At 42.4% G+C, this 144,179-nt stretch overlaps 2 protein-coding genes across 4 annotated transcripts; one reads left to right on the forward strand and one right to left on the reverse strand.

Annotated features, from left to right (window-relative positions):
• The first annotated feature begins 1,289 nt into the window (after positions 1-1,289).
• Positions 1,290-45,276, forward strand: BARD1 (BRCA1 associated RING domain 1). Of its 2 annotated transcripts, XM_082056080.1 has the most exons (12): positions 1,290-1,467; positions 1,598-1,654; positions 3,808-3,852; positions 5,230-5,375; positions 11,534-12,537; positions 21,318-21,398; positions 22,061-22,233; positions 30,389-30,497; positions 31,964-32,099; positions 33,138-33,230; positions 42,972-43,069; positions 43,776-45,276. In XM_082056080.1, the coding sequence occupies exons 1-12, from the start codon at positions 1,325-1,327 to the stop codon at positions 44,103-44,105; spliced, it is 2,415 nt and encodes an 804-aa protein (XP_081912206.1). In that variant the 5' UTR covers positions 1,290-1,324; the 3' UTR covers positions 44,106-45,276. The 2 variants fall into 2 exon arrangements, with proteins under 2 accessions (XP_081912206.1, XP_081912207.1); XM_082056081.1 differs by lacking the exon at positions 3,808-3,852.
• Positions 45,277-65,088: 19,812 nt separating this feature from the next.
• On the reverse strand, positions 65,089-116,783 carry VWC2L (von Willebrand factor C domain containing 2 like). 2 transcript variants are annotated; one of them, XM_082055589.1, is made up of 4 exons: positions 116,283-116,783; positions 113,688-114,154; positions 96,270-96,399; positions 65,089-67,211 (listed from the first exon to the last, which is right to left on the reverse strand). In XM_082055589.1, exons 2-4 carry the CDS (start codon positions 114,096-114,098, stop codon positions 67,063-67,065), a joined length of 690 nt encoding a protein of 229 aa, XP_081911715.1. In that variant the 5' UTR covers positions 114,099-114,154; positions 116,283-116,783; the 3' UTR covers positions 65,089-67,062. The 2 variants fall into 2 exon arrangements, with proteins under 2 accessions (XP_081911715.1, XP_081911716.1); XM_082055590.1 differs by lacking the exon at positions 65,089-67,211 and adding an exon at positions 89,651-89,850.
• Positions 116,784-144,179: the final 27,396 nt, after the last annotated feature.

Raw genomic sequence — 144,179 nt, forward strand, 5'->3', positions numbered from 1 at the left:
CAGAGGGAATGAACTGCTGAAGCAGAGGAGTGTGAAACCTGAAAACGGATGAACCTCCTTCTTGGAAGACAAGGATAACTTATTAAGAAATGTTTTCAGCACTGATTTAACACTCATCTGAGAAGAAGTCCTTCTCTCTAGATGAGGCAAGGGCTGTGGAAAATGTCCCTGTTGCCACCAGCGGCCAAATTAGTGCCTCTCGTCAGGCTGCCATTGCTCTGCTGAGCGGCGGTACCCAACATCTTGCTACTTTTATTTCGCCTGATGAGTGGGGACGAGGAAAACGGAGGGAGATGCAGGATGAGAAATGCCACTGAAGTTCTGGATGTGTTCCTGGGATGCTGCTCTGACGGCTGTTTTCTACGACTGTGGCCAAGCAAATTTTGTGGCTCCATGCCACCGTGTCCTTTTATGATGAAGTTCCCTCAAAGAATAACTCGCTCCCTTTAATCATGTTTGCTCCGAGATTTATGGGTTGATGCTTATTCACCAGCGGAGCTTCTCAATGCGAAATGTCAGTAAGCCTGTTATAAATCGCTCCTGGCATTCCTGCTCCATCTTTTATTTGGCTGGGAGTATTTCTACCTGAAAGTGATAAATTCCTGCTATAACTGCTTTATGTGCTTCAGTAATTACACTGTATGGGAAGGCAGGGGCTGTATCTGCTGAGGTACCACTTCAAAAACAGCAGCCTGTAAAAAGCAGGAGATCAGGCTGGACCCTCTGGTGCTGCTGGGTGCACAGGCTGAGGAAAAAACACCCTCAAAACCCAAAGTTACGGTGATGGGCGAAGCGACTCTGTCAGATAGAAGCTGGTGAATGGACAGAAGAGCGGATAGAAAATTACGTTTTTAAAGTTGAGATGGAAAGATGCTGGCATGGGGCAGGCACCCTGCCTGGGCTCTGTGCTGGGTGTGAGGGAAGCCCTGAGCACCATGACACCGCGTCTGCCCATTTCGGGTCTGGTTTGGACAGATGTTTGTTCTATCTTAGTCATGTTCGTTCTAAACAGACAGATATACATGCACCCGGTTTGAGTATTTGATTGATTTGGATGCTACTGAGGTATCTCAAACACGACCCCAAGCTTCCCGAAAAGCCACTACGCGCTTTCCCTGAGCCCTCTCCTCACGGCTGGCCCCGCCCCTTCCCGCGCTCTCCCTCTGGCCCCGGCCCGCTCCTGAAGCGCGGGAATCGCGGCGGCCGGCGGGCGTGGGGTGCGGCCCTTCCGCAGGCGCATGCGCGCCGGCAGGAGAGCGGCCCCGGCGCCTGCGCAGTAGCGGCGGGCGCGCAATTCGGAGCGGCCGCTCGGGCAGCGGGAGCGATGCGGGAGGCGTTGCGCGGCCGCTCGGGCAACCGGCCGGCCCCGGGCGATCACACCCTCGCCGCCACCCCCATGGAGCTCCCCTGGGCCCGCACCCGCGCCGCGCTTGGGCGGCTGGAGAAAGCGCTGACTTGCTCCCGCTGGTAACGGGCGTCTCCTTTGCTCCGGCCCCGCCATCGTTCCGGACCGGCTGCGGGCAGGTGCCCGGCAGAGCGGTGCCCATAAGGCTGCGTGCGCGTTAACACTTTGCGTTTCTCCTTCTTCTGCCCTTAGCGCCGGCGTCCTGCGGCAGCCCGTGTCCTTGGGGCGGTGCGAGCACGTCTTCTGCCTGTAAGTAGCGGGGGTGCCGGGGCCGGCCCCCTCGTCCCTGGCATTGGGGGGGGCCCGGTCCTCCTCACGTCCTGCTTTGGAGAAGGGGCTGCTGCCCTGGGGAGTTGGACACTGGCAGCGCTTTCTGCCCGGGGACATGGTGTGCCCCCGCTGGGTCCGGCTCGCTGCTCTGGGACGGGTGTCTAGCTTGCTAAAAGCGCAGGCCTGGCTTTGCCAGTGCTGGCTTTAGGCTTCAGGATGTTAACCATGTGTAAAGGGAACCCTCAGTCTGATGGGGCGGTCTGTCTGCTTCCGGTGGGGTAGGAGGAGAAAACAGCTTCCAGTTCCTCGTGTCATTTCCACCTCCTTCCTTTTCCTCCCTTCAAAGCAAAAAAAAAGCAGCCTGGAAAGGTGCTGCTTGTTTCCATGGGGTGTTGCTCTGCTTGAGAGGACTGTGTGCTGCTTGTTGCTGCTTTGGCCGTCTGCTATGCTAATGCAGCTCTGCCACTAACTTCTGTACTGGTGCCCATCCAAACATGCTGGGATAGCATAAGAACCTCTGCTTACGCTTTGTCAAATAATGAATGCTTAGGAAACTGAGGAAGTTAGAAACATCCCGCTAAGGAGGCAGTTCTGAGGATGTGGCAGTCACCTGGCCCGTCGTGTGGGCAGAGTCAGGAATCGTTCCTGCCCTAGAACCTCATTGGGGGAATCTTCTGGGTGTCCTGTATGTCACGGCTCTTCATGACATACAAATGCAAACATTTGGAGTTAAAAGGTCAGTCACAAGTCTTAAACCAGTTTATCTGCACTGCACAGATGTGATCAATTAAAATCTTATGCTTCTTACAGTGGATAGACACTTTATAACTTCTGCTTGTAAGCCAGGGTAGATATTTAGCTTTGCCTCTTGTTAGTACTGTAGTCACTATGTCAGAGGAAATCCCCCTCTCCCCTGTGTGTTTACCCCCTGTCTTCAGCTGAACCTTCCTAATGGGAGCTTAAAGAGTTGAAGGCCCGAAGACTGAAATACTAGCAAAAGAGTGTTTTGATTTGTTTAAGGGGTAACTGGTTATGGGACAGATGCCTGCAACATCTCTTCCACCCAGTACGGATGTATTAGAAGATATACAAATGCTTTCTTGCTATCCAGACACGGGTTCTTTCCCAGCTTTGCCCAGTAATTGCTGTAGAAGACTCTGCCATCTGAAGCAATTTTTTTGCTATTTGTTCCATTTGTACTACCTGTCCACAGAGTACATGGTAAAATAACCCCCTGAAGCTTGTACAAGTTATTTATAAGTATGTTCATATCTATCTTATAACATGATTTTTCTCAGGTATGGATTGCTGAATGATAGCGTATGGGTGGCTTCATAAATATAATTGCTTTGCTGTTGGGCATCTAAAGCCTTGTGTTTTGTTTTGTTTTGGTTTTTTTTTTTTATAACCTCAGTGTATTCTAGGTTATAGATTTCAAGCACCTACTGTTTGTTGAAGTATTTTAGTTTTAAGAAAAATTTTCAAGACATCAGAAAATGCATTGGTGAGTCTGGAAAGAAGAGCCAATAGCTGTCCAAAGCATTCATTAGAAGCTATTTCTTACTCCAGAAAAAGAGTTTACTTGCCATGACCGAAGTTATTGTTATACCTGATGTTTTCTCTTTTGTGTCCTGACCTTGTACCTTGTAGTCATCAATTTAATGTGTCCTTTGATGACTGATTATTGGATAGTGGCTGGTGGTTTTGTTTTGTGTGTTTTAATAAAACTCAGGAAATTTAAATTAATTTGTTTACAAGCAAATTTGGTAGGGCATGGATTGAACGTGACACGAATTGGTTCTGATCCATTGCCACAGACAGACATTTATTAATATACCTGGGAAGGAGGGGGGTGAATGGCCAGAGCTGGCTTCTGATACATGAAGTGAAAGATGTGAAACTAATGAACTGTAATATTCAGGTCACACATAATGTAGCTGGTTCTCCCTCAGCATGGGTTTTATTATGGGCAGGGATATTTATTAAGACCAGTTTCTGCAGTTTTATCTGAGTAACTCTACTAAGTTAGCTATAGTTAATGGATAATGACTATAAAAACCCAACAGCTAGAAGTAATTAGGAAATGCCATGGTATAAAAGTCATTCTCTATTTCCTTTGCATTACCTTTTAGAGAAGTGGGAGACCCGAGGCCAGCTTTCCTAGAGAACCAGACCCGGTCGGTTCTTATCTTTGCTCCAAGTGATTTGTCAATGTCATCTAGAATATGTCAGAGCCAAGAACTGTACTTCAGGCTCCTGATCATAGCAGCGTCTCAACCGTGAGGTCCTTTACCCGCTCAGAGCAGGCTGCTAAAGCACAAAACACACCCAGCAGCAATTTTTACATACCAAATTTCCTGTCTTGGAGTTAACTGAAGGCATGATACTTGTCTTGTGTTTGAGGGAGAGATCTCAGTGCAGAGAAAAGATCTGAAAATAACTCTCCTCTTAAGGGAAGTGGTCGTAGTTATAATTCTGATATTGTTAACCGATATGCTCCTAATTTTGGGGTGTGTGAATCTCAGTTTCCAAGCTGACTGTATGTTTAGAGTCTATATGCATAGACTTTGATCTTTCTCTCCAGGTAGCAGTGTCTTGATATTATTTGCATTATATTCCTCTGAATGTTTAACATGATCTGCTCACATTTAATTTTATGCCTTTGGCTAGAATTGCGTGTGCTGTGTGGTGCTAAGGTAATAGAGACTTTTGAAATTAACTCAGTCCTGAGTATGTGAAATTATAATGTATATTTAATAGGATAGATTGGAATTAAGAAGTAACAATGGTCCTTGAATGTTGCAGTTCATGTGGCAAATCATAAGGTCCTCTCACTGGACTAATCAAATGAATAAAAGATTTCAGGCTTATGTGGGGAGAGTAGTATTACTAAGAAAATAAAAATGTTAAATGACCTTTACTAAGTAAATGTGTTCCCCCGCCCCCACTGTCTTGATCATCTCTTGACCTAAATGCTCTGAAATAGAAAAGTGATGGAATACTCTGAAGACCTGCAGATCCTCATGGAACTTCTTAGAGAAAAGTGTTCAGGCAGGTGAAACTTCAGAATATCAAGAAAATTTTAAGTAGGAAAAAGTGGAATTAGTAGTTTACTATATCTTGGCTTTGTGTCACTTGTTTTAAAAATAGAAGGCTGCAGAAGAATAGCCCTGTCTGCAGCTGATGTGTAAAGTAATGTGGAGTTTTAACTGTTTGAACCTAATTATTATCTGACTACAAACAGCAGTGCAGCTTTAACATCCCTTGAAAATCTGGATCAGCTTGTGAATCTGGGAGTAAAAAAATGTGCCACATCTTTCATGACAGTGTCCTGACAAGGCTCTGGACTTGGCTTGCTTAATTGTGGCTTGTCTCTTGCCATGATAAATATGCCCTCTCCTGCATTTGTGGCTAACCCATGTGGGCTTTACAGTAGTGATTTGTCAATGCTAAAATAAGAGAGTCTTGCTGAGGATTTGGCTGTGAAAAGGTTGACGGCGACTACAGTAGATAAGTTATGCTGGGTAATGGATTTTTTTACATTTGGCTTTCAGATCTTGCATAGGCGATTGTGTTGGCACAGAATGCCCAGTGTGCCACATGCCAGCCTGGGTGCAAGATGCGCAGATAAACCGGCAACTCGACAACATGATCCAGCTTTGTAGCAAACTGCGGCATCTACTGGGATCAGACACCTCAGGTAAGAGCAAACCTGGGTCTCTGGCAGGCGCCGAATCCAGAGCGCTCTGTTTCATTTCATGGGCTTTATAGAGAATGAGCAGGGCAGCCCTGTTTGGGATTCCGAAAGGCTGTTCAAAATCACGTTTGGAAAATTTGATTTGAGGAGAACTGTCTGTATGGATTGCTCATTCTTTGAATCTGTTTTACTAAGAAATCTGCATGAGCAGGTTAGTCCATAATTCATTAGAATCTGTCTTCCAAAATTAGGTGAAAGTGGGATAGATTCCCAAGTCTCATAGCAGTTAGTTGCACAAACCAGGGGCACAAGTTATCATAGCTTGTGCTCTTAGGGGAGCACAAATGTGTAATGTTCTACAGCATACCCTTCTTTAGGGGTCCCTATTAAAGGATTAACGCATATATTCTTTTGCCTCTTGGGTTCTTGCACATGGAAAAAATTATCTGTGTTCCTTGCCTAAATGGGGAAGGAGGCAAGTCTTACTTCATTTGTTTTCTGGTCCCTAACAATCAGTCTGCTACAATGGAATTTTGTCATTGCTGACTGTGCAAGAAGATTGCAGAGATCATACTCTGGGAATTCATCTCTCTGTCAAATTTTAGGCTGATTGTCAAAGTAGGAAAAAATGAAGTGAAATAAGCGTAGGTGAATGTAAGCTTCTGCAAGCTCAGAGAGGACCATTTTATGTAATATCAAGTTTTAGAAAACATTCATTTAGCTGTCAGATACAGAAAAGGTAATTCTTCCTTCATTGTTACTTCCTAATGTGTTTGTCTAAATTAAATATTCTTTTTCTAAGTCTAATCCCATCAGCACCTTTCATGTTCTTTTATGGCGTAGCTCTTTATTGACATAAAAATGCATTTAAGTGAGGAGGCTGGAAGCCTATGTCCAACTGTAAAGGAATACATTTTATATAGATACAAAATCCTATCGTGATTAAATCTTCTGGAGCATAGAAAATATAGATAATAGCTTAAATAGGATTTCAGGGAAATACTTTAAATGGTGAAGGCTTTTGAAAACATAGTTGGAAGAGAATCTCTGAGGGGAGCTATTTGATGCTATAAATAAAGCATTTAAAATACAACATGGTAGTATTATTGATACTGTTTAGATGTTTTGGAGATCTCTTACAGATGGATTAACTCTTAAAAATTGGTCTGAAGTTTAATCGTACTAGGAGTTGAATAACACATTTAATCCCATAGTTCTTCTAAAATAAAGTTTGCATGGTGTGGCTAAACCACAGAACAAAATGAGTGTTCTTTGATCGTTCTTTGTTCTGACTTGAAAGCAGACACAAAATTGAAGTTTACAAGAGTGTTTTATTTAGAGATGAAGTTATGAACTGAGATGGGAGATTACTTTCCATCACTTGTAGTCTTTGCAGTGTAGTAAGGATTAATGGCCTTTTGGATGTTTCATGCTGAGTTTAAGGGAAAATCCTCCTGAGTTGTTGATAGTTCGCTCTCAGGAATGGTTTGGATACGTAAGTGAGCAGATGTCTAAGAGCAGCCAATTATGTTTTGTACTATGGCAAATCACAGGCTGCTGTAGCTTTAGAGATTTTGAGAACAAATCCTTTAGGATATTTTGTTACTCATCTCTGGCACATCTGTCACCTCCCATAGATGTTTGTCTGGAACTTAATGTATACAAAGTGAAAAATATTTGAGTTTGGAGAAAGAGGGCCTCTGTTGTTAAGGAGTTGCTTTCATGGTCTGTTAGAAGGTCAGAAATTGTATTTTATGTTCCAGTAAAGGAAACTGACTGAAAAAAATCAGTCTTTCTGCGGAGAAAAGGAAGAGAAGCAGTTGGAAAAGGAATATTTCCATATATTTGTTTTATGTCTTTTGCATATTTGTTTTATATGCCTCATGTTGAGCAATTGTGGCTTCTCTCAAGGCTTCTGCTTGAGATCCATATTGACACTGAAGTTTCTAATGCAAATGCATCATATTACCCATTTTTTAGTCTAAGACAGAGATAGTGAATGCAGTGAGTCGTGTGCGTTCTTTAAAAACACACAAGTGCTGTGACTGAAAAGGATGGGGTGTTGAATAGTTCAAGCATAAAAATCCCTGTACCCCCTGGTTTCCCAGTGGAGATGAGAGGGGTCTCACTTTGTACACCACTGGGATAAGGATGGATTTGTGACAAACTCTGTGTGTGTTCCAAGCAGCAACAATAATAATTCAGGAAAGACTGCACAAAACAGCTAATTCTTTCCTTTTAAAAGAAAGGGAAGCATTAAATGACACTACAGAATAGTACTGGGGTGACTGAAGGGGAATTTGAGGTGATGGGATGATAGGCTTCACAGGTGGGTAATTAGTAAGAACTTGTTGAATCACGGACATAGTGTATATAGTATACTCGAGATGAAGAAGGTTGATTTACAGTAATGATTTTGAAAGTGCATTTCTAAAGACTTCAGCAGATTTTTATGTGATGTTCTTTAAAAAGAGATTGTCATAAATTTTCACAACAACCATTTATAGATGATTTTGCCTTATTCTTTGTAACATAATCTGCTTCACTCTAACAAAGTCAAACAAAAAGCCTTTCCTCCCCTTTCTCATACAGAGCTAGACCTTGCAGGTGTTGGTCAAAGCTTCTAAAGCTCATGTTGATACTGGTGGAAAGTAGGAGAGATTAATTTCTGATTAGCCTTTATAGTATCATAATTTAGTTTCCCATTTACTCATGTGGAGGGAAAGATGTTGAACTCCTGTTGTAACAGATTACATTGCATTTCATGGATGCTAGGACATTTTTCATAATAGCTAAAGATGAGTTTTTGAATAGCTGGAATTTCTCCCTTTTTCCCCCTGTGTTGAATACTTAACTTGCAAAATAATCATTCTTCAGTGAAGGCACTAATGTTGCACAGATGGTACCAAAGCACTTCCCTTTGATTTTTAATAAGGGACTAGTTTGTCAAAGAGATTTCTCAACTTCTGTTCTGAAACCCATAATAGAGAATAATTTGAAAGGCACACAATGTGCATCATTATATTCCTTTGATGCAGATTAATGATAGCTAAACCATGTTTTCTAATTGCTTCTTTTTTTCCTGCTCTAGCCTGTTATTGCACTACAGCAGAACTTGGAGACGTAGCTCTCCAGTTGTAAGGCACCGCATAGCTCCTGATGTTTTTGTCTACTCAACCCTTTTAACACTTAAGAAATTCAACTCTCTTAAATGCCAGCAATAAGAAACTTGCGCTTATCATGTGCAAGTAAGTCTAATTTAGAAAGAACTCTGTTAATATATTGTGTGTATAGATGTTACATTTAATAGGTAATGGAGAGTAAATGTACTGCATTTATTACAGGCTGATTCTAATGCTATTATTGTAGATAGTTGTTACACTACGGAGATTCTTAAAATGTAGAATTAGTAAGGTATGCTTTACTGATTTACCTTGTCTCAATGCATCTCTAAAAATGTTGGAAGGATACTTGTAATGTATTAATAAGACAAATCTTAACCATATGTAGTAACTTTTCCATACCTGTTGGGACGTAACCTCTGGCTTCCAATTTGAAGACAGCCAAGAATTCCTTTGGATTGATTTTTCTATAAGCGATTTTCTCGGAAGGTAGTTCAACTGAATGCGCTTAGCTACCAGATCGCCTCTTTATAGAAGTTAACATTTACATGTTAAACCATAAGAACTTCCTTTCAGCTTCGTAGCCCTGTGTCTCCTCTCTCCCTCTAAGAATAATGTTTCTTTGCAGATGCTATGCAGAACTGTTCAGGTAAAGTTGAGGTTAGCTACAGAGTATTCTTAAAGCTGGAGATATTGAAGAACGGCTGAGAGACAACAGCCACCCTGGCAGATACTGCAGTTTCTGCTTTGGAGATTATTCCTGGCCTTTAAATCATGTTCTGCGAGTTCCTCCTTGTTGTAAAATGTGCAACATTCTCTTTTACACCTAAAGCAGTTGCATGTGAGGAAAAATAATCCTGAGAAAGTATTTATTTGGTGTATTTTCAGCAAGTTTTTAACAACCTGACTAATAAGTCCCTGCTGAGCAACCAGTAATGAACAGATCAGTTGAAGAACCCTTGTGGTTGATTTTTCACAAGCTTTCTGGCTGCCAGAAGTGGTGTATGCATAGCTTCCAGTGTAAATACTTAATTGTGTTATGCTGCTTTAGATCCTACTTCTGAAGGACGGGGCCTTTGATTGAATTTGTCACTTGGACTTTAAAGTCTTACTGTACTATACACATCAAAAAGATTTCTGGCCGTCACAAAATTGTCGCACAAATTACTTTTCCAAGCTGATTTTATTCTTGCTCTTTACTCGGAGATGACTGATAGTTCTAGCAAGGTAAATATTTTAGAAGGAAATCTGCTAGTTGTGTAAACAGTCGAGGCAAGACAAGTAAATAGTAACTGTGGTTTATATTTTGCATCTGTTTGCAATCAAGCGCTTCCTTTTAGATGCTATTGTCAGAATGAAATTGGATGTGATATCTTCTGAAGGCTCGCTAGTTGGGAGTCTTCAGTCTCAATTTCAGTGCTTTTTTTCATGTTTGCAGCAAGCCCAGTCCTGCAGGAAAACTGCATAGCTGCAGTTCTGTACTTGATGATTATCTTTAGATACCTAAATGATTGATTAACTAGCCTCCAGCTGTATTCTTAAAGACACTTTTGGTCTGATGTCTTACATGTTCCTCTAGCTAGATCTCCTAATAGCTAGGATATTTTAATTCAAGGGGTAAATAGGGTGATTTAAATCAAGATTGAGGCAACATTTAACCTTGAAATATTGCTTTAAAAGAAAACTGCAAATGTCTATTCTGGTGTTGAATTACTAGCTCTGCAGTACTGTTTTAAGTGAAATTTCAAACATTTTTTTTTGTGCCTAAGGGATTGGGACTAGTTTGTCTGCTGTCTCTGAGTTTATCACAGCTTGCTATGGAAAACGGGCTATAGTTATTAATGCCAAATGTAGAAGAGAAGGTATGAGAAGACAAACTATCCTTAGAAAGTTAATGCACTAAAGTGAAAATAATACCTTGTTGCAGTGAGTGTTTGTCTTTCACTTTTAATAATCAAGACTTTGAATGGCTTATTTCAAGAATGTTGAAATAAAAACTAAACACTAATCTTGGTCTTAGTTCTGTTTAAAAATAATACCTTACTTGCCTCACTAGGCAAAATTAATATTGGTTTTGTGATTGATTGCTATAAATCACCAAGCCTTTGTGCATTTACTTTAGAGGACTTGTCCAAATAACCTAAAATAACTTAGGTTTCCAAAAAGGAATCTGTAAAAAGTCACTTATAGTTCTTTTGCACTGAAAGAGTTGTTGGAAAATTGAATTAATGTCCAACTTAGAGGTCACTTTATGCTCCTTAACTTATTCTGAAGCCATTGAGGACACCATCTGTAGGCTTTGTTCTCAACCATTATTTCATGCACTGGGAGTACAGGATATTCCTCCATCATCTTGGTTATTGATTTGTAATACACTGTATGATGTGACTTACAAAATTGCTTCACTGCATATTTTTAAAGAAATGTTTGAGATCATAAAAATATGTAGCTTCCTTGCAATTATTTACTACTGGAGGTAAGGGATCAAATGACAGGACACAATTACTTACATATTTTTCTATATATTCCTCTGATTCATCTGCTGTATGTGTGGAATCAGTCAAAAGTTCTCGGGGATGTTCAACATTCTTATAAGGATGTTATTTTTGTTTGCTTGCAGTGATTCTTCCTCTTCAGGTGAACTATAATATCTTTTTAGAAAAATGTTTCTGTGGTTGTCTGTGTATGCACAGACTACTTTGTTAAACCTATTTCTAAGGAAAACTGAGAGAACCAGCTTCTCCCTAATCTGGTCAGGAATCCGTGCACGTGCTGTGAGCCCACGACACTGAGGAAATTTCTCACCCAGTTGGTACCTTCAGCTGCACTGGGGTCCCAGAGCTCCAGAGCGATGTGTGACCTTGCCAGTTGTTTTAAAACCATTCCATGTGTCTCTTCGGAAGAAATGAAGGCACTTGTAGTTTGTATTTAGTAACACTTCTTTGCTTGTTACAGTTGTTGTTCTGATCTTTTTTTCTTTGCGATCTTCTACTGAAGAGTACTCTATAAATTATTTTTCCTCTCCCCTGATGCACTTAGATTCAACAGAAGATAAGTTGACACCAACTGACTCAGACTTTGAAAAAAAGAGTAAGAAGGAACAGATAAAAATGTGGTTCAGCCCAAGAAGTAGGAAGATTCGATGCATCCTGAACAAGACTCAGCCTGAGACTAAAAACAATGACCTTTGTCAAGACACATCTTCAATTTATGATTTCTTTCCTTCCCCTCCTCATGAAAAGCCCTCCAAGCAGACAAAAAAGGCAACACAGAGACAGAGTAAGAAGATGAAGAAGAAACGTTTAGCAGACATTAACAAAGCGTGGAGCTTAGAGCAGCCTGAGCAGAAAGGGGAAGTAGGAGAGAAGACTCTCAAGGAAAAGTGTGTGACCATCTGCAGTCAACCAGTGGTCCTGTGCACTTCAGAACCAAATAGCCCTGAAGAGACACTTCAGCAGGAGTCTGTAAAGGAAGCTGACTCCAGTAAAAATAGAGAAAATATGGAAATATCGCCGCAGGTAAAATTGTCGGAGAAGAAAGATAACAGTGAGGTTGCATGCCCTATGCAAGTCAGCAGGGAAAAAAAATGTGCTACAGAGCCATCACCATCAACAACAGAAAATGAAACTACACCTTTAAAACGTGGAAGGGAGGAATCTAGACTTCCAGTTTCTTTGCAGTCTAAGAGACCAAGAAGAACTGAGAGGAGCATTATTGGGAAGCCAGACAGTCAAGAAGATGGTTTAGAGGAGTCACTTCAGGGCTGCCCCATCTCTCCAGCAGCTGAACACAAGACACCAGTTCAGATTTCCTCTGCTGTGTCAAAACTCCCTGACACTGTAAGGAAGACAAGAAGCTCTGCAGCCTTGCAAGCAATAAATAGTCCTTCGCTTTCACCATTGCCCTCTACCCCCTCTACTTCTAAGACTTGTAATCAAGTAGGAATACCCCACAGTCCTTCTGTATTGAAGTCCCCTGGTGGGAACACAATTGCCAGAAGAAATTACAAAGGAGAGACTTTGCTTCATGTTGCTTCCATCAAGGTAGGACCATCATCTTCTAGTTCAACTTTAAACAGGGGTTTAAAAAGACAATGTTGTACTAAAAATATCCTGGAAAACAGTTACTTCAGTACATCCTGTTTCGGGGCCGGGGGGAGAATCTTATCTTTGTGGTCTTTTTCTTTTAGGTTTATTGAGGAGCTTCCAACCCAATTATTTTTTTAAGACATTACTATTGGAATGATCAAAGATGGTTATACTCGAGAAACTCAATGGACTACAGTGTCACTTATATCTGTGAATTCTAGGAAGTGATAAGCATTCAAATGTTTTGGCCTTATGTCCCAGAAAATGTTTCTGTGATTTGTCATGAGGAGTTATAACTAAGTATTTCAGATCTCACCAAGTGATCTTGATCAGTTTAACTTGACCTGGTAACTCAGCCAGGACAAGATCTGATTTATCTACGTGAAGATAATTATATGTAACCTTAATGTATAATTATATGTAACCTTGGGGTTAACTGTTTCATAATCTTGTGAGATTCTCCATCTGATGCAAGTTTTGGCTCCAGAGGAGTGAAGAGCTGAGATTGGGATTCCCACACTGAGCTGTATGCTCTGAGCGTGCTGTCCTCCAAGAGAGTGGACAAGGGAGAATTAGGACAGAGCTGGCATGTTCCCAGCAGACATTGCTTTTCTGTAGGATCAGTGTAACTCTTGGAATGACAGCTGTCACTCATTTTGCTGTTCTTATCCAGTTCCTGCTGTGGTAGAACTTCCTGGCTTTGCGAGGGCTGTCCTTCGCTGTTGCTGTAGAAAAGCTGCAAGCGGGCTGGCTGAGCTGGATGCTCCCAGTCAAACTCAGCAGATGCACTAGCACAGCAGCTCTTTTCTGCAATGTCATTTCAAGGAGTTTGTAGTCTGGCAGTTTAAATGTATTTTGTGCTAAATCAAAATATGGAAATACTGTATGGTTAATAAGCTGTCTATACTGGTAGAATTGAGTCACCTGTAAGCATTCTGATATTTTTTCATCACTTATTTGTTGAGACAGGCTGGTTTTGATAAATAACTGTCCTCTTTCAAAGGTGTTCTAATGAGCCGCTCCTGCTGCACAAGACCTTTTAAAATGGAAGTGGCAGCTGAGTCCAGTTCAAATATGTTACTTGATACCATTAATATGGAATTGGGGAGAAAATGAAACATTGTCCTCACAGGACTCAAGAGCTTTAAAGGACAGATCTCTTGTTACCTTTCATCATGAGTCCTGTGTATTTCTCTTTATTAAAGCACTGTTGACAAATTAACCTTCCATGATTTTCTGGGAATTTGTAAGGAAACTGACTAGCTCTGAAGAAATTGACCCACCTTGACAAGTTTTCACACAGGTATCTTTTCCAGCAATATGTCTTATATAGTTCTTTGGGACACAGTTATTTCACCTAAGAAAACAGAGCATCTCTGCGGCTTTTTGTGAGACTTGGAGTAAATGGTGATATGCCAATGAAGTGGCTTTCCATTGCAAAGCGTTTTGAAGATAAATGAGTAAAAACTAACCAGTTAATGCTATAGACAAAAAGAATAAGCAAGTTTTGATTATCCGAGTTCAGTGGTGTAGCTGGCGCTCTTGTTGGTGTTGGTACAGCCCTCTGAGCAGGGGATAGGGCTGTTTTCGTGGGCTGGAAAACTGACCCCCCAGCTGTACTGCAGGCAGTGGGCTGGGCAGACACATAAATGCTTATTTCAGTACTGTGTGTGGATTCATTTTGGTGTCATCTTCTAATATTTTATAATTATTGAGCTAAAATGGGAAGTTGCTTCTGGTTCTTGTTCTGCTGTGTTTTTAATCCACCAATTCCATTTGCGTTGAGGTGCTTGTTAGCAAAGGCTTGTTTAACTAGGTGGCGCTTCAGGGTGATCTCAACTTTACCACTGTCTTTGAAAGGTAATTAAAATAAGGCAAGGAGAGTGGTCTTTTGGTTATGGCCTTAGTTTACTTGCATGTGTCTTTATTTCCAGCTACTGAACTTCCAGTGCAACTCTGAGAAAGTTGTTTTACTGTCTCTGAAACTCAGTTCCACATCTGCAGAAGGAGACTATACAGCTTACCTCTTTTCAATGTCATGTTCATTTTATTCTTATATAGCTTAATCATGGGTATATTGTGGTATTCCTAAGAAGTTGCTGCATCCCCTGGTAGCCAGTAAGCGTAGGCACAGTTGCTAGTCCATGTAAAATGAATTAAGTCTAAGTTGCTCAAGCCAGCATGGTGGTCTTTGTAAAGAACTGTTGGTCGTGGGGTTTGGTAACATTTTACTTTGTAAAGCAGTGAGCAAGAAATAGTACTGATTAATTGCTATGAATCTGCTGGGGATGTGTGGCAATTGCAAGGAAAGATTTTTTTGCAAGCAATTATCTTGTGTATAACCTGTATGTTTCTTGATAGCTCTTGTAAGCTGTAGGAACTCTGCTATAGAACTGGTAAATGTGTTTTCTCAAATAAGCTGGCCTCGAAAATACTAGGCTTTATATTGTATGTATATACTCATTGTGATTGTTTGTTTTTTTTTTTTTTTTTTTCAAAATAACCCTGTCATTTTTTCTGTTTCTGGAAGAAGTATTTCTCTTCCAGTTTTGTTTTATAGTTGTTTTTTTTTTTTCTTGTTCTTTCCACAGCCAGTAATGTTTTTCCATGTGTGTAATGGGAAACAGACTTGTAGCTGCCACCCTCCCCCCAAAGTGAAATAAAGCCTAATTCTCTGGGACTTCATTAATTATAAAAATAAATCTGTATTATTTTCATTAGCTGTTAGGGTCTAATACCCTGAATTTAATTAAAACTAATTGAGTTCTCCCTTTTTTCTTATTTAAAAGAGATAATAAACAACATTATCAGGCATTAAAAGTAAGTGTATTGGGCTGTTTCAAACGATTCTGAGGGATTGTCACCATTTACTACAAGTTATAAACTTACTGAAATCAAAATGGTTTTCAGGAAAGGTTCTAGTGGGGATGAACTTAATGCTGAGTTAAACTAATAAATTAAAATGTATGCAGTCTTCCCATAGCAAACAGCAGTCATGTTTATTTTCCTCCATAGCCATTAAAGGTAAAACTTCTAATCAGTTAAAATACAAACTGTGACCTATTGCACTCCTGATATTCTAAACTGGTGGCGAATTTCCAAATCCACAGCCCTCCCACACAGCACTTCTTTACAGTAAAATAATGAGTTGTTCACAGTACCAGTGCTTATCTGGCAATTAAAAACTCTCTACTACAGAGAGAAAAAAAATTGTAGTTTCTCAGTACAGTATTTAAGGTCTTGGTTGTGGTGAGGTGACAGGGCTGTTCACAGGGGAGAATCGCTGCCCCCATGGGTTCCTGGAACAGCGAACTGTGGTGCAATGGGGTCACGGGACAGTGGCAACAGCTGCACCATTGCAGAGGAGTGGATGGCAGGGAGCTGGGAGAAGGTCTTGATTTTTGTGCTTCAAGTTAGAAGCCATTAGAGAGTTGTCCCTCTTCTGAGGACATTGCATCTCTGCAGAGCATCTCCTTAGGCTGAAGAGAGAGGGAAGGAGCATTGAGGCCGGTTTTGGTTATGTCCTTTTCCAGGGACCCTTCAGTTTTGACAGTTGACCAGGAGGACCTTCATAAAGGCTTCACCCGTGGGTTAGCCTGCGGTGCTGAACTCTTAATGTTTGTTATACTTAACAGTGTAATAACTCTTAGATAGTTCCTTCTGAGCCTGTGAGATTGTCCTTCCTTTTTATTGCTTTCTTACCAATTAATGACACAAGAGAGTGGAAGATTATTTTGTGTTTTTTGTGAGCATGTGATGGTCAATGTCGGAATATCTTTTAGATCTTTTCTCCAGATGTCTGACCTAGTCAGCTGTGAAGTTCATCACTTTCAGTACCAGATGGGTATGTGTTATGGTTGAGTGTTGGGTCACACATGCCCATGGAAGGAATGTCTCTTCTCCTGCCCTTCCTGTGACACTCCCAGTGTCCCCTGAGCAAAAGGCAGCAGATAGACAGCTTTGTTCCTGCCAGCTCCTTCACAGGGAATGAATGAATGAATAAATCCCTTGGTCCAAGGTCTTTTTGTCCGGACTGCGTGATATTGTGTAGCAGGTGACTTAGCTGTGTGTATAATACCCATTTCGTTGGAGAAATGAGCTCTGCTGGCGGAAGGTAGCAGGATGACTCAAACACAAGTGGAGCACCTGTGACTGCTTTGAAGTTGTAGTTTGACGTGGACTCTCAAATTTAAAGCCAAGAAGTATAGCAATGGTAACCAGCATCCCTGAATATGGGTAGTATCCAGCAGGTGGCTTAGGGTAAATACAAAGCAGTGTATAATGGTTTCAAATGCAGAACTTGAGAATATGAAAATTGACCATGCATCAAATCCATCTTCCCAACTGCTGATTTGAAAGCCTGGAAACAAATTGCCATTTCTGTTTCAATAATGCTTCATCATCATGTCTCTTGTTTCTGAGGTGGGTTAAACTTAACTTCTTGAATGTTTTCTTTTTGTTAAAGGTTAAGCATAGCTACTTGTATGCTTGTTTATTAGTAAATGGTCTGCTGGATAAGGAATTAATTTAGAGAAATGTGAAGTGAGAAACTTGCTGATTCCTGGAAGGAGTTGGTTAGAGCATTCACAATTACTATAAGCACTCTGTAATTTATAGTTGCCCCTTTTTGACCACTTAGAAGTTGTAAAAAACCTAATCTTCCTCCCCCCACCATAACTTAAACAAGTAAATATTTCTGTGTTTGAGAGCCAGTTTTTGTTCATTTGTTTGACCTAAAGATTGAAGTCACTTGGTTACCTTTGCAAATAAAGGGTGTTTAGTTGGAGTGGTACAGGGTTTTAGCTTCATTTTCATGTGCTGCCCTAATTCTTTGGTTCTCTCTCCTTTGAACTGGTAGAATACATTTTAATTAACTTAATGATGTAAATGTGACTTTTGGGTGGAAAATACCTGTGGTTAATGGAAATAGTGAAGGGTAAAATGGGGGAAAAAAATACCCCCGTAAAATAGGGCTGAAAGGACTCTTGCAGTTCTTGCACATCTGCCTGCATTAGCGTGTGACACGATTGACTTGAAAAAACAAACAAACAAACTTTGTCTAAACCAAGTGAGGATGGTTTTCTGTTTTTATGCCATCTGTGTCTGCAGGAACTAAATTCCCACTGGGAGGGAAGAGTTTGTAAAGCCTGTGCAAGCCCATGCTGCCTGCTGGATGTGCCAACAGATGGCCCCAGTGCCTTGCTTGCTTCTGTGGTTTTCGGAGCCTTAAGCTGCAGCAGAGGAAGAGCAAACCCATGGCATTATTGTGCTGTCACTATACATAAGCTTGGTTACGAGATTAAAATGTCTCTCTCTTTGTTTCTTCCAAAAGCATAATTTTACATTCTGCGGTAGTTGCTGCCTCTTCAGAAGTTGGTTGTAATCCTTCATTGATAATGAGATTTTAAAATAAACACTTTCCTGTAAATTGTTAATGTTAGCATTTTCCTACCTGGTGTTTGTCCTGTTCTCTGCTTCTGAACAAGTAGTATCTCCAATTACATTTCCACTCTGCCGTTGTTACAGATTAAGACAAGCTGTGAGGGCCCCTCCTGGTGTCATCTGGTATGGTTACAATTCCGTATGTGGGATTGGTGATTTTAGGCTGGCATTACTAGAGCAAATAAACTCAAGGGGCTAAATGTATTAAGTCTATTTCACTACTAGTCAAAGCACAACTTTATGAAGCATGTTTGAATTAGCCATGCCAAAGTGATAGGTGGGTATAGGTGTAGTCTCTTCTACTTTCTTGCTTGTGGAGGAAAGACACGTGGAATACAGATATTTGTGACTGGGACTTGCCCCTACCAGGAGCTTAGCCTTTCTTGTTTAGAGCTGAGCGAAATGAGTTAGCTTTTAAATGTGTCATTCCATCAGCTCTGATAGAACTGGTCAGTATGTTAACTGCATTTCTTTTGCCCTTTGATCACTATCACATTATGATGGCCTTTCTTCCGGGGGGGGACCCTAACACGTGTTTGCTAAGGATCTGCTTGAAATGTCATCTTCTTTATTAACAATATAGTAACTGACTGAAAAACCTCTGAGGGGGCAAAGGGCACGTTCTCCTGGCTATGAATGATTTTATTGACACATCTCCTGTAATCCTGATTGCCAGCACCCATCCCACCACTGCGCAGAGCGACTGGCATGACAGCTTCCCCTCCCTTTCTGTCACTCTCATTACCCAGTGCTGCTTGTAGGGAGCAGGTTCCATTTGCAGCTGCCGTGATGACAATATTTTTCTTCTGTAAACAGCAAAACACCAATTTTCTAATTTTGACTTAAACCTGGATTTCATTCACTGGATGTCGTCGGTACTTGTGTCCATACCAGCAACATTTCCTTTAATAAACTGCAGTAATGTCTTAAAAATCGATGTTCAGATAACTGTTCTGAAAATCTGTGATGCTACTGAATGCTCACAGAAATTATTAGCTATGCTTACTGCTTTAAAGGAGAACTTTTGAAATGTCAAACCCTTGCTGTACATGTTTGCAAACTTAACTTTAAATGATAAGCTCAGGTCTCGCTCATTATGTATAATTGTATCTTCTCTCTGTAGCAAAAGATCAAATGCTGAGCACTGTCTCAGCTTGCTTCAGATTTGATGCATGTCTGTTACCTTGCAACCCTGAAGTATTTTAACAGCAGCATATTCTTTAATTGCTTTGAAAGGTAACATTTTGCTGGGACATCTAGGTAATGAATATTATGCCTGAAATTTATCTCTGTGTTAATTTGTCTGACTGTTGTAAATCCAGTGATTCTCAGCGTTTGTGGTGAATTTGGAGTTTACAATTGTTGCTTACTGGATTTGTTTCTGTTGAGCAATCTGTCTTAATATTTTTTCTAACTAATGAGTAAGAATTAAAGCTATTTTGTTTTTCTAAAGTGTTCTTGGATAAGAAAAAAAAATATTTTTGTTCTATTTAAAGCTTAACTTAATGTTGTCTCACTTTTTCTAAGCTGGGGTAACAGGAGTTCCTTGACTTGTCACTACTTAAGGGCACAGAACTTTCTGTATATTGTGGTTTAAACTTCTCTTAACTCCACTCTGGGTCCTAGTATATTGCAAGTTTGGCCAAGGGCAAGAGCCAGGTACCAGTTTGTTCATTAGTCTTTTTGTTTGGGGCCAAAATACCCTGGCATAAGGAAACTGTTAATGGTTGTTTTAAGATGCTTGGCTGGGGGCAGATCCTAAAACAAACAAAAATCCCCAAAACCAAAATTAAAAAGAATTGGGGCATTGGTGGCAAGCCATGCAGAAACTTAGCCAGGTACCAGTTTGTTCATTAGTCTTTTTGTTTGGGGCCAAAATACCCTGGCATAAGGAAACTGTTAATGGTTGTTTTAAGATGCTTGGCTGGGGGCAGATCCTAAAACAAACAAAAATCCCCAAAACCAAAATTAAAAAGAATTGGGGCATTGGTGGCAAGCCATGCAGAAACTTGAGGCCTACTAAGCTAGTTTAGCCTTTGAAAAACTTGCATTATTTAGGTAGTTTTGTCATTAGATGACACTTGGCAATCTCCTTCCCTGTTACCTGAGAAATGGTGCGTAATTGCTCCTCATCAGCAATAGTGCAGGTAAATCATCGCTTTGGCTGAGAGGAGTGGGAAAGCCTGGCCCCTTTGGTTGTGTCCCCTCAGCTCTGGAGGGCTCCTGGCATTGCAGCAAGGATTTTGGAACAGAATTCACAGTGCCTCCTCTGGTAGGACAGCCCTTTGCTCTGTGGTAGCAGATGAGAAGCAGGAACTGGCTGACATTGCACAGACTCAGTCTGAAGTCCTGACACACCTGGGTACGGGTGGTGCTCTGAAAGAAAAGAGGATGGGAGTCCTTTTGCTCTCATTCTCCTTGGGTTGCTTTTCCCACCTGCTTTTAGGATGACCTGCACTGCAGAGATTTCCTTGCCTCAGCGCCTGCAGGAGGCTTCTCCTTGCCTATTTATAGCTGCATCTGTATATGCTCCAATCTTCTTACCGGCTTTCTCCAGTACTTGACTTTTTAGAGTATAAAAACCTCTGGTTCACAAATTCCTTCCTTTGCCTTGTCTCAGCCTCTTTCCTCTTCCGATAATCTCTGCACTGGTTTCCACCCTTTTGCACCCACATTTCCTTGCTTAGAGTAAAAATTGAATATTTTGTTCTTCCAAAAAAGGAAATGAAAACTATTTTGTTAGAATAACTCTCAGAGAAAGTGTCAGTGAGATTCAACATGAGTAGTATTTACACTATTAAATAAAACTCTTTCCCTTTTCCTTTTGACTTTTGGGAAAACAATTGATAGAAACTTGTCAGACTTGTTTATTGGTTTCACCTATGCATATTTAGCCGTTTCTTTAGATTAGATTTTTGAAAAAAATCAAGTCTGAAGAACAAGGAAATTCTGCATAAATATTCCAGATTTTAATCCTTGCAGTTAACTCTGGTGGATGGGTTACAATCAGCACAAACTTGCCCATTTATTCTGAGTTCAGTCTGTTGTGTGCATCATTTTTACAAAACTATATATTTTTGTAAAATGTATAGGTCCTTTTAAATGAACAGTAATGATAAACAGTGGTCTCCAAAACAGCTGAGTTTTTATTATCCTGACATTATCTAAATGGAAGACTTGTATCAGTACATTTTTCTTGCAGCTAAATATATAATTCTACATCTGTGAAATCTGTATTGTCTCTGTGTATCTTCTTCATTACATTTTAATAACTATGTTTTTTTCCTATGTAGGGTGACTTAGCAGCTGTCGAACAGCTGCTGAAAAATGGGGCAGATCCCAATGTCAAAGATAATGCTGGCTGGACACCACTGGTGAGTGCTGAACACTTTCCTTTTGTCATCTGTCTTCTGATCAGTTTTCATTTCATCCCTCCTTTCCTCTCCTATATTTTAGTTCCCTTTACATTAAAGGAATTTATTAGCAACTACTGACCTGCGCAAATCTGACTCTCTTTTGCTGGGAGAGCAAGAGATCTATCAGCCTGCAAGTCTGTGTATGCAGAGAACATGACTATGATAACCAGAAAAGGATCAGTTGCAGACTGTGTGTATTTCATGGATTCTAAATATCCTCAGTGTTTTTTACTATTTTGGAAATGTATCAAGTAGTTGAATGAAAAAATTACTCACTTGAATTACAGAAAATAAACAAAAGCTTATTTTCAACCATGACTTCTTCCTTTCCTGAAGAATACTCTTGACAGAATGTATAATCTGAGAGGCTTTGTTCCCTGGATTCTGATTTGCACACAACTGGCCTTTGTTCAGTTCTTCTCTGTGCTTTTGTTAGTGCCAGGTTCTAAGGTGAATTCACATTAGGAATATCCTGCAGTATCTTTGCATTGTCCTCCGCGAGCACCTACCAAGAATGTGTTTGAAACTGACTGTATTAACTGCTGTGACAGAGGCCCTTCCTCTGCATTCTGTTTCACCTGAATTTTGTCTTTTTACTGCTTATGGATTTACCTGGCTAGCATGAGGCGTGTAATCATGGGCACAAAGAAGTGGTGGAGCTGTTGCTGCAATACAAGGCGCTGGTGAATACCACGGGGTACCAGAACGATTCGCCGCTTCATGATGCTGCCAGGAATGGGCACGTGAGCATTGTTGAGCTGCTGCTTTTGCATGGTGCCTCCCGTGATGCAGTGTAAGTACATGTGGGATGTTATTTAATACTTAATTGTAGCTACAGCTGCAACTTTCCAGGGTGTATGTTAAGTAAATATGAAGCAAAGCTGGTAATAAATGTGATTTGTTTGAAGTGAGGGCGTGGGTGTTAAACATATGCTCCGCTATACTTATATCCTGTTTTCCAGGTAGCTGTTTCCTTTCAATTTTGCTTCGTCCTTTTCTGAGGATGTCTGAGTCATAGATAGCTGGAGTATTGGACACTATACTGGGAAAGTAACAAAATACACTTACTCTATTCTTACACTTTTCTGTTGGCATCTTGTTACAGCTACTGTCAGATCTAAGGTGCTGAGCTAGATGAGTTTTGAACTGCTACAGCTGTTTTTTGTCTCTTTTACTACTCTGCTTACTAGCAGAAGATGTTTCAATTCAGTCTCTTCTACCTTCACAGATGGCATAGACAGGGGCTAAGTTTTGGGGAGTGTGTTTTTTAAATTTTTTTCATTCTGAATCAAAGCACTAATCTTAGTATGCTTTTAAAATCAAAAATAAAGCTTAGAAATACTTCCAGTTGAGTCTTCTGTACAGTTACACCTCCTGAAGATTTTGGCATTTGTGTATAGGAGGTGCTGAAGAATCTATTAGTCTATGAATAACCCTGCAAACTATTAATATTTCAGACATTAAATGTGGGGTTAGGTGGTGCAGTATTGCTGTTGTGCCAGGGCCTGTGTGTATACAATATGAGTCCAATGCATGTTGTCAATAGGTGTGTGTATATGGTAACACAACAGGATGAAGTCTTGCATGACATGAATTTCCTTGCCAGTCACATAAAGAAGCAGAAATAAGTTCAGATTAATCACTTCAGCTCTCCATATTCACTCTTGGAGCTTACAGAATTAAGGTACTCTGTGGAGAAGCATAGGGTTTTCAAAACCAGTCCTAATCTTGAACATACTGGAGCTTGTTTTGCTTGTTTGGTGTGAGTTTGTTTGTGTGTTTGTTTATTAAACAAAACAAAACCACGAACAAAAATAAACCAAAACAACCTCCTAAAACTTTAGCGTGAAAAAATAAAACAAGGATTAATTGTTTATCTTCACTTTGTTCTTGAACAACAAAGACCAGTGCATTACACCTTGAAAAGCCAACAGCTTCAGGAACTAATTTTCAAGCCACTTGAATATTGGGAACTGGTTGTGTGACACTTGTCACTTGTCTGTCTGGCGTTTGGAAGTATAGCACAGATGAGAGGTTTGATGCAAGTTTTGACAGGACTAAAGCACTGGAAGATTGGGAGAACAGAGACTCCAAATGTCAACAGTGGACTCTTCACATCCCTTATTAGCCTTGGTCTCTGCCACGTGTGTTCATGCAAAGTAAGATGATGCTGAACCTCTTGCTGCTCATTCTACATAAGCCAATGTGACTTTCTGTTGAAACAACAGCTTTTTGATCGTGGATTGAAAGATGTATGTAAACCTTAAGCTCTGGCTTAGCTTTTCACTGAAAACAGGTAATGTTCAGTTGTATATTAAAATGGTGTGACAGGATATCTCGCAGCTCTGCAAGTGGCCACCTCTTGGAGTACCTCTAAGTATCAAAAATGGCTTCTGATGCACTTCCGAGTGTGCGCTGTTCTTGCCTTAATGTCCAGGGTACTTGGAATCTCTAGTGTATGGTGTTTATAAGTATAGATATATATAAATTTATTTCTTTTAACTTAAAATCCTTTTTGGGAACAAATACAGCCACCTTTGATCTTGGTTTTGTTTGTCTGGCACAAGGAACCTCCAGAGCTTTGGCAAAATCTAGTCCTGCACGTATCCCTGGAAAAACTAAGGCTTCCAAATGTTCTGTATGCTCTCTATCTCTGGCTGAAATGTTACTGTGCACATTACTATTGCATCGATGATGGAAACGTGGAGGTTTTTTTTTTCTTTCTGTTTTTACAGAGAATATTAGAGCCATAGAGGAAGTGATGTACAAGCAAAGTGTTCAGCCTTGAGTAGTAAGACTTTACTGACCACTCTCAAACATTACTAAGAAACCACAGAAACAAGAACTGTATGTCTGAGACTTCTAAGAATCTGTCTGTGCCTCCCTCCTTCCCTCCCTGTGCCCTGCTGGCTTCCAGCAATGAATTTTGCTATGATCTTTCCTGGGATCACGACTTTGCAAATCTTGCAAAGTTTTTTTATGACACTGTTTCTGGTAGTTGTAATCCCAATTAAACAGTGGTTGGATTTGTCTAGGTAAGTGGATTTGAACCTTTTTTAGCTGAGAAGGTTCAAATAATTTTTTTTTGAAAATGCAGGCACCCTTATAATGAAGTCACATCTGACAAGCTTGCCTTTCTTCAGTGACTTTTTTTCCTAGATCCCTGAGACATGCAGACCACAATTTTAAAAACAGGAGGCAAGAAGAGGGTAATCACTTAAGATAATAGAATAGAATCATTTAGGTTGGAAAAGACCATTAAGATCATTGAGTCCAACTGTAAACCTGACACTGCCAAGTCCGCCACTAAACCATGTCCCTAAGTGCCACATGTACATTTTTTTAAACCCCTCCAGGGATGGTGACTCCACCACTTCTCTGGGCAGCCTGTTCCAATGCTTCACAACACTTTTGGTGAAGAAATTTTTCCTGATATCCAATATAAACCTCCTCTGGTGCAACTTGAGGCCATTTCCTCTCATCCTATCACTTTCTACTTGGGAAAAGAGACCAACACCTTCCATGCTACAACCTCCTTTCAGGTAGCTGTAGACAGTGATAAGGTCTCCCCTCAGCCTCCTTTTCTCCAGGATGAACAGCCCCAGTTCCTTCAGCCGCTTCTCATCAGACTTGTGCTCCAGACCCCTCGCCAGCCTTGTTGCTTCTTGTTGCTTCTTCTAGTCTCTTCAGCATGACTAGTTAGAATTGGCCTCTTTGTACTTAATGCAGGATCTGCTTGCCTTTACTTTTTTACTCTAGAGTCTTTAAAGTAGAAATTGAACAGTGATGAGTAGCACTTGCGTCTCTTCTCAAAGGTATATTTTTCTTTAGGAATACACCTGAGGAGTGGTGTAACTTTAGAGGCAGGCAGTGTGTGAGCTAAGACTGTACCAAACCAATGCTGCCAAACTGATAAATATGTCTGATTTCAGTTTGCATTTTTTTGTGTGTGTATGAAACTCTCTACTTCTTTTGTGGGCTCTTCAGGGTCTCAATGAACCAACTTTCAGCCCAGAGAGGACCCTCTTTATCTTGGCATATTAAAGTGATTCTTTGATATCTCATGGGGGCAGGGAGGAAAGTTTGTTTAGTTCTCTGTGGTTTCTTGAAGTCTTTTCCTTTTGCTAAACTGAGTAAATTGTGAACATGACAAATGTATTCAAATGTTACTTGAGACACTCTGAAATATATAGTGTGAAACCCCACAAAAGTGACTGATGTCTTGCTGCCGTTTTGACTGTAGAATTAACTCAGTTTTGTGTCTTAATGTCCCTTGTGTGTTGGAGAGTTAATCTACTGGAATAAAAACAGAGCTTGTGTTGAATGGCCTGCTTACAGCAGTAGTTTTGAAATTTAGTATGATACTCAATTGTGCAAGATGAAATATCTTTTTTATAGATGTGCAGTATTTACTGACTGCAGGCCCAAAGGCAGGTGAGATCCTCTGGTCTGTAGAGGGATGTTGGAGATGTCTAGGAGCAATTACATCTGCTTTCCAGGGCACCTCAGTTCATGAGGCACACAATGGTAGTGAGACCCCAACCATCAGAGAGCTGAGACTTTGCAATTTCAGATGGAGCTTGTGAGGTTCACAGACCCATCAAGTGTGTTTCATTCAAAGTCTCTGTCAGTCTATTTTTTTCTCCTTGTATGTTAATACATAGTGTCTTAATAAGTAACTGCATGTAATATGAAGCAGGTGCATATCTTTTAGAGCAAGTGAATACGGGTGAGAACAACCTCTTTTTGCCAGAAAGCAATCCTGGGATTTCAGAATTCCTTGGCATTTTTTTTTTAATCTGTAAGATTTAGTAGTTGTGGCACTTCATTTGCTATTTGAAGTCCTCACTGACTGGGAAAGATATGAACTACAAATGAAAACTATTATATGGACCAGTGGACCTATTAATTGTCCCTCTGGTCTAGTTAATTTTTTTAAGTTAATCTCCTACACATAGCTAATTTATATTTTTATGGCTTTTTTTCGTGTGCTTACTCTCTTGAATTCTGTCTTCTTTCCCTGCTTCACAGCAAGCCAAGTGATTTGAAAAATTAGATCTGTGCATTTGCAATTTCACAGTACTTCCTAAATGCTTTCACTCCAATGGGCTATCTTGCCAGTTCTTCATGCACAATAAGTTTAGCATTAGTAAAAATTGTTGTGCTGCCCTGTTTTTTTAGGTGTTAGCTGGTTTTGAGTAGTTGTGACTCTGATTCTGAACCAACCTGTGGGAATGTGTAGGGATAGACTGTGGTCTTCAATTATGGATGTCGCAGGGGTAAAAACCTGCAGTTAATTCCAGGAGGCACTGGACCCATGACACTGACATAATTTTTTTCTGCTTTTTCTGAGTCAAGATAGTGTAGGACTTTGCTGTCAAAGTGCAAGACAGAATGCTTAACTTCCTGCTGACAGCAGGTTAATTAAAACCCTGGCTCTGTTTGGATAGCCAAGATGGTCTTTCTGGCCACACAGATTAAATTTTATTCCTTCTGTCACGTTCAAAAAAGATTTCTGCTTACCATACACTCAAAACACAGGTGTTGACTGGAAAGATCAAACTGGCTGTATTCCCACATGGGAATTAGTGGTTACAATACTGCACTTGAACCTGGTTGTGGGACTTCCACTCACAGTGCTGAATTCTTCTGTGGGCCTGGGGTAAAACTTGGTTTATGCTCAGCTTTGGATACTTCTGGTATCAAAGAGGAGCAGCTTAAAACTCCTGCTTATAAAGTATGATATAGTTATTGTTTGCTTGTATCAGAAGCTATGTGATCCTGAAGAACTGACAGGGGTGTCTGTAACCCCTGTCTTCATACCTAAAACTGAATCCAATTTCTAAAGCTTTTCATAAGAAGTTCTTTGATCTGTCAGTCCTTAAGATATCATCTGTCATCTCATGTAAAGTCATCCTCAGCAGATTACGCCAAGTTGCTGTTCATTGGGCTCATCTTTGTTCTCAGCACAGCCGTCCTGCTCTTTGATTGGAATTTGTTCCAGCCATAAGAGCCCTCCACTGACTATAGTACCTTGATGACTGACTAATAGGAGACTGCTTGCATCAAAGGATACAGCTGACTCTTGAATGTTTAAATCAACTTGCAAAAAAGCTCACTTGTGCTCTTGTAGAAAGAAGCACGTCCTAGGGACCTTGTATTCTAGCTTAAGCACCAGAGACACTCATTTCTCTCTTGCAGAAGCAGTTGTGTGTGTCTTCCCTCTGAACGTGGAACTTGTCCTGGTACCCAGTCACATTTACTGGACCCGTTTGCAACAAACCCAGACCTATAGTAGGGGCACCAAAACACGGTTACTGATATTTCTGAAGATGCGGTGTTTGTGTGTTGGCGTGGACCTACTGTGTATGTCCCACTTGGTTTTGTTTTGCAAACTGGATTAAAGTTTATTTTTTGCTCTGAACAAGGTAGTGGATTTATCTTGGTCTTCAGTTTAGCTGAATGAAGTCAAAATTGAGCACGTTTTTGCCAAAAGTTTGTTTCCCTCTCCTGTGCTTTTCCTCGGCTATGCTGCTACAGGTGTTCTCGTGGCTGCATAGATCTGTTCCTTGATCCTGATCATAGGGTTAGAAATAATATACATTCCTAATATATTAAAAACAGTTCCTCATGTAACTGTACTGCTATTGTTGTACCAGCCTAACAGAGACCTGGGTAAGGTCTCTTTCTGATCACGTTTCTTTTATTTTTGGATGGGTAGTGGATACCTAACTGAACAAGAGCAAATCTAGTTTTTCATCCTTTTTCTTTGAAAAGGATGTGTAAATTAAAACAATACCGTACTGGAAACCTGTTGTCTGGATGTGTTCCTTGTCTTTAGTTTTTATTTTGTAAACCATCTATTCTCCTGTTTCAGCTACTTTTTCTCCCTTTCCTTAAGCTCTGGTTAGTTGCGTTTACTTTAACTGTGTCACCGTAACATCTTGTGAATAGCCATTAATTCTGCAGTGCTGCATAATGATGGGATAGCATTTTGCAACACACTGGCGAGAAGCAACTAAAATGATCTCAAAAATGGAGGGGAAAAAAAAACGGAGATTTTAAAGATGCGAATACAGAGGGGGTAGCTGGAGCTCTTATTTGTACAGTTTAATTGGCAAAAATGTTTTGTATTTAACTGTGGTGGCCTATTTATGGTAAGTATTCATGAGGGTTTTTTCTAGCGGTCAAGGATCTCGCTGTGGCTTGGGGAGGAGACACCCCCAAACCTCTGCTACTGCCATGCAGTGATTTCCTCCCCCTGCTTATTTCACAGCAAAAGGTCAGCCATCCAGTCTGAAGGTGATTTTAGTCTATGTGCTAATATATGTATTTTTTTTTCACCTCTCTGGATGCATTGTTCAAAGGAACTGTCCTGCAGCAGTCTGAGTCAAATACGGCCCTTATTTAAAGAAAGGGCAAGAGCTACCCTGATGATGCATGACAAAGCAGGAACAGCATGACAGTATTTAATGGGCTGCAACTCCCAGGACTGGGCTGAGATTTAACCAATTATCTTTTTGTCTGCAGAATTTGTATTATGCTAGCTCTTCGCTCATTACTAACACAGAAGAGCTTGGGGTTGGTAATACTGTAAAGTTAGCAATTGTAAAATATCATCCCAGAATCTTCCGCGTGGGATTTTTGTGGATGGTTGTTCTCCCAAGAGGCTGTGTTAGTGAGCAGTGCTCTGCCGGGGGCACAGAAAGGTGCCAAGGTCGGACGCAGCTTTCAGCTTTGCACTGGCCTAAGCCACCCCCAGGTTAAGTCAGAGCGAAGAGTTAATGATTTGAGCTTTTCTTTGGGCTGGATGGGGTTATGGCCTTAGGTGGAATTCCCTATCAAGCTTCCTAGATTCCTACTCTGCACAGGAACGTGTGGCTGACTAAGAGACAGCGCTTTGAAGATGCGGTGGTTTTTTGACCTCTTTAAATGTTTCATCGTTTGATGACTAAGCTTGCCGAATTTCAGATACTGAGTCAGGGCTTTGTTCTCGGTGACAAGCTTCCCCTTCATAACAAGCTCTTATTATGGCATCTGAGAGCCTGAGCTTCGTGAGGTGGGGAGAAGAGGTTCAGCTGGCATAACCATTATTCTTGCAAAGGGTGAAACAAGGAGAATGTTTCCCAAGAGTACTGGCAGATGATTGTTTGCTAATGGCAATTATACCTGTTCTATGGTTTCAAGCTTTCTTGCACTCACTGCTGTCCTGTTGCTGCAAAGTTGTGTGGAGAAGAGATAGAAGCCATGGCTGGGCTTGAAGTTGATAATAGCAAATTGTATCTGCCTGTGTAATGCTAAAAGAATGGGGGAGGAAGTGGTTCTTGGGAGCATATCTAATAACTATGACGTGCCACCTAGGATGGCTAGTGTTCAACAAAATTGGCAAACCAACTAAATTTTGAATGAATTGGCTATAATGTTTTCTGTGGAACAGCACACTGAGGGGGAAATGAGATGCATACTTGAATTTTGGAAGTGCGAGGGAGTCACAGTTCCCAAGTAGGAAGCAGAAAGCTTTTCCTGAAAAAGCATAACCACATCAAGCTGCAATGTTTGTAGAATCTTCTGACATGTCTTTTATGGCAAATGGGTAAGCCAAAAATACATTTTCTTCATTATATGACTACAATGTAAGATTAAAGCTGAAGTTTCTGAGTCTTGTGAATGATATCGAAGTGCATCTTGAAACGGTTCAACAAGGACTGTGGTTTATTTAACTGAACATGCTGCTCTGAACATCCCTTACTCCTCAGCTGAATGCAGCAGATTGTAGTTCAGTATCCATCTGTCTTGGATGCAGTTCTTACTTGAAGCTTTGTGGTTTTTAGCTGAAATTACATATTAATAAGAAAGTGGGAGGGAAAGCTACTCAGCTAATGTGCCCAGTTAGTTAAGAATCAAGTCACATTTTGTTTACTTAAACCCATCTGTGCTTGTTTTGCCAGTAATATATTTGGTCTGCGGCCTGTGGACTATGCAGAAAGTGAAAAGATGAAGTCTGTGCTAACGTTACCAGTGAAGAATGAATCATTTTCACTTAACCAACCCTCTGAGGTAAGAGTGTGTGTGTTTTGTTCTGCCTTTTTAAAAAAACCAATCAGGTTAATCCTTTAAGTATTGAAGGCTTTGACCTAAGTACACTACATCGCCTGCCTTTATGGGTAGAATTAAAATAGGCTGGGAACTAACTTGGACAATATTTCTAGAATGTATGTGGATCACTTACAAGCTATGATATTCTGTGTTATAGCTTTATCTGGGAAAACAAAGGATGGTTGTTGTGATATGGCTTTATTATAGGGGAATGAATACTGTGTTATTTTTGAAGTATCATTGTTTGAACTTTGCTATTGTTGTTGTTTTTCTACAAATTTCAATTTGTTCGACTTGCCAGACTGGCTGAAAGCAGCAGCAGTCTTTGCTCCAGGTGCTTTTTGTGTGCCTCTAAAATGCTGTTCCAGTACCATCCTTTGTCCAACAATGAAGATACCAGCTCAGCAGCTGAAAACAGCTTCTGGAAGATTGTTTTGGGGTTTTTGTTTTTTCCCTTCATTTTGCCAAAGACTTCTCATGATTTGTGACCAAAATCAGATTATTCAGACTTAACAAGTTACTGCATAGTGAAATGCTTTGTGCTTCCTAATGAACAATGATTAAACTGACCTGGCTTATATGAGCACTCCCGGTCTGCTCCAGGGTATGCAGCCTGGTATGATCCCTCCTCATTGGAGTAATAAGACACCCATTGGCCAACAGTAAACTGTTGCAGCTAAAATGAACAAGGGTATGACTGCTCCTCCCACCTGTAGAAAATGTATGATGCAGCTCTTCTGTCCCAAACAAAACACTCGGTATTTGCATTTCCTTTGGGATGAGTGTGTCCCAATGGGGTGTTACCAGCTCGTATGGATGTCCTGATCCAAAGCCTGTGGCTTCAGGCTGTTGGGGTCTCAAAGGTATGTCTGTGATATGGAACCCAGTAATACTTACAAAGACCCAAGAGCTGAGGTATCGCATCCTTGTCAGCGTAAAACTTGAGCAAGCAGCTCATCTTGCTTTGCATTAGTAGTATCTGCATAAAAATACTTAAGCATTCATTGCTTACAGGGCAATGTGTTAGGGACTTTTTAGTAAAAGGAAATGCAGGTAGTATATCTGTTGGTAATACTTCACTAAAAGCAGGAGGCTTTAATTCTTGGGAAAATGTTTTTCTCCTTCAACACTGTGGTCATTAAGGCTGTTAACCAGCTAAATGTGTGCACACCAGTGTCTTTAAAAAAAGAAAAGGCAAGGAAATAAAAAAACGATACATAAGCTAAATCAAGTACCTCTAATGTCAAGCTTTTTTCCTCTAGAGCTGGTTTGTTATATAGAGATCTATTTACGGACCCTGTCCACTAAGTTTGCCATGAAGTGTTTTTCAGAATGCTTATTCTTTATTAAATAAAGCTGTCAAACAAGTTAGTTGCTTTCTTTGTTTCCAAACATTCAGTTTATTGTTGGGCTTTCTGTCCACACAGGCACTGAACCCCAGCCAGCCAAGAGATGGACCCCTTGGAATACTGGGAAGCAGTCTTAGTTCAGAGCAACAGAAATTGCTGAACAAACTGGCAACAGTTCTGAAGGCTCAAAAGTGTACTGAATTTAACAGCAGAGGTATGGAGTCTTGTTGAAATGTCGCTGTGCAAATATAAGTAACTATAGTTCTGCACTGTGTCCTCTAAGATACCAGCTGCAAAGGGGTTTTTTATTGCTCCTAGTAAGTGCAGTTTCTGAAATCCGTGAATTATAGCAGTAGCAGAATGGTGGTATCTTGTGTTGCATATAAAGGCATATAAAGGCATGTAAAGGCATTTAAAGCCTGCCTGGTTACTGAGGCAAGAGATTTCTGGAGGAGCTGCTGTTTGACAGTATATTGTCTGTTACTTAAAATCTGTAAGTCCTCAAAGGTGTCTTCTCTTTACACTTCTTCTACCAACTTTGAGGTCTCTGCTGATGAGAGACATCCTGTAAGATTTTTGTCTTTCAGAAGGGAGTCTTGGGTAGTTGGTGCCTTCAGAAAGAGCATGTTGCTGACTAGAAATTGACAAATTTCTTCTTGCATGCTTACTTCAGATTTTGTTTTTCATTAAGACGATGGAGCCAAATTATAGGGCTTGGGTTTGGTTTTTTATTTTGTTGCCTTTTGAGAGAGGTAGTGTTGTCTTAATCCCTCCTATTAGTTTTACTTTGGAGCGCTGCTTCTCTTCCTTGTAAAAGAAATGCTGAGGTAATTTTCCTCTACTGTCTCTCACACCCTGATTACTGCTCTGGAATTGTGAGCCGAGTTCTGTTAGCTTTGTCTTAAAGCAGTGAGATGCCTTAGTAAGATTCCTTTCAGAGTTAAATATAACTTTAAAAGGATTGAAAAAAATACTATCCTATAAACTTCTAAAGATTTAAATGTTAGCTTAGAACTATAAAAACATGGCTTCCCTTTTTTACAGCAAGTATATGTTGGAACTCACAAAATTTCTAATAGTGCTTTTACTCACTAGTATCTCAGTCTCAAAAATCACATACTTGTGCTGGAAAGAGTGGTTCATAAATTATTACAGTCTGTTTATTCTTTAAATGGTGATTGATTGCTTTTCAGCCAGGCATGGTTCTGATTTTTATGTGCTTTTACTTCTACTGATGTGATCTTTCTTCTAGTAACTCATCTCGTTATCCCTGATGTTTCAATGCCAAGTACCATCAAATGTATGATGGCTGTTCTGGCTGGATGTTGGGTCCTCAAGTTTGAATGTAAGTATTAAATACCTGGGATTCTTTGGCCTTTTTAACCAGAAATTGTAGATGGGCTTCCAGAGAAATTTCTTTTTTTCAACAACTGCCTAATATCAATACTTGCTTAACATAAAGTTTGAGGGGTTTGTTTTTTAATCTCCTAAATGACAAGAGATTTGATTAAACACAACTACTCTTTCCTTGCCAAATGTGTGCATTTCATTATTAGATGTATTGGGTAAGTCACACCCCAAGTATTAGCGAGGAGTGAATTTGTTCATTGCTACATTAAGAGTGATTTGGAAGATTGTGGAAGATATCCTGGGAAAGGAGGAAGGAATGCATTTAAGTTCTGGGATTTCTTATAAGCAGCTTCCACTGGAATTGATAGGACACTTTTTCTTGCTTGGGGTATGAGATTAAGTGAGGTACAGTGTTGCCTATTTACATATAAGCTGAGATCTGTTGAAAATTATAACTTCTAACTGTGACTCCTCATACCCCCTGTTTGTGCTTTATTAGAAAGTTCTGTATTTGTTGAGAAAGTTGCCAGGCTCTGTGCAATCACGGGCTCAGGCAGATCAAATAGATACTAAACTTTCGACATGCATTTCTGTACACACAAACCCTGCAGACTGGAGTGCTCTTCAACTAAAATAGTAACCTCCAAGATGACTTGCATAGTGTCCCCGTAGCATGCAAGTAGTTGTTCTTCCGTCACCTTTCATGCAATCTGTAATTAGTTTTTATACAGTGCCTGCTTTGCCATACAGCTGTTCTGTGGACTGACACCCCAAATTCTGCTTTTCATTTGTTCTTTCTAATGTATTTCTTAGTGTCTGCTTTCACGGTAGTTGTAAAAACCATCTTCTTCCCCTTGACCTTTATGGCTAAGTCCTTTTAGCTAATAAGTACTCTACAAATGAGTTAATCATCCATGGAAAACTCACAGACAAATTTCATTCCAGTTTTCTGCTGTGTAACCAAACATCAGAATATAAGGAATCTTGAATGGTCTAAATTTTCCAGTCACTAATGTTTATGAAGGTGCTGCCTAAAGCTTCAAAAGGTGCATACTAATTTTTCAAATCAAGCGCATCATCAGACACTTTGAACATTGGACACCTTTTTTGGAGTGTTCATTTGGCTTCCAGGTAGTCAGTGGATTTGTTCCATGCTTTTCTGAAGGCTTTGTTGAATTACTGTCCCCTCAGAAATGTTTTCTGCAACACCTACAGTGGCTTCTGTTTGTGGCCTTATAAGCATTTACAAAAGGAGAACATTGTGTTGTCTTTGGTGCTGCTGTTCCTTCATATAGAAGCAGCTTTTTGTTGAATATGTAACATGGAGAGATACTGTTTATGCTTAAGCAAGTAGATGGATTTAATAACCTTCAGATGCTTTGTTGATAAGCAGAAGATGGTTCACTCAGTTCAGGAGGTCTCCATACCTTCTGTCATACACATAGGGTGATTTTCCTTTATTTCATTTTTGGCAGTAAAGGTGTATGTAGCTTTCTTCAGCAGTGTGGTAGGGAAATTTGATTAGTAAGACCTGAGTTTAAATCTTTGTGGAAAAACATTTATATTTAGAAGTGATTGGAAAAGAAAAAAAGAAATAGCGTGGGGATTATTCAGGGAATATTTTCATATTTTTTGTTTGCAGCTGAGTTTTATGTTGTTAGTACTGATTAGTTCAATTCTGACTGCTAATGCTCCCAGCTTAGTAAGCAACATACTACTTAAAAGCGAGTGATTCTCCTCCCTAGTGGGAAATGTTAGTAATAACTCATGGGGTCTGATGCAGCTAAGTGCCTGTAATTAACAGCACCACTCCATCTGTTCCCACCAGTCTGTTATTAGTCTTCTTCAGAGTCATTACAAGTTAAAGATTGTTATAACAAATAATGGGACTCCTGCTGATGGAACATTTGTCTGGGAAAAAGAGGTCTTTGCTCTTCTTTTCCATATTTTTTCTCTTTATTTATCATGGCTTTTTGACTTCTATTTGGATAAGTTTCCTTGAATGTGATGCAAATAAACTTCCGAAAGTGTGTGCAGATTCTGGCTTCTGTCAAAGGCACTGCGAATAAATTGAAGGAGTTGCTTATAGTTCAGTGTTCTAAACCATTCACTTAAAGTAAATTAATGTTCAAAAACTTCACTGGAATATTTGAAGAAAAAAAAAAGGCTCAGTGTAGCACTTAATGAAATGCTGACTATGCGTATTTGTTTTTTAACTGCAAGATAAGCTGCATTTGACTGGTATTTCTGAAGTTATATTTATAACCTACACATAATTATACCACTTTTTTAAAAAACACTGCATGCAGTTCTATGGGGCTTCTGTTTACGTGTGTCTATACACATGGTTGAAGTGGCTACTAGTATCGGTAGAGAGGTTATGTGGAATTTTCCAGCAGAGTTTGAGCTAAATGTAAGGCCCTCTAAGTATTAGAGAACCAAGATTTAAATATGTCTTCAGTCTGGGGTCTCCTGTTGTCTTCAGGTAGAAGATGAGGATGAAAGGGTGTCACCACTGAGCAATATTAGATCTTCACAGAAGAAAAATTTCACCTTACCAGTTGCAGTTCCGCATTTTCCATATATAATACACTGTCAGCAATATATCCACTTTCAAAGCAGCATAGAATTCAATTGAGACACTGTCACTGTGCTCCTTGCCCTTGGCCATATCTTTCATTGGTTTCATTATTTTATTGCCTTCATTATTTCTGGGACGGTAATAGGGCACAAAGTAGCATATCATTATTCTTCTGCAAGTAGACTGAGACAAAGATTCAAGTATCACTGTTTTTCCTCTATGCTTTTTGTAGAGCATAGAATAGTGTAATTAAAACCAGCAGAAGCCTTTAATAGCTTTTTGTGTTGTGTTTTCTTAAACTGATTGTCATCTGCTAAAGCAGGGAATGAAAAATTATCTCGGTAACGATATGCATTGAAACAAGCTTGTGTCGGTCTTTGCAGCAAAGTATCTAGCAGAATTTTAAGCATCTGATTGCTTATTCCTTCATTTATTTTGCTTACCTGGAGCATCAGCTCTGATGGCTTAAAAGAATGCAAAACCCTCTGCTTTTCCTGTAAGGGCTCAGAACCACCTGGAGTCGACTGGAGGAGCTGGGGAATTGACACTTCAAGGCAAAGGCATCGTTCTACATTGCTTGGAGCAATATGCCCATCCTTGTTTGGGTTATTAGACAGGGGAGGTGCAAAGCTGTTTGAGCAGAATGCTGCTCTGGCTGGGCTGTCTCTCTGCCGTGCATAAACATCTTGTGGCGACTCAGCAAAGTCCTTCCTCCTTAAAACAGCTCAAAACTTTTCATCACCGGAATGTCACACTTGTTTTGCAGTTGGAGACCGACTTACTTCAGCTGCCTTTCTACAAGAGGACTTGCAGCTCTGTGGGAGGTGATAGAAATATCCAAGGTGCACATGCATGCTCTTGTGTTGGATGTACAGCAGAGGGGAATGTTCCACAGCAGTGGGGTCTAAACCTCTGCACTCTCACAGTGTCTGCACCTTCTGGAAAGGAGGAGTGAAACAGCTTTGCTTCAAAGTTGGCACAAGCTTGGGCTGAAGCTGTTGGGGTTTGCAGGGGAGAAAATGGGGATGAGGATTCCTTCAATGGGGTGTTTGCCTTTGTCCGCAGAACTGGTTCAAAATAAGGTCTGGAGGAAAAGAAAACTGTGCTTCCACTCCTGCTTCTGTTCTGTGTCATCAGATCTTCAGTTTTTCATATTTAGAGGGTCCTTTTGTTCTAATTCACTTTTGGGTTGAAGAATACATTAAGAAAGCCTATTGTAAGGAAGGGGAAGGGGAATATTGCCTCATTAATTTAAAAGCATGTGACAGGATCCAGAGTGAGAGGGTGAGCACTTCCAGTTGAATTTAGCCTGCTTCTGCACCTCGGGAACGGCGCTGTCCAGTCGCTTGGATCAGCTTAGAAAACATCTGTGGCAAATGGTGGTTTCTTAAATAAGACAGGACACAGGGGTTTACGTGAAATAATGATTTTCATATTACATGCTTCTAGCTTCTGGGAAGTGATGTTTAAGGACTTCCTAAGCATCTGCTCCATCACGTTTAATAAATATCACCTGGATGAACTTGTTAAATCCCATTCTGAAGCAGATGCATTTTAATCTCTGCAGCATCTTGTGGCATTGCCATGTGTTGGAAGAATGGACTGCCATTTGATCAAATGAGATTCTGTGTCACTCCATGAAAATCTGTGATTCTAAAGTTACTTTATAAGCATATAAGAGACAATATAAAAATTATTTTCAATGCTGTAGCAGAGACCGGTAATGCTGTAGACAAAACTAAATTGAAGCTAGCTATGCCAGATTCCCCAAAGGCTTTCTCTCAGTCCACATTTCCTCCTTTTCTAGGAAAATAACCTCAAGCTTTACTCAATCTGCATGTAAGTCTTAAAATCCAGCTCAGAGCGAGATAAGGTTTCTGTTGCAATCTCTACTATATCTTGGATGTGTAGTATTTTATCTTCTTTGTTGCTGCCATGTATTTCTAAATTACTCATAGCTGTTCTAAGAGATTTTTGGGACTAACCCCTGCTCTATGCTTTATTAATGCAAATCCAACAAAACTCCACTAAGGCTAATTGAGTTACTGAGAGCAACCCCTGGGTATCTGCAGGTGATTACAACTTGTTCTTGGCAACCACTTCTTTTTGTACTTCATCCTGTTTAAATTGTTTTTGCTGATGCAGTTAGTTTCATTATAAACCAATAAGACTTACATGAATAAGGATTATAGAGCTCTGATCTTAAATTTTGCAAATAATGATTTCTTTATTTCCACTACTAGTAGCTACAGTTGTATCAAAGGTCAATTAATGATACCGTTAGAGTGGGCACCCTTTTAACCTGCTTGCTCCTCATACACTGGGAGGTGAGAAGGTAGGGGCAGCTGTTCAGTGAAGTAATAAGAATCAGTATAAGTAGTGATGCTTTACTGATCTTGCTAACGAGGGGAAAAAAAAATAGAGCAGTATTCTTGCCAAATGTGGTGGCATCAAGCTATTAAAATGTGGTGGTATTAAGCTGAAACTTTTTTCTGCAATGTTTTCTAGGGACTTTAATGTAGGCTTGGTTTTTACTAGGATTTGATGCAAATGACCTTGTTGATATCTACAAATTGCAAGTGGAAAAGTGCCACTCATGTCTGCCATCTGCAAGGAACATGTTCCTTTTGTGATTAAACTATAAGGCCCTTAAAGGGTAGTTGCAATAATCACCCTCTTCTCTTTAGGGAAGTGAACATGTTAAGTGAATAAACTTGATCAACCTCAAACCTAGAAGGTCCACAGCACTTGAAATAGTATCAAGGAATAAATCAAGATTGGTTGAGATCCCGAGTAACCTGAGTGGTCTTATTTTATTGTGTAACAGAACAGATTTTTTTGTCAGGCTTGCCTGTAAAGAATGCACAAACTGCAAATGTGAGAAGGAAAACAACATAACCATGATCTCTGCCCCCTCCTAAAATTACAGGTGTCCTCTCAAAAGTAAGTTTACTTTCCCCTCCGTTTTCAGAGAGCTTCTTTAAGGATGTCCTTGTCCTTCTAAGATTGTCAGTCCTGTTCTGAAATTTTTTTGCATAAGTACATACAGTTTCCATCTCAGTTTCAGAGAGGTGGCATAGTATTGATGGTGTCCTGATCACTTTTTTAATTAGGATAATAGCCATTCTTTTTTACAGTCCATTCATTTGAACATTGTCTTGGCATCAGTTTCTCACTGGTGGCTTTTCAATACAGTGCAGAACAAATGAGAGTCTGTAACCTAAAGAGTTCTGGGAATCGGTTTAACGTGGCTCCTGTTGGAAGCCAAAGGGCATTCTACCTCTGACTTCAATAGCAGTGCTGTAGGGAAAACAGAGCTGCTTGAAATTTCCCTGTAAAAGTAGCAGAGTGGTGTACCTTTGAGTACAGTATGGAATTTCATTTCCTTTTACATGTCCTCTTAATCAAGATGACATTCAGTCTGATGGGGAGAGACTATTAAAAGGGAACTGTCGTGTTATCCAGCCACTTATACACATTAGCAGCTTTAAAGTTAATAAGGCCTACTCAACAAAAAGACCTGGGCTTTACTAAGTGAACTCAGCTTAGCACTCAGTTTTCACAGAAAATTAAATCCCCATCTGTAAAAAAAGGCAAGTTGGAAGGGCCTGCAGTGTGCTCTTCTACTTGAATCTCTACTCTTTAGTGTGAAATTGAGCCTTCAGCCCAGGGTCATTCTGTGGTAGCTGTACCATCTCTTAGAACGATAGAGCTCGTACCTGCCTGGTGCTTCCAAGTGACACTGTGACACAAGCAAAACTAGTTATGCTGTCTTAGACAACCTCACTTAGGCTATTGTATCCAGTTGGAGTCACTGCATCTGGAGATGATAACGCAAAATTAGGGATCCAAAAGCAAATGACTTGACACTAAGTTTGATAAGGGTGGCAGGGAGGAAGAATGGGCAAATAAGAACTGTATTTTAGACAAATACATAATTAATTGGGTAGAAACACAACTTGAGCCCTCTGTCTTTTATATCAAATATGAGAACAGTAGGATATTTCCCTTTTTTGTTTTGCTGATTTCTTTTCTCATTATGGTGTGTGAATCATTTAATTCTTTAATAAAACATCTCTTACTAGTATGCAGGAGTTCCTGGAGAGAAATGAGCAACTTGGGAAGAAATGGGTCTGGACAACGTCTGCAGTTAAAGGACATACTGGTCTCTATCACTTTAATTATTTTAGCTTCCTATCCATGTTTAGGAAACCTTCCCCTGTGGGGAGCTGTTCCTTGACTGTTTGCTCTAGGGCTGTAGGCACTTTCCTCAAACACCAGTTGCAAACTGCATCAGTTTTCTGAGTATAGAGCTGAACCATGTATCTGATGACACGTGATGTGCCGTTTGCCTCATCTCATAGAATCATAGAATCGTTTTGGTTGGAAGAGACCCTCAGGATCATCGAGTCCAACCATAACCTAACTCTGGCACTAAACCATGTCCCTAAGAACCTCATCCAAATGCCTTTTAAACACATTTCTTTGTGCCTAATGCTCTCCTTTTGCTGTCACTGTCTGCATCATCTCTTTCCAAGTGATACTCTAACCACAGGTTAGTTGTGCTGCTGATTGCCGTAGAATATGTTGAAGCCTGAAGCACTACCTCTTCTAAGCTTGGGGTTTCCGATTACTTTCTTTCCTCTTTTGCTACCTGCACGTAGACAAATTGTTGGGTGAGACTGCTTGAAATGTCCCTGAGCACAGTGGTTCCAAAAAGCATTTGTTCTTATCTATCAAATATGACAAGACCCATGAGTCAGAGCAAGTTCTGCTCTACATCTTGCATGAAAAATATGTTTGGGAATTGAAAACGTACCCTTTTTCCATCACCAAAAAAACAGAGTCTGTTGCTCTGTGAAGGGGTGTGAGTGTGGAGGTCTCACAGTGCTGCCTCTTAACATATTTATGTTGAACACCTGGGCACTGAGAACTTCATGGCTTTTTATCCTATCTGGAATACAACAGCTTTTATGCCACAAATCTGTCAAGACACTGATCTGTTCTGATTCTAGCTGGTTAAAAAAAGTTAAAATTAATGGGAATGCTGATCATGCAGACACTGGCTAGACATATGGTCTGCTTGCATATTTCCAGTTTTTCAAGAAAACAAATGTTTATCTTGTGGTTTTTGTAGGTACAATGAAAACATGTAGATGAGTCTTTCTTTTTGTCTCTCTTGGAGAGTGGTCATTACATGTGATGAGGAACTTTGAGGCATACAGGTTCCTTGGAGGACTTGGCCTTGTAAAATGGACAGATATATGTATGCAAAACAGACATAACCTATTCTGCATTTTCTAACACAGACATTCCACTAACATTAGTCATTGTCATGACTTTTTTTTCAGGCAAGTAGCAGTACAAAAAGATATTGTAGACTTTTGTATTCATTCAGCCTTTTATTACTTTTGTATCACATTTGCTTCATTTACTGATGCTGGCGCTGGATGCTCAATTTGTGATGTACTCATTGTATAAAAACCTCAGCTCTGTAGTAAAAGTCCTTGAAATCGAGCTTTTGATTGTAGATTGAAATAAAACATGCTCTTAATGAATGGATGATTCTGTTCTTAAGACTAGATGAGGCAGTTTTTCCTTTATTGTAGGTGGCACCTGTTAACATCTTTATTTTCTTGGAGGGAAAGAATAGCCATGTAAGTTAGAGGCAGATTGACATAGGAAGTCTTGTTGAGTTGTGATGATAAAAGAAAAAGCAAGCACAAATAAAAAAAACCCCACTTCTAGATTGATTTTGAGTTACAAGTACTTTGAAAATAAGTTATCAGTATTCATTGCTGTTATCAATAATGAATATGAAGGTGGCAATACATGACTATGTTGCCCTTCTAGTCTTGTACATGTTCATATTAATTTTCCTTGAAGGAATGAACAAGTGCAAAGAATCAACCTGATACTTGTACATGGAGGAAGATACTTGTTGTCATAGTATTCAGCCATTTGTGGCTTTCTGTATAGGCCTATCTTTTTTTTGATCTAAGTACACTGTGGAGGACTTCTAGTAAATGAAATATGAATTCCCGTTGCATTTTATGAGTTTAAATGAAGTGGTAGCAAATTACTAACTGTTGGCTTTCGAGATCTCTCTAGATTAGATATTCCAAGCTGTTGGCTACTTATTGCCATAGTGTCCAAGTACTTTGGTCAGTGATACTTCTCTTCACAGTCTTGGTCTTTCTTCCTCTTTTGAATCAAACCCCCACATTTTACTTCTGATTTTATTCATTTTGTATTTTGCAAGATACTGTGGGTTTCATATCTGCACAGTAGAAATAAGTAAGAAACGCTGTGCAAGGAGTGAGGTACTACTTTAAAAGCTACAACCTTGACAAAGTTTTAAATTCTCATGGAACAGTTCTGAAAATCAGCTTTGCAAGTGTGCTTTCTTGGGTAATTTTTATTAATGAGTGCAATGTATGTGCAGGCAAAATGTTCCATCCTTGAGTGGGTGACCACAGCAATTTTGGTTTCCTAAGTGAGGTCAGGTAGTAATGTTTAACTGATGTTAGCGATACATTAGCATCAGCGCATTCTGTGTTGGGAAAAATAACTAGCCTTAAAACAAGGGAAAAACCACATTGGCTCTGAGAGACAATCTCATTATGCAGCACTGGTAACAAAAATGAATGCCACTGTTAAGCCCTGTCTTAAATCTCCAGTTTGTGCTGATCTTGGAGACCTTGAAATCCCATTTGATTTGTTGTTTGAGGCCATAGCTGCTCAGAAACAGCTTTGTGCCTGCTTTGAAATTGCTCTTTATCAGGCAATTGCTTCCATTTCATAACTGCGGAACCGGTTCTACGTGCTGGCTTTAAGCTTCCAAATGATCAGCAATTTGACATTAAGCGATTGACCATTATTGGGTAAGAGGAAAAGCTAATAATTCCTGGTGTTTACAGCACTGATTTTTTAGTGTGATACTGCTTCTTTACATCTAACTTGCACCTTCAACCGCTGTCATGAATTTTTTTTCAAGTTTAAAAGTAAATTGCTAAATCACACAAGCTTTGATGCTACGTGCATAGTGGGTAATCCTTTGTCCTAGTGCCACTCTTTTGTCCCTAAAACATCATCCAAGCCTCTGTTAAAACACAGGATCTCTAATCTTTGCCTTCCTTATTGCGGTTTTTATAGGGGTCCAAGCCTGTCTCCAAACCACAGCTCGAGAGCAAGAAGAGAAGTATGAAATCCAAGGTGGCCCACGAAGAGGCCGGCTCAACAGAGAGCAGCTGGTGGGTTTTATTGCTTGAGACAGGTTATCTTAATGACCTTTGGCTCGTGCATTTTCGCCCTTTGCCACATGTGCAGTTGCAGCAGGTGTAAAATTTTAATGTGGTCTTGTACGGAAATTTGATTATGTGCAAGGTGATGGAGGGAACTGTGAAAACCCATAAAGCTGTCACTTTCCTCTATTAGTGGATATGTCGCTGTGACCTTGTCAGAGGGAATACTGTATTACATTTGTGGAAGAAACTGTATGGGATGGGAAGTGATGCCATTTTGGCTGCCTCTGCTCAGCTTTAGACCTTAGTTGAAATTATCTGAAAGTTGAAAGAAAAATGGTATTGTTACTTCTTGTTTCCATATAGGGCCACTTTGCTGTTTAACTGGGTTAATTTCTGGTTACTTTCTGGATTATACCAGCAAAGTTTGTTAAGTGTATTCTTACAGTAGTTATAAATATTCCTAGCTCACAGTTCAAACCTCATTGTGCTGGAAAATATTTAAACGTAAGCAAGGATTTGCCGTATAAGCAAGCTTTTCTGATTGCACACTTATACTGAGGAACTTGCATGTCAAGTTACTGTTCTAGTTTCCAGTGTTGGATATTTTAAATTGTGTATTTTTTTTGTAGTGTATGATTGTTCCTTTCTGCTTTTCTCCTGTATGATCATTTGTGAAGTCCTGGATTTATACTTTTTTCTTTCTTCCACTTAGCTGCCTAAGTTGTTTGATGGATGCTACTTCTATTTTTTGGGATCTTTCAACCATCACCAGAAGAGTGATCTTGTGGAGCTGGTCAAAGCAGCAGGAGGACAAATTCTGGTTAGGCAGCCAAAACCAGACAGTGACGTGACACAAACCATCAACACAGTGGCCTACCACGCAGAATCTACTTCTGACCAGAGATTTTGCACTCAGTATGTAATCTATGACGCGTCTTCTAAATTCAAGCCGGAGAAAATTCGTCAGGGCAAAGTCTGGATGGCCCCTTCCAGCTGGCTGATAGATTGTGTGATGTCCTTTCAGCTCCTGCCTGTAAAATGAATGTCAATGTCTCATGAGCAAGGTTTTAAAATGTGGTGAGGCTTGAGTAGTTAGAACGCTCTGGTAAACACTGGTCTTGAGCTATGATTTATGTATTGCACTTAGGTATACAAGACAGCTTTGACCATTAAGTGAGTTACTAAGATGGCTGATATGCTGGCATAAATACTTTTACAATGGAGGAGAGAGATAAAATATACTGCATTGAATAATGTGCCTTGCGTTACTTAGTATGCTTTCTTTTTGCATTTAACGGAAGTGTAATAATCACTGACATTTTGTAACTAAGGTTTTGCAAAATGAAACCTTTTGCATTCTTGATTTAAACCAGCCCTTCCTAGGTGATACAGCATGACCCTGTTTCTTTTCTGCTTCATATCCACTGACAGGGATCTACTGTATGTGTCAAGATTTCCCAGCCAGGCCAGAACTTGTGTTTAAAGAAAAAAAAACAGCAACAAGTCTCTATGCATTTAAATATAGACATTTGCCTGTATAAACATCTTCTGTCAAACAACATGTGATGTTTCGTTTAACTTCCTACAACTGAATTTTGCAGGAAGTTCTTGCCATGAGATAAGCCTTGTAGAAATTAGAGTAGAACTAATGGCCTGAATTCATCTGAAAGCAGACAATTTTGAAAACACTGCCTTTAAAAATCTTCATCTAAACTTTCTTATTTGTAGCAAGAGTAATACTTCATCCACTTCTGTACTCTTTCACACTTGTAAATGTGTAATTTGAATTCGACTCTATATTCTGAAGATTTTTAAGCATCAGGATCCTTATTAAATTATTATAATCAAAACCATTTCTGTAAGTCTGGATGGTTTCAATCATGGTTACATTAATGAAAAAATTTAATGATGGCAAAAGAATTATCCTTCACTTTGCACAATTGTACTTAAACTTAGCTGGCTACATTGGAGCAATATTTGATCCTTTTCTATTTGTTACAATAAACTTTTAATGCTTTTCTTATAATTGATTCTAAGTTATTGTCAGAATCTTACTTCCTCACTCTGTGTGTAATGTTTTGCATCTTCTGTGTTTCCCTAGTTTGTGAATTCATAATTTAAAAACTCTGTATCGTAATAATATACGAGTGGTGGTTGTGGGATTTTGTTTTATTTTGTATTCCTTGTAATAATAAAACCACTGGTGCCAGTAAGTTTGGAGTCTCTTATTTCATGAGATTAGCTGCAGAATAAGTACATAGTCCATACATGTCTCAACAAGTAAATGGAAACTTAAGTGCTTTTCTGTGCACTTGATAGAGCTGTGAAGATAGCGTATCCACCTGCAAGAGCAGCTCTTCTATGTAAGAGACAGTAGTTTTCTGCAACCATTGTCATTGGAGATCCTGTGCCAATTTTCAATATGCTCTACAGAACACTTAAAACTACATTTTGGGTATAACAGGTATAGTTTTCAATAGCATCTACTAGACTTCAGAAGCTGGAGTGTCTTGATCTATCCCTTATGCTGGACTGAATCATTGCTCTTCACTAAATGCAGTTCTCAAGTACTCGCAGGTTTGTGTGAGCGAGCGCAAGTGCAAGGCTCATTAATAAACGGAACAGCCCATGGGATGGATGTGTTTTGGGTTTTTGTGCAGATAAACACTGGCAGCAAATGAGGTACTGAGTCGATACTGCACGGACTTGGTCGTTTATCTTAACAATTGTAGCGCATTTTAACTTGGCATTTCATAGCACATCAATATACCTAATGCGGTATTCTTTGCAAAAGTAGCAGTGAATTGCTGCAAAGTTCTCAAGAATGGAGCATTTCTGCTATCTACCAGGAAGAGATGTGGCCCATCGGCAATCCTGTTCCATGTCCCAAAGTAGAGGCAGCAGATACAGATTTTTAGGAGCTATTGTTCCTTGGCAGCTGAAAATGAACTCTGTTAGAAAATTGCCATCAATTTATGTATGTGGGGTTTTTAGGCCATGCTCTGAACTTTTCCTAAGGTCTCGTTTGAATCGAGTCATGTTTTCAGGCAGAGTTGCTATCAAATCACATCAAGAATGTATCATACTGAGGCATGATCCTGCTCATTGAAGCGTACTCAAGATTAACCCTGGCCCCTCTTCTTTGGATCTCATCAGGAGTTCAGAGCTTGAGCGTAATTAACTTCCGAAGAGTCTCCCAGAACTGCAGCAGGTGTGGAACACGACTGAACCAAGAGGTAAGTCCACAAAAGCTCGTGGTCGGCGACGCAAACCCTGCTTAATTTGCTGTTACTAAAAGCAGAGGTATTGCACTTGATAAAACATATATTAAAAAAAGTCTTATAGTAAGCATAAATCTTAATATATTGCATGGATATTGGCTGGTGAAAGCAAGGTTATAAAATCATGGGTGGTAGAGGGTGCATTTGTAGAGATCATTTCTCACCGTCTCTTCTAGTTCAAGGAGGGTGCAATGAGGGCAGTGAGTTGGAGACAGGCTCAAAATCGGGATTTCGTGCAGCGTGAATAGGCTTGTGGCACTGCCAGATCTCATGGGTGCTGTATTGGTGTGGTGTAGAGCAGGGAGTAGATGAGTTCATTGAAGAAAATCTGTTAAAGGTTAGTAAAGAACCTTAGCTATAACATAAACTTACATTAGTATTCTGCGGAAGTGTATATGCTTAATATGCGTTGATGATTGGGGCATCTGAGGATGCAGAAGTCTAAGACTTGCATTCTGGATTATAGATTTTTTTAATCTTGTATCTATACCTCAGAAATGCTGTGAATCTCAGGCTAATGATTTTCAGGCAGCTTCCCTTGAAATGTATCTGTTTATCTCATTATTCAGTTGAGACACCTGATAACACCTTCCGTAGCAATGTCTTGAGTTTCAGGGACATCAGTTTAACATCACTAATAGCTAATATCTTTTTGAATGGCTGTGGCCCATGCTCTAAGGGCGAATATATGAAGCCTAGCTGGTTTGTTTGTTCGCTTTTCTTTGTTTGTTTTTTATTTTGTAGTTGGTTTGGGTTGGTTTTGGTTTGGGTTTGTTTGGTTTGTTGTTTGGTTTTTGTGGTTTTTTTGGTGTGTGTATTGAGGTGAAAGATACTTGAGAGTATGGAGGTTGTTTCTTGCATCACTATCCTGGGTAGATCCCAGGGAATATAGTCACAGAATAGCTCACAGTTTTGTCTGTTCTACCTCTATTTGGTTATTAATTTTCCAAGTTCTCATAGGTTTTTCTTATCCCTAAAATACTAATAGTTCCCTTTGGACTTTGCTCCTCTAGCTATAAAGTCAGATCTGTTCTCCGTTGCTGGACATTGAGGATTCATTTGTTATTTGAGATACTCAGAAGTGACTTTTCTGAGGTAGAAATGAGTAACCCATGAAGAGGCCTTATCAGAGCAATGCAGGAAAGCCAGGTGCTGCATTGTTTCTGCAAGTGTTTCAGGGAAACAACAGGTCAATGGGTCACCCCGAACAGCGACGGCTGCTTTTGATCTCAAAGTAGAATCGACGTGCCTGGAAGGTGCTCAGGGTCTGTTGTCTCACGGTCCTTGTCTGAATTAATAACAAACATGAAGGGTCCAAAGATTTGCATCTCTCTAATAACACGTCAGCAAGTGCTTCACCTGACCGGCTTCTACACAGCCTTTGTTAGGCTTGAACTAAAGCCCTTCTCTTCTGCTCCATCAAAAGCATCTGACCTGAGGTCCGGTGTCTTATTTAAGATCAAACTTAATCTGAACCAGTTATTTTATGCTGTGGTCTTGCAACAGATCAGCTCTTTGGCTAATGAAACTTGCAAGTATTCTGCTCAGGACCAAGGTGTCTGTGTGGAAGCCACTGATGTGTTTTAAAACTACACATTGGTGTGTACTATTTGGGGAAAATGTGTAAATGTAGGGATCATCTGGTCCCTCTGCCTGTGCTATCTGTGCTGCTTCTGGTTGACATGGGCTGGCTTTACCATCAGGGTGGTAGAGGGATGGGGAAAAATCAGTTTATAGCTGCCAATGGAGCATCTGTTCTGGCCTGGCCTGTGGAGCGGCTGAACTGCCAGAAAAGTTTGGATGGCAGCGGCTTGGGATCTTGTTGAGGACAAGTCTATGAAAAACAGGAGAGAAAAACTTCTCTCTTTTTATCCTTAAGCTGTTTTATATTTCAGTGCTGGAGGATCATCTATCTATGCTCTTGGTAAGAAGGCTGAATTTTAAGTCAGATTAATTGCTCTTGGCCCCCATGCCCTTTTTCTGAGTTTTTTCCATACTTTGCAAGAAAAAGCAGTTTGATGGAAAGGTTTGAATCTTTCTCACAATGGGGACTGCACTGTGAGAGAGTTTCAAACCTGTCCACCAAACTTTGAGTCTTCACGTTGCTGACCGCACTGTGTTGCAAAAGCCAACAAAGCAGCCTTAAATATCAATTTAAAAACTACAGGAAGAGGTAGTACTGGCTAGGAAATGGGCAGTAGTGTCTTGGATGGAACAAATGAAGATTCAGTGGGTTTTAATAGCAGTGCAGCATGTTCTATCTTTTCAGACTTGTTTGATTTAAATTAACAGTAGTTTAACTAGTGTTAAATTGCCCTTAAAAGCAGAAGAACATTTGGTGTGTAATCAGATGGGAGAAGGGGAGGAAGGTTCCCACCTTTCTTGATTTTTTTTTCCCTACGGAGATGATGCATTTTCTGTGCTGCAATTTAATTCCTGGCAGGAGGTCTAGTCTGATGAAGTAGCAGAGATCCGTCATCCCCTGCTGCGTGTTTGAGGCACTGGTGTCATTCACTGCACGGAGATGCGATGACGGGCGGCGGGGTGGCCGGTCCCCACGGTTCTGTCCTGCAGCGCGGGTTGCTGCGTCTTGCTCTGGTGGATGCTGGAAACCTTGTGCTCTGCAGCCAGGAGAACTGAACTGTGCGGTGCCACGGTTTAGCTGCCCTATAATAATCTTCCCTGGGCGCCAAAGTGTGTTTAAGAAGCAGAGAGTTTTCTTCCCTGATGGGCACAGCTGCAAACCACAGCAGCACTTTCTCATGTCTGAGTTGATTTGGGGGCTGTGTCTGCTGGGCTGCAGGGCTGTGGTGTGATGAGGGATGCGCAAGCACACGCGATGCTTTCCTGCCCGAGCCCACAGGCTGCAGAGATACGTGGTGAGAAAGGGGTTAAAAACTGGTATCAAAATGGGATGTGAAGCGACAGCTGAGCTGGCCGTCTTGTTCAGCTTTCTGAACTGATAAAAACTTATTTTTTCAGTTAATATGGGGCTGGGTTAGTCTCCTGCTAGTTTAGCAAACTGCTAATTCTCAGAGAAGTCAAAAAAGTGTCTGGTGGGGGGAGCTGGTGTGCAGTGCCTATTTTGGCAGTGATCAGCTGGGGCTCAGTTGTGGTACATGGCCTCCAAGATGAGGTTTTCTCTTTGCCCTACACACTTGTGCGATTGCGTCCCCCAGTCTCGCTGTGGGTTTGTACTGGGTGCTAATGGCAGCCTGACCAGAGAAATGGTTCTCCCCTGCTCTGAACAGCTGAGAAATCCAGATCAGCTATAGTTTGGGTCCAGCTGGAATTCAGGTCTGTAGTAAAATTTAACATTTTTCTTTGGTGTAAAAGATCTGGAAGAACATTAGAAATATATAAATTGGGGGGGCTTTTAATTGAATTAAATATTAATATGGATAATGCAATCAATGCTCTATTGATTGCGTTAGCCACAATAATATTTAATTCAATAAGTCTGCAGTGCTTGATCTTTTTCTTCCCCTGTATTTATTTTATGCTGTACAGCAATGTAATGCCAGGCTGTTCTCTGGGCTGAACCCCTTCATGTGCCCTCAGGCTGGCTGTGTAAAATCAGGGTCACCTGCATGGCTGATGTAAACCAGAATTCAAAACTGCTACTCTTTGAAGCACGGAAGTTTTTTAAAGCTCTGACACAAACAATATTGCTATTAATGTAAATATTGCCCGTGACCTCTGTGTGTTCTGCTTTTGCAGCCTGGGCACAATGCAACATTTCATTCCTGCTCTCAGTAGTTGAGTCCCAGCAGCTGCATGTGTCCAAATGGGAAGACTTTCTATCCTAAGATCTCTAACGTGCTTCTGAAGAGGTGCCAGGTTCTGGTTTCAAACTCAGCCAAGCTTGAATGATTTTATTTGTGGTTGTAGGCTGGAGATTTTTATTAAATTAAAATTCACCATTTTGTTTAACTGAAAAATTGGAGGCAGATGTTCTCCCCAGCTCAATCCACTCACAGTACAAGTTTTCTGGTCTCTGGTTCTTTGTTTGCTGCGTACCTGTTGGACAACACATGCCAAAAATATGCAGGAAAAGCCTAGAATAAGCATTTGCTTTTTTCCAGAGAAGTCGTCTTGTGGACTCTTGAAAGAGTTTGCATGGACTATTGGCTTCTGGTTTTAGAAAAAACTTCTTGATGAAATCAACCTTGACTCAATAATGAGAGATGGAGAACCTGCTCGCACCTAATTAGACATTGCTGTAGTCTGTGCACCAGCATACATCTGTGGCTCAGAAGCGAGGTGTCCCTGGCTAGCTCAGGTCTTGTGAGCTACAGCCTTGCTCTCTCACCCACCACAGGACACCAGACTTGCCCAAAGAGCTGAGCCTGCCCTGCACCCCAGGTTCCTGTAGGACACAGCTGGTCCTGTTGGCAGGATAAGCTTTCGCCGGCCTCTGCGGACACTTGGGGGTGCTTTCCTCCACAGGCAGAGACAACAGAGGGACAAAAGTGGCCACGATTTGATTTGTTCTTGGTGCATTCCACCTACATCTGTCAAATGCAAAGAAAATCCCATAACCTTGCTTCTCTTTCCTCCTTACAGGGCTCATGAGTTTTAGCATGAAGCCTTATTAATGTTCAGGGAAGCAGGTAGGTCCAAACAGTATCTGTGTGCAAAAGGGTCAGGCACAGTGAGCTCAGCTGGAGCCAGCATCAGCAGGGACCAGGTTTGAAGCAAGCCATACATTTTCATCTGTTTTTGAGAACTTGCGATTAGGTACTTTGAACTGGATTTTGACGCTAAAGACAGATTGTGAATGCAAAATGGAGCTCCAGGCTTGGAAACTGAAGGCCGCAAATTCAGGCATAAAGGAATAAGCGGTCAGATGCAGCAGCTCCTGCGTTAAGATGCCATGGTTGCGGCACACACCATTCAGAGGGCAAGTTGTACAAGATCCACAAGTCATAAGGAGCCACAGCTACTGCTGAAGGTCAGGCAAGGTAGAACTGGCTCTGAATCAATCTCTGGATGGCACCGTGGCGATCTGTTAAATTGGACATGGCACTTGTGCTATGGACACGAGCAAAGGAGTGACAGAGCGTGAGCAGAAAAGTCTTCACAAACACAGAAAGGTGCGAAGTCCTCACCTTCTCCCTGCAAACAGCATGCCATAATCCTATAAAACCAACAAATGTGCACCCCGGTGAGGCAGGAGGAGAACTGGCTCTGTGTTTAAGCAGACAACGCTAAGATAGCAGAAGAGGGCTGTAGGTGGACAACAACTCTGCTTAGCTCGTGCTCACCCCAGGTGCTGTGCTCTTTAGCAGCCTAGAAAAAGCCCTAAGGCCAAAAGGCTGCAAAGGTGATGTAAAGAATCTCATTCTGATCCCATTCGAGGTGCAAGCTGCCTTCGAGGTGATGCTGTATGCCCAGTTGTACCTACACTTAGTCCTTTGAGGACTTAACAATGGTTGGAGGAAAGGACAGAGATATGACAGCCAGAGACTGGAAGAGGTTTCATGGGGAGCTAAGAAATTAATCAAGTACTTGGGAGCTCCAGCACCTGGAGAGAGAAAGGTTTTGTCCAGTTCCAAGGTCCTGTCCTGGTGGCCACAGGGAGCCCCAGCTCGGCACTTATGGCTCCTGGCCAGCTCCAGATCATAAATGAAACTGGACCGTGGCCTCTTCTCTTTTAGGAAGATGGCTGTTAACTGTGACTGCCAAGGAAGCTAAATCACAATTTTCTTCTGTGCTGTACAGGTGATAAATCTTTGTACATTTTAAAATATTTGATCATGGCAAAAAAACATGCCTGAGTGCAGCAGGGAGAGAGGCTATAACCAGCCCTTGGGATGTGTTGCATATTCCCACACCTAATTAGTGCACATTAAGGTAAGTATTGGAACTGTCTTTGCGTATTAAATTATAATATTCACTTCTCCTTGTCTCATTCTTTCCCTTTTCTGTTCACATCCCTGAAAGAAAAGCACTTAAATGTCACCATTTTGAAGCAGAGCATCCAGCAAATGAAGAAACCCACAAATGCAGGCATTTGAGGCTGTTTTGTGTCTTCAGTGTCATGGTCACCCTCCCCACATACACCTTTCTTGTTCCTTCACACTGTGCCCAGGCTGCTCCTGGTATTTCTTTCATCTTCAAAATTATGATCTTAAAAAGAAAAAGATCATTTTGTACCTGCCTGGAGATGGGTTACTTTTCCCATGACAGGCAGGAGCTCAGGCACTCAGAAGATGGAAAAAATCATCATTTTGGTGCTGCCCAGGCCAGCACTAGAACTTGGGAAGGAGCTCATGCTAGTACGGGGTGGTGCTGTGCTGCCCACCAGCCAGGCAGCCATGGTGAAAGGATGTGTTGGAACCAGCAAAGCCACTTTGTCTCCCTCACCACAGCCTCCACCAGCACGCTGGGCGATGCTTGCATAGGCAGGCAAGTGAAGGAAGACAAAGATGCAAGAAAAAGCATGTGTGTGGCAAGGGAAGAGGTTCATGCAGGTGCTTTGAAGCTCTGCCCTTGGGGTGAGCAAGAAAATTCTCCTGCAAAAGGGGCAGCTGCAAAGTTCAGTTTCCAAATTGCCACCTTTCCAGCCCCTTTTTATTGCAGGTTTTCTCCACCTATAGCAGATCAGAGAGCTCTCTTTAATCATCTTGCACTTGCAACCACCTTTGCATGGGTCTCTGTCCCCGGCATGCCTGTTTCAGATTTTTACAGACTTATTCACTGCGTTATAACATTTACGCACCATGGTTCCCAGGCACTTCCTTCTAATGGATTTTGCATTAGTAGCTACTATCGGGAAATCTAGTACCAAAAGGTTAATGTACATCCATTAGTCCTTTTTTTGCCCCCTTCTTCTTTATGTGCTAGTAGAAGACAACCAATTTCAGTAAATACATTAGGTCTGGAAAGGGTCTGGAAGCACTTGAAATTCAGTACGTGCAAAGCTATGGGGCTATTAATATTGTCCTGTCTAAGCACTGCGGGTAAAATGGGATTTGCAGATGTTGAATGATACCTTTCAGGTGTTGTCCAGCCTCCACAACCTTTCTTTTCCTCATAAAAAGAGTTGGGTTTTTTGAGACCTGCGCTTTTTGTCAAGTGGACTACTTGCTCTGTGTATCTTCCATCATGAAGGAAGCTATGCTTTCACCCATGTGTTCTCTCAGCTGTAGGCAAGCTAAGGAGGAATCATGTTGGGGTAGTTCAGGCTGTTGTGTGGGCAGCTGAGCTGGATTTAACAGTTAGACTGTTCCCCGACCTGCAGCAAATGGTTTTCTCCCTCCTTCCCCTAAAGCCAGCATGACAATTTCTGTCCTGCTAATCAGAGCGAAGCTGGACCCTAAGTGTATCTCATTGTGTTCTCCGACCTGCGCTTTACACAAGGTCAAGCTTTTTCACTGAAAAAATCTATTACTCTAATGACCACAAGTAGCAAGAAGGAGGGGTAGGCAGGGCTCCTGATGTATTTACGATTTGCAGAACTTGCCATGTTCTCTAGCTGAAACCTTATGTTTTAGCACCTCAGACCTTTGGAAATTAATAGTTTGGGTCATGATACTCTCATGCCAGCTGTCTTTGCGTTCAGCACTCGGTCAGCATGGGCTGAACCTCCTCGCCCTTGGAGTCACCTGTCAAGACCTTAATGGAGAGGGCACCATCACCCTCAGCCTTCCCATGCTCTCATGTTCACTTCAAACCACGACTCAACCCTCAGGTCTCCAGTTTCCCCAAGGTCCTAATCAATATGTCCACCATGTCTAACCTGGTGCTCCATGGTATCCCGCTTTCCACCCATGTCAGAGCTGGGGGGCTGGGCAGCAGAGCAGACACAGTACGTGCAAGCTGAGGCATGACCAACTCACTGCTCTGTGAACCATCAGCTCCTGATTTCTGCATCTTGTCGCTGTTATTTTCCAGTACCATGTAATTGTTCAGACTGAGGATTTGTGTTTGGCACTAAAATCTGTGGCCCACAGCGAACATCTGCACTGGTCTGTGGTGCGCATTACAAGCTGAGCTGCCCCCCACCACGTGTGGGGTCAGTTCTGCAAGCTGCAACATCCTGACTTGAAGGTATTTATGCGAAATGGGGATACACAAAGCTGGGTGCATGAGCAGCTCTGGGTATGCGAGTTCAAAATGTTGCAGAATCAAGGCCAAAAGAAAAGAAAAAAACCCCTGTGTGCTTTAATTTCACTTAATGAGAAACGATTCACAGCTTTCCATTCCTGATCCGTATCTTTCCATTTCTATTCTAATGGTAATTACTGTAGCAGTTTATTAACAAAGAAATCATTTAATAGCTTTCACATATTCCCATACTTCAAGTATCTAACAACTTATTGATTCGATAGCTTGGCAGCGTTCCTGATTGAGGAGCTGGAGTTTGAATTTTTTTTAGGCACTTTGATCAATTCACATGCAAAGGATCATTATTTTTCTGGTTGAAACAAGGGATGGATTGCAGATCGATAGAGTCTACAGTATGTTCTTGTGTGTGATCTCTGCCGCACCCATAGCGGGAGCAAGCAGTGTCTGCGTTTTCTTATGGAAGGACCTGGAAAAATTGTCTTTGGGTTGGATTTCTCATCCCTGGGCTACCACAGTCAGCACTCAAAAGGTATGGAACACGTGTGTAGAGAGGTAATTTCAATATTTGACACCTCTGAGCACATCTTTATGAAGCATTTTTGTATTTGCAGCTGTATGCCCTGCTTTCCACGGGGCCCCAGCAAGTTCCTGCATAGAACAGGCTTTCCAATGGCTTCTTCATAGCCTTCACTCTTGCTGTAGACTCGTGATGCTGCTTGTTGCTTCACCACCACTGTTCTCGCCTTCTGGATGGGTCCTCACTTCTTCCAGGTAGCTGGGGAAATTTTCCCTGACACCAGTTCATGCTGGTGCAGAAGATCAGGACACTCTCAGAGGGCTACACAACATATGATGGGTGAGTGTGCAACAACACATAAACCCAACTATGGTCCAGCTACGGTCCAGCCTTTCAGAGACAACCAGTAGCCAGTCTGCCACTGCACTGGGATGGCTCGTGTGTGTGAGATGTAGAGGAGGCTTATGGGAGTGAAAAGTAAGGTGAAGTTTTCTGGAAACAGTGTGTGTCATAGATGGCATGTGCGCCTTGTTGTCATGCTTTTTTTGTGGATTTCTAGCAAAATATTCCCAATTATTCTGGAGGTCTACATAGGAGTTGTATCTGTGCTATTAAACAACAGGGCAATCTGCTTAGAAAGAGGCCCCAGGTACTTCAGTAAATGTCCAAATGCTCTTAGTTGCATCATGAGCTCTCTTAGAAGGAGTGAGGGGAGCAAAATGGATGAAGGTGATTTGCTGTAAGTTTTCTCACATAGGTTTGGCAAGAACAGAGACATTTGACCGCTATGAGGAGAAGCTACTACCTGTGTCCCTGCAGGCTTTTTTATGCACATGACCCTAATGGGCTTCCTGACTGGTTTGTTAATAATTCATGTACTTCTGAAATGGCCCGGTTTGTTCATGCAATGCATAGGTGACCCTACAACCTATTGGGAATAAGGCACCGGGAGAACTTGAATTACAGGTTAGTCGTTTTCCCATCTAATATATCACAGACTGAAAGCTTTATGACTTCAGAGCTTACTGTATTAATTTTATGCATGAGTGCTTTATTTTTACCATATGAGATATATCACTAGCTTACTAGAGCAAAATATCATTAGACCTCGAAAGGGATTTGGTCACTTACACTTTGTCACCAAGGATCATTGCACATAGATTATGTAGGGCTGTACTGTGCCATTTCTCATGTGTTTATTAAGTGATTATAAATATCGAACAGCGTGCCTTTAGGGGACACTTGAGATCTGTTATTGTAGCAACATTTCATTCCGAAAGATGGCACACATGCCGTGATTTGTGCCTTGGGAGGGTCTGTCAAAGGGTTTGTCTGATGAGAAGGCAGAGGTAGCCCGTTCTGCCTTGAAGCAGCTCTCCTTCATTGTTTTTAGTCTTAGCCATTATCGCTGTGTATCTTCTCTCATCCTGGTGGCACATCCTGGTGGCTGGAGTCAAGGACAGGATCATGAGACACCCAGAGCCCAGCCCTGCATGTGCTGGAGACCTTGACTAAATCACATCAAACTACTTTGGGTTTTTCTTTCTCACTTCAGAATGGCAATCATGAACATACCACGAACTTGATTTTTCAGAAGTGCTATGCCCTCAGAGTCTTTAACATTTCAGTGATAATGAATGTGTTTTGTATATGAACCCATAAAATACACCTGTTTTCCCTGAACATTCAATCTGCTTCTGCACCAGCCAAGGGAAAAGAGCCTGTTGATGTACCAGTGGCTGAGGGACACCTGGGTCCCACCTCCTTGAGAGCTTGGTGCCATTTCCCACAGCCCAAAGCTGCGCAGGAGTCTACCTGGGAGCTCATCCACTCCTTGACTAGAAAGATCAAAGAGCAGCCCCATTTCCAGGCTTTGCTTTCAATTTGCTGTCGAGATTGCTGCTGAGCTGACATCTCAATTCAAGTTTTCAGAAGAGCTCTGTTCCTCTTTGGTCACTGCAGTAGATTTGATTTTTTCCACAAAAAAATAAATTGTAAAGCATCTGCAGGAAGGCTGGTGAAGGCTGGGCCTTTTTCTGGAAACTGATGCTTCTTTAGGTCTCTGTTTTTAATTTAAAATTTTACATTAAAATGTTTCCTGCTGGGTATGTAAAGCACCATCTGAAAAAGAAGCTGTTCTCCATTTCTGGATTTCCACTTATAGCTGAACAACACAGGCCAACCTTTGATTAAGTGATCCACAGAAGAAAAAAAACATTGCTATCTGCCTCTTAAGCATTAATTAATGCTTCCGTGATTCATTAACTTAAAAGACTGAGATGAGAAGATGTAGGTAAGCAGCAAAGAGCCACATAAATTCACCAACAAAATTGACAGAGGTCTGCAATTGTGTTCCCAGACTGAGAACATGGGGAAATAGGGTAAAAATGATTTGTGACCAGAAAAAAAAGGAAATTTCCTTGTGTTACATGACTGCATGCTTTTATTAGTTTGATGATGTACAGTGGGACTATTTCTCTTGGAAATGGCTTTTTGGTTAACATTTCATTTTCCTTCCCAAAGTTAGCTCTTGCTAGCAGTAATATAAAACAGCTCCCTGCAATTGGCTATCCCTGAACTTTATTAATACCACTTGTTGTTGTTGTAAATGATCTATTTCAGAACAAGTAATAAAGCTCTTGTGTTGCAGGTGAGCAAGCCCTCCTTGCCCTTTATCACATGCCATTGCCACAGGAGGGGAAGAATGAAAAATTTTTTAATAAAAAAATAATAAGAATAAAACTCATACTACATTGCATTGATAGTTATATCACTTTTATACCAGCTGCTTCTCTTTAGGAGTTTGAGGCTGTGCACTAATTTAATATAGCTAAATTGGTACAGGTTTTTTTTTATGTGATCTATCCGACTGATATTGCATTTCCAGACATTGTCACTTTGCTATTACATGGTGCACCCAAATAACAGCATCTGGAAAACTACCAAGTCCACTTTTACCCATGAAGGACACAAGTTTCCAGGGTGGTGCATATTAGCTGGCATATGATTAACATATGATTATCTCTAAACAGATATGAGAAATTTTTACTGAGGAGCCTGTTACTCATACCCCTGGGAATAATTTCAGTATGGTGAATGGAGCTACTAATATCAGGGCTGGGCAATGGGAAGAGACTTCTGATGCTGGATGTAGCATCTTTGCCATCTTTTTTTTTCTCCTGCATATTCTCCAGGAGCAGACTCTGGTCCAAATTTGTGCTTGTTTAAAGGGAATGTGGGTCAGCTGTTTTTATGTTTCCTTCTTTTCATGTTTCCTAACCTTCTTGCTTTGTCATTTCTCTTTACTGGTAGCAGAAAGGCTGTTGACACCTCAAGGTTTCCCTAGGACAAGGCTCCAGAACTGTTGCCAACCAGCTGCCCCTGCACATACAGGTATCAAAATCTTTGCTATGTTTTATGTTCCTACAGGTACTTATATTCTGTCTCAAAAACTAAGGGCAAATGCCACTTGTTGGGTAACACCCGCTGAAAAGCATTTGACAAAATGACAGAACAAGTCTGTGGTGCGCATGCATTTCTCTAAATCTCCTCTCCACCCTGCTCAGGGTTGGTGGTGTAATGGGCCAGGCCTGGCTGGTGAAACTTTCCTTGCTCAGTAACTCCTTCAAAGGACTCATGTCTGCTTCACTGGTCAGAAATTCAGACATGCATCCATCTAAATTTCTATTTCTACACTGACCTAGTCCTCAGGATCTTGTTTCCCATTCAGCAAATTCTTGTTTCTGCCCTTAACATGGTTTTGCAGGAGGAAACTCCTGTAGTTACGCTACAAGGCATAACAGCCACTGGTAGCATACAAACATTGGACAAATTTGGCCTTGAAAATGTTGGTTTTGGTTTATGATTCACCGTCTCAGCTCCAGAGGAACAGAGTCCAGATTGATGTTAGCAGTTTTGGTGGGAGATGGAACTACAAATAAGACATTGGTCCCCAAGCTCCAGCTGGATGGAGACCAGCCTTCTGTCTTCTCAGAAGCACCCAAGAGGAGCAGGCAAACCCCATAATCTCGGCATTTGTGGTATCTCCACCTCACAGGCTTTATGATATCTCTACTTTTCCCACACTGCCCACTTCCCCATGGAGGCTATTTCCCTGTGAGGGAAATTTGAAGTGGTTGCAAAGGGTTTTCTTCCCCTTTGTGCCTCCTGCTCCCTGCCAAAGGCACCTGTGCCTCCTTCCAATTGTTGTTTCTCACACTGCTGACAAAAACTGTGGAATTCAGGATGTTTTAAGTAAAACCATGAGGGCTAAAATATTCCATGGGGCTTCACAGCATGATCACAAACACACTTTATTTTCCAGGTGTGTCTCCCTTTGTTTTCTTTTAATGCTGGTGGGGCAAGGAGGGGCAACGCTACTACTTGTTTAGAGATGCAATTATCCCAAGTGCGTAGGCCTGCAGTAAGCCAAGAGGATAACCTTGAATCTGGAGAAAATTAGGGGAAATGTAAAGCCAGCTGCAGCTCCAATGGGTCCCCGCACACCCCTTTTGCTCACAGTTTCTATTCATGCCAATAAAGTACCAGAAGATGTGCAATACAATGGGAAATTGCTTCTTTGGGTATCGTAGCATCTTGACTTAGAAGTGCTTTAACCTTGGCCTCATGCTTCCTCCGGGACCTGTTGCCTTTGCTGCAGAAGTACCAACACCAGCCAGGAACATGTAGGATTTTCCATCTGAGTAAAATTAAAACCCGAAACCTTTACCATCCTCTCGATGCCAGACGTGCTCTACCTCCATTAACTTGAGCTTAATGGACTGCAAAACGAGCGTTTCAGTACGTATGGGAGTGTAGTATTTGTGGGAGAGCAAGTTCCTCACGTTTCCGTCTCTTCCCTTCCCCACTGTACCCCAGCTGCCCCTGCAAGCGCAGACATCCAACCATGATCCACACAACACAACTCCAGGACAGCTCCATTTCAGAACATTAAGGATAATCTTTTACAGGGAAGCTGTTTGCTGCCCCCTCAAAAAATAAATGAATTGATACATAAAAATTTACAAAGCTTTTTGTCCTTTTTTAAAAAAAAAAGCAAATTCAGCTTTAGCAACACAGCCAGGCTCCAGAAATTCCAGAAAACTGTTTGAGCAAGGCAGAGGTTGCAGCCATCAAGCTGGGTAAGTAAACGGAAAGAGCAAAGATGACCGATCCCTATCTATTAAACTGAAATGATTTTTATTAACCAAGTGCTTGAGGGTGGTGTTGAGGATGATGTAAACACTGAAGATGACACTTTTCAGCAGGCCAGCGGAACACCTCACTCTGGCTTTATTACAGCCTCTTCTGAAGTCCTTCAGTGTAGGACCCCAGGAGCCAAAAGCTGGAGCCCGCTGGCCTCAGCCACCCAGCACACTGGCTGCACAGCTGGTGGTAGGACACTCCAAGGCATGGTCTACAGTCTCCACTGTCATCGTCATACATCATACAGAGGGACAATGTAAAACCTGCTTCCTTGAAGTTCTGTATTCCAGATTTATAGGATTTTTCAGAACTCCATAGGCTGGGATTTGGCTGTTTATCCAAACACAGAGCCTAGTCCATGCTGAAATACCTGAAAGGATCATCTGTGTGGTAACAGGATCAGCCCTTGGGGTAACCAGGTGGGAGAGTGGTCTAATGGCTTCTCTTCACGTTTTCATGGGTTATCACCATAAAGAGAACAGCAGCATGAAACTGCGTGTGTGTGTGTATGTTGTAATGACCAAAACTACCTTGACTAAATCCTTCCCACTGCCAGATGCCTTACAGTCTAAATGAGCATTTTTAATAGTGGCATTAACCAGTATAAAAATCCTGTCCCATTGAAACAAGTCTAATAGCTTAGGCTCACTCTCTCATTCCCTTCTTTCTGCAGATCTACATCTCCTGTGCCCGAAACAAACATCAGGAAGTCACATGGCAAAGGGTCCTTTCACCTGGCTGCTTGGGCCACCAAAGTGGGGAGACCACGGGACTCTGCTGAGCCTTGTACTGGCCAGGTGAGCAGAAAGCACTCAGCATTTCATGGAGAACACAGCTCTGAGCATGCAAATGGGGTTGGCCACAGGTGTCAGCACCAGAAATGCTGCAAGGGCTATGGATCAGAGAGGTTGTGGTGGGAAAGATGCCCTAAAATTGTCAGATAACGTCTCTTGGTGCTACTCTACCCACCGTCTTACTGCCTTCTGTGGAAAGCCCAGTGCCAAGAAAATATCCACTGGCAGCTCCCACGGATGCAAATAACTAATTAATTAGTGAGCTCAGGGGAATCGGCATGGTCAGAGGACATGCACTCCCTGAGAAAGGAGAGGCTTTGTCTGTCGCTGAACGAACCTTGATAACGCCAGCTGGCTGTCTGCCCAAAAGCTGACGCTGTCTGTGCACAAGGGTACAACTATCCCCAGATGGGTGCAACCATCACCCGTCCCCCAGCCTTGGCAGGGAGGACACCAGCCAATGCTGGCGCGGACACCATCTAGCTCTGCACCATCCCAAAGGAGCCCGATTTAGCTTTCTTAGTTATTTTTGTCTTTCCTACCAGTTTCCTGGTACATAATTATCCCTCTGTCTGGGCTTGCACATCCTGTATTCAGAAGCATGACAAGTCTTGGGAATGGCTTAGTCTTCCCTGCCTGGGGCTGGTTATGGACATAAAGAAAGGCCCAAAATAATATTTTACATGGCTTAATATGGATCTCTTGGCTACATCAGGACTCTGATTGCTGTTTACTTATGGGATATTAGTGCTAGCCTGCCTGCTTCCCATTCATGGACTGTTGGCATCTATTTCCATGGATACAGGGAAGGGAATTGCCAAACGGAGCAATTTAGTAACTGAGCACAGTTACCTGGGTTAAGATGATATGTTTTAAGGGTTTCTGTGAATCTCAGGTGCTTTATTTTTTTTTTTTCTGTGTGGAGCTGTTGGAAAAAAACACCAACCACCTACTCTGTGCTCCTCTGCTATTTATTCAAATGCCAATCTGTGGCCATGGTGGCTACAGGGTTTCCAAGGCAGAGTCAGCTTCTGTCTAGGTGGCTTGGAGCGTGAAGCAAATTCATGGTTGCCCTACAAAGTTCTGTTCACTGAGAAAACCTTTAAAAAGAATTTGGAGAATCTCCATCATTTAGTATGCAAACTGAAATAGTCATGTTCACAGAGCTCTTATGTCAACAGGGAAGTACATGTCACCATGTCATGTTGAATAGAGTCCCATGTTGGGCATATTTGGATGCAAAACTCCCACTGCAGCCTGTGGCACTGGGGTGTTACTGGCTCTTCTGGGAGCACACAGAGTGCAGCTAAGTGGGGGCATGAATTGGCATCTTCTGAGAGCAGAACTCTTATCGATAGCAAAGTTAAGGTGGAAATAAATGTTCTCTAAAATAAATCACTTCTGAAAATGTAGGAAGCATATCTGCAAATATAAATATATACATGTTATATGAAATCCATAAATACAGGCACTCCTGTCATTTCCATGTGTTCTATTCCTTGTGTTTTAAAAGCCAACCTTCCATGCTGAAAACAAAGGTGTTTTTTTGATAAATTTTTCATTTTCTATATTGTTTTGCTGTTGCAAAACCATGTAATTTTGCTATATAAAAGGTATTAATTTGGTCTACATTCACATGGGCCCTCTTTTCCCTTTAATGGTCACCAAAGAGAAACTCGTTATTGCTCACGCCGTGCTGGAAGATGAAGATTTCCTCCTTGTCTTTACATTTAGCAGAACAGGGGTTGCTGCAGTAGATCCATCACTCCTGTTGGCTGGGACAGCCAAGCCAGGGGAAGGTCACATCAGATGGAACTTGAGTCATTACATGCCACTGAATCCATTGAACGCTCCTGACTCAGAAGTGCCGGTGTTCAGTGTCCCAGTTCCCCATGGCTGGGTGGGACAGCAGGATGGAGATCACCCAAAGTCCAGTTTTTTCCCAGCCTTAGCCTGGTTTGGAGTGTGTCTTGCAGGCTTCTGGGGGAGGACAACATTGCCCAGCTAATGCTTTGCAGGTGATCTGGAGCTGAGATGGCTCTCTCTGGCGTGTGTGGGACATAATCCCATAATAATAAAATAATCTTGGGTCATGGCATATTAATGAGGATGGGCAAAGGTGATGCTCTCAGCATGGGCTTTCCCACTGCTTGGAGAAGGAGGGAGGCTGTTACACAGCTGCTTCACTTTGGGGGTAAAAAATGGCATCAAAGTGAGACGTAGATGCAAAGCACCCCAGGTCAACAGATCACCTTTGTGGATCTGGGTATGTTTTTTTCTGTAAAACTCACTGTTACTCATGCTGATGGTGTTGCCTCTAAGACAGCTACTCTCTTAGTTGTTCTTCTGCTCCAGTTCAAGAGCTTTTAGCTCCCTTTTCTATCCATGTCTCCCAGGCTGTATCATTTCTGTCTCCCCTCATGCTGCCATCTTTATCCCTTGTCTTTCCAACTATCAGCTCCACCTTCCCCTCCTTTCTGCCCTGCCAAGCCCCCTGCTCTTCTCTCTAACCCTCAGCATCTTCTCCATGTCCCACCAATTCCTCCTGCATTTTCATGAGTGTCAGCCTGGGGAGTTGGGAAGGACGGTGCCTGTGGAGGAGGTTGTGCTCCCCCATCTAATAACACATGTACCAGACACCTTTCCCTTGAGATGGCAGCCTCTGGAAGCCAAAGATGAACCTTTCAACAAGATTAAAGAGATTGTATTAATTGCTATCGATCATGGGTCAACAAATTAAATTGCATCTGCAACTGCATCTCAGAAAGGTCTAAAAGGGAAGAGTAGTTAATAGGTCTGGCTGGCCCAGAGCTGTGATTAATTAAAGGGAGAAATGAATGAAAAAATTAAAAAAAAAAAAAAATTAAAGGCAGAAAGGAAAGAGATTGAGATAAGGCTGAAACTCTTTGGTCCAGAAATGAAATAGCACATCTGGAGAGAGCGCAACAGGATTTCAATTCTGGATCTGCCCTGTCTGGCCTGATCTGGGCTGCTGTGAAGCAAAGCCAGTGGTGATGATTTTGGGAGCTATGGCTCCGAGCACCCCAGCTGCTGTGGAAACACTGCCTGCCCATGGCTGACAACTCTTTCACCTCAAATAATCTGATCTGTGCCCATCATTCCTCCCTGTGACCCCAGACCTTGCCCTGCTGCTGCCTTGGTGCGAGATCCCCCAACAGGACACATGCCTAATGCTGCTGGGTTCGGGTGAAACAGACCCCTATTCCAGTCTGAGCCAGCATCTCATGGTGACCTCGCAGAAATGTCTGTGATGGGATCTGCAGGGCTTCACCCAAACACATGCTCCAGCTCACTACGCATGGTCCTTGGGTTGCCCCCCTGCCAGCAGCTTTGTGTTTGTTTTTTTTCTTTTGTTTTTAGACTCAATGTCCTGGAAGGATAATGGAAAAAATATCAAGCATCTCCATGTCACTTAGAAGTCCTCCTCACTGTAGATACTGCTCTTCCTGCTCCCAGCCAGCCCCACAGCATCCTGGTGGGAGCCGGTAGTAAAGTACTCCTGGGTAGGAATAAGGGCGCTACCACAACTCCTTGGGAAATAATAAATTAGCACAGTATGGAGTGGAAATGGTGCTTAATTAATAACGAAGAAAATAATAATATGTGGCACGTATAGTGCTGTACTTGTTCCAAGCACTGTACAAACATTAACTACAGTAATTAAGCTGTAATTAATTAGAGTAACTACTAATCAGTGTAAATAACGATGCATCTGGAGGTACCAAATGGAATTTGTGAACTGAAAGCAAATTTCCATGTTCAGGAAAATGGCATCAAATATAAAATGGCACCAGTAAAAGGCAAAACCAGATGGAGGTTAAAGTGAGAGCCTGAGAGCTGTGTCAGTCCACGATGGCTTCCCAGAAGGGAATCCCGGTTTGGCAGGTATTTTGTGACACGCAAAGCTGATTTACTGATTTACTCCCTGGGCAACCCATCCCATCCACAGGACTTTTCACAGCTCTTTCCAGGCTCCAAGCCCACTCCTCCTGCCTCAGCCGCATTGCTGCTGAGAGCCAGGGGCTGGAGCAAGGGACGAGATGGAGAATTGGAAGCTTGCGTTGGGGGGAGATCAGCAGAGGAAAATACACAACAGATATAATTTTTCTTTTTTTTTTTTTTTTTTCTGGTTCACACACTTTATATTTAACAAAATAATTTTTTAATAATATAGTCTTTTACACATCAAATATTGTTTCTAGACACTCCCTTCCCCCCCAGTTTTTACAGAATAGGTTGTTGTTTTGTTTTGTTTTTTGTTTTTTTCTCACTAGTTTCAGGCACACTATTGTTTGAAAATTTTGAAACTGGATAGTCATTGACAGGCAACAGCTTACAGAGAAATGTGGCGATGACTCCTTCAATGGTATCAGTTCAACTCGCAGGAAGCTGATGCTCAGCTGAAGTACGGCAATCACTGTGCTAGTGCTCATCCTACCCCCTGCCCTCCAGTAAAATGCAAAATCGGGGAAGAAATAAAAAATATAAAGGCAACAGTGTGCATAAACCAAGACGAATTGTGCTGATCTGCTTCGGTGAAGGATTTGCTGTCGTCGCTGCTACGAGCAGGTGCTGGACTGAAGTCTGAACAAAATAAGCACCGTCGCCCTAATAGCCATGACCAAAAAGCAGCAAACCAAGCGTGGACAGTGATGGGTAAAGGCTCCTGCACTCACCTGGGAAGGGCAGAGCAGGGAAATGACATTGGTGGCTTTTCTCTCACAGTATCGCTTGGAAGCCACAGCCTGAGAAAGCAAAAGGAGCTGAAAAGCCCAAAGGGGACCCTTGGAGTGATGGGGGCTGCTGGCGGTGATCTCTCTTCCTGGCAGGCAGGCATGTTGCTGCTTTCTGGAGAGACCCTTCACCAGGGGCTGATTCCTGTGGACGTGGCCAGCCTGTCCCCAGCCCCTCGTGCACCCTGGCTTGCTTTATCCCTGGCAGTACAGATGCTTCCAGGACCCGGGCAGAGCAAGGCAACCTCCCTTGTGCTGCAGCAGGGCGTTTTACCCGCCAGCTGAGCTGGTTTAGTGGTGGCACAGCAATGGGACATTTCTGGAAACCTCCCAAAGGGTTATGGGCAGAGGGGAGGATTAAAATATTTTGATTTTGTCTTGCAGTAGCAGAGTCCCACTGTCGCTGAAGTCAATGAAATGGTGCCTTTGGCTCCAGCAAGAGCAGCCTCAGTGCCAGCAGAACACGATGGGGCTCTGCTGGAGGCAGCAGAGTTGCAGCACAGCTGGGGCACATCTGGGACCCTCTTCCAACACTGATGCCCCAGCTGGGCATCGCACAGAGACAATCCAGGTAAGACATTACTTTCTTGGTGCCTTTCCAAGGCTTTCTGGCTCACCGCCCATGCAGCTGGTTTTGTTTCTTGCTCCAATCAAGGTCACGGTGACCGTGTAGGTGTCTTTGACTTCATTGTCCCCACTCAGTGGAGAAAGTGTAACACAGATGCAGCTTCTGTCTTGGGTGTCCAGTCGTATACCTGGGCATCTAACTCAGCCCTTCTGCAGCTTACATTCCAGTTGGGTATTTTAACTCTTCTTCCCCTTGTAATTTCTACCTCCCTCCTGGCCTTACCAGCCCTCCCCTTACAGACACGATAAAAATGATCCATAGCTGTATTGCCCTGACAATCCCAGGTTAGGAAGAGGCTTTAAAAAAAAACAAATCACAATAGCAAAAAACCCCTTAAATAAATAAATGGGAAAAACCCTATGATCCACACTGTAGAAAGTTAGAGTGATGAATCAACCAGCATCTTGGAGGTGTCACCAGTTCAAGAACTTGTGTGGACCCCTTCTTTTTTTTTCCCTCCCCAAATCTGACCACTGCACCCCTACCAAGCATTGATAATTACAAGGGTAGATACCAGATACATAGTGTGTAAAGTGAGAGAAAAGCAGGACAGTGTGGAACGGGAGACCCTTCCCAGTGAGTAAAATCTCTGCTTGTATGAAACCCTTGCAGGTTTTGCTGGTGACCCTGTTGAAGCTGGCGGGAGGTTGGACATGTGTGCAGCGTTGAAGCTGTTTCTTTGTCATCGTCATCATCCTCATCAGCGGGTTGTTTGGCCGGCGGTGCCGCTGGCTGGGGGTTTTGCCGCTACAGAGCCTGCTTGCCCTGGCACTCGCGCTTGGAGCACTGCGCTGGCTTCCACCAGTCCCCATTGTGGCAGTGGCAGATGTTGCAGTCATCCACCTTCACTTCGATGCCAGCAGGAATTATAGTGGTTCCTGCAAAGCAGTTCGGACCTGCAAAAACACACGGGAGTAATAGAAATAAATACTAGAAATAATTTGTTTGGTTTCAAATTGGGTGCAGCAGCTCTGCTACAAGCACTCAGGAGCGGGCGGGTGCTCAGTCTCAGCCCCTCAATGTTCTCCAGCTGCATTGTCACCACTGCTGAAATCAGCAGCAGCTCTCCCAGCTTTGCCCATCGCAGATCACTTGTCTCAGGCTTTTTTTTTTTTTTTTTTGCGCTCTCAGGCACTAAAAAGAAAATAAAAAAGGCTTGAAACTTTCCTTCTTCTGTTTCTGTACCCAGCCACTAATACAAATAGCACCAGTTGCATCATGGATGCACATGGCTTTTTTTTACTCAGTTGGCCACTAATTTATTATTGCTTTTTCCTAAGATTTGGCTGCCAGACGGACAAGACCATGAGGACAAGCATCAGGATACAGACCAGCTTTTGCAGCTCTAGCCTGGTGAGTCTGTGCTGCGGGGACCAGAGCAAATTCATCCCCCAGGACTGTGATCGAACGCCCAGTAACCCCAGGGTTTCCCAGCAGCATGGGGCTATTAACCATAAATTATTTATAGCATCAAATTAACAAAAATAATTCACCTCCCAAATAAGCTTTGTGATAAAATCTGTTTTTTCTCAGGGGCAATTCCTTTAATCTGCTCATTATTAGCAATTTTTAATTTGGCTTCTTTATTGCACAATATCAAAGCTGAGCAGCAAATCAACAAGAATCCTATTTTCCTCTTTTTTTGTAAAAGCCTAGTGAATACCCATTGCTCAGTGGTCCCTCTGCAAGCCCTCTCCTCCTCCCCTCTTGCTCCCACATCAGTTAGCACTGGGAATTAATGTCAGAGCCAGCAGCACATGGAAAAAAAATTGGGGCGGTGGCATTCATGGCATCAGGAAAGCGTGAAGACATTTGAAATGTGTCTCATGGCTCCAGTGCTGCTCTGAAATGTCACCCCTCGCCTGGCCACCGCTTTTAATCTATGCCTCCGGTGCACAAGGTGCATTTGAAATATGAGAGCATGTACAGACATGAAATTACAAGCAAGTTGTTAGTTTTTAAAATAAGACTTAAGACTGTTTGAAAGGGAAAATAGGGTCCCTATGCGGTTGGAAACAGGCTGAGCTGCAGACAGGGTCTCATGTTTTATCATCTCAGAGAACTACTCATTTCATCTCGCTGATTTTTTATTGCCCTGACTTTACTAAGATGCTCCTCAGGACCCTATGTTTAAGCTCAACAGGCCACCAGTTTAACAGGGCTTGGCTTAACCAGATGTAGCTAATTCAGGTTGCTGCCAAGCCAAATGGTGCCCACATGCTGTTTGTGCTTAAGCACCCTCTCCCCTTTACTAAAGGCCTCTTCAAATGCAGATCAGCTCTACAGCAACTTTTAACATCAGTCTTAATGAAGCCACAGCAGAAAGGCCTGAGAAAGGTGCCCCTGATGGCTCCTCTACCAGTCTGGGGTGACTGGGTGTACCCCAGGGCTTCTGTTCCTTCCATGGGCAGGACTTGGGAAGACAGGCTGTGGTGCTGGGAAGGTCTGTGTCTCTCCATGAAACAGGGATGATGCCTCCTCCTTTGCCTGGCCAGCACGCAAATCCGTCAGGATGCCAGGAAGAAACAGGCTTGTGCTCCCAACAAGGGAAACCCACATCACTTGTTGAGCTGGATTTGAGGCTAAGCAGGTCTGCTGGCGGTTGAGGACCAGTGCGCTGGGATGTTTTAAGCCTGCTTTGAGCTGGGCTTTGGGCTGGACAACCTCCAAAAGTTCCCTCCAACCTCAGTCATGCTACAGTGCAAAGATATTCAAAGCCAGGAGTTACCAGCCAAGGACACACAGTGATACAGAGAAGACAAACTCTATCTATGCACACATATATATGCTATATGTGTTTTTTCTTTACATGCATTTGGTTGAAAAAGTCATGACATATTTTGGTCACGAGCTGAAGATTTTTGAAGTTGGCATCCCTCTGGAAGACATGATCCTGGTTGGAAAGGCCGTGATCCCACCTGCAGTATTTCTCTGGCCACCCACTGAAGTTGTTGCTTCTTCCTACAGCTTTTGGGTCCCTGCACGGGCCAAGCTGCTGCCTCTGCTCTGCATCGCAGATTTTAATTCTTACTTCATCAAGTCTGGTGTGTGTTGTGTGATGACACCCAGTGAGGATTTAGTTGTCAGGTCAGCTCATTTGCTACTGTTAAATGTCTAGGGCTCTGATGCAACGAAAATGCCAACCATTGTAGCTGGCTGTACTTAAAGCTGAAGTAAGCACCTGTCAATCTATAAGAGGATGCTCTGATTGCCTGCTGATGTCGGGGACACCCAGAATGAGCAGCCTCCACACAACAGCCTGCTCTGTGCTCCCAGAGCAAAAAAACCACCCTTTTAATTAATATTTAAACAAAAAGCTTCCTCTGGAGATCAGGGTGGCAAGGAGAGGAGAAGATTGTTTTCCCTCTTGCTGCCCTGCGGCTGCCTGTTAATCATCTCATTTGAGAAGCCAATACCGCCTCAACACCCACACACGGCTCCAGACACAGACGGTGGATTTACAGCACCGTTCAACGTGGCTGAAAACGTGCAGGAGGCCGGTGGTGAGGGGAGCCGGTGTGTTTTTCTCAGTGAGCTGGGACTGGCTGAAGGGGAACTGCAAACTGGGGAAAAGCTTGTTCTTCCTTGCGTCCTGCTTATCTGTCCATCCCACAGCTGCTCCATCATGGCCACAGCTGCCCTTCCTCCTCCTGGCAACCCCTTCTCCCTCTTGAGCTTCCCTAGCGGTGGTCATTTGGGAAAAAAAATCATTAACCACACCTCATTAATGTCCCCATTCCAGGGCTGAGAAAGCAGACACCATGATGTAAAGAGGAGGTATGTACTAAAAGCATCACCCATGCCTTTGAGGTCCCCAGTGGGGAGGGGATCACTCATTTTGTGGACAGCACCAGAGCAACAACATCCCTGCCCCAGCCAAGGACATAGTGCGGGTCTGCAAAAGAGTAATTAAACACTAATAATCTGCCTCTCTGATCTCTGGCATCTATCGAGCCAGGAAGAACCTGGCAAGTGCCTTCGTGACTAACGGAAAATCCTTGGGATACAGCCATGTCCCCCACAAAGAGACTGCGTGAAGGGAAGAGGAAAAACTGCAGCTATTTTGGATAAATTGCAGTGACTGAAGGCTGGGAGGAACATCGGGGGGTGGCCAAAGCAGCCCTTGCTGAAGCAACACTGAGCATCTCTGGGCATCTAAGCATCACCTGAGCACACCTAAGGAAGGAGCTGTATTCAGAGACTGAACCAAGGCAAAAATTACAGGTTTGTTTTCCTTTTCCTTGGCTTTCAGCAAAATGCCTGAAAACCTGGCGTTGGGCTCTACTACATCATCTGCCCTCTTATGAGTTGTGCTGCTGTTTTGGGACATCCTTCTCTTCTGTCAGACCTTAGTACTTTTAATTTAGGCAAAGACTACCATTGCTCTGGACCATTCCCCCCCGGCTCCTCCCCAGCACTCTCTCAGAATAGTCACCTCTGCATTCCCAGAGTGAAATGTTTTGTTTTGTGCACCACAGCAAGCTTTTTTTTTGTTTTACACACCAATGCAAATTTTGCATTCTCTCTCCTCCCCCACTATCTCTACCCATATAGAAATGTGGATTTCTAACGGAAGGGAAAATTTCCACACTCCATTTCCATTAAATCAACTTAAATTCCCACTGTCTGGAACCAATGAAATCCAATTTTCCAGCACAGTCACTGTCAGCCAGCATCCCCCCCCTTTTTTTTTCCCCATCTAAACTTCTCCCACCTTTATATTATACTTGAAAAGTGGATTGTGTTGGTCCAAAATGGGATGCAGTGAGTATCACACCCACAGCTGAGGCACCAGAAAGAAGCAGTCAGACAGTGACACTGCACTGCTGAAAATACACCCCAGACAATTGACATTTTCTATGCAATGGCACAAGTCACCAGTGAGTTTTCCAGAGACCTCAGGTTTTATAGGGCTGACAGCTAATGTGTTCCCGGAGACAACATGCTGCACCTGGGGATGCTACGTGGCTTTGGGATGTGCCTCAGAGAAGCTGCCGGTTGTGAGGCCACTACTGGATGCTACAGAAAGAAAAAAAAGTTCTCTTTTTGCTCTGCAGCACAGATAACTGGATTCCTTTAAGTTCTCTGATATTATTTTTTTCCTCCCTTAGATCAGCCTCTCAAAATTTCAAAAGCTGAGTGCCCCAAACCCATCCTGCTGGGGACTGTCCTGAGCTTTTCTCACTGTGGCTTTGTGCTGCACAAAGGAGCAGGCTGAGACCAGGATCTGACAAACTGATGTAAGAAAAATCACAAAGAACGCGACAGAACAGCACAGCAACAGGGTTTTATTATCATTATTCAAAGGATGACACTACTCAGAAACACTTGATGACATGTCAAGCACATCAAGAAAGTTACTTATGATAATAGCAGTAGGAACAAGAAGCTGCTTTGAGCAAGGGCTGTTTTCCTGGTCTTTGTAAAAGCATCTTAAACCATGACTGCGATGCAAACAGGTCAGTAATCATTCTCTTTTCCTTCCTCAGAGAGACTGATGGGAGAAATTTGCTGCTCCCACAGACAATATAATTGTGAGATTTGCTTTGCTTAACGTAATTAATACTCATGAAAGACCACAGCACTCCGGGCTGTTTGCTAGAACAACTGTGAAGATTTTTATGGAGATATATTAGGGCTGATCAGATGCTGTTTTGATGGGAGAGATGTAGCACAAAGAGAAAAATCATACCTGGTTTGTTGTCTGGGAAGAGTGACGGCAAATTTTGCAACCATGTGCTTAAGACCAGATCCCTGGGTGATGACCCACGTTGTGCTACTGAATTGCACCCCTGCTGTGGAGGGGATACATCTAATCCCATGCATGGACATTAAGACACTCCTGCTACACCATGCAATTCCATCCAGGGGTGTGCAATTAAGTCCTCCTGGGACTCAGTGGCATCGTGGTGCTTCAAAGCAACCCAAACCCCCCAGATGAGACACTATCACACTGGAGAAAACTCACGTCCCAAACACAAGAGGAGCAACCATTCCAGCTCACAAGCATACTACATCTGCATGGTCCCCACGATGGGGATGTGGAGGAAAACATCTGAATTCAAGAGCACCCTGCACAGATGGTGAGTTAAAGCTGAAAAATCACAGGAGCACAGGGTTTGATGCTCTCCAACGGCACCACCACATGGTGTAACACTGATGCTTTGGAGTCACTCAGTTCCCAGTTGCATCTCAGGTGGGGTTTACTGAAGCTGACGGCTTACAGCAGCTCTGAATTCAGCTTTGTGTGTGCAAAGCAGCAATAAGAGGAAATAAAATGTTACGCACAGCAGCAAGCACAAATCACTTCAGACCAACTGTGATATTCAGATTTGCCCTGAACAGCATCTTGCACGAGACAATGCTCATCGCCTTCACTGGGACTTTTCTTGGTACAATGTCCGATTTCAGTGAGCAAGTGGTATTTTCCTTCTAGTTAAATATTTTCCAGTGATAATCCTGTGTCTCCCACCACTCCATTAAGAGCCTCCCCTGTCTCTTTAGGAAATATTAAGGCTGACTCCAAGAGAATTTAGCTTATTCAGTCAATGGATAACATAGTCAAGGAGAGAGGTGATGATGGCTATGCTTATCTACCTGGCACCAGTAGTTTAGACAGCTGCTAAATAGCAACCAGCCATCCCCAGGCCCCTGCATGATGCACCCCACAAATAAGCAGAAGATAGTGGTGTTTCCTGACACTACTTAGGAATGGATACGGCCTGAAAACATCCCTGTGGACGCTCACTCAGCTGAATGAGTCTTGACGACTTTGTTTTTTGAGCTCAACCACAAATGCAACCATGTGTGGGAATTTACTGCTGGCAAGTTGTGCCAGACTGGGGGAGTTGTTTCTAGAGAACGTGGCTAAGTGTCTTGTCAGTGGGAAGGTGGATTTTTATTTGCACTTCTTCACAAAACAGGCAACTCATAGTTTCACCATGACCATCCCACGCCATAAGCTATGCGGTCTCCAGTGCCAGTGACCGTCACTCCCATCATTGCTTGGCTGAAACAACCACTTGCAAAGCAACGACCAGGTGAGCGTTAACTACGGACCAAAACCTGCACAAGGATGCTTGTGGACAACTCCTCGTCAACAGAGAAAGAGGCAAAACACAGCAGAAATACATATGATCCCCAGGCTCTGGTGCAAAGGACAGAAATTACTGGCTGCCTGCACCTTGGGAACTTTTCCCACATCCAGGCTGAACTCTGTGCTCAGAGGGAAGAAAAAAAAATAGCATCTTGTTTTTAACGACAGACCCCATTTCTGGAGGCTAACACATCTCCTCTGTGCTGATCCTGCAGGATCTTTTCAAATGTTCATTTAGCTCTGTCAACACTATTTATGCGATCACTTCAGATTGCAAGAGAGGAGCTCAACTTGTGGCTTTAATTAACAAGCTGAGAAGGGAAGAAGTCTTGTTTTTGCTGTCTGGTATCACGACTGCCTGCCGCCCCCTCTCCCTGGCGGGAGGAGAAGGCAGCAGGTGAAGCCAGAGGCGAGACATAAAGAACTCAGTTGCTGATGCTGAGATTTGCCTTATTGAAAATTAAATTTGGCGATGCTCTGCAGGCAGGGCTGAAAACCCCAACAAAATATAACAACCCTGGAATTTTTTTTTTGGTGTGTGTGTGTGTGTTAGGAAGAGCCAGAAGCTGAAGGTCTCAGCTCGAAGCACTGCTGAAGCCTGAGGGTGCATCGGAAATGGGGCTGCCACGATCATGGCGCATCAGGGAGGTGAGTTCACACTCCAATAATGCCCATGTCTAATCCCTGGTCTGTGACTAGTGGCAGCAGTGTGGTGGCAGGAGGGCTGGGAGCACCTGTGGCTCTGCCTCCTCCCTGCCTCCAGGCTATGGAGGACACAGCTCTTTGCAGATAAGGCACTGCTTCATCCCAGGTGTTCCCAATACACACACCAGGTAAAAATACCTACCCCCTGGGCTCCTGTACAGCCCAAGTTCAACACCACCCAACCTGCATGAAGGCTCCTGCAGAGCTGGAAACCAGACTGTCTCAAGGCCAGTGCCCCCATCAAGATCACCAGCAAGACTTTGAAAGACCCCTTCTGGCCCGCTCGCCCTCTCCAGCAGAAGCTGAGCTCTCCTAAGCTGCCCACACCCAAACATGGATGCTGTGGCAACGCCTCGACCACCACCCCTGAAAAATCTGGATGCTGCTCCATCTTTGAGAGAGACCGGGAGTTGAGTCCACCAAACCACATCGGCCTCAGCACTGAAAACTAAAAAATCCCTACAGCAGACAGGTGGTGGGTGCTGGAGGTATCAGTCCTCGCCTCTGTAAGCAAAACACTTTGCAGAGCCATCTGCCACCCCAAATGCTAATTGGCAGCACATCTCAGCTTGGGAGCACCGCGCGCGGGAGCACATCAGTATTTTCAGCGTGGGTAGGTGAAAGTTGGTCACCAGTACAAACAAGACATCACCTGCTCACCCCCCCATGCCATCACAGACCTGTCAGATGGCAATCATGTCCAGCGGGTGTGAGGAAACCCAACCCAGTGTGGTGGCTGCCAGGAAGGTGACATCTCTATCTGGCAGGTGGGGGGGGCTCTGTCTTGCAGTGGGACAGGCAGCAAACAGGGAGAAAGGGAAGGGAAGGGAAGGGAAGGGAAGGGAAGGGAAGGGAAGGGAAGGGAAGGGAAGGGAAGGGAAGGGAAGGGAAGGGAAGGGAAGGGAAGGGAAGGGAAGGGAAGGGAAGGGAAGGGAAGGGAAGGGAAGGGAAGGGAAGGGGGAAAAGAAAGAAAGAAAGAGCGAGCGAGCAGCACCTTTTTTTGGCAACAGGCCCAGGAGTGAGTGGATGCTGGGATGAAATCATTGCAGGTTTCATCCCCTCCTCCCCCCTGAGTTGAGGAATGAAACCCAAGCCAGGCATGAAATGCTTTGAGGAGGGGTATGAGCAAGCACGGGGCTAGTGGTGGTGCCAGCAGCCCCCCAGCCCTCTGCCATTCACAAGCTCAGGAATTCCTCTGTGCATCTTTGTTGTTGATGTTGTTATTTTACAATCACAAAAGAAAGCCCTGCTAAAGTATGTAGGTATATATGTGCCTGCGTATGTACATATAAACAAAGCCAAGGAAGTTTGAAAGATATATTTCACACAGACTTTTTTTTTTTGTTGCTCATTTGCTTTCATCTTATGTTGTTCTGAAAGGACAGGATGTTTGTGCAAGCTTTTCCACCAAATCTTAGCCTGCTTCATTCACTAGCACAGACACTATTTTCTTATTTGTAAAGAGCTCCTGGCAAGGTGGGGATGTCAGTCCTGCTCCCTCTGCTGAAAGGAACAAAAATATGGATATGTGCAACAACGGACCAAGTGATGTTTCTGTGACAAGGCCACCTTCTGCCTGGGATGTTTCCACTTTTAGGCAGAATATTGCATGACGATGGCTCTTAGCCATTGTAACACAGGTCACCTCAAGCTGACCCCAATGTGGAAGGTTCACTCTTCCTCTGCCACCTTATCCAGCCACCCATGGAGACATGACACATCCAATAAATGTCCCCAAGTTCATTCTGTTTTCTAAAGTGTTGCAAAATGAGAGCCTTCTCTTTACTTGTGGACAAACCCCACTATCTCTGATTAAAAGCTCCCTGGAGTCAACTGGTGGTATCTCCTAGACATCCAAGAGCTTTCAATCTTGCGCACTGTTGCCCCAAAGAAATAATCTCCTCTGATGCTGATTTGCAGCGCTTTGCCACCATTCCTGCATATTTCACTCCTCACAAGACGATGCTCAGCTCTTCTCAAGCACTGCCTGTTTACATGAGAGATTTTTTCCAGCCATAATTCACATTGCTGGGTGCCTGAAGATGCCTTAAAGTTATTTAATCTTTGCATTTATATATCTATATATATATCTATCTATATCTGCAGTATCCTTCTCCAATCTAAATCCAAGTTACTGACCCTAAGCAAGCCCTATATAATTAAAAGGAGTGCATTAAGAAGGCAAGACTGAGATAAAAAGCTAAATTCAGGGCAACAGGAGCCTTTCCACTGACTATTGCCAGTGATGAAGCCAGCACAAGATGTGAAATAAAATACACCTGCAGCTCTCAACCAGCCCAGCAGGATGGTGATGTCCTGGTGGCCCCATGTCACCTTCTGGCTCTCCTCAAGTGGAGGTGTTCACATCATCTAGGCTTTGCTCATGCGCTGCCTTGGAGTCTAATGAATGTGGGGGACCCACTCAAGCTCTCTGAATTATGACCTGGCTCCCAGTGACACAGACTGATTTAACCCACACTGTTTTGCACCATGGTTAGAAAATTACTGATAGCTCATTATCCATCTTAATCAGGAGCAACAAACAAATGAGGGACAGGGAGACATCCAGAAGGGAATGCACTGCATTACTCCTCCTTATTGATAGCAGAGTTACTTAATTTATTGTGGAGACATAACTTCAGGCATCACTAAATACTGAAGCAGGAATGTTTTGGTGCAAGGAAGATCTATGGGTGCAATTTAAAAGCAGTCTGTTTAGGAGCGGTGACATCTACCAGTGCCAATACAGATCTGAGCTGTGCAGACAGACTTGAGGTTATCACTCAGCAAGTTAAATAAAGACAGCGGCTCTTGGACACTTAAAAAGCACTGGCCGAAAATTGCAGCCCCACTTCTCTCTTCATCCACTGCCCTTGTGGGGTGAGCATGACGACGGGGGACCAAGTCTAAGGCTGATGCTGGTTCAGCACAGGCATCTGCAGAAAACAGATCTCAAGCAGTGCCAATGAGTGACAGCTGCTGCTGGCAGGTATGAGGGGATGCCGAACGGGGCAGATCCAGGGTTAAAGCTCAGAAGGAGCAGAACTCTTCCTCCCACAGGAACAGCGTGAATTGAGATATAATAACAATCTACTGGGAGTCTCAACTGTGAGAAGGAATCTTTTAAATATTTTTTTTTTTTTAACAATCCAAGACTAGTGCAGATAATCTAAGAAACACGATCCGAGCACACTGAAGAAAACAGGGTAGGCAGTACGTTTCCTACTGCTTTAGATTAAGGGTGTTTTTGCCTCATCGTACGGGCATTTACCCTGAACCCATACACCCATATTTCTGATCCCAAGTGAAACCAAAGCTGGGAGCATGTCTGAGTGCATTTCATACTCCACCTGCCCCATTTTACTGGGTTTCTAACCCAGTGGTGAGTTGTGGACTGTTGACCAGCAGTGTCAGGAATTGCTGCAGTGCAAGTTAATAGGCAATAGCAAATTTATAATAATTTACCAAGGCACACCCTTGGTGGTGATGGAATAACACACCCGAATTGAGGGTAGCATTGACGGAAAACCACCGTCACCAAAGTCAAGGAGGAGCCAACACACGGCGTGTCTCAGGATCAGCTCTCAGCCAGCAGAAGAGCAAGTTACAGGGCTACAGATCTTGCCTTAAATACAAGGTTTCCCCTCTCCTCTTTTAATATAAAATGCAGGTTGGCATTTTCAAAGTCACCTATGGGATTTGCACACCAAATTCCTCTTCATTTTAAAAGCATCTACGTGTGCAAATACCTTAATCAGCACTGAAAAGTTTAGCTTATGGTAAAAAAAAAAACAGGCAAGGCACTCAGCTTTGCAAAAGTAGATACTCTGCATATAAACAGCTTTTCTGAATCCCATTTTTACTGTGTACATTCAAGCTTGAAGAAGGAAAACCGTAACACCTCAAAGACAGCAATAACCATCTGTTAAGTGAGAAAAGCATGTTTCAACATTTACTTGACCAAACAAAAAGGATTAGCTCTTAAAAATCTCTTTGCAGACAGCATAAAGCTTTGGGAGAATACCATAGTTTAAAAAAAAAAAAAGGTAATTTTAATTGCAGGCAATGAAAGCTGTTCCTAGGCCATTATAACCTTTCAGGTAAGTAATAGGCTTTTAAAAACTTGTCTAAATAGATATTTCCCAAAATGAACTCCAACAGTGTTGAAGGTACATTAATTCTTTTAATGGTTCAAACGTGGCAAATAAGGCAGGATGGTTTTTTTTGGACCAGGTATAAAATAGAACTAACACTAAAATACTGCATCAGTTAAAAAAGTTACCAGTAAAATCAATAGTCAAAGGCAGGAAAAGCTGGACCTTCCAGACATTAAACCTTTAACTGAAGAAATATATATCCAAAGGGTATATATTAGTATATAACATGTTGCATTTCTGCTGCCTTTCCCTCCCCAGCTGGGGTCCCTTGCAGCTGCTGTTTCCTGGGTGACCCCCAAAAAGGAGCAAACTCAGCCTGTGACTTGGCTGGACATTCACCCTGCCCCATCAGCCTCCCAAGGCACTGTTCTCGGACACCATCAGGGAGCAGCAGCTCCAGCAACAGCTTCATCCATGAAGACGTGAGGGAAAACCCTTATCTAGGGAAGCGGACAAATCACCCTCGCTTGCCAAAGTACCAGGTCTTTGCTCTCTGCCTGTGTGTCTCCATTCAAAGGCAAAGGTTAACAACAAAAGAATAACAACCGGGACTTTTTCTCCGGGTCTTCTGAGCTCTTAGCCAACTTATTCACCTCTTGGTTGTACTGGGTGTGAAAATTTAATGATTTTTATGGCCCATTTAAACCTTTTAATGTCTTTTTTCTTTGCAAAAAAATCCCCACATTTGGTGTAAGAATTAAAACAGTATTTCATCCTTAACTGCAATGAGAGATGATGTATGGAATAGAGCTGGCTGCACGTCAAATCAGTATAAAGCCAGAACTGAATCTCACTTGGTCACTACGGCCGTGCATGATGTTTTACGGCATGTTGTTTTTTCCATATCAGTCATAAATGAAGTGAGAACCATGACCGTGCTAATCTTCTATAAACCAGGAGTAAAAAAAAATGCAAAATAGGCATTACTATATATTACTATATATTACAATATATTCATTTGAGTTGTGCATTTACTTGCGCAGTCTACTGAAAACCCAACCCACCGGTGGACAATGAAACTGCAAGATGATGGTTGCACCACAACACACATTAGTCGTGGCAATGGTTGCCTGTTGGTATAGGTAAACTTCTATGCAAACCTCTTATCGAGGGGAAGAAGGGTTTCTTTAGCACACTCAGGATGAACCTTCATCTCCCACCCAGAACACAGAACTTCATCGCAATCCAGATGACTGTGGGAAGGAGTAAATTGGTAGAAAAATGCCTCTGTGCCTTTCTGCCGGTGTGAGATGAAATGTGAAGCTTTGAGAGCATCAGAGTAGTCCCAATTTTTTTCTTTTTTCCACCTGGTGACAGCTTTTTCCGATGAGGGTTTTGAACATGGCATCATGTTAGAAATGGAACTTCAAAGCAAAGCAGTAACTTTTCATGTAAGAAGAGAGCTGCTGCTGAAAGCATTTCTTTCTGCTCCCAGTTCCTGTTTGAGTTGTCAGGTTTTCTGTTGCTGGCTTTGAGCAGAACCCAATTTTGACACTTTGTGTGACACGGCAAGCCCATCTCCTGCTGTCTTCTCCATCATTCCCATCCTTCTGGCCTCCAGGGTCTTCACCTCCATTCTGCACCCTCCTGGCCTCCACGACGACGAACACAGCAATGACTGGCCATAGGCATGCAAGACCCAAATGAAAGGTGAATTTAATGAAAATGTTTGTGGATAAAATCTAGACATCTAAGTCAGGAACCACAGGTTCCCCTTCCAGCTAAAGGACGGACTCTTCTGGAAAGTGTTTAACAGAGCTAAGTGGCACCAGCCTTTGGGTTTGCCTTTTTGTCATCCTTTTAAGTCTGCCAAATGTCATCCCATCCCAACATCCAGGCCAGACTGCCATAGCAAAGCTCTCACTTTCATGCAAATCCCTACAAATGACTGATTACCCGGAGAAAGGGAACAACCACAATGGCAGAAACGTCATGTCTGAATTTGTTTAGGGTATTTAATTTCCTGCCTAGAACATGGAAAACGAAGCTCCAGAAAACATCTCCCCTCTGACCCCACCCCACACAACTGATAAGCCTGGTGTTAGAGACAAGCTGCTATGCCAAGATCGGCAGCTCATGGTGGAACAGGAGGAAGGGGCAGGGCAGGATTGATGGGACCTCGAAGGGACATACGGGGAGAGCAAATCACTGCAAGGACAAGCAAACCTTGGGCTGATGGCCAGATCGAGACACCCAGAGGTTGGTGCTTCTGGAATAAACAGGCTCCTAAACCCCGCTTCTGCGACCTACCCTGATTTCTCCAACAGCTGCAAAAGCAGCTTTAATCCATGTTTTGTCCCCAGATTTTGGTCTTCTGAGGGCCCATTATGCTACCTGAATTTAATGGTATCCATGGCACTTGCACAATGCTCTCGGATGGCGCCATGCAAAGAGACAGGTTGCTAATAAAACTAAAATGAGTGGTGCTGGTTTTGCATGTGAATAGTTGCATTTAACAAAATCATCAAATGGAAAAGGATCGTCCTTTCCTTTGCTAATAATTCTGGGTGTCACTACAAAATGCATTACGACAATATATGTGGGCTTTTATACTCGAGCAGGTGCCATGTGATATTATGCTGATGTGCCAGACCAGGATAGTTATTTTGCACTGTAAGGTAGCAGCTAGGAATGATGAAAGGCTGGTGAAAATTCATGGTGAATAGATGTGGTTCTGCATCCCTCCCCCACAAATTTTCAGAATGCTTCGTTACCCCTCTTTCTGCCAGCCTGTTTTAATTACTTAATTACTGGATAAAGCTATTGCTCACTTTCTGATCTCGGTGGCACCACAGTATCTGAATGGCTTGCAACTGAGAGCCTGTTATCATCTCATCATTCCTGTGGGGTAGGGAAGTGCAGAGGGGAAACTGAGGCACAGAGGCAATGCCCTGCTTGAGGGGAGGTGGGTCATTAAAACTAAACCCAGCAGACAGTTCTTTTTAACAAAACTTGTAGGAACATGACAGGATTGAGGCTGCGAACTGTGTCCTCAAATGTGATGGAAATTGCCTGGCTGGTTCAGACCTTATTGGCAGGGGGAAGGGACTGTGGGACGGAGCGACAAAGTGATGGACAATGACTTCCAAACAAAATACCCCATTTCTGACCATTTCCATGCTCTCTAGCAAGTATTCCCTGCTGCCTTGTTTTTCCTTTGTTGATTTTGTGCTTTAGAATTGTTTTTAAAACCAGAAGGGGTATTTAGACATCAGAACAGCTACTGACCTGATACAAGTCAATGATTTTATAAAGCACCTAAAAAAATGCTTTACTTTAAAAGATTGATGTTTCCTATTGTATTTTTTCAATGCCAATTAATTACTTAATTCATTAGCAATGTAACACAAGAATAGTCTTTGAAAATCTGGTGCTCTGTGTAGATGCTTTTAATTATGGATAATTAAATACTGTGGAAGGACCTGATTATACCTCTGAGCATTTTCTAATCTGGAAAATGAAACAAGCTCTTGTGCTCTTGAACGCATATAACAAAAGCTGAGCTCAACAACTACATGCAGTGAAAAAGAGATGGAAAAAGAAAAAAAAAGGCACCCCAAAATCCATACCAGCCCAAAACCCCACAACTAAAGGAGGGTAGAAATTCTGGGAGAAGCTTGAGGGCTTTGCGCACACCCTGCCTGGTTGACTTCTCCGCACGTCCACAGTCCTGGCCTCATCAGGGATGCAAGTGGGACCCCAACAAGCTCAACATGGAGCTGCTGCGGCCAACGAGCAAACACGGGCTCAGGGCAACTCGATGGTAACGCCTGCTAAAGATGGGAACAGGTTTCCAGGTGCTCCTTTGTACCTACAGCTACAATAGCCAAAACTGTGACAAAGAGCAAAGCACTCTTCACATGAAATCAAGGCTGACCTTGGAAGATGAAAACTTGCCAGCACCAGAGGTTATTTTATTAGCCTGGCTTTCCATTCCTCTACCTTCCTTTTTTATTCCTTTTTCTCCTCTTTATTCCTCTGCAGTGATTGCAGTGAGCAAGTCAGCATCCAGAGGGCTACAATAACAAGTGTCACTGTCTTGGAAAGGGTTTTAATCTCAGAAGAAAGCCAGGGAAATGTTTGTTTTGAAGACAGCATTGCCCTAGCGCTTTCAAGACAGTTCCCTCCCTACCACAACTGGAATCCTGCAGTAGGCCAAAGGAGGTTTATTTTTGGATATGCTGGAAAAAAGCAGGGGGAAAGGAGGGGCATCAGTGTCTAAATAAAGTCAATTTGTGCTGTCACACCAGGCACCCTCGCTGTGTACAACCTCCTATCCTCCTCTCCCCAGTATCTTATTTATACTGTGGCCAATTCCTCCCAGCATCCCTGCCCCTCCTGCGTCCTCCCCGACCGACTGCCTTCTGCCTTAATTAAAAGCCACCAATTACAGTGCTGAGTGATAAAACAAGGCCAGGGGCTTTCTGCTGCCAGCGGTCAGTCCCGCTTGGCTGGCTGGGAGCTGACTTTTGCTGCTGGGCAGCCCGACCCAGCTCCCTAATGAATGGCAGGTTATCGATGCACCAAGCACATATGCTACAGAACAGGGCCATTAAGCACCATATCGCGGGCAGGCTATCAGCCAGCAAGACTAAAATATTTAAGTATTTAGCACAGGCCAGGGCTCAGTAAGCCTCCAGTGGATGCTTTCGAGAGCAAACAGCATCTATTTATAACCCCCAGACTCTTATTTTGCATCCTTCTTTCCTGGGCCATGAAGTGATTGCCAGACCCAGTGAATAAACTCTGTGGTCTTTATTGAAGGTATTTCTCCACTGGAAAATTTTGGGAGAAAAGCCAGGATGGGTTCTGTGAAACATTAGGGGCAGGATGACATGAGGGTGACATATAAATGGGCTTCACGCTGGCACTGATTGATCAGGAGCACCGAAAAAGAGGGAAACTGTCACCTGTAATGCACGAGCTGCCTGTCTATGTTAAAGAGTCCAAGTATCAACCGCAACTTTGTGGGTCCTGATATCCAAGTGCAGGGTGTTCCTCTGCCCTAGAGATTTCCCCTGGGGTGTACCTCCAAAATCCTCAGCTGAGGCAGCTGATTTCATCTGAGAAATGACGAAATTCAGCGACTGCGGGGTAAAATGCACAAATAGACACTGCAGACTATTGGACACGTTAGCAATGCCTCCCAGGAACACGGTGGCTATGGTCATTTGTTGGGATTTTCTGCTTGACGCTGCCAAAAAAGGCTCCCTCCTATAGACAAGGGGTCAGAGACTCGCTGCCACCCCTCACTCAGGTGACAGTGGGGGTAATGCTGAAAGACAGGGGTGTAGCAGACCCCACTGAGACAGCAATAATGCTTCATTAAAAGAAGATAAAAGGGCCTTAGAAAGTGCCATGTCTGCAAACACCTCCAGACTCACAGTCTCTTTGACCTTACCCGCTGGATATGGGGGGGGTGTGTGTCATTTATTCATTTTTCCCAAGAGATAAATGGAAAACACAAAAGGCAATGATATGTAGCCCCTTTGCTGACTTCCTGCCTCTTAATACATACAGTGAGGGAGAACCATTGAGATTGCCCCACCTTGAAGTCAATTCCCCACAAAACTGCAACTCAGCCAGCACATGCAATACTTGATTTACTGCAGACTTCACTGTGTCAACGTTTTGTGCACCAGAGCAAACCAAGCCTACAAAGCCTGGTCCTCAGCTGGGAGGACAAAATGCACCAATTTCCTTGATGCACATTGAGCATCACCTACACATCTGGCAGATTGTATTGCAACAAGGAAAAGCTTTCACATCCCGCTTTTAAACTGCAAAAAATGCTACTGCATGGAACAGAGGAGTAAGGGGGGGTGCCTGGACCCTCCTGGCCCAGACAAGCAAGCCCCCTGCAAAGATAAATGCACCCTGGGACGATGGCTGGCTGCAACTTCATCATTCGTCCCTAGGGGCAGCAGTGTCCCCTGACTCGAAGGGCACAGGGCCAGTTTACACGGGCACAGGAACTGGCCCTGGCTATTTTTTGCTTTTAACAACTTCATTATTGAGCTGTTAGGACCAATAAGAGAGGGGGGCAAATCCTCGGCTGCTCAGAAAGCACAGGTGTTTCCCTTGGAGTAAGGCAGACAGGCACTGCACAGGAACTGCACCACAGTGTATTTGCTCTCTGGGAGGCACAAATCCATGCATACCAAATATATCTAATTGTTACTATTGTGGACAGCTTTCAACTTTTAATCACAGTTCTCTAAGTCCTTAATAATTACCATTTGACATTTCCTGTAATACATTTCTTTTTTGTTCTACACAGCTTGAATAGTAACCAAAAATCCTCTCTTGCTGCTTTCCCTGTAGCATGGCGAAGGTACCAGAGCCTCACATGCATCAACTGCAGTGTGTTGAACAAAAGCAAGCTAAATTAGTTCATTAATAGCTGGCAGCCACTGCCCTGATCCACAACCCGGTGAGCAGGTCTGCAGGACTGCCGTGTCGCCACAAAGGGGCCAGTGCCCACACCTCCCACGCGACTGCCGGCCCCTGCGTGCTAGCAGATAAGGGATGACGCATCGGATGCTGCTGCGGACCCAGTTCAGATGAATAATCCTCATGCAGAAGGAGTCCCTTGGACGTCAGCGGTGGCTGCGATGAGTCAGAGATCAGAGAATGAGGCTTTTCTGGAAAGAACACCCAAGATTGGCTCAGACCTCATAAAATCAGAGCCTCTGACTTGTAATCTGAGCTGGCTCGGCACCGAAAGGCTGCGTGTCAGCCGCTGCACGTTCCTCAGCCTCTGCTCAGACACAGCCCAAGGAGCTGATGGGGGGATTATTTACCCCCCCCCCTTTTTGTAGTCCCTCCTGTACGCAGTGAGAGCTGAGAGGGGACGGCACAAAGACACACTGGTATTTTGGTTCACAAGCCAGAAAACAGGCAAGCGCACTGACCTGTGCTAATGAGACTCAGGAGTACCGAAGCAATATCGAACGAGGGCTCTTCCACCCGCGCCTCCTGACATTTCCCATGCATTTCAATCAGACAAGCAAGTGCCATTCTGCAATCCAAGGTGCTATTTTGCAAACAGCAAAGCCTGTGGGCCTGAATACTGTAAGGTGCGGAGGGTTTCTGAGAAGTGCTGGGTACCAGCAGTGTTTTCCAGCCAGGAGTGGAAGGTGGTGGCCCCAAAGGCATCTAACCCCAGAGGAGTATTTTAACCCTGTCCTGGGCCAGAATACTTACCCAGAGCGAGAGCTGAGCAGGAAGGACATTTCCCATCACAGTCAGAGTGATCGCTGCTATTCCTCTCCCACTCAAAGGGAAGGAAAAGTTAAAGTCGCAAGCACTTTTTTGTTTTAATAAAAATCAGAGCAAGTAGTCTGAAGTAATTCATTGGGCAAAAAGCCCCTTCATTTTTGTCTTCCCTATCAGAAGCGTTCCAAATTATCAAATAAAGATCTACATCCAAAACCATGTCAGCCCCAGTTGGGTTTTTTCCCAACTTGGTTTTTTTTTAACAAGCATATAAACAACAAGCTTGCTTTAACGGGCCTTTTTCCTGGGGACATTTCAGTGAGTCAGCATCTTCTGACCAACACATTTCCAGCTTCTTCAAATACTCCCAACCAGCTGCAGTGAAAAAAGTCTGAGCTTTGAAAGGTCGGGGAGAACTCTGTGTGCTCATCTTCACACAGACCCATTTCTCCCAACAGATCGCTGTGCAGGACATCAGTAATTTTTGGTAAGCCAGCTCCTGCTCTGTTTATTCTAACAAAGAGGAGCTGCCCTAGCAACACTGAACTCCTGCCACAAAATGTTTTTAACTGAGACAAAAGTGTGGCTTAATTGTTGTAATATGAGATAAACCAGTTTACATCAGTTGTGGGACTGGTCCATATTTAGTTTTTTTAATTAAATCTACTTCCTGAATTCCCTGTGGCAATTATGATTTCAGAAATGGGTACAAGTGGAATACGCATGTCCTAGAGTCTACCTGAAAAGAATAAAACTGGGGAGCCTCCATGACAGAGTGCTGACAACTGGGGTCCCATGGGTGTATTCCCTGCCCAACCCTATTTTATTTAGCTGTACCAATATGGCCAGAGACGTGAGGAAATGAACCACACCAACCCAACCAGCCAAAGCAAAGAAAGCAATGTCCTCTCTTCTTTTCCACTGGGCTTTTATTTGCTGATGACCACGCCTAAGCTCTTCAGTCTCAGGTAAGAATTCAGATCAACACTGCAGAAGGATTTTCTAAACAGAAACATGGCAAGAAATTACCACCAACCAAATTCTTTGCAGCCCATGCTGCAGGAACTGAGGTAAGAAAAGCTTCATGGTGCAGGAGCAAAGACCTGGTGCTCAGCTCATAGACCTGCACCAGGAGCTGAAAGAACCCATGGAAAGCCAGAGCATGAAGACAGCTAACCGAGACGGAGACGGGTGGAAGGGACATTGATGCTTATGGGCAGAAGAGCATCTCTGGACAACAGGGATCAGCAATATTCGATGGCAGTCCCAGCAGTGCACCAGCCTCTGGCCCATCCTACAGGAACCTTCTCCAGGCAGCACAGCTCAACCACTCTCACACAGCAGTACTCGCCGCCACATGTAAGGAACGTTCTTTCACCCTCACCCGGACGTGCTGTAACAAATTGTGAGTCCCTCTGGCACACGGTTCCACCAAACTTGCATTTATTTTCATCCTGCCCAGGAGATGCACTCCATCAGCAAATGAGGGATAAAGAAAAACACACCTTAAAAATACTTCTTAGTCTCTCCAGATGAACTGATTGGTGAGCTGGCAAGCACAACAGGCTAGGATGATGTGCAAACATACAGTAATACCCAGAATGAGATTATTGCACTGATTTCTTTCGCAGAGGTACGTAGGTGTAGAAGAGACAGAAGGCTGATGCTGAAATATAGGATCCAGCAGAGAGGATGGAGATGTAGAAAAGGCAGAGGGAAGAAAAGGAAGCAGGAGGAGAAAACTCCTAAGTGCCTTTTTTTAATTCTAAGTCTTCTCAGACTTGCTTAGCTCTAATCTTTAATTCATATTTTCATTACAGTCTCTTTGCTCTGTAAAGTCTGCATTTCATGTAAAAGGAGCAGCTCAAACATCAATTATTTGACATAAGTCAACCCCTTGTTAAAGTCCTCTACTCTACATATATGTAGGCTCCAATAAAAGAAGCATTAAACATTCATTAAATTAGAAATACATGAAGACAGTGTCTGCCACTCTTCGCATACAGATATGCTTAATAATCCCAACCTTCTAGAGCATCAAAAGCAAAACCATCTCTAATCCTTTTAGAAAACCTGACCATGCAAAACACCCCAACCTCCTGCAATTTGCCTGTGAGTCACCCAGAGATATTCACTCTTGCAGGTCAGATCCTCAGCTGGAGTAAATCAGAGTAAAACAATACTGCCGGCATTACACCAAGTGACACAGACTCAGGATTTGGCTTTAGGCTTCTCTTGCAGCAAAGTGGTTTACAGCAATGTAATTGGATAATAATGTCACTTCTGGTCTTTTAAGTTACACCAAGAATCTGATCAGGTGGGGAATTGCAACACCACATCTGCTAATTTCAGTGCTGCCCAGGCTGCTTGTGTTCTGCAAAAGGAATGTGGTTTCCAAACCTGATCCTAGGAAATTTTTTCCCCCAAAAAACCCCAAACCCACCCCCTCCTCTACAATACACTATCATGATGATAGTGGATTTTGAACTAACACTGCCGTAGGCTTGTGCACACAAATTTCAGCAACATTTTCTCAAGGGGAAACAATCGCTGATGAGCAGATGCTTCTTCATAAATATTTCTGAGTTTAAAGAGCAACACAGACCTCATAACGTGTTTCTCACATCTCTGTGAGCTGTGTCCGCTTATTGAGAGCTTTGGAGCAAGGCCCGTCCAACAAACAGCTTCTCATAATCCTCCCCGACCCTTCTCTTTAGGCTGTCTGTAACATTCATTTTGAACTCTGCTGGGGTGGGAGCATGGAAAGATGGTTAGAACCTGGGGTCCAAATTCAAGAGAGCGGCATTCAGCTCCTCCCTGGCCTTAATGCTGTCTGGTGGAGTCTTCTCTTGCCTTGTTTAATATGTGAATTATCTTGTTCTTGTTTCCTGGGCATATGAAGAGAGCACAAAGGCTCGGGAAGCATTAGTGGACCTGTAAGCGTGCAGATGAATACATCGGGTCAAAAGGGGTTGCTGTCCCGCTGGCTCCCAACCGCAGTACTCTGTGAATGGAGCTTTTCCCGGCAGCATCCCTGTCACTCTGACACTACACAGTTCAGCAGCCACCGCTTTGTGTGAGCACTGAGCTGTGTGATAGAGTTAATCACATTAAGTGCTGTTCAATTCATGTCTTTTTTGTTCTCTAAAGGCTTTTCCTCTCCCTTGCCTCTTTTAGCCTCTCCTTCTTTTAAACTTCAGGAGGTGGCAGATTCAACTCAGTGCGCCTTGATGCTATCCAGCACCAGGATGGATAATTTTGGAAGGTTTAACCTCTATATACCTTTCCAAAGCTTTTCACCATTAATAGATGACTCTTCCAACCGCCGTGTCCACAAGGAGCAGGTCACAGTCTTGACTCAGCAGGGCATTTAAGCATCTGGATAATCCAACTGTGGGAGATTTCCAAAAGCACTGGAGGGGCTAGCCCTTGGCAGATTCTTACATGCCTAACTCTCATCAGCAAGTTCGGCATCTTCGTGCCTTTAACCACATGGCCCAAAGTGATGGAAGTGGACGACCTCCACTGAAAATCAGTTTCAGTGAAATTACTTCTTTTTGCAAGGAACAGTAAAGCAAGTACTGAAGTATTTTGTCAGGTTGATGACTGCCTGGCCCAAACATACCACCTTGTTTTCAGTCTTGATCTTCTACCAGCTTTTAAATCAATCCTTTGTTTCCTCTGTTGGTAATCAAATCACTCCTTTAATTGAGCTAACAGGGCACCACAGTTGACATTCCTGCTGGTAAACACAAAGAACATTAGCCGACAAACAATCAAAACCACATCCTTTGTAGTCTCGGGAATTTTCTTTTGCATTCAGTCTTCCAAAAACATTGATTTTCATAGCTGGCCACAAAGACTCGGTGCAGTGGGCTCTGCCATCACAATGTTAAGGCGACTTCTACAGGTTCTTGCAAAAATGGAAGACGACTCCTGATTTGGGGCGGCATCTCTGCATCAGCACAGCAGCACTGAGTCAGCCGTGAAACAACCACCAGCCCACATACGCTGGGCAAGTGCTGCCCAAAGAGGACCAGGTCCTTCCTGTGACCCCTCAGCCTGACATCTGAATAGGGAGGTGGTGGGGGTGTCAACTGAGTACCCAAAAAGCTGGCTGGCTGCCATGAATACTTCATCCACCAAGAATGAAGGGTGATGTGGCTACGCTACGCTACCAACTTCGGTCTCTGGGACCTATGAAGAGGATCGTGGAGTCCAGCAAAGTCCGGAGTGGTGGATACATCTTCTTGGCTGGTCGCGCTCAACTTGCATCTGGACAATCAATCAGCATATTGCATAGACTTTGACTGAAGGGGTTTTAACTGCAATCTTAAAATCTGGCCATTTCAGGAATTCCTGAAATAAATTAGAAGAGGAATTTTATTTAGTAGTTTTTTTCTAAAGGAATCTCCCCATGGCTCCAAACCACTGTTTTCCATAAAATAAATGAATATGAAGTCTTCTCTCATCCTCTTGCCACATTTCCTGTGTGATCTTTATCCTGCAGCAGTTCTGTACAATCAAGTGGCAGATAAAACATCCTTTCCCCAAAACCTTCCTTTTTTCCTCAAATTTTTAGTAATTTTTTTCCACACATCATTGATTTTTTTTTGTCACTGATCATGTTAGCAGCAGATGCTTTCCAAAATGACCTGGAGATTCAGTGATCCACATCTTGCAGATAAATAACAAGCTATATGTATGCAATAAAGCACAGGTAACTTAATATCCAGGCACTGGATTATTCAATATTAAAAATCTTAGCTTTTTTCAAGATAGCTGATAATTTGGAACAATAGATACCATGTGGGAAAGTTCTTTTTGTCAATATCGGTTGACAACTTGCACTATTAACCCATTACCTTCACTTAAAATACATTTATACGGAGCCTTTTGTTCCCCAAAATCCCAAAGAGTTTTGCAAAATAAACACATTGCCCCCCTAAGACAATAACTAGGCATTAATTTGCTTGTCTCCCTGATCCAGAAGAAAGAGCCTTGGTCATTGACTGTATTGCTGACACCTCTTTCGGTGGCATCTAGATTTTCCTGGGAGATGTACACACCTGAGTGCCAATCACTATTCACCCTGCTTAATTTATGAATTTATGAAGTTCCTGAACCAATTTTCACTCGACATGTGGCTGGGCAGGACGGTAACAGCCTGGTCTGCGTGCTGCCCGCTGCCCGGCACCAACTCCCTTCGTTGTCCATTGCGGAGCCTTTCCGAAGGGACCCCCCTTTGTCCCTTGGGGACTCCTGCTTAGGAAAAAGGTATTTCTATAGATCGCTTGCTAGGAAAATGCAGACTCAAAGGTCAGCCCCCTGTGCGTTGTTCTGCACAGTGGCATGCAAAATTCACTTGGAGACAAGCGTCGCACCTGTTTTTTTTTCTGAAGGAAAGGCTGCCCTCAGCTGTGACGAGCTGGGGAAATCCTTGGGGGGTTTCTGGGCAAAACGTGCTGTGTTACAGAAGGAACATGCTGGGGTACAGAATGCTTATTTCAAATTAACTCGAACTGAGAAATAACGAGCAGCAAGTTTATATTCCCAGTAAATAAAGAGAGAAACTAGGGTAAAATGTGGCTTTATATGCATGGAAATAAATCTTTATTTACTCACTTTTGTGCTCATGCCCTCAAAGATGAAGACCTTTCTATGGAATTATTAATATTTATAGCATATTACAATAAATACCCATAAGAGCTTTGCCCAAATACACGCTATTTTACCAAGGGAAAAACAGTTGAAGGTCAAAGGAACCCTTTACTTCCGTGTGGAGGGCAGGATCATGCTCTTTACTATGGAATCTGTATCAACTGTGATAATTTAAAACTTTAATTAAAGATTCAGTGACAGATTATCTACAAAACGTCTTCCTGCTGCCCAGTATTTCATCATGAATGTCTCCAGAAGCCCACGCTGAAGTGAGTAAGCACACTTGCCAGGAAGTATTTCACTGTGGACATGTTAGCTTTTATCTGCCTTGTTGGGTAACAAATTCTTTTGTTGAGGATTGGTGGCAACAAAAATTAAATTAAAAGCAAAACAAGACCCTAAACCAGAAATTTATAATGCTTATTCTGTTCATCCCTCAAGAAAATGAAAGTGCCAAGGCAAAGTCTATTTTAGCAATTGCGTTAATGTATGTGTAAATGGGTGAAAGTGCCTTTGAAATGCTCTGAAAAGAATTTCACACTTTAGAGAGGAGAAGAAGTTAACAATTCTATTGTGGCATTTATTGGAATTTCTAAATTAATTTCCCGACACAGCTGTGCCATAAAATCCTCCATGATGACGAATTTTTGCTAATGTCGAGATTATTTTTGGATGCCATTCTGAAGGAGCGCTAAGTAAAATCAGGAGAACATGGGTCACCGGGAGCCCTGCATTGCCCTTTCCTTGGCTCCCCTCACCTCCAGCCATTCCCTGAGCAGCTGTGAGGTTGCTCAGGGGAAATTTCAACTAGTTTTTCTCCCACAAAGCAGCAAACGCGGGACAGATACTTTAGTGGCGTGAAGCTGAGCCCCCTTAGAACAGCAGGTTGCTAACCCAGCACAGCGGTGGAGGAAGGACCTCCTAGGCCACCCGGGGACTCCCTGCTGGAGAACATCTACTTACTCCCCCAGAAAGGGCATATTGGGAGTGTGTGGTTTTGGCTCTGAACAAACAGCACTGGGCAAGGTGAAATGCAACTAATTTCTCCCTTTGCACACAGCGGTAGAGGTGAGAGTTGTTCTGGTTTGGCAAAGAAGAGGAACCCATTTAATCTGGATTACAGATTAAATCAGATTAATGGATGCGAATGATGATACACTGGCAATTCCCCCCCATCCCTGCATCCTTGACAGACCATGTCCAAAGGCTTGCAGGAAACAAAGAGCAACCTCGCAGAGATGCATAAGGAAGGGCTTCAAAAACCACACATCCCACCAATAATGAGGCTCAACCCGCAGCAGTGGATGGATTTATCGGAGTGTTTGGAAATGAAGAGCTCAGGGTCAGATAAGAAGATCCAGGGGAGGTCTGAATAACACCACACAGGCATGTCTGCAGCCCTGGACACAGGAGGATGAGGACCTTGTGGGGGGGATTTTTGCTCAGAAAAGCTTCATCATAACAATGTGGATGGATGTTCTTGCTGGGGGGCAGGAGGGATAGCACAGATGGTGGCAGCCACGAGCTTGATTTTAACAGTGATGGGCAAGTTTTAGATCCAACAGAGGAGAGAGTTAACAACAGCTGACACACTTTTGTCTGGAGAAGTCACAACGACTAGAAATAACATCTCGGGGCCATAATTCTGCGGTCTGTCACTACCAGGAAACGTGAAATCCAGTGACCTTTCATCTCCACGACAGAAATACTGCGTAGCACCTGGAGCCATCGCCCTTAAAATCCACTCTGACAAATTGGATGATGGGACACGAAGGAGAAAACGTCCTCTTCCCGCCTCGCCCCCAAATTTTAGCCTCCCAGTGAACTCTGCCTGCTCCGCGTGTAATGTGGCATCCCCTGCTGAGCAGAGCCAGCTTTGCATGAGCTACACCACATTTAGCAAAGCACAAGATAACAATTCTATTTCTTTTGACAACAAGGAATAAATCTCCAAAGCCACTTGTTCAAACTGCTCTTAAATGATGGTAGAGGGAGGGAAATTGATATTGGCTTTTTATGAATCTTCAGGTCAGGTACGTTAGAATCAACAGATTTTTGCATTAACCTCACTGCTTCACAGCACTTTTGCCCTTGGCAAGACATAATTAAGAAAGGCATGAAAATCTATCTGAATGTATTGAGAGGAAATTATTCTCCCGTTAATGGCAACAACAGCTAAACAAGCTGCAAGCCACGCTGCTAACGGAGTGCAGGAAATGATGCAGTGCTGTGTTTTATCCTAAAATGAGGATTTTCCACACCAAAATTTTAAGGAGTAGCTTTTGAAATGAGGATTTGCACTACATGTTGTCCTGGGGATTAACTTTCCCCCAGCAACAGCTGAGCTTGAGCTCCCCTGTTTGCCAGTCTAAAATGATGACCACAGGGATTGAGACTAAGCTAAAATCTTTTCATCACATGGAAACATGGCACTGTAACTGTCTTCACCACTTTGTTAGAAAGCAAAAGCTACTGGATGGAAGTAAAAAACCCTAATAAATTAAAAAAAATAAAAAAAGAAAAAAGAAAAAAAGAAAAAAAAGGAGGGGGTTTCAGGCATTCAAGTGGGTCTGTCAGCTTGTGTTATCTTCATGCATTTGTGAAACTGAGCTTTAACTGACTGGCTCCAGTGGAGAGCCAAAGGATAAAATCTGCGTCTCAAAAAGAACAGACAGCTTAAAGTGTTTTGATCCAGTTTCATTAGAATGTGTCAGAGGGATTCAGAGGGGGAAAAGACACAACAACGTCTCTTACTCTTTCACATGAAGTTCCCAAAATGTAAGAGGGAGGGAAGGGTGTGCGCCACGCTCGGAGCTGCATCCAAGACCAGTAATAAAATCTGCTCATCAGATTCTCTGTGATAACAGAGACTATCTTGGTGCCAACTGATTTCCATCACTGTGTGAATTATTTCATTTGTGAAGGTTAAAGCCGAAACTATAATCATTGGCCAACCATTGGCTAGTCAGCCCCAGGAGCAGAAAGCCCTGCCAGCTGGGGGGGTCTCACAGCTCATCCCAACAGCCAGGCTGGGATGTGAGGAGGGGTTCAGCTCCCCTCCACAGCACCCCCAGGTAGATCCCAAGGAACTGCCACACCACCACACTGCCTCTCTCCTTCATCCACAGCTCAGAGCTGTGCTGCAAGCCCTGGTGTCCCTGGCCCCAGAGACCAGGATCCCCAAGGCATGCAGGCTGCTTGCAAGAGGATGGGGAGAAGCACTTCCCTGCCTAAAACGTGTTTCAGAGAACTTTACAGCTCTATCTCCAACAGATGAGTGGAGAGAGGAGTGGAGAAATTCAGCAAAATCATGAAGGAAGCCTCCTGGCTGCTAGTTGAGAGTTCCAATCACTACACTGTGTCCTGGAGCCCCTTCAGTGGGTGGCTGATTTTCCTTCTGCCCTCATTCCCACCAGCAGGAGCTGCTTCTCTCCCTTTCCTCCTGGTTATCTGGGCACTCTGTTTTGGAAGAAAGATGCTACCCACTCCTGGTCACCAGGGATGTTGGGGACAACAACACAGAAAGCCACGGACCCCCGAAGTGGAGGAGTCTGGTTATTGGGGGAAATATTCATGGTGGTGAGGGGTTGGTAGGGAAATCCAGCAGCTCCTGGACCTGTGTGAAGCCACCTTTGAGTCTGCACACTTGGGAAGTCTGATGGATGCTCACAGTTTGGATTCATGTGACGTGAACCAGATGGGAAGGAATCGGCAAGTGCTCCCACTGTCAATGAAGGGGATTCAGCATGGTACCCTACACGCGATGGGAACACAGAGGCCAAACACACGAGTAGCATTTCTTCGGGTGTAAATGAGTCTGAGCTACGATGACAGCTATGGCAATGGCCAGTGTTACCCTCCCAGTCACCAACCCAAGACATTAGTCTTGTTGAGTGAGATGGGAAACCTCACACGCCAGCACAGCGGGCTGTACGCAAAGGTGGTGCAGAGAGCTGTTTAACACATTTTTCTCTGAAGTTCGTCAACAACAAACCAATGAAATTTCCTATGAATATTTTCTGCTTTTCAACAGAAACATAAAACTCCAAATGAAAACCTTTCAAAATTTTTTTTTTGAGTAAAAATCATGGTTTAATATAAACCTCAGGATTCCAAGTAGTATTTTTGGTATAATGTTCCAGACCAGTATCAATGTTGCCAGTTCCTTCAGTAAAAATATTTTGCATTTCCAACTCTTTGCTTTTTCTCTGTCTTAAAGAGCAGAAAATGTATTGAAAATGTTATTTCTTTGTAAACATTTTCATTTAGATACAAAAGCAACCATTACTCTCATCCAGCAGTGGTGATGTATGTAAGAGGAAATATATGTGGAAAGTGAATTCTAAACACGAGAAGATGAGTCTAAGTAGCTATTTCTTGTATGTTAAGAAAGCCATGAAGAGGTTTATGTGAAGCTAGTTTACTTTTTATTCTGTCTTCGTATCTACATTAGGAGAAGAGCGCTTTTCCAGAGAGATATGTGCATACAGGCTATGGTACAAGGCTGGGGAGACCTTCTTGGACACAGATTTATTTTCCAAAGAGGTACTTTCAGTCATCCCAAAAACTTTCTTGAAAGTGTTGCTCAATCCGACTCCAATTAATGAAATAGTTCCAGCAGGGCAATGTGGGCCAACGCTATGCACACAGACTCCAGCATACAACTGGTGGCATTACAGGCTTGGTGGGCGTCTTACTGGTCCCAGTGGGAGTTGTGCCATTGATTTCGGTGAGTTTTCCCCTTGCCTTAGGCAATAAGCATTGGTTTCTTAATTTAGTGATGAAGACTGTCTCTTTTCTTATATACTTAATTTCAAGTTAGACTAATTATGAGAAAAAAGTAAAGAGATATGAAACAACTATCACTCATATCAGGACTCAATCCTATGAAGCCTTACTGAAGTCAGTGACCACATAACCTCCATGTGAAGACACAGGGGCCTTAATTTTCACAGTTGCCACCTCATAACTGAAGCCCACACACAAGGAAAAGCAGTAGCCCCAACACCAGCCTGTGCCAACAGAAGCAAACCTCTTGGCAATGCATTGGTAACAACATTTTGAATAAAATGTTTCCCATATATCTCTTTGTTAAAGCCAATACAGGACTTTCTTACCATTTTTGCAGACAGGACAACACTGTTCTGGTTCATAGACTGGGTTGACACACTCAGGAACTGCGCAGTCTGCTACAACACAGTGAACTTCATTGCTGGGCTCGCAGCGACACCATTCGCATGGCGAGGGCTAGGAACAAATCTAAAATTAGCCCATTTCTTTCCGTAACTCACAAGTTTGCAACATTTCTATCTTGCCATAAGACAAACACATCAGCGTTTAATACTTTTTGACTGCATTCATTCATAATGGAGAATACAAATTAACCTATAGGACAAAATTAACCTATAGGACAAAATAGCAACACCTGAAATAGGCGACCAGAACATTAGAAAAAAACAACGAGCAGGATACTTGTTTTCCCAGAGAGGGTGTGGGGTTTTTTAGCTTTCATGAGATTTTAGATCCCTTTGTCAAAAAAGTCCGAGCCAAAACCGCTAGGTAGCACCTCTGCTCTACCTATGTGAGAGCAGGATTTTTGGAAGATTATCAGTGGTGGTTCCTCCCAGGAAAGGATGGATTCGGAAGGACAGGGTGATTTTCCAGGTGATACTCATATCTCCTGCAGACCACCACTGCCAGCAAACCCCAAGCAGAGGAAAACAGTGTTGTTCTTGGAGGGGCAAAACCATTCCATTCTGTGTTTGTGCAGCACCTACATCAGGTGGGTGTGAGCGCTCCCATAATGGAACCACTAGATCTGGTCCTGAGCCCACTCCTGCCTGTTTCAACATGGTTTGTGAACAACTGTCTCGCATAGAATATGTAAACAACATACAGCAACACCTGTGAACAACTGTCTCGCAAAGAATATGTAAACAACATACAGCAACACCTTCCCAACAGCTTGGGAATACAGAATATGTATATAGAATATGTAAACACTTAAGAGCCTGAATAATTCTGCTGAAGTCAGGGACTTCTGGATTAAAGCATTCAGATAAATGGTTTTGTTTCAGCTCTGTCAATGCTAACAGGAATCTCTATCTACCTCCAAATAGTAGAGAGTTGTCACTGTCTCACCCTTTGAAAAGCTGTGGAAATCTATTGAAAAATAGGTCAGTGTTTTAAGGTTCCTGGTGTCCTTATGTGTGCTCAAGTCTGATGAAAGGATGACAACAAAGCTAAGAAAGAAGAATAAGAGGAGAATTTGAAAGGTAAATAACTTCCTTTCAGTACCTGTAGGTTCAATACATAACTCCCAACCCCTCAGCAGTGGTTAAGTTCATCACTAACACTTGAACAAATAAATATGGGTATTGGAAAAGATTTTGTGTTCTGTTGCATTGGTGGGAATCTGCAGCAATGGGAATTCCTCCATATTAAAAAAAAACAAAAAAAACTGAGATGCAAAGGAACAGAGGTTTCATTCCCATGTGTTTCAGACCCCAGTGATGTGTCACTCATTTCTACAAGACAGATACAACCTGTGAGCCCTGGTTCTGGCAGGTAAAAAGCTTTTCAGTTCACCTCTAAGAAGCACCATATGTCTCGAGTCAAATAATTTATTCCCAGGAAATTCATTTCTGCCTTAAAATGCACTAATTAAAGCATCCCTTGCTTTGTCTCAGCGTCTGCAGTCTATAATTCCCATCACCTCTCATTTGCTCAGGGCTTCGGCAATTTAGACAAAATCAGCACTCCTTGAGCAAGGGAAGAAGTCTGTGGAGGTGGAATTCCTCTCTCTAATTATCTTCCCTCATTCAATCCTGCTTTGATTTCTGTCTGAAGCACCAGGAATCTAAATTAATTTGACTGGCATTTCTTATTCAAGGCTATTTAATAAGAAGAAACAATACAAAAGAAAATAGACGAACTATTTGCTAAGGAATCAATAAGAAAATTGCTGCTTTGTTTTTACTCATTTTAATGGCTAATTATATGGAGCAGTAGAACTAGATCTTGTGATTTGTGGAGGCTTTCACTGATGTATCCTTCAGGACTCGTCCCCATCTTCACTACTCTAGTGGCTGCAATGCTAAGAAATACGTGATGCATTCCCAGGTCTGCAGCCCAATCTACTGCTTGAAGATGATCAGCACAAGTAGAAGATGACCCCGAACGACTCTGCAACTGAGTAAATGAGACATGACACACACAGCTTTTGCTTTTGCGTTGTTGGTGTAACCTGAAAATGACACTGTAATAAACCATGATGTTGTTTGACATTGAAAGCAGCTTTTCAAGAGGGAAGAACCACACGCAATTAGAAGGAAAGCACACCTTGGCGGTGCACGGAATGAGCAGCCAGCAAATGAAAAGGCTGCTTTGGCATGAACGACAAGACTTTTCTCAGCTGCCTCCTCTTCCCCATCTTACGAAGTTCAAGCTACTTAGTCTTGCCTCTAGGATCTTCCTCTACCTGACCATTTTGTTCACTTGCCAGTGCCCCTTACCATGGTTCTTACCCAGCTCCTCTCCTCCACAAGTGAATCTGGTCTTCCTGCCCACTTCTTTCACAAATGTCTAGGTACTTTCTCCCATAAGATGTGCTTTGGGATCTGATTTGTAAACCTCTGCCCTTTCAGAAAGGACTTTGCCCCAAGTACACTGATTGAGCATCTTTTTGCTGTTGTCTGTGAGCTCTGCATCCCAGCTATTAATTTCCCTGGAGGTACTCTTCTTGTGGAACAACTACAGGACACTGGCCAAAAAAATTCCTCTGTTTATCTACACAGACAGTATGTAGGTGAAGCAGTGAAATTATGAATTTGGAATCAGTGAAGAAGAGGAAACTAGTGAAAGATGTCCCACAGTTTTGTTTCCTGATTCCCAATTTAAAGGTTCATCCCCCATGGAAGAGGGGTGTTTTACTCTTTTGTAGCCACTGAAGTTCAAACACCAGCTGACACCGGTTCCTGAAAAGAAACTCTCATCCCTACTGAAAAACAAGGTTGAAAAAATACAAAGGGTTTCAGAAGTCTGAAGGAGAGAGGACACAAATCAGAGGCTATGCCATTCCCACATGGACAGTGGAAATGCTTTATTGGTGTCCCTTAAAGTGATATTCTGGAAAAAGTGTCAAGATTAAAGGACCATAAAAGACTTGGGCCTGAAGACGATTTATTCACTCCACCTGTCCAAGGCAGAATAATCTCTAGAAGACTCTCTAGCAAAGGATTTGTTAGGAAGGATTTCAACAGAAGTTGGTGCAGAAACATTTTTCTCACCACTGTCCAAAAGGAAAGGATGTTCATGGTGCCCAGCCACAACACCCACCCAAGAACCACATGGTTCCTTACTGTTCAAGGGTATGGCGCTGTCCCACACAGCGGGGCAGCCGGAGGAAGGAGTCAGCACTCATCTTGTTGAGTGGCTGGAAAACCTTAGTCTCAGGTGTTGTCAAATGGGAAACATCTGCAATCAGCAGAGTTTGTTAACAAAGAAAGAAGGAAGGAAAATTAAAACAGAGAATAGAGTATTCACATGGCTAATAAAGATTTTATGTGCATGAGCACATAATGATAAACTTGATAGATTATATAAACAAACAAATGAAAAAGACAGCAAAGGAAACAGAAAGAGAAACAAGGTACACCCTAAGCAGGAGAAATGAGGAAGCCAAACCAGATGTGGATACTTTATCTTCTAACCTTCACTCTTGCACCTGTACACACACCACGTCCCACTATTTTCACCTTCTCTTCAGAAGTAAATGTCAGCACGTGTAGGAATTATGTTGCTAACATCATCCAGCTACTCCTTACAGTGATAAGGGGCTCCCTCTCTTGTGGGGCTGGGCAACTGGTGAGTCCTTTTTTTAGGTTTCATAAACCCACAAAAATTTCACACCCCTGACAGGTCTACACTTGGACAGCTCCAACAGCCCCTCAAGTCATCCAGAAGGACTGGGAGATAGACAGACAGATTGTGTGATCAAACAGTTATTCAGAAAAATAGCCTGATTCTTCCCAAACTTAAAGCAGAAATGGATAAAAGAAAATGGAAAATTGATTTCAAATTTCAGTGTCTAAATCTACTCTTTTATCTACTCTAAATCTACTCTACTGCTTTCCTACAGCTGAAGAAATCTGAATCAATCATTTTCTTTGACCAGGGCAGCCAGAACAATCACAAAAATAAGTGACACACAAAACTTGAAGTTTTTAGGCAAGATCTTGCAAGATCTTGCTTTACCGCATCTGAGACATCTCATTTAATCATAGAAATTCTCTTGTCCCAAATACCTACTGAACTTTACCTGTATTTCACTCTCTGCTCAAGCATTGTCCCCAACTACAGCACACTAAAACACCTCTCTGCTGTCCCAAAAATGTGAAGGATTTTTCTGTCACAGGCAGATTGCCCTGCAAGAGTGTATTCCTGAGCAGTAAGTATTCTCCTTGAGTGAATGGAAGAAGTATATACGTATATCTATATATATATGAAACATTATACTGCAGTCCTCCTCTTCCCTGCCTGCAACAACGATTTCTCTGTCTACATGTCTGCTTGTCAATCAGTCTTAGCTGCTTCTACATAAACATCTCTAGAGAGGTGGAAAGAAAGTGATTTACCTAAGACAAACGAAAAACTTTGAAGATGACATCTGATTGATACTTTTTCTTTACCTGTTTGTTCTGTCAATCAGAAGCGTTTTTCCTCAGTGATTTTGCTCTGCTGTCACATTCACCAGGCTAAGTGTGGTTTCCAAGGACACTCATTTCAGTGCTGAATGTGGGCTGTCACTCAGCTCAGAGTAGGTCTCAGACCAAGCTTTAAGGCTGCAGTCTCCTGTGATCAGCTGTGATTAACCCCTGAGGGTTTGCAGCTTACGCTCCTCTGGGAGCTGGGAAAACTGTACTTGTTCTCCAAGCCACCGTCTGAGAGCAAAGTGTTATTTGGCACCTAAGTACTTCAAGAGTCAGTGAATCTTGTACCATTAGAACAGACTATACACAGAGCTGTTCCTCCTTGAGACTTCCCACTCTGTGAATTTAGATGACAGCTCCTGATTTCCTCCAGGCATGTTTAGAATAGTCATTTCCCAAGATTTTGTATCTCTCCTTACCTTTTCAAGAAAAGACTTGGTGGTACTTTCTTCGTACCTGGGTTTTCAGCCTCATGGAAGAAGGTTTACACCTTTGCTGGAACTAGCGTACAGGTTTGCTCAGAGCTACTGCAAATTCTTGCAATTGCCTTCTACTCATCTGTTCTGAGATACATTTATCAGGATTTATTTGGCTGCTCTCTTCCTCCTCCTTCCTACACTCTCCAGCTAAGACTGAAGAGGGTATTTGTGTAAGAATATCCCATAATCTCAGACTTCATCTCATTGACTAGGTCACATAAGGACCACGTCCTCGTGCTGTCTGACTGCTGCACAACAGCCCTTTGTCAATTATACACAGCTACTAGCAAACAACTACAGAGCAATACAGACTTCACAACTATTATATCACAAATACTTGACATTTCTTTTGAGGAAGGAAATAGAAAAGTTTCATCTAAGTGTTTACAACCATCTAATCATGGTACAATAGGCACATACTGATCATCATGCAGGGGCTGTTCAAGTTAGTAGAAGACAATTTAGGTATTTCCACTGAATTGAATAGACCTGCTATTGGGGCCAGTGATGCTTTTCACAGACAAATAGGTATATTTACAAAATGGGCTGAACGACTGGAAAAATCTGCTTGGTTGACTGGAATCTGAAGTGGTGCACAACCAAGAAATTAAGCCAGTGGGCTTTCTTTCTGAGCCCCATGGAAACCCAAGGATCCATCACACCAGAGCAAATGCACAGCAGATGCCAGGACTCCTGATATCACTGCAGACCTTAATCAGGCCTGTTAGCTCCCACCTCCTTTAAACGCCAAAAAGGAAATGGTGCATAACTACATGCCCTTTCTAGATTATATTGCAAAGGGAAAAATGCTTTTTGTGGTAGTTTCACTGAACATGGAGTTGCAATGCTTTCTCCCCCTTAGAGAACATGTTAGAAAAAGAGGTGCAAATGCCTTAAAAAGGAGATAAAATCATTTCTACTGATGCCAAGGCGGCTTTCAATGCAATAGTTCCAACCTGGTACTTCTGCACACATTTGTCAGTGCCTTGCCTTAGATTCGGATCCATTAGCTGCGTTGACATGCACCTCCTGCCTACATGTCCCCAGGAAGGACTGGATGTGTCCCATCCCTGCAAGTGCTGGACTCCAAGGGAAGGAAAGCTGTAAATCATCACTGCTGCCAATTTCTCCATCTTTTCGTTTACAAGAGACTGTGTGCCAGCACTCATATGGATAATCACATTCTGTCTCCCTCCTCAGACAAGCTCGACTGATGGCATCCTGCTCTATGCAGATAAAACAGCAGGAAAAGCAGAGCGATGTAAAGTGATGTCTGTCAAATTGGGCACTTACATCTTAAGAGTAGCTGTAACTTTTAATGATGCTAAGGACAATGGCAATTCTGATGGAAATGATTTTTGTAGCTACAGTTTCAGGTGGTGAATTTATTGGCAGGAAGCAAGAAAGGGAAGAAAGTGAAAAAGGACCTGATGAATAAAATCGGAGGCAAAAATGGTTTCTGCATTACGGCTGAGGTGGGAAGTCATAAACCAGGGGAGACGAATAAAAAAGAAACTGGAATAGCATTCATCGAAAATACTCCTGGAGTTGAAATTAGAATAATTTTCATTGTTATTGAAATTGCCTGTGATCTCAGGCAGATTAGCAGGAGATTGCAGGAAAGCTCAGAGAAAGCTTTCAACAGAGGAGTTTTGCAGGTGCCAAACTGGGGAGAGCAGGCTCGCTCGCTAGCTGGTCCCACCTGAAGGCAAGACTGAAATCACCTTCTCTTCTGGGCTGCTCACTTTGCCTTTACTAATAGCAGCCCATACATAACCATCTAAATTGTGTTAAAAGTTTGGTCAATGGCTCTTCTGTGTGTGTGCATGCATGTGTGCCAGCACAAGAACTTGCATAGAGCAAAAATTTTACTCATTTTTGCTACTTATTTAAAAAAGTAAAACTCATCCATCCATTTAGTGGAGACACAGTATCAATTATGACACAGAAACCGTAATGACTTGGATTTTCCAGAGGTGAAAAGTTGCTCAAATAAACAATCTGGCAAGTGATTATACAGGAGTACAATCACTGAAAACACCATCAGGTTGCAAATGATTTTGCGACAGGAATAAACTACTAAGTCATTAGATAATTTATTCACAGTGAAAAACTGGAGCTGTATCCTGCTTATTGGAGCACTAGCAATACAAATGAACTGTGCCATCCAAAAACTGAAAAATGCTTGCACCACACTGCAGATCAGGTAACACAAGGAGCTGGCTTCCAAGATGAGGCAGAAATGGATGCTGAGATCTTGTATTTCTAAGGGAGCCCCCAATACGCAGGCAAACATTACTAATGTAAGACTTAAATGTAATGACAAATTTTTCACTCAACAGAAAGGGCAAAACACACATAAATACATTACTGAAAACATTTTCTACAAATGGTGACCCCCCATCCTACACTCAAAGTAGCCTCATCACAAGGAAGTTGAAGAAGACTTGCCTATTTTCTTAGCATACAGTTGCTGCAGCTCTCTAACCAAAGCTCAATTTTAGTTTCTCCTAACTGCTCCTTGTCTATTCACAGCTACAAGAGTCTTTCCAGCAGGCTGGTGACCAGGCTTGGATTCTGGAGACAGAAAGGCAGAAAGATGCTGTAATCCCCCCAGGTCACGTATACCTCTCCTCCCCTTAGCCCCAGACTACGCCTGTCCATACTTGGAAACAACATTAGCTTTGCCACCCTTTTGTAAAAATTCCTGGGGAGCTGCTACAGATCAGTAAGCCAGCTGAGGGAGAGAAGCACAGAAGACATGCCTCACTGTGGGCATCCAGGGCCCATATCTGATGATTCAGGATTGTGATAGCATCAAGACATTTGTAATCATGTATTTGCTACGCATCATACAACCTGATGGGTTTAAAAGGCTCCTGGAACCACGTCTAGGTCTGGAGAGTGACTCCTCCATTAGCTGATTAGAGACAACCTTGAGCTGAGCCCTGGCCCTTTTTCCACGGGAGCTGCATACTGCACACTGCAGTCTCGTGGTTGTTTTTCTCCCCCGAGAGCAGCAGTGGATCTTTCTGTAACAACATGACTTTGCACTTCTTCCATAAGAACACTCTCTTTGTTTTGATATATGTCTCATTTTATTCCTGACAATAGCTGCACCTCACCTACCCCAGGCCTGAGGGGACTGGAGGTCTCTATTACTTTGGTGATAATTTTTATGACTCTATTACAATAGTTTTTTTGGTTCAGACATGCTGAGTGCACAGGGAACAGGACTCCTTTCGAAAGGTTACAGATATGACAGATGGGACTGTGGCTCCAACGTGCGATGCGCAGTCCTGTTTGCACACAGACAAAATGTTCCTGCGTGCTCCACATTTGTTAAGCTCCTTTTAATATCAACAGGGAAAACGAGCCCAGCTGGCAGCTTCCTGCTCTCCCCTCTATGTCTGCTCTTGCCTTTATCAATGAAGGAGGCACATCTAGAAGAAAGCCTCCTGGGGCAGGGAGAATGGAACCAAGGACCTGGTCAGAAAGCTGATCCCTTTTAACATATGCTTTCCCTACACCTGAATCTGCTGTTTCCTTCTTAATTCACGTCAAAAGATGGGAGAAAGTGGCGAGATCAGCTTTATGTACTGCCAAAATACTGAATTTGTATTAAGGAGGTAGGTATAACATAACCAGCCATCACTTGGGAGGAGATCTGGATCATGGTCCCATTCCTGCTCCTGCACTTTTCTTGTCTGGATTGTCATATGCACTTTCCACAGCCACAGTACAGGGCAGGTAGATTTATGCCACTGATGGATTTGGCCCTGTGACTCTTTACTCACAAGATACCCAGATGATGGGTGTTTGGCCAAAATGAATGCAATCTTTGCAGTGAGTCTGCTTTACCAGAAGACAAGCTCTGTGTCCCCATGCAGCTCAGGCAGCTGGAAGGAATCAACCCACGAATTTCAGTGCTGAAACACAGTCTACGTCCAAGGAGTGGTTAGGAGATGACTTGCCTTTATCCTTTACATTGCTGAGGGTAAAGGAGCTCAAGGGTGCTGAGCACCCACCTTTACATCCACAGCACATCCCCTTCTCCTTTGTTGTCTCCAGGACCTGCTTCAAAGCCCTGTCCTGACAAGCAGTGAGTTGTGGTTGTATCAGTGAGTTAACACCATGTGTCTGCCGGGGTTTGCTGTGGGTTTGGTTTCCTTTGCTCCTGGGCTTTGACACCAGCCCTGTTTTCCTAGCATGTTGAGAGGTGGGAGTGGGGCAAACACATCATATCAAATACTGACTTGTTCCTGATTGCGCTTTCTCTCTCATTCTCCACTATCTGTACTTTTCTGATAGCCTTTTTACTTTCTGGCAGCTGGCAAGGTGGATTAGGCTTCATGAGAGCTCCCTCAGGCAAATCCTTATCTCAGGTCAGCATCATGCAAACTCCACAGAGGAGTATCTAACTGGTATTGAACTTGACATGGGTGTAACATCGCAATGGGCCATCTGTGATCCATGGAGATGCAGCAGTCCATAGCGGCAGAGAACCTGCCCAACAGAATAAAGCAGCTCTTTACCAGCTGGTTACTAGGGAGAAGGTGTTTACCAAATTCTCCCTTCTGCCACTTGTATGCAGTTGCTATTGCTTAAACCCTCAGGAGAGAGGCCACCAGGGTCCAGGAGGTTTCTGACCCTTGAGGAATGCTATCACACTCAGTTATGAGCACAAGCTGGGAAGGATGTGAATGAAAATGGGTTTGAATAGGTTATCTGTGATGAGAGAACACGCTGGGGTCTGCTAACACTGGGAGCACACTGGGTCAGCTCTCAGTCAGAAAGGTTTTCCTGCCTGGGATGACCACAGTTAACAGACTGACAGATTCCCTGCTCTGCGGAGCTGCTTCAAACCCTAATGCTTCCCCAGGCACACAAATTGCATTATAATGCCCAAAGAATTACCTCTGAACTGTACCACAGAACAAAGAGTAAGAAAGCCTGATGCTACATGTATTTTTATTTTGCAACTCAACCAAATGTTGTGACTACATAACCTACCTAATTATAGCCTTAAAAACAATAACAAGGATAATTAGCTAATTGAGCATTATTTTTAATGAACACAATTCTGCACAAAGCACATTCCAGTAGCAACAAACACACACCTGCACTTCCCCTCACTCTGGTAGGAAACAGTTTTCTAAAAAACTTCTCGCCAACAATCTGTCAACATTTCTATGGATGACATCCTTCTTCACAAGCTGACGACCTGAGGACCTCACGTTCACCATCCCCACAGAAACATCTCGGGTGACAGAGGACATAGCGTGGGAAAGCCAAGGGATGAGCGCTTCTCTCCTTGGCCCCATTGAGCATTGTCTGGCATGATAATAAAGCCTCAGACTTGATTTCACCACTCTTGGAAGGAGCTGGTAACAGTTGCACGTACAACACATCCTATTTTCTTAACAGCACGGCTCCGGCAGCAGTGGAGAGAAGTGCCAGAGCCTCTTCTCCGGCTGTGCAGAGATATCTCCTCTCTCTCAGTAGCTCTCTGGACAGCCCCCAAATCTGGAAGCAAGCAGAGCCAATGGGCTATTTCCTGGAGCGAATATCTGAAAGCCCAGTCACAGCTTTGGCAGAAAAAGCACTGGGCACATGTTAATTCCTGTGTCATATTTACTGAAAAAACACCAACCCCTCGGGCTTTGCACGTACAGGCCAAATTCTGCACCGTGCTCCTGCACCAGTGCACTGTGATTAAAACACAGGCTTATGCTTAATTCCTGGTGATTTTGAAACAGGCTGATGCTTGAGTTCTGGGTCTCATCTATTTCAATGGGGAGCTTTGAAAAAGTATGTGTGTAGCACAGCTGGTGCTGCTGAGCTCTGAGCTTTTGGGGCCTCCATCTATTACTGTGATGTGGGGAAAACAAGAGCATGAATTTTTTGTAGCCAAATTCTGAATACAGCCCATCTTCTTTCACCTATTGTAATAATATACTTGTGCATAATATAATATATATGTTACAGAATCAGTAGCTAAGTACATAACATAACTTAAAAAATAGGTATCACTACAGATCAACATGTGACATGCCTATCTATTTTAGTATGTTTTCTTAGCACAAATTATGACAGAAATACAGTAAGTCAGTAATTTCAGATTCCTTTGCATAGACATTGTCACTGTAATTTTGCCAGGAGGGAGATAATAAATCATACTTTTCCATCTGACTGATGTTCTGTTTCCCCTGTCTGATTTCAATGGCTGTATGCTATCTTCAGAGCTGGCATTGTTCATGGCTCCTTTTATTAAAGCACAGGCATGTTATTGAAATTTCTTTTGTATTATGATTTTCTAGCCGTACGTGAAATTGCAGAACACACAAGGAAAAAAAAAAAGCCCCATTCATTTGAATCATAGTAGGAGAAAAACCTGCTGCACATATCTTGGAGAGAAAAATGCCAATATTAAAATTGGGGCCCCATGCTGGCTTGGGTTAGTAATCAGTTTCTTGTAATTTATGGGCAAAGATCTACAAACTACTAGCAATTTGGATGACTGTTTAGTATACTACCAAAAGGCTTTAATAATGCTAATTCTTATGATGATCAGCTTGCCATGATTTGAACACTTTCCAAGATTCACCAAGAAACTGAACACTCATAGAGGAGAAGCTCAGTAAAGAACCTTCCTTTTCTCCCCACTTTGTTCTTCTTGTGGCCTAACGAAGCTTGTCAGACTTCAGGTGTCATATCTCTGTTATCTCACACTGATATAAACCCCAGCGTCCACGGCCCAAACCTGCAGCTGGACAGTTCGATCCACCTGGGCAGGGCTGAGGGACCCTTGGAGCATCTCCCTGCACCCCCCGCAGGCACTGCGGGGTTGGACATGTCTCCCTCACCTTGCCTTGTGACCCAGGGCTGCAACAAACTCTTCACCTAACAGCATCATCCCGTCAGTAACGCCTCAGGAGTGTCCCAAGTGTTTCATTCATATTTGACGAGGTTGCACTCCCAGGCTGGGTAACTAGTGGTCACAGCAAAGCTGCAGTTTGCACCACTTAAATTCTATTTCTGGCATGGTTCTGGGGGTAGGGAAACACCTTTTTATTTCATTGTCTCATTTTCTCCAGTGACAGAATGGACACACTGCATTTCAGGGACTGAGAGATACTGGAATAGCAGCTGAATACACTCTTGCATGTGCTAATGCCTTCTGATGAGAAGTCTTATTTTGTTAAGTTACATTGAGATAATTGCATTAATAAAACATTTTTAAAGAGCATTAAAGAAGGAGAAGGAGGTGCCACTGTTCTGAAGTAAAGGTTTCCATAATGAGCTGAGAATGAGCATATGATAATGCTATGCTTATATAGTTACTCATTTATTTTGGATTCTGATTACACCTGAAGATCCCTGGTAGAGCTGCAATCCCTACTGTGCAAAATGCTGCTCAAGAAGACATAAAGTCAGCAAGAAACAGAAGCCCTAGCTGAAGGATTACAGATGATTTATGGACAAAACAAAGCAATGAACTTAAGATATAGTGGCAGGAAACATGGGAAAGAAAAATAAAGCAGTACTCTGGCAATGAACTCCTGGCCATATTCAAGTGAGTGGAGATTTTGACCAAAAATAAAATGAACATTTCTCCTTTTCTGGTGTTTTTGTTGTTGTTTTTAGTTTGGTTTTGTTATTTCTTTTTGCCACAGTGCGAATGCCTGCCCAGGGGTAGGGGTTGTTCTCCAATCCCTCTACGCTTGTGCTTGCTGCAAGGGCCAAATGTTTGGGCATCATCCAGGGACTGTTTGAGCAAGGATGGGTTTGGGATGGGAGCAGTGAAGGTGGAAGGGGAGAGAACAAGGAGGTAAAGTCACTGGAAAGGGCAGGCAGATGAAAGGCAGAGGTTAAGCATTAACAGAGCCAATGGCTGGAAGAAATTGCAGGTCTGTGTTTGGCAGGAAGAATGGGGCCACCAAAGAGCACCCAAGAAATACCTTTGATGTTCAGAGTTGCGTCCAAGTTCACAACTGTGGGTCGAAGCTGCTCTCCTGACATGAATATTAGTGGGAAGGCCAAGCTGTGATGCCAAAACCTCTCGTGTTCCCACCCAAAGCAGCACTCACCCAATGTCCTGCCAGGCAAATGGAGATATTTTAATGTGTGCAGCTAGAAAAATTCCGCTACTGACTTTGAGAAGTCTGGACCATGTTACCAAAAACCACGTCCCCAGGACTCACTCTCCTGCAGGGACAGGGAGCAGTTCCTGCCTACAGGGTCTAAAATGAAGAGAATGCTTCAAGCTGTTGGCTTGACAGTCTCTGTGAATCCATCATCCATTTCTCAGCAAGGGTATTTTGCTACATATAAATATAGGTCCATGGAAGGTGGTTTTGGATATGCCTGTATTGGGTGCTGAGAGATTTGGGAAGTTCAGAAGTGGTTATGGACTTTTCAAACTGACAACCTAATCTTCTTCCAATGGTTCTAACTGTGGCTACAAATATACCCTAACCACACTGTAGACTGCACTTCTCAAATGTGGGTAGACACATGCTTATCTGTCAGCAAGTTATGCGGGAGAGTAAAAACTAATCAGCACTTCGGAAAACTGTTGTCTCACTGACATTTGCACGATTTCTCCATAAGCTGCCAAATGAACATCCATCACGCTGGCAGCACACTGTCTCCTCAAGTTTACATAAGCTGTTGTCTGGGAATGTTCATTTAAAACACAACCATGTGTACTTACAATAACTGAGACTGCTCTCTGAATTGTTATTTGCTTGTTTTCTGTCTCTGGGAAGAAAGGGGAGTGTTAACCACCTCTCTGAAAGATCTCCGCTAGTACAGGCAAGCACGGAGCACTTGGGACTCGGACCTTAACCTCCAGGACAGAAATCAAAACACAGCTGATGTGTGGGAGTAAAAGCAAGCTGCTAAGTGACCCCAAGAGCCCCTGACAGATCTCTCTGGAGAAAACAGAGAGACTGGCTGAGACTTGGAGCATTCTTCACACCTTCCCTGCAGCCACCACAGCTGCCTGACACTCCACGTTTACTTCTGCAGGGGGCCGGAGGAGACCCCAAAGACCAGATTCAAGGCCAATGAGAAGTGGAAAATGAAACAGGAAAGAGATAGATGAATCCCAGTAAAAGCCACCAGACCTCCCCTTTTTCCTACGTACTGCTCCACAGGAACCAAAATCCTGAACACTGAGCAGCAATCTATACATTCGACATACTTGAGTCAGATCTTGATTCGCATTAGAAAAGAACATGTTGACCTTTTCTAGGGGGGTTTCCAGGTGGAACTGCAGGCTCAGCCCAAGTTGGAGACCAGTCCCAGGCAAACCAGGCTCTGTACGGACAGCTGGTGCCCCAAACCCACAAAGATCTCCCAGAACCCATAGCAGAGCTATGATGATGCTACACAGGGTTACTGAACCATCTGTCAGAGATACAAGGTTCTACAAAAGGATACAAGAAAAACTACTAATGAGTTTAGACTAACAATTGAACTTCAGTTCAGCATTTCATTTGTACGTGTTAACGGCTTAGGGGCACAAGCATAAACATTTGGACAGCTGTCTAAGCTAGATGGCTTGTTGGCATGTTTATATTTTGCACTTATGATTGTTTTGAGTTAAAAAAAATCAGAGATACAAGATCAACTCACTAGAAGAAAGCTAAATATTCAATAAATGGATCTTTAATAATTACTCCTTTCCCCTGAGATAGTCACAGTTACTGCCAGTGGTAAGAAAAAGATTAAATCACATTTGGATTACTCACCTCAAACCTAAACAGAAACCTAGAAAAGAGACAGGAAAATTCCGCCAAATGGAAATCTCTCACATATTTTGATATCCTAGAGAAAAAAATTCCCTAGAGAAAAAAAAAATCTAATTTGTGAAAGACCGGACATTGAAATTTCTACAAGATGAGTCAGTCCTGGTAATACTAGTAGAGCAAGTATGGATCTTTGTGTACATACACTCACAGACACACTTGCAAAAGATTTTTAGATGGAGGCTAATTTCAGCTGTAACCAAGCAGTGATGAGCACTTCTACAGATTATGATGATTTGGAACCAACATATTAGCAAAAGTAAATCAAGTGGGCAAAAGGGTTATGAGCCCATATAAAACAGTGCCTTTGTTTCCACTGAAAGCAGCCCGGTTTTGAGTCAGAACAACTGAAGAAAGCCTCTTCCTCTGGCAAAGACAGACTTAAATGTGCATGGAATGGACTTGAGAAAGTCTTCAGACCTTATCAATTCAACAGGACAAGGGAAAAGCAGACCTCAGAGCCTACAAATCCTATGGACTGCTCAGAATTTCTTCTGTGGAGAAAGGCAGCAAAACCTTCATTAGGTTCAAGTTAACAGTAAAATGCTTGGATGATTTGATGAAGTCAAGATATCACTTCATGGCAGCAGTTTACTGCATCCTGAAGTTTTGTTTCTCGTATAGCATTTATAAACTCATGGGTGCTCTTTTTCTCCCCCCCCACCCCTGGAAGTACAAAGTAATCTTCTAGTGCCTGAATCTCTTCCACTACTTAGAGAGGGGGAAAAAGAGTTTCACTATTTGTTCTAGGCAAACACATAGATTTAAAAAAAAAAAAAAAAAAAATCACTTTTTACTCTATTCGACAAGGTATCAAGCTCACAGCAAAACACAGGTCCAGATCAAAACCTTGACTGTCAACTATATTAAGTCTGAAGGAGCTCACGTTAGTCCTGGACTGAAGGTTACCATGTACGAGAGTCGAGTGCCACCATCTACTTTGTATTTCTCAGAGGATACTGAAACTTCGTTTTCGACACAACACCGCACAGTTTCTGAACACAGCAAACAATGAACCAGATTGCCTTAACTCTCTCTAATAGCCTTTCCCCTCTAAATTATGTTTCTCTATCCTTTAATCTCTTATCAGGGTGCAATTATTTCTTTCAGGAAAAGTGATTAGTACTTTTGTACTTCATTCACATGCAAAATATACTTTAATGAGATAATCCACCTCATTATTATTCTCCTTCCTAAAATCACTCCAAAAAGAGTCCTTAAAACTTTCACATAAGAACCTGACCATGTGCCAGAATTACATCTCGGTGGGACACTTCACCACCTCACAACACAGGACTCAAAACCAGGCCACTGAAGCACAATTGTCGGATAAAGTTGGGCTAGGACTTCCTAGGGCAAGAAGAAACTGTTATTTAAGCAGTTCACAAGATCAGCATCATCAGCAAAACAAGGCAGAGAACAGGTTGATTGGGATGGCCCTCAAGGAGATGTTCCTCATGTGTTTGTTTTGCTTTGTGTCTATGACATTAAACTGAGCGACTGCAGTTACAGATGGAGAGAAAAATATTAACATAAACATAGACAGAAGAAAGGAACTAAATACTGCATTCACTGAAAAGGACGATATCTGGGAAAAAGGAAATTGTGATCTATGTTACTGAGAACTTGTGAGGTACACAGACCTATATGGAAGTACTTCCATTGTTCAGAAAAGAGAATAAATTGGCAAGTGTATAATGAGATCAGGCACAGAGCCATGAAGAGTTATAGGCTTCTGTTAATTATGGAGGTAAGAATCTCAAAGCTATGTGACCTGAGAGAATAAACTTGTGTGTACCTATTGCCTTTGCGGACTCTGTTCTTCGTAGTGAAATGCTATTTTCGTTAGCAGAAAACATACAATCAATCTCATTAGAATGAGAGATGCAGGTTGTGTAACGGGTCATGGGTTTTGAAAATCTGGTCTTACTTTTAAGATATATTCCAGAAGGATTTCTTTACAACTTTCCTAATAGGAATTACAATTAAACCTCATATTTCTCATTACTTGAGATGGTCATCTGCCTAGAAATTAATCTTCTGCTATTCTAGACAGCCTTATCACAGTTGAAATGGAAGTATTAAATATAGCTTGCAATCTACTTACTTGCATTCTCATACAGTTATGAGTAACAACTCTCAGTACTATGCCATGAATTTTTGCTATCCAAATTGGAAAAGGGGTTCATAAAAAGCACTCAGTATTGGTTTATCAGCATTTTTACAGACACCGTTGGTAGTCTGACCTGACTGATGCTATCAGCAAAGAAGGATGTTGTCTGGAGCAGCAGATTCGGAGGGCTGGCATTTCACATGGGGACTTTGGACAGATCATTGGTACTCACTGAGTGCACTTAAGGGGGGAGGTGGCAGCTTTTACATTAGCCAGACCTGCATCACAGCTAAAAAGCGCTTCAGCTTTGGCATTCATTAATAGCAGTAAGCAAATACTGAGTGCCTTTGAGAGTCCCCAACAGAAATACAACTCCTACAGCATTCTATTATTAAATATTGAAAAAAGAGTTTCATACCTTAAATTCCTCCAAGATTTTGTAATTTTTCCCATGATATTCACAAAAGTTTTTCACTTCTTTGCATTCTGGACAGCATCCATTGTGTTCCACTTTTGTACACTTCGGGTGGATTTTAGGGCATTCTGGTTGGTCGCAAACAGGTCCATCCTCAGTACAAACACAGGGACAGTTGGAATGTCCCGGGAAAAAGCGTTCTCCCAGTTTGTACACAAAGCCACTGTCATCCACACAGCCCTTCCCTCGGTAGTCATCAAAGATCAGATTGTCATTACTGGAGGTCTGGTCCCCTTCATCAGCAGGGTAGTCTTCATGATTGATGGCAGCTGGAGTGACCAAAGCAGGGATTACAACCAGAAGTATCCAGGCTTCATGGATATGAAGAGCCATCCCCCTCCTCAGCTTCTCCATGGGATCTCAAAGCCAGATAGAAACAGCTGCTTCCATAGGGAGACCAGTGTTGTAGTCTGAAAACAAATAGTTTTAACTGAGAACAAACTCAAAATTCTAAGGATTATTGGCTTACAATAGCCATACTTTCAACCAGCACCCAGAATAAATCAGTGCTTTCAAACTGCACAGGTAACTATCACTTCATTTGAATTAAGCCTCTTCACAATTAAAGAGAATAAAATGTATGAAATACATAAATTAGACATACGTGCCTGAAAGCATATGCCCACAAAGCATCTCTATAGAAATGGTGGTTCACAGAATCAGCTAATTTTTTACTTTCCTCATTTGTGCCGCTGAGTTTTCTGATGCACCAGAAGTTAAACTAGCTGCCTGAAAACTCATGGTGATGGGCAGTTCACAGGGACTTGAACCCAGGCTTAAGCATGGTCTTAACCTCTTGCTGTAGCTACTGTCCCTCCGTGCTATGTATGGTGAACAGCCCACTTCATTAGACTGAGGTGGGAAACCTGAGTTGAAAATGAGATAAGCATAATCTGTAGGTAGATCTGCGTCCAATATGAACACTGGTGCTGGGTTATCCTTGGTCTGTGAGAGGTGGAATAGTCCAGAATTTTATTTACAGCATTTCTGGAGATGGAAAGGGACTACCTGGGCTATCGACACAGCCCAGCCTGCAGCAGGTCTGTATAATCCCGACAAAAGCAAAGATGTAATTCACCTTCTCCATTATTCAGCATTTCAGTAATTCCCAGAGAGAATCACAGAGAGCAGGATGTCAAATGCCTCTGTAATGCATGGAGCCGCTGAAATGGGTTTGTCTTACTAAGCTGGAGCCTTCGTAAAACTTCAGGAGCGATGTAGCACAGCCCGACCTTTGGAGAGCTTTGCTTATGTGGTTGAGCTGAGGGCTGACCCAGAGAGGGAGAGGAGGTTTGCAGTGCTGCCGGGGAGAGCCAGCTCCGACCTGAGGCTCCCTGTGCATCTTGGGCGTGCTACGGGCTGCCGGCACTGCCACACCACTGCCACCAATGCCACACCACTGCCACCAACACACCATCCTGCCTGCGCACCAGCCAACAGCCCATGCAACCCCAGCAGCAGAAGGGTTTCTGGCCTCTCTGAAGAGAACTGGGCAAACTATACCAGGGAACTTTTAAATTAGATGAAATATTAGCATTACCTGGATTGAGGAACAATGAAGGTAGTTGCTGGCACAAACCAAAAATGGCCTGTTTGGATGTATGTGTCATTCCTTCTCTTGCTGTGTTGCTGGAGTGTGCATACACAGATACACGCAGTGTATACAAACATGCATTAACCCACACAGAGACAAACACAATCTGCCCCCTCCACCCCCGTGAGGGATATTTTTTATGTATCGGTATTTTTGGTGGACTGCGGATGTTCAGCAATTAATTCTCCCTTAATCAAAGCAAAAAAGCAGGAGCAGGAGAAAGCTTTAATCCTAGAGAAGCAGCTAAAGGTTCCCGTTGACAAAGCAGTTTTTCCAAAGCCACAACAGAGGGAGACACCGGATATTACACAAGCTTTATCAAATTCAAAATATATCTTCTTAATTGAAGTACTAGCTACGTTTCCATCACAAGGACTATGCAGCCTGTTACTATTATCAGCAATATTTGCTGGAACATGTTGTTTGGGAATCAGGTGATTCATGAAGATACATCTACTTTATGTATTTACAGAGCAGAAAATCTCGCCCACCTAAATGCCACAGGTAGGTTGCAATATTGCAGATTGGTGAACACTTAGGAGGGAAGAAAAAAAAGGCAGAAGCAAATGAATTCATGTCTTAGGAAATGTGACATAATCAAGAGAATTTTTTAAAGTTTTATGAGGAAGCTGTCAAAATTAAAAAAAAAAAAAGTTATCTGAAGATCATAAATAAGATCACTATATTTTGCTACAGTATCTGAAATGTCCCACAGCAACTCATGAGCACTCGGCTCAGTAATGATCCTGGAAATCGGACAGACTGCAGACGTCTCGCACGGAGAGATTTCAACAAGTAAACAAATGCTGCTCAGCTCAGAATTAGTTTACAGCTGAACTTTCTCATCATTTCCCATCATGAGAGAGGCCAGGATCATAGGTAAGTCTTTAAGTAAAACATTTCTATCTGCCTTCCCTCACCCCAAGTGAATAATTTACACTTACCTAATCAGGCTTGATTTGAAAGCTGAAAGGGGTCACAGGCCAACATGGACTAAAAGGTCAGAAACAGATTAGTGAAAGCAGTTCCTCCTAATCACATTTTCAGTCTTGACTCACGGACAATCCCTTTTCCTCCACCTCCCATCGCAAAACCACGGGAAAGCGGCAGCCCAGCAAGCACAACATGAGAATTAAGCTTTAACCCAGCATTCAGGATTCAAAGCCAGCAGCGGCGAGGCGGTCCAGAGGCAGGGATGCCGCGGAGAAACCCCGATGCCAGCAGCACAGTCATCGCGGCGAACTTGGGCTGGATTTCCTCAGGTCTTGAGGCGTGGGGGGGAAGAGAAAAAAAACCCAAACATCTCTATCCCCTCCCTATGCCCAGCGGATTTCTTGCGATTCAAGATTTGCCACGGCGGGGGAAGGGGGGAGCGGGGGCTGGTGGTGGGCTGGAAAGGGAGAGAGGGAGGGCGGAGGAGCCCCGCGGCCGGCGGGCGGGCAGCCCCCGCGGCGGGCCCGGCTCCCCTGCGGGGACTCCCCGGCCCGGGGACCGCGCATGCCTGCGCTGGGCCGCGCAGCTCCGCGCTCTCTCCTATAATTATTATAATAATTAATTATTTGGGGGGAAGGGGGGGAAGAAGAGGGGGTGGAGATATCCAGCTGTGGAGCGCTCCGTCCCGCGGGTGTCAGCGCGGGCGCGCCATGGCGCGGAGCGGCGCGCTATCCCCGCGGGCGGCGGCCGTTCCGCGGGGTCCCGGGCAGCGCCGCTCCCCGCCCGGCTGGGGCGGCCGGTCCCTCAGCGCCGCGCTGCCCAACTCATCCCTGCTGCCCTGGCGGCGTCCGGAGCCTTCGCTTCAGGGAAAAAATCCCCCATTTCTGCGTTATTAAAACTTCACGTCCTCGCCCAGGCTGGCGCTGGGGAAGGGGCGCCCGGCTCTGGTATCTCGTGCTGTGTTACATTAAAAATCAATCTCCCTGCAATTCGTCTGCTCTGTCATTAGGCGTCATTGTAAAGCTATTTCTCCAGAAACCACCAAAAGAGAGATTCTTGATGTTCGGAAAAACACAGTGTCAACAGAAAGAGGTAGAAATTGGGGATTTTATTTGGATAAAATGCGGAATCATATTCCTTTAGGGAGATTATTCCCACTGCAAACATTAATTACAAAACCACTACGCTGCTATATTGTCAAACCTTTTTTTTTTTTTTTTTTTTGAGAGAGAGAGGGATTAAGGTTACATTAAGCAGCGTGCAGGTCCTCAGGTCCAGAGACAAACTGTACCGTTGGCAGCCCCGGAGAGCAGCTGCTTTGCCTTGTGAGCGAAGAGAATGCTGCACACTTGGCCGCCACGGCCCCGCAGGCTGGAGAGATGCTCAGCCTCGAGTCACAGAACCTTAACGCATCCATCGCTGCTCGCCAGAGCCAGGATGCAACCTGGAATTCAAAGGAAAGTTATCGAGGTTTGCAAAGGCTGAGCGAGAGAGTGGCGGTGGAAGTTCCGAGAGCATCACTTTGAAGACGCCCGTGCATACTCCTGTTTACTGAGATAAATTAACAGAAAGTTGGACAGGTCAGTAATAATAAGATTGGATTTTGGAGTGATTAAGTGAATCTGAAGACCCTAACATGCTACTCCTTAGAAGCACAGCTATTTTACTTATATTTTGGATACAATTATCCAGGGCCATATTCTGACACACAGAGCAAGCACTGGAAAAGTACATGCTTTTCTGATACCTGGAGATACCAGCATCAGACTATGCTCTTAACACTGCTTTTCTTCTACAGCTCTGTGAGAAATGAAGATGTGGGTTTTCAGCTGAATTTCAAGGAGGTCAGGCATCTAACAGAACTGAATGCCTTGCTCCCTTGTATCACTATGGAAAAAACAACCATCATTAAATTGTTAGTATAGAATTGGGTCTAGCAGTAGAAAAAACAAAACCTAAAAAAGGTTCCAAGGAGTTCCTAGTTTCTTTGTGTTTATTTACAAAGCAAATGGACTCAGTTTTCATCATTCTTAAGGAGGCAGAATGTGTTTGTAACAGTTTATTATCTTCTTGCTTAAATAAAAGCAGAGGTAACAGCTGGTAAGTGATACATTTAAAGCACCTTTTACTTATCCAGACATCAGATAAAAACTCTCTCCTTTTTAGAAATTAACTACAATAATAATGAGTTTCATGTACCAAAGAAAAAAAAGAAGGATCAATACATTCATTTCAAAGCTGATGTGGTCCTCCCAACACTGGGATCATTGTAGTGCCAGTCATGATCTTGGTCAAACACTTTTTTTCCATTAGGAGCAAGTTCAATATATCCTCCAAATTATTACAGCTCTTTTTGTGTGTATCAGGATTTTCTCTCTGAAAGCAAAGGCATCACCAGCAGAGGAATAATTAATATTGACACTGACAAAGTCAATCTGGCACTGAGGTCATAATTTTGGGGAAGATTATGAAAAAGAGGAGATATTCTGCTATTTTTAGTCTTCTCGGTTATTTGCCAAGTAGTCAATGGGAACATATTGCCCAACAGAAGTTACTATGGAGGAATCTTTCCCAGTTTCAAGAATGTGCAAGCCATAGGGCCTTGGCTGTGCCTTTGTGATGTATAGTTTATGCAAGGAATATATTGTCCCTCCATTCAAACTATTTAATGACAATGATGTTCTCCACTCAGCTCATCAAGACCCAATGGCTTCATTTGACAGCACAGGGAGTAAACAACTGCCATTTTCTCCAATTATTGCAATAACACATAGTCTAAAACATCTTACAAATGCATTGAGAATATTTAATCCCAAGTTATGTTTAGCGTGGTCATAGATATTTGTACAAGAAAGGGAACTAGAAAGTAGAGCTAACTGTGATAAATATGCCCTATTTGCAAACCTTTATAACTACCCAGATTCTTCATCTAGAACAAAGCCTGACACAGCAAAGATCTGTAGGATGGATTAGAGTGTCCAAAGCAGCAGATGTGAATATTTATTATAAACTCTCTTCCAGCAAGTCTTTGCTGACAGAAGCATTGCATATGGATTTCACTTGCAGCCAGGCTCTCCAGGCAGTCGCTGGAATGACTTCTCCAGGAGCCAAACAAATGCCATTTTGCCTGGAGCCCTGACACCACAACAGCTGGGCAGGGGTTTAATGTCACTTTGAGCTTCTTAAAAAACATAACGAACCCACTCATTACAAAGAGAGAGGGGTGGGAAGGAGAAAAGATTTGGACAACTGCAGTTCAGTTGCAGAAAGTAAGAGCAGGACAGACTGATACCTGAAACAACAGCTTCAGTGTCTAATTCATGCCTGTCCGCCCCCCTCCCCAGTTTGGCAGCAGGGCAGCGACAGACCCCAATGGTGCGTTTTCCAAAACTTTTTGCTAGGTGAGTCATATACCTGAAACAAAACGATAGCACTCTCATCTGGCTAGTCCATGCCAATATTCTGACAGTATTGGGAAATGACAAAACTGATAGGAAAACAGGTACAATAAAAATCAACTAGCTAGGAGATGCAATAGTAAACTGCATGTGCCTTCATTGCTATTACTTGCTGGGGACAGGGTTTAGGTTTACGAGGCAGCCCTAGTGAAGAATGGTTCACTTCATATGAATTTTTGTTAGCTGAGTTCTGTTGTGTTACTATTGTTGACTGCGAGTACAGCCACTTCTTTGCTCAGCAGAAGCAGGATGCACAGGCAAATGCATGTACGAGGGAAAGAAAGGGGAGGGGAACACACAAAATGAGAACATCTCATTTCCGTCACCCTTTATGTCAACACTGATCTACACACTCATAACAATTTGCTCATTATAATGCAAATTTACTCCCTCCTTCCTTCTAAAAGGAGATGTTTCGTTTTTGAAAGAGGGAACAAATTGTGTTTTATTGCTCTTTCAGAATGTTCTCCAATTAGGAAAGCAAACAAAACCTATTACATAATTGTCATACAAAGCTCCTTTTTAATGAAGCATACTTACTTGTGCACTAACAAAGGCACTTTGATACAACACTCAGAGGAAGATAAAAGCCTGGAGACAAATTTTTCTCAATACCTGAGGCTGAACTGTCAGGTGGGGCTGGTCTATGCAAACTCACTGAACTCAGCAGTTGTGCTTATTTGCATCGAAGTGAACAGTTTCTGCTTAGAAGATGCAAAGCCTCAAAGACTCAGACCTCTAGATCTCACAGCCTCTAGATCTCAAGCTCACAAGGCTTCCAGAGAACCTGCTCAGGATCTGCTGATGAACCTCCCAGATGGGCAACATGGGCAAGTAACATGAAGCTTTGCTCTGGCTGTCCCCACGCCAGTCCTGAGCTCATCCTTCTTCCTCAAATTGGCAGATAGGAATGATGACAAAGCACACTGCCGTGACAGAGAGACCCTACAGTAGCAGTCTTCGTACTAATTACAGCTAATTTGCTGCTGCCCATTGCTAGAACATAGGCACTAATTTTTCTGATGTATCCCTATTATGTCATTAGAATAACATAAGCTCTGACCAGCTGGTCACTTGCTTCAAAAAAGGATGCAATGAGCTAGAAAAGGTAGGGAGAGAAAGGCAGAAAAGACAATGAAAGGTGTAAACAACTTCTGTGCAAGGAATTGCTAAGAGGGGTAGTGACTTATGCCAGAAAAAAAAAAAAATTGTACACTAAAATGTACTTGGGCTGATCATGCCTTGTTCACATGCAAACATCAAGCTTCAGTCGGCAGATGATATCACTGCTGTTTCCCTCCCTGCAAACCACAGAGAAATCCAGAGCAGACCCTCAACTACCACCCAGGTGGTGTGGTTGAAACACAGAATTTCCACCAAAACGCTAGTCTGAATCCCAGCTAACCCGGGAACTGTAAGCCTGCTGGAGAAGCTGTCAGAAGCAGCACAGCATGGCACATGGTATTTCTGAACAGTCATCTTTCTTTTTGGCTGTAACTGAATTTTCTTCTGAGCGATCAACACCACCTCAGGTCCCTTTTCCTCCCCAGCATTTGGTTAAGCTATCAGGTCAGGTTTCCAGTCCCAGCATCCTATGGAGAAAAATATTCTGTTCCTGATGTCGTGAGCACAACCTGGCCAGGCTGCCATCTCTAGACTGGCAATGCTCTTGGTTTTAGGCGTTGATTAATTACAAATGCAGTGCTGTTGTCTGGGCTGGAAATACATTTGTACTTAACAAAACAATAAAAATGACTCATGTCCTGCTAGAAAAACTATTCTTGATGCTAAAACCATAGCCCTACATTGTTTTGAGACCAGAACTGAACCCTAAATCAATTAGTACCTCAAAAGTTAAGATTACTTTTAAGAAAGGTACCCCACTTTGGAGAATGGGGTAATTAAAATTAACTGTCTTGTATGGAGACCTGGCCCTGTAAATCTTCCAAATGTACATAAAGTTACGGGCCTAAGAAAGGCCATAGCCATAAAGCATCAAAAGCAAGAAACTGACAAAAAAGAGAAGTAATGTTACTGGAGTCTCCACACTGATCTAAACATGTGAGCTTAAAATCAAAGTTATTGCATTCAGAGAAACTCAGTTATGTTACATATAAGTAAGCAACATGCTTTTACTCATCTGCAGGGAACTTTGCATACCTATACTGCTACGTAAATGCTAACAAAACCAAAGCCACACATATGAATACAATATGAAATCCATCTCTTGATTTGAACTGGAGGATGAATTTAAAACAGTGCTGGTATGTTGAAGCAATTTAATTTGATTTGTTACTGCATCTCTTCAGAAGACAAAACTAGACAAGAGTCATTGGCTGGGTTGATAGAACCGAATTATTTAGGGTAGGGGGAACAAAACCTGTCCTTGTCAAAAGACAGTTTGACAATTTATAGAATCATCATAGAATCAATTTGTTTGTAAAAGACCCTCAAGATCATTGAGTCCAACCACAACCTAACACTGTCACTAAACCATGTCCCTAAAAACTCCATCTACGTGTCTTTTAAACACCTATAGGGATGGTGACTCCACCACTTCCCTGGGCAGCCTGACAACCCTTTCCATGAATATTCCATAAGAATCTAAAAGAAATGACATATTTTAAATATTCTATAAATATTCCATAATAATAACCACCATCATCATCACATATTTCAAATATTCCATAAGACCCTAACAGAAATCACATGTTAGAAATCATAAGAGCCTAACAGAAATCACAGCCATGATTAGCAGCTTCTTTGTAAAATGAATTTTGAGTGAATCCTTGCCAAGACCACATGGAGTACTGCTTTACTGGTTTGTGCATTCAAACAGCTGGAAACAGTGACATCTTTGGACTGGGAGAGCCTAAAAAGCAGACCAGTTTACCGGTATTAGGTTCAGAAAGTCAATAAATGATGTTGGCAAAGCTACAAGATTTCATCTGAAAAGAAGTCACAACTGTAAAGGCAGTTGATTTCTCACAGGGTTGGAAACGGAGCCCTCTTCAGAGCGAACGCCCCAGCACACCCAACCCGCCCACTTGGTCCCAGCACATCTCACCTTACACAGATTGTCAGGTACACACAGCGCGGTGTCCAACAGCCACCACCCGTCCTCATCGGTCAGCCCTTTATAGACACCCGAAGCGTTAAACTTCTCTTCAGGAAAATTAATTTACAAAATACGTAACATTCAATTATTGAATACTCTGAAGATTCCTGATTTAGCAGACAAGTACTTAATGTTTCTAGAGCAGTCTAGCAGCTTAATTGTTAGTAGTATTGTAACAAAACTCACAAACTCCACAACTTACTGTAGCATATTAGGCTGATAACTAGCACTGTTTGTTACCTTAGAATAGTGTTTGTTTTTTGTTTTTTTTTCCGTAGACTCACCAGCTAACATTAACGCTTTTGCTTTGATGCAGGGCAGAACAAGGACAGTGAAACACCAAAAACTCCCCTGTCTGTTCCAGCAGCTCTTGTTCTCAGAACGAATGGACTAGTCAGGGTGCTGGGTTTGGACAATTGCTTCTAATAAAAGTACGGCAGTTATTTTAGACTTCCTTGTAAATAATTCAGATGTAGTAACTTTCCCAATTTAAAAATACTTGCACTGCCTAACCGTAAGCAAAGAATTAATCTTCAAAGACAAAACCCTAGTTATTTCTTGTTTCATTAAAATTATAATCTTGCATGGATTTAAAAAATTGTGTTTATCATAGCTGCATAGAGAAGCCTGAGACCATTACTGATGGCAGAGGTGAAATAACATATCAAAGAAAGAAAGAAAGAAAAGCTTTGATCAATAGGGAAATGATTTTTATACACATCAGAACCAATTTAAAGAATTCTCTAGGATCAATTTAGATAGACAGAAATGCTTCTCAGCATTTATTACCTGTGGAGGGAATATTGATCCCATTCATTGATTCTCCTATGCACATAGAGCAGCATCTGGTTTTGTTGTGTGGTTTGGTTTTTTTTGTTGTTGTTGTTTTTTTTTTTTTTAAAGATACCCCAAAGTGGAAAGTATCAAGCAACTACTTATATTTGAAGGATTTACATTAATGGTTCAACCAATGCCATTACTCAGAACTTTTAAACTCTTCCAGAATAGGCAAAATGTAATTTAACTTATTTTTGGCACATGATTTTTAGTCAATATAGTATATTTTAAGAGAAGGGTTTTTTTTTGAAACCTTACTTACCAAAGGCTATTAATTCCTTACATAACACATTGCACAAAACAGATTTTCTTTCCTCTTCCCCTTTTTAAAGGAATCTCTCTTCAAGATACTATTATGAATCCCACAGCCATGCTGGATTACATTCCCTCCAAATTAAGATCTTTAGTCATTATTGGGTCTGCAATCCTTTGCATCATCATGATGATCATTCAACCTAGAGCATCTCCTAGGAACAGGGCACCTCTCGGGCCACGTGTACTAGGCAAAAATACCCAGTTCCTGCCTTGAATCATCTGCAGCCTAAGTATAATTTAAAAAACAACCAACCACAACAAGAAATCAGCAAATAGATCAGGGAGGACAAGGCTACAGATAATTATAAACTTAATTAGCCATGATCACACTGCCTTGCCATAGTTAGATGTTTTATGGGCATCCTGACAGCAAGAGAGGACTTGGGTCTGAAGTCAAGTTTGTGCACTGCCCCATGTAGAGGTACCAGGCATCGCTTTCCATAGACAGAGGTACACAGAGCACATTTAGGGCAGTAGGGATGTTCTGGCGCACCGCTAGGCCAATACCACCTGCTTTTCAGCCTGGGTTATGGCATGGCATGACAGTGGCTGTATGACCTCCAGCTTCTGAGTTGGCATCACCTGTGTCACAGAGAAATGTGAACTGGATGGGCTTGGACCTTACCTGGGAAATGGGAGGAAAGTGCTGTGTTGCTTTACAGCAGCTCATGCTTTGGCCCACAGTTGCTACTTGGTATGAAATTAGACAAAACTTGAGTTTTGAGGAACCTTTCAGAGCAGGGGTAGAAAGGCAGATGGAAAGGTTGCCAGACACTACAATCTGAGGTTCTTCATGCAAATGTTAGTGTGTTTGCCTAAATAAAAGTAAATAAAATGCTTAACAGATGCTGCAAACTGTGATTGCAGTGGCTGTAGATAAAAATCTTCATTACTGTCACACCAAGCAGAATGTTATTTACCAAGAAACTGATTTCACCATATGATAGATGTTGTGCCTTTTTTTTTGTTGTTCTGTAAAGAGATTTGAACAAATAAAGCAGTTATTTCTTGTCTCCCAAATGTACACTACATTTTGCTTAGGAACACATCTTTTTGACGTTGTTCTAAGTCCTCCATTCTCAAAATTGAATAAAATATCCCAAATACTCTTGTCTTGGAAATAATGGCAACCCCCTCCTCCCTTTGCTTTCCCACTGTGTTTGTTTAGATCTTTCATAGGAGAGGGCATAGAAGAATAATCTTGAGCAGGTTGCAGTTCACTTGCAGCAATCTACTAAATACTCTCTGTAATGGAGACCAAAAGGCAAGCTGGGAATGAGAGGAGAGATCCAACAATCTGCGGATAGACTTTTTTAATATATTGGTACAAAAATAAAATCCTTTTGTCATTCTCTAATGTAATGACTTTTTTTTCCCTCCCCCCCACTTTCTCAGAAGTATTTAAATAGACAGAGATTTGGCAAAGTATATTAGGGAAAATTAGCTCATCTCAGCATGCACTTAAACTTGTGACTCACCTTATGCATGTGAAGTCATTCAATTCAGTGTAATCATGTGCTTAAATGATGGCAGGATCAGGGCATCACAAACAGATTCATTATTGCTATAATGAGTTACAGCACAAGGTCTTAAAATGGACAAATTCACTTTTATTTGGCTTTTAGCAGTACACTAAAAGTTAGACCTTTAACAGAGAAAGGCAGCTGAGTAGGGGCATGTAATGCAAGTTTCCTAGACCCAAGTATTAGAAGAAGATAATAAGGGCAAAGTAAGTGTAGAGAAGTTTCTTAGACACACGGTTCAATAGACATTTACAAAGGTGTTAAGTCACTCTCCTAGAACACAGGAAAACTCAAATTACCCAGACAGGGTGTTAATAGAAATTCAGTTATTATCTCTAAAAATCTGCATATAGAGATTTGTCCAGGGTGAGGAATGCATTTCCCTCAAAAGGGTGAGGGTCTGGAGTAATGTTTGGCCAACAGAGAAAGAGGACTTCTCTTAGCTTCCTACTATGTGGAAAATCTCACCTAGATGAAGGGGCATTTTTTTCAGAGCTTAAAGAGATTTCAGAACTCAACAAATCCTTTTCAATCAAAAAATCACCAGAAAGTTACTCAGAGCAAAGAAAGCATTTATCTGATAGAAGAAAATCCATTATATAAAAGAATTTAAAGCTTTTTTATAAGGATTTCTAGGCCAAGACCATTAGTGTAAAGCTAGCTTTCAGCTGGACTTAAGCTTGTTTATATTTGATTTTAGTTGGCTTTTTGGTGATTTTCAAAATAGTTTCAAAACAAACCATAAAATATTAAAGCAGAAACTTTTGGAGCAGAGTTTTCAAGATGTCAAGCCTTTCTGGACATGTAAATGAAGCATGCTTGAATATATTCAGAATATACTCAAAAATAATACATTGAGAATAAAAAAAAAAACAACAATCTCCATTTTCTGGCCAAGACTGGAGATTTTTTCATGAAAATTTCTACCAAAGAAGACTATTTTTTGTGCATATAATAGAAACACATTTGTCAACCTTTCGGTGTTACCTAGAATATCTATATGTGGGCACATGTAGGTTTATGTTTACAAGTTAATCTACCTGAAGAAAAAAAAGGTGAGGAATAAGGTAGATGGCATTCTGGCAAAAACCCTTGGACTGTACCGACTGTGAGCCTTTGGTCCCACTGAGCTCTTCTGAAAGCTCAAATCCCAAAAGGCAGCATTTGGTTTTAATGTCGCCATTAAAGGTGAATGTGTTCCACAAGGCTGCATGAACGGGGAGCTGCCGGGAGCCTCAGCAGAGCAACAACCTACTCAACACTTGTTGGCTGGGAAACTCCAGAGAAGGTGACATCAGTGAGGTTGTTGCTGTAGTTGTTCTTATGCTGCCGAGGGCCACAAGATGACAAAAATGTCCAATTTTAAAATGCTGCATTAGGGAAAAGCAATGGAAGAAAAGAGTAAAGATCAGTATCATCTGGTCATCTTCAAAAAGAAATAAATCACCATAAAATTATTTGCAGAAGTTGCCAAGCTGGAGCTCTGCTTACAAAGAAACTTTCTGAAGGACTTTTTAGGTGATGGCAAATGCTCCAGAGCATGGTTAGGGTTCACACTAAAATCTTATTCTGAAGAACGAGCTTTTATCTTCTGTTAAACTTACATATACTGGAAGCAGTATATCCAGGACCATACTGCATGTAATACTATCTCCATAATATATTAGCTGGTGTCTTGGCGTTTCAAGAGTTAGAGAGGAAAAAAAAAAAGTGGAACTTCTGTTAAATAAAAATTTTCAATAAGAAAAATAAAACTTACTGATCAGTTAACTTAGAAAAACTAAGTCACAGCAAAACTGCTGTCACCACAAATTGAAATTTATTCTAGTTTCTGCTACAAGTAAGGTCCCTGAATATAGATTTGGGTGCAAAAACATGCTTTCCTCTGAACTTTCTACTTCACTGCACCTGTATGTATTTTAGGTATCAGTATGTCTCATTTTTAAGAATTCAGTAAAATGAGCAATGTATGTAGACAGGAAAAATTCCAGGTATGCAGGAACATAGCTCTGACTAATGGAAACACCATTTTAAAAGCATTCAGAAAATAGCATATAACCTTTTTATTAATATCCTATTCTTTCTCTTTTCCTCACTCCTTATTTTCTGTTGCCTGCAGTCATTCAGTTAAAGCCTTTTTGATCCTCCTTCCTTTCTCAAACACCAAGATGGATATGCTTGTGTTACGGAAGATGAGACCAAGATGTGAACGATGATTTATTTTTCCCTTGGACAGCATATGCATCATCCTTTCCATTAACTCTAAAGGAATGACCAGACATGTAATTGTTTTTTGAAACAGAGTGGGATTCATCTCATCTAACCTTGCCATCCCGAGACGAGTAGTTAGTTCATCGGGGCTCCTTCTGCAGTGACCAGTGAGAAAAACTTGCTTTTCAAAGGAACTCACCCTGCTGCGTTCAGACAGCTGTCGCAGGCGATCGTCTGTGTGCACTGACTGCAGTGGTACTCAACACAGCTCATCTTCAGACTGCTGAGGCAGGCTGAGATTAAACCCCACTCAGAACTTGCAAACAGGCACCTCAAAGAAATTTTCAAAATAAATTCCCTAATTTGCACTGCTGGCAGACTTGTCTATACCATGGCTTCTGAAAATGTAACTAGGCACCTGTATGCATCTCCAAGTACTTAAATACCAGTGTAAGTCAGACTTACACAGGCAATGATCTCTGCTAAACCCAAGTATTAATCATTTGGTGCAACTCTCATACTGTGGCAACTGTCATTTAAGTAGCATTTGATAACAAAGTAAATTGTGTGCATCATCAACATCTTGTAACCCTAATAGCTCTGAGATAATGGACTTGTCTGTCATATTTCTGAGCTTATTGAAACAGACTTTTAAATCCAAATTTCTTGATCTCAAGAGGCAGCTCTTACACCACAGCTAATAACCCCTGCAAGTGATCAAAGCCTGAGATGAAGGTGGACTTGGACGAAAGGGTTTTCCCATGGTTCTGCAGACCTGGAAGCCAAACTTCAGTTTACTTCTGGAGTTCAAGTAGGAGTCATGAAAACTACTACTTCAGAGAAAAAGCACTTTTGAGGAAAGATAGTATTTATCTTGCTTTACTTCACAATGTTCTGCCTAAATGTTTTATCTCTGAACATGCTCCTTGAAGAGAAGTTCAGTGTCCTTATGAGCCCAGATCAGAGCAGAAGCTCTGGGTAAACACTGTTGATTCCTAATGCTCCTTGTACTCATCAGTCCTTTCTAGCAAATAAGATCAGGAAATGCTTCTGTTTTGTCCTTAAAGCTGGTTTGTTGTCATCATTATTATTTCAAGCTTAGAGGATGATCTAATGTATGTGGATTCTGTTTTTTGTCAGGCAAAATCCTTCCCTAGGCAGCACTCCCTGGAGAGGGAGGCTACTGCAGAGCTGGTTCAAGCACGGCTGAGGCAGCTGGGAAAGCTGAGCATGGCTGGGAAAGCCGAGCTTGGTGTGTGCCTCCAGCTTTGCCTGGGGCTGCCCTTCTGACTTTGCCATGCCCAGTCTGTCATACCTGTCTGGGCATTTTCTGTCGTGACTGGAAAGAGATGAATGGAATAAAACATGCTCAGCAGGTCCCCAACTCCCATTGACCCCAGTGGTAGCCCCATGACTAGCTTGAACAAATGACCACATTTTAAAGTAGCCAAATAGAAGAGTTCAATGCCATCCTTAATATTTTCAAACTTCATCTCTCTCAACTCTTAATTTTGTTTCTTTTGACTGTTTATAAAATTGTCAAGATTAAAAAAAAAGGTGATTTTTAATCCTAATCAATGCAGCCTTCAGATGTTGCCTACATTACCATGATAATTTAAGTGAGACAGTATTACAGAATGACTTGTACCTTCCACATTACAACTAAATAGTATTTTACCATGGTATCAAAAACAGACAGACACACAGGAAGACTCTGAAGACAAAACAAAAAAACCAGAAGTAGAAAAACAGGCTTAATGAAATCTTCTCCAAGTAAAAGCTCAAACAAAGAGTCTACTTTTAACATAAGCATGTTATTGTCAACAGCAGCATCTCTATTAGGCTTGTTCCCTTACCTAAACATTCCTATTACTGTCATTTCTCAGGGCTGTCATATTCAGTGCCTTGACAGCACAAACACTATGCTGTAAAATCTGTCAAAGAGGCCAGTTGATTTCCTACATCTTCTGACACTTGCAGGTCTTTAATAGCAGGCTGTCAGAACACCTAAGAGAAAGGCGGGTGCTCCCCTGTTCGGTGCTGTTACTGTGACTACCATCACACACACTTTAATCATTAGCCTTATAGTACTATGAAATCCTGACTTTTATGCCCGCGCTAGAAAATGCTGCTGGCATAAATCTATCGCAGAGGTTAGCTGGCTCACCCATGGAGTTACTTTTGTAAAATGAAGCCCTATATAGTTTTTTCTGAAACTTTCTTCTGTGGTTTTTTTTTTTTTTTTGAGAGGGGAGCTGTAGTAGGTGTGACAATTATTCAGTGACAGGCGTAGGTGAAACTCAACTGCTTAAAATAAACCTCCACCTGGACCATTTTGTCCTTAAGTATGCTAATGTAGCAGATCAGCTTGGTGGGCAGTGAGTTTTCCATAATGCAAAACTCCTTTGATTCAATATTGAAGTGAAACTGAGAGAAGAAGAACAAATCAGAGTAGAAGAATGAATGGCTTTCCATGTTCATGGCACTTCCTTCACAGGTAGGAGGGTATCTGGATTCCTGCTCCTGCTCTGCTCTTGCCCCCAAGTGATGCTGAACAAACTATTTCCTGAGCTAATAATTAACCTGGAATAGGCCTTTTTGAATCTTTCCTGTTTAAGTATTCCATTTTGTATTAAGAAAAAAATTAAAAGCTGGAAAAAAAAGATTTTATAGCCCCCAGATCAGGGCACTGCCCTGAGATGTAGCAGCCTCTGCTATTACTAACAGTCCAATTAATCACACAGTGTGCCTGGCTTCACAGAAGCCACACAGTCAATGGATTTAGGAAGCCTCACCTGCAAGAACTAAGAGTATGATGAGCAAAACACCTACTTTCAGGTGGTGTCTGGTAAGCTGCCAGAAACCATAGGAGGATGTTTATATAGCTTTAAGCATCTGTATTGGTGCTCCTAGAGTTGCTATTCACAGAGAAAAAGGGGAAAAAAAAAGTCTTTAGTACTTTAATTAACAAAGAATATTTGCTGTAGGAACCTAATACCTTTTATATGCACAAATCTGTGAACACCCCACAAGAGCATTAGTGGAGAATCAACAGGGTTGTGGCTGTGGTGGAGGCAGGACAAGTTTGGAGATCAATTTCAATACCTGCCTTTGTCCCTGACAGTGCATGTCATTTAATTTCCCCATGCCTTAGCTCCCCATCTGCAACAGAAAGCACTAACACTATTTTGTTCAGCTTAGCTCCTCAGACTGACTGGGGCAGGAACTCTTCAGCTTGCCCAGTGGCACCTCTAGGCATTATTAAAAGAATCATAAATAATAACAGAAATATTTACTGCTGTATGTCAACAGCAGATCTCATGGCTACGTGTGCACACAAGGTATCAATTGAACCACAGGAGATAACACACAGTGTCACTTCCTCAGGCTGCTCTGCTCCCACCACCTGCCAAATTACTCTCACCTCTCATCAAATAATGGCTAAATACTGTAAGGAAATGTAGTCTGGCTGCTATTGCTTACAGTAATGAATGCTGCTGTTGAGTATAACAAATGTCATATGTCATAACGGCATTTATGGCACTAATACTGAATCGCTGGATAACATCCAATAAAAATCTATGGTGAGGTAATGGGACGTAGCTAGAGAGCATTGAAAAGGCATCCCGAGTTAATATAGTTCTTATGGTTTCAGGTATACACCAAATATCTGTAGTACTACAGCTAAGTGATAGTTAAAAACAAAATGCTCACTGCAGGATATATTAGACATTTTGCAGATTTATGGTACTTTCAATGCAGCTCCTTGCCAAGGTTTTAAGTGGGGTTAACGCTTTTGACTGTTTTGTGGCATCTCCTATGCTTTAAGTGCCTGAAAGACAGGAATTATTTTTTGCTTGTTGTCCTGGACTGACTGGTACATTACTGCTTTTATTAACAGCTAAAAATATTTTTAATTCTTTATGGATTATTCATCCTTTGCCTGAGAAACCAGCATAGGTCAAGTCTGAATCAGTTTGTCTCAGACCCTGCAAACTGGCTGATCTTTCAAGCCTTAGTCCGTGACGTCTAACAGTTTCCAAAATGAAAACGTCCTGCTAGACCCAAGTACTCTCGTATATCAGGTTAAGATATAAAATGTGCCTTGAACTGTGTTCCTTTTCTTTGAACTTGCCATTTGCAATACTACTGATTGCTTAGAGATGTTAGTTGCTCTTTCCTGTGCTCGCAGAGCCAGTTACACACTAAAATTATGGAGGTAGGGCTTTGTAAGTCCAATCCATCCCTTTCCTAGGACTGCATAAGCACTGGTAGTTCAAATTATTTTCATTTAAATCCAGGTTTCCAAAGCAACCCTGTGAAACAGAGGCATCCACCTTTCATTTGCTATATGGCTTCAGCTAATATTTAGGCTGTCATGGTCTCCAAAAGAGGGAAGATTGCAATCTTCACCATCGTATTATCTTTTCTCACTGCTTTTTCTACTTTTATATTCTGGCAAACCTGCAGTGATATGAGGTAATTCTAGCTTGCAAGACATCAGAAGAATAGAATGCAGGTCCCAATGTGTATCTTTCATATCTAATTATGTAATTTTCTGCAACTTTCCTGTCTTCTTCCAGTTCACCCAGAAGAGCTCCTGGTGAATACCTCGCTGTTCTCCCTTTCTTTGGAAATACACACTGTGCCCTAACAGGTCCTTTTTCTTCTCCATCAATCATTTTCCTTCTTCTTGTACTGAAGCTCTACACCTACCCACAGGTGTTTTCTCAGTGTATCTTTCTTGGTTCTTCCATGGACTCCTTCATCTTCTGTATCAGTCCAGTTCTTTGCTTCACGGTCCTTTTTCTTCATTTTCTCACCTATGCTTAAACGAGTCCCATTGCAAGCCATGGTTTCCAGTTACCCACCCATCATTTCATTCATCAGGCTAAAACATCTTTTCCCCAAATCCAGCCCCCATACAAAAGCTACTCTTTTCCTGACCATTTCCCACCTGAACCATTGACTTGCATTATTTTGCGAGTTACATGTTCTTTTGTTGATTTCTAAAAATATATTTTTCATTTAGCTTTCTAACCAGCATGTTAACACAAGTGGGCTTCTGTAGCCTCATGGATTACTAAATCACATAAATGACTATTCAGATAGGATAAAAATTGATCGTATGGAAAATCACTTATAAATTCTATAGCTCCATGCAAATTTTGAATGATGTTTTAAATGCCTTCTATATTATTCCTAATTAGGAAGTTGCTTATTATTATTATTGTACTGACATAGTCCCGTGTGGAACCAGAGGTATTACAATGTCCAATTTTCATTGTCAAAACAAGTCTTTTTCTTGCAGTGCCATGCATTTTTGGGACAGCACACAGACCCAGGTACCGTTCCAAGCAAAGCTCAGTCTGTATGGAAGGACAGAGTTATCAGTAATGCCAAACAAAAATGGCTTTTTTCTCCATTTATACATTGGGCTTCTAAACATTCTCCTCTGGTAAACAAGAAAGAATGATCTTTGGGCAGAATTCCAGGAACACATTTTCTGTACAAGGAAACTGTAGATTAGGTTCTGTTCCTTCACCTTGGGAGAACTTTTGTTTTAAATACTCCACTGTAGTCCTGTGATTCCATTCCCAGGGATGCAGATCTCTTTCATATGGATTCTCCAGGTGAATGGATGATTCCATAATGCAGTTAACATTTGTTATTAACTTTTAATGACCTCTATGATCAAATTAATCTGACATTTCCATTAGATGATACTTTTATTATGACTATTCTTCCTCCCCACTGTAAGGGAGCCTTCAGATGTGCCTTACAGTTAAAGCCGCAAATTCATCTAGCTTCGTTGAACTATATTTGTTTTAAAACAGGGTTCAAATCTGGTTCTAGATTTTCTCAAAAGCTTGAGATGCCCAGGACTGAGGTTTATATTGCAGCAACTACTGAAGGGAAAAAACAGCCTCTACTTTCATATCCAAACTCTCTCTGAGTGCCTTATATATATATATATATGTGTGTGTATGTATCTGCAAAGGTTTGATTCAGCTCTTGTTTTCCTTATGGAGCACTAATACAGGGAGTTTGTTTGGTTTTAGCAACATAACCAAAGCAACCATGCCAGGCTGCATAAATGGAATTTCAACAAGTACTTCTGAATGGAACCTCTTCCCAAAATTGTTTTTCTGTAATTGAAAAACGTCTTTCAAATGGAACCACTTAGCATAGCTCTGAACTGTATCCAGAATGGTCATAAGCTGCTGCTCACAGGCTAAGGGCCAAGATTTTAACTTCAGATATAAATACTGTAGCAGATGCCAGTACTGCTACCACTGAAATCTGGCCTGATAAGCTTGATTTTAAAGGGTTTGTTTCTTTGTTCTCATTTCAGCTTGTAAAATCAAGGACTGTGTTTAAAGCAGAGCTCAGACAAATTATTCTTTGGGAACACTTTTCACAAAAACCCTATCCAACCCAGGCTTCTGGTCTGCCTCAATCTTATTATAAACCAAAGAGCTTGTACAGGAGCTTTCTCCAGACTCCCCTGTTCTTTATGAGCAATAAACAGGTCAAGAGCTTGAACATTAGCTTCAATTCCTTCCATCCAAACATCCCAGCTATTTACAGTTTCACCACTTCTTCCCTAGTGTCTCCAGTGAATCCTTTTCAGCTCTTTTTTATCATGTCCTTCCTAAGACATCTCTCTCCTTCTGCCTTCCTCACAGCAAAACACTGTTACTGAGATCATCATTAACCATTCTCACCACACCACTTTCAAAGGCCTCAACTCAACTGCACCAATTCAAACTTCTTTCTCCAAAGATGTCTCATTCATTTAGGTTTTTTTTCAACTCCTTCCGTTCCACTTGTTTAGCTTTCAATGTCTCATTTGCCTAATTCACCCAGAAGTCTTTATGCCAAGAAGTTCCATGACTCGACTTATTGACACTTTCTTCAAAAACACAGAAAACTTGAATAAGATCAATTGAAGCCACTGATGTCAAATTACCTCGATCAGAAAGCTGTTCAGCAGAGTTCCTTCTGCTTCAGCAAAGGCACCTGTTCTTTAATGTTCTTTGTGCTTTTGGCAATGGCCGTTTGTGAAAACAGCCTTCCATGGGACTTATTGCAAATTCAGAAGTCTAAACAGGGACAGACACTGTAGATGGCTTAGCTGGTAGAAATGTGTCAGTGATAAATCAAGAAGGCAGAAGAGAGAGAAAAAACACCTTTTACAATCTATCAGCCTGTTTATTCATGTTTTACCCCGATGTCAGGGACACATCTCTATAGGCAGCAACCATGCCACCTCTTTCACCTTTACTCCATTCTAATTATTAGGGTTCAACAAAGGTTTTCAGAATGACTTAGGGCTCCAAAGACTCAGCTTGTGCTGAAAGTTATTTTGATTTGGCATCTGACCCTCAATTATATTTCTGGTGAATACCTGTGGTTCACCAAGAAAGAACTGCCCCAATTCCATTGCAAGGGCAATGCTTTCTCTGAAAGATGTACCACCGGCCTGCCTATAAACAACAAACACAATAAGGACTTTGGTGCTTTGCAGCTAGTAACCACATAGGAAAAAAATAAAAGTTTCAAAAAGGGATGCAGCCTATAGGAAAAATCCAGTTTCTGTATTTCCTGCAGCTCTTTCTGAGCTAATATGTCTGGGATAACAAGGATGAGAACTCCAGCAGACATACAATAATGACTAGAAGTAATTTGATATTATCTGTTTATCTATCCCTACTGGTGGAATATTTTGTTCCTTATAATTTTGGTCTTTTTGCACCACAATAAATCGTGGGAAAATTACTGATTAAATCTGAGGTACTAAAGACCTCAAGTAATTGCCATAATTCATATTAGAAAATCATTTACCTCTTAGAATCTACTGATTAACATGTAATTAATGTGATTCTTTTAGTTGTTATAAATACAGTTTAATTTAAAGATAATCTTCTAATCCAGTGTATTAAAAAGCAATTATGGTAAGAATGCATTAACTAAGAATCAGTTGCACATCCCAGAGACATAACAGATCCAGGACTTTACTAGAACACATTCATATGGAGGTGACTGAACAGCTTGGGGGGGGTGGTGCATCAGTTAATCCACTTAATTATTTAATGCAATAAGATTTGATTTGCTAATGAAATTCTCAAAGTTGTTGGATACTGAAAACATTCTGGCTTGTGGACATCAGCTACACTTCTCACAATCACACAGATGCTCTTCCCCTCATTTGCAGACAGGGTGTTGCAGTGGCAAATTGGTTATGTGCAGCAGCAATGTTGAGAAAGGCTTTTCAGATCACCTTTCAGTGGAATTTAGAAATGGAGATGCATGAAGAAGAAACAGCATCTGTAATCAAGGCATCCTGTACACAACACCAACAAAACTTCTGCAGGTGTCTCCTGGCCTCTGTGAGATACACTGATACTTTCCAGGGAACCTGGAATAGTTAAGCCTAAGGCTTTAAACGAAGTGTAGAATCCTCTCTAATTTAAAGAAATCAGGAAAAAAACAGAAGCACATAGATGTAACTCCATTGTTTTGGATGTTAAAGAGAAAGTCTGCTTAAAAATTAAAATTGCATTTTCTCTTGGTACCTGAATATCCATAATTAAAATACTTAAGTCAGTGAAAACTGATGCATATTGGATCTGAATGAACAGAAGTCAATGGCAAATTCAGGATTAGAACCTGAATCTCTTTCTCAGAACATTAAATCATGTCAGAAACCTTCCTTTTGAAATACTCTTAGCACTACACGGATCAGTTCTCATCACATTGGCTGCCTCAATTGGACGCATAGAGTAAGACTTTAATTCCTCTGAAAGGCACCAGCATATTACAAATGGTTAGCATCCTCCATTGCCTGTATATGCATTTCGTACACCCATTTTTCTTCTGCACAAATATATTTCAATTTCAGTCTCATTAGTAACTTGTACTCTATTTGAATTAATCCTTAAATGAAAAAGAATATCATTATATATGACAAAGATGAAAAGCTTGCAAATGTGGAAGCATAATTCCCTTATTGAAGGTATTATACTAACTGCCTCTCTGAGTGTATTATCAATCCACACATGCTCAAGCACTGAAATTCTTCACCTCTATCTCAGTCAGGTAAAACAATATCCCCCTTCAGGCTGCAAAGCTCTAGGTCGTCTAAAATCAGAATGTGGCTCCAGTAGCTTTATATTATTTATTGATATTAGCTGTATCTCACTCATCTACCCTATGGAAAGAGTGAAGCTTCCTTATTTCAAAGTCAGATTTATCTGGAGAGCTGACTTTTCATTTCTTAAAAGCCTGGCCTAAGTTTGAAGTATGACAATAATTAAAAGAAGTCAAGTCTGAGTAGAGATTTGTTGATGTGTACTAATCACGCAAATTCGTGAAGCGTTCCATATTTTTTTCATCGCTAGAGAGCTCCCCAAACTGGTGCACCCGACGGACTACTACCCGCTGCTGGTCTTCCAGACAGATGGGGAGGAAGCTGCTTCCCGTAGTCTGAGGGGGATGAAGAATGATTTCAAGGTCTTGGGAAGGATGGTGAAAGACTCAGGGGCTCAAGTGATCTTCTCTTCACTCCTTCCATCTTCAAGTGATGATGTGGGATGGAATAGGAAAATTCACTCTCTAAATGGTTGGCTCCAAGACTGGTGCTACAGGCAGGGCTTTGGATTTTTTGATAATGGTTGGTTTTATAAGACACCAGTCCGGACACTGTCACATGGGAAAGGTTTATCTCGTAGGGGCAAAAGGATGCTGGGGCAGGAATTAGCTGGGCTCATTTGGAGAGCTTTAAACTAGGCTCGAAGGGGGATGGGGTTGTAGCTGGGCTTGTCCCAGTGGGGCTGCAATCTAAAACTGATGAGGACCGGGTGGCCTCCTATGCCCCTAGGGAGAAACTGGTGTGCTCTGCTCGCTCCCTGAAATGCCTGTATACCAATGCGCGCAGCATGGGGAATAAGCAGGAGGAGCTAGAATCCTATGTTCGGTCGGGAGATTATGATCTGGTGGCAATTACAGAAACATGGTGGGACAGTTCACATGACTGGAATGTGGTCATGGATGGCTATGCCCTTTTCAGGAAAGACAGGCCAGCCAGGCGTGGTGGTGGAGTTGCTCTCTATGTGAGACAGCAACTACAATGTACTAAATTCTGCCCAGGAGCGGATGACGAGCGAGTTGAGAGTGTATGGATCAGGATCAAGGGGCAGGCTGGCAGGGCTGACACTGTTGTGGGCGTCTGCTACAGGCCACCAGATCAGGCTGAGGAAGTTGATGAGGCCTTCTATGGGCAGCTGAGAGTGGCCTCACAGTCACAGGCCATGGTTGTTGTGGGTGATTTTAACTTCCCTGATGTTTGCTGGAAGGACCATTCAGCCAGCCAGCCACAGTCCAGGAGGTTCCTCCAGTGCATTGATGATAACTTCCTCATGCAGATGGTGGAGGAGCCGACTAGGAGAGGTGCACTGCTGGATCTCATCCTCACTAACAAGGAGGGTCTGGTCGAAGCAGTAAAGGTTGAGGGCTGCCTGGGTTGCAGTGACCACGAGATGGTGGAGTTCAGCATCTCATGTGGCAGGAACAGAATAGCAAGTAGAATTGCAACCCTGGACTTCAGCAGGGCTAACTTTGGCCTTTTCAAGCAATTGCTGGGGGAAATCCCATGGGCAAGACTGCTTGAAGGAAAAGGGGCCCAAGATAGCTGGGTGGCATTCAGTGATTGCTTCTTCCACGCTCAGGATCAGAGCATCCCCACACGTAGGAAGTCAAGGAAGGGAGCCAGGAGGCCTGCGTGGTTGAATAGGGAGCTGTTGGGTATGCTCAAGCAGAAGAGGAGAGTTTACAGGTCATGGAAGCAGGGGCTGGCCACTTGGGAGGAATATAAGGCTGCTGTTAGAGGATATAGGAAGGCAGCTAGGATAGCCAAGGCCTCCTTAGAATTACAGCTGGCGAGAGGGGTCAAGGACAGCAAAAAGAACTTTTTCAAATACATAGCAGATAAAACTAATACCAGAGGCAATGTAGGCCCACTGATGAATGGGGTGGGTGCCCTGGTGGCAGAAGATACAGAGAAGGCAGAATTACTGAATGCCTTCTTTGTCTCTGTCTACTCTGCCCGAGGCTGTCCTGGGGAGCCCTGTACCCCTGAGACCCCGGATGAAGCCAGGTCAATGGAGGAGTTTGCTTTAGTCGATGAGGACTGGGTTAGGGAGCAATTAAATAGTCTGGACATTCATAAATCCATGGGTCCAGATGGGATGCATCCGCGGGTGCTGAGGGAGCTGGCTGAAGTCATTGCTGGACCGCTCTCCATCATCTTTGCCAAGTCTTGGGAAACGGGAGAGGTGCCCGAGGATTGGAGGAAAGCAAATGTCACTCCAGTCTTCAAAAAGGGCAAGAAGGAGGACCCGGGTAATTATAGACCGGTCAGCCTCACCTCTGTCCCTGGGAAAGTAATGGAACAGCTTGTCCTTGGCGCCATCTCAAGGCATATCAAGGATAAGAGGGTTATTAGGGGCAGTCAGCATGGCTTTACCAAGGGTAGGTCATGCTTGACCAACCTCATAGCCTTTTATGAGAATGTAACAAGGTGGATGGATGGTGGCAGAGCGGTGGATGTTGTCTACCTTGACTTCAGTAAAGCCTTTGACACAGTCTCCCACAGCATCCTCACAGCTAAGTTGAGGAGGTGTGGTCTAGACAATAGAGTAGTGAGGTGGGTTGCAAACTGGCTTAGGGAGAGAAGCCAGAGAGTGGTAGTCAATGGTGCGGAGTCTAGTTGGAGGCCAGTATCTAGTGGAGTGCCCCAAGGGTCAGTGCTGGGGCCAATATTATTCAATATATTCATTAATGACTTGGACGAGGGAATTGAGTGTACTATCAGCAAGTTTGCTGATGACACCAAGCTAGGAGGAGTGGCTGACACGCCGGAGGGCTGTGCTGCCATCCAGCGGGACCTGGACAGGCTGGAGAGCTGGGCAGGGAATAACCTGATGAAATTTAACAAGGACAAGTGTAGAGTCCTGCATCTGGGCAGGAACAACCCCAGGTTCCAGTATAGGTTGGGAGATTACATATTAGAGAGCAGTGTAGGGGAAAGGGACCTGGGGGTCCTGGTGGACAACAGGATGACCATGAGCCAGCACTGTGCCCTTGTGGCCAGGAAGGCCAATGGCATCCTGGGGTGTATTAGAAGGGGGGTGGTTAGTAGATCGAGAGAGGTCCTCCTTCCCCTCTACTCTGCCCTGGTGAGACCACATCTGGAATATTGTGTCCAGTTCTGGGCCCCTCAGTTCAAGAAGGACAGGGAACTGCTGGAGAGGGTCCAGCGTAGGGCAACGAAGATGATTAAGGGAGTGGAGCACCTCCCTTATGAAGAAAGGCTGAGGGAGCTGGGTCTCTTTAGTTTGGAGAAGAGGAGACTAAGGGGGGACCTTATTAATGTTTATAAATATATAAAGGGTGAGTGCCATGAGGATGGAGCCAGACTCTTCTCAGTGGCAAACAATGATAGGACAAGGGGTAATGGGATCAAGCTGGAACACAAGAGGTTCCACTTAAATTTGAGAAGAAACTTCTTCTCAGTGAGGGTGACAGAGCACTGGAACAGGCTGCCCAGGGAAGTTGTGGAGTCTCCTTCTCTGGAGACATTCAAAACCCGCCTGGACATGTTCCTGTGCGACCTCACCTAGGTGTTCCTGCTCCAGCAGGGGGATTGGACTAGATGATCTTTTGAGGTCCCTTCCAATCCCAAACATACTGTGATACTGTGATACTGTGAAGGAGGAAAAACAGCTTCCCAAGCAAGTGTAATGATCTCCTGAGATGAGTTAGTTTGCCCATATGTTCTTACCATCACTTCACAATTCAGCATTCCATTTCCCTGCCATCTATTCTGCAATTTCAAGACAAACCAAAACTAAGACCATCTTGTGAATACAATTGATTTGCTTAAAACCCCAAGATTTTTGTTGTTGTTGTTCATCTTGTTTGTATGTGGCTGAACTTTACGAGCTGCATTTATATTGCCTAGTTTGCACAGTCTGGAGCCAATCTGGATGTTTTTAAGTAAGAGTTATTCATTTAGCAGGAACAGGTAATTCACTGACTATCTGAATTGTTTAGGCAAATTCCCTGCACTATCAAAGCTTTGGTTCTTTATGCTTATGCAGCTTATGTATTACTCTTTGAAATGCAACCCTAGAATCTTTTACTGCATTCTCACAGCTAGAAAACTACAGCAAAATACCAGCTTCATCAAGTCCTGAAAGTCATCTCTCTTGGTTCCCACTACTGCTAAGCTCCAGACTTCTGATCTTAGGGACCTGATGGAGAATAAATACATGTTTTGTATTTGATTTATTTCTGTGTAATTAAATCTTGTTTATGCTTCACCCAGATACATATAACAACGTGAACTTATTTCACGCCACAATGGATCATGTCATCAAAAGTCATTACTCTCACTGGAAATACTACAGTTGCTTGCAGGCTTGGGAGCATATGATATTCCTGACTCAAGATCCTGTGATGGGAATGAAATTCATAGTAAGTTGGTAATTACATCTGGTCCTATACTGTGAAGATACAGGCACTCGGAGACAAGCGTGTCAATACTCTGTGTTTGTATTTTTGCAAGATAGGAGAAATTCAATTTTATTCAGCTATCTCCCAGTGACTTTCTGCAACTATGTATCAGCAGAACTTTTTTCACTTTTTATTTTAAGGATAAATTGCTTGGTGCACTATCAAGGATACTTAGAATTTAAGAATAGAACCTATTAGTCTGTCACTCTTCTAGAGACACAGACCTTGAAGAGTCTGAAGAAGTAGACTTTATGTGACAGCATAATAAGGATGTCAGGCCCCCTCCCACCTCCCCCAATCTTCTTGAACAGCATTTTCCCCAGCAGGGAAAATTAATACACTTCAAAAGTTATAACGTGCCGGAAAACATATATCAGCCATCAGCATGATTTTCTCAAATGAAGAAGTATGGAAACCACATTCTTAATCAACTTTCATAAACCATCTCTCTTCCTTTTTCTAACAACAGCAACAAAAAAGCTTCATAATGCTTTTACTGTGTACCATTAGATTTGCTAGTGAAGTGTGGAATATTTTTCTTCTTATGTTATTAAATTTCAAAGACAGACTCCTTAGGGCTTGTCTTAAGTCTGTCATCTATGCTGCTCGTAAAGACTCTTAACACTTGGACAGCTCCATCCATCCCCTTGGATCCCACCAGCACATCAACCAAAACGGCACCGCCTCCGTTTGATGGAGGCTTTCAGCAGCATGCCAGAAAATGTTTATATTTCATCACTGCTTAGCTGGCTTTTGTCAACACTTGAGAGTTGTCTGTATCACTTAGCAAGAAAGGGATGTGCACAAAGGGGTTACCTCCTTAGTGTCAGAGGAGGCACGATTATGTTATTTGATCACAGCGAAGAGAGTGGCTGGTATCTTGCAAAGGATGGAAAACAGAGAAAAGGTTAGGGAATTTAACTAAGGCAAAATCATAAGGGTGGGAAAGAAAATGGAACAAAGGAAAAATGGAGATGAATATAAATAAGAGGAAACTTATAAAGGATTAAGGAATATGAATCAAGAAAATATTACATCAATATGAAAAGTAAACATGCTATAAAAATAAATTGACATAAAAGGAAACAATATGACATAAAGCCAGCAGATTCAACTTTAAAATAAGAAGCAAGGTATCATTATTGATGTTCTCATCCCTGCCAGTACCTTCTATACAGTTTTCTAGGTGTGTGCAGAAAGGTATATATAAATTATTGCCCACCATTGGAATGTCTGAAAACAGAAGACAAACATCAGTTCAGGGAGAAAAGTGTACCATTATCTGACTTGCTGATGATGGGAAGATTTACTTTCCAGTATTTCTAAGGACCTCAGAAGAAGTTCAAGCTAAGGAGCTTGACAATGTTTGTCCTTGACAATGATCCATGTCAACAAAAAGGGGAAATATTCAAAGTCCTTAGATATTTGTGTCACAGACCTACCTGTGTTCACGGAAATTCTAAGGCTCTACGTAACAAACCAATTCTCCTATTAGCATCAAGCATAACATGAAGAATGAGAAACTAATTAAGAAAACTGTGAGCAATCCAAGAGTCCAGAACTATATCAGAGACTTGCCATGCAGAGGCTGAGACCAGGTTAGGAGTCTTGAAAGTGAAATGGGAAGGTCTAGACTGGTATTAAAACAAATAGATCAAATCTGAGCTTACAGTGTTTCAGAGCCAACATAGCAGAACAGCTAAGGACTTTAAAATCCCACAGAACACAGCAGAATCAGAGTGAGTAGATTTGGAAGCATCTTTGCAGGAAACTTAAGAATACTGAATGGTGGATCCCACTGACTGAATGCAGAGATACAGCTTATTTGTATTTCAGAAAAACTGATCAGTCACAGGAGAAACAAATGCTGGCTTTGCATGGTGTTTGGAGTTGAGAAGGCGACTGGTAGTTGGTAGCAGTTTAAAGCACTGCCAGTTTCCTGATTAGTTCCCTTAGAAATAAAACAAAGAGAGATGACAGATGATGATGTCCCTATCACTGAGCAACAGTTTTTGCTACACAAATCATGTTATTTTCTGTTTAGAGGAGGCAGCATGGTTATATCATTAGAAGAATTGCTGACAGCTTCTGTTATTAATGGTCCCAAATGTACCTCCCGCCATCTGTGATGGGAGAAAGATAGTAGCAGGCAATGATCCCCATTGAAGTTAGTTTTCCTGACTACTACTTAATGAAAAGGCAGATTTTTTTGAAGAACAGATTTGTTTCTTAGTGGCCCTTAGGAATGCTCTTGATGTGAGTCATCTGCTTTGTAAAATATGGTAATTTCACAGGGAAGAGATACTGTTCTAGGAAGTAAAGAAAAAGTCTGCCTTTATGAATGTATTTTTACTACAAGCAGGTTTGGCGAGAATTGACTTTGATATCAATACAGCAAACCACAACTGAGAGATTTTGCAACCTTCAGAGTAGTAGCCCAACTTTGAGGTATATTCTGTCTGTTTGCAACAGGCTACAGTGCCTATTCATTCCAATTGAGTGTTCGTCCAGAACATGGGGCATCTGCGAATCCCCAAACAGACGTGCCAGGAAATTGCAGGGCTGCTTCCCCTCAACCTGCACTTGTCATCAAACAGCTTTTGCTATAACTACAGTTTGGGCAGTACTGGGGTTACATGTTCTCATTAATTTTATTTTATTTTGCAATTTAAGTATGCTTTTTCTTCTTTCCAGAAGAATATGTTAGTCAGCCAAGTTGGGGCTAAGATGACACCATCAGATTTCTTGCATCAGTTGCCTAAAAATTTCAGAGTCAACTTGAAAAATGATCAAAAACCAGAACAAGCTGCAAAATGTGCTTTTTTTTTTTTTTTTTTTTTTTTTTTTTTAAATCAATAGAACCCAACA

The sequence above is a fragment of the Streptopelia decaocto genome, assembly GCF_964273445.1.
Source record: "Streptopelia decaocto genome assembly, chromosome: 6".
Taxonomy (NCBI): Eukaryota; Metazoa; Chordata; class Aves; order Columbiformes; family Columbidae; genus Streptopelia; species Streptopelia decaocto.

Coding starts and splice junctions, on each gene's coding strand:
- BARD1 (XM_082056080.1), top strand. CDS start 1,325: ATGCGGGAGGCGTTGCGCGGCCGCTCGGGCAACCGGCCGGCCCCGGGC. Junction 12,538..21,317: donor TTCATGTTGCTTCCATCAAG/GTAGGACCATCA, acceptor TTTCCTATGTAG/GGTGACTTAGCAGCTGTCGA. Junction 33,231..42,971: donor TTGGGTCCTCAAGTTTGAAT/GTAAGTATTAAA, acceptor CGGTTTTTATAG/GGGTCCAAGCCTGTCTCCAA.
- VWC2L (XM_082055589.1), bottom strand. CDS start 114,098: ATGGAGAAGCTGAGGAGGGGGATGGCTCTTCATATCCATGAAGCCTGG. Junction 96,400..113,687: donor AAATCTTGGAGGAATTTAAG/GTATGAAACTCT, acceptor ATTTGTTCCTAG/CCCTCGCCATGCGAATGGTG. Junction 67,212..96,269: donor TTGTCCTGTCTGCAAAAATG/GTAAGAAAGTCC, acceptor GTGTTTTTGCAG/GTCCGAACTGCTTTGCAGGA.